The sequence below is a fragment of the Bubalus kerabau genome, chromosome 1 (assembly GCF_029407905.1).
Source record: "Bubalus kerabau isolate K-KA32 ecotype Philippines breed swamp buffalo chromosome 1, PCC_UOA_SB_1v2, whole genome shotgun sequence".
NCBI lineage: Eukaryota > Metazoa > Chordata > Mammalia > Artiodactyla > Bovidae > Bubalus > Bubalus kerabau.
In genome coordinates this window covers 49,489,275-49,633,453 of record NC_073624.1, presented here as the reverse complement: position 1 = coordinate 49,633,453, position 144,179 = coordinate 49,489,275, and the positions used below count along the sequence as shown (strand labels likewise).

Genomic DNA, 144,179 nt, shown 5'->3' with positions numbered 1-144,179 from the left:
ACACATATAAAATGCAGTCTGTATTAGAGTCACACTAGCTGCTGTAGCAAATGAACTTCCATATTTCAGTGACTTAAGACAATCTTTATTCTTGCTTGTATAACAATCCATTGTGGGTTTTCCTATTAACGGGAAATGGTGATTCAGGAACTTGAGACACTTCACTTTTGTGGTTCTGCAATCTCTGAGGACTATGAAATCCTCTACTTCCAGTTGAAGATGGGGGAAAGAGTAGGGAAAGCACACCCACCATGGCTTGAAGGCGACTTACCACTTCCACTCTACTCTGTTGGCTAAAACTGATTGATGTCCCCATCTGGATGCAAAGGAGGCTGGGAAAGGTTGCCTCTCAATGGTACCTGCTTTCCAAAAACAACTCTGTATTAAGAAATCCTCTGTACTCTATACACCAAATGTTGGTGGACATTTAACTATTGCTGTCATATGATCCTGGTTCTTTCATTTTCTTTGTTCTTTCCTTCACTGACAGCCTTGCCTGGCACAGTTTCCACAGAAGTCTTAGATATATTCTTGCTTCCCATCCTACCTGTGATTTCTCTTTACTCTAAACTCTCTCAAGCTACTGACATGGCCTCTTTCTCCCCTTCACTACTGCCAAACATCTTGGAAGGATTCTCTACTGATTTGACATTTCTTTCTTAGTTACTGAAACTGCTCCATCTTGATGTCACCAATGATCTTATTTCTAAATCTGATATTCTCTTCTAAGCCTTAATCCTAGATGTCTTCTTTGCAAAATTTGACACCATGGAACATAGCTTCCTGCCTGGAGCTCATGCCTTTCTGATCCTCCACTCTCCCAGTTCTTATCTATCACCCAGGTTCTATCCCTGGGTCAGGAAAAATCCCTTGGAAGAGGGCACAGCACCTCACTGCAGTATTCTTGCCTGGAGAATCCCATGGACAGAGAAACGTGGCAGGCTATGGTCCATTTGGTCTCAAAGAGTTGGACACAACTGAAGCAACTTAGCATGCATGCAGAGTAATCGAAATTTATCCTCTCAGAGTTCTGGAGGCCAAAAGTCCAAAATCAAGGTGTCATAGGTTTGGTTTTTCCAGGAAGCACTGAGGGAGCCTCTGTTTCATGCCTTCCTCCTAGGTTTTGGAGGCGCTAGCAATCTTTGGCTTGTAGATGTATCCATGTAATCTCTACCCCCATCATCAAATGTCTTTCCCTCCATGTCTCAAATCTCCTTTTCCTTTCTCTTATTTGGACAACAGTTACTGTGTTTCATTGTTGTTGTTGTTCAGTCATGAAGTCCTGTCCAATTCTTTGTATTTAGGCCCACTATAAATCCAGGATTATCTCATTTCAAGATCCTTAAATTAATTACATCCACCAAGACCCTACCTACAGATAAGTTCACATTCACTTTACCAGGGATTAAGACTTGGACATACCTTTTTGGGGAGGGATTCTATTCAAAGCACTACCCCCCCACCCCACCCAAATTGGTACCTCCATCACCAGCTACTCTCTGGGGTCCAGATCCACATTGCCAACTCCCTACCACACGTCTCCAACCCCAGGGTGCAGAAGAATCTCATAGGCACAGGTCCAAACTGACATTTATCATTTTTTCTTACTTCTAATCATTCTCAATTTTCTCTTGTGGTGGATGGCTCACCATCTGTCCAGTCTTACAAGCTAGAAGCATGAGGCTCATCTTAGATTCCTTCCTCTCTTACCTCCCACCTCCAATTAGGCTCCAAGCTGTGTTGATATGACTGGGAAATAGCCCCCAGAGCTTTCCATTTCCAGAATTTCCATCTTGCTGCAGCCGTCAGTGTTTATCACCACTGGTTTGCCCACAGCTCTTTCACCAGCTTCCTTCTCTCCTTCCTCCGGTTTATCATTAATGCTGCTGCCAAAGTTTTCCACCAAAAGATTATGAATCTGATGGTGCTAGAGATCCATAATCCTTTATCTTAAACTTGGAGTGCTGCAAAAGTCCAGAATCTTTCGGATGAAAGAAAATCAAGATGCAGGACACTGTGTAGGCCTTGTAGTGTACTCTGAGCCATCACTCTATCCTGAAACGCAAAAGAGCACTTACATGAAGAGGGACAAATAAAGATTACAAATAGCGTTCATGTAAGTTTAGTGTTCACTGACAAATGAGTTTGTGCCAAACTCATGAAAAAGTCTTCGATTGTTGGCTTTTAGAATTTTAAGATAAGGGTTAATGGATTGTGGAGTTGAACTCTTTTTCTAGAAACTTCCGTCAGCTTCTGACTCTCTTTTAGCAGCATTTGAAAACTGGTGCCTTGCAACTGGTTTATGACCTACAGACATGTTGTATTTGGCCATCATCATATTTTGGGGCATGCATTCATGCTCAGTCATGTCTGACTCTTTGTGACTCCTTGGACTGTAGCCGACAAGGCTTCTCTGTCCATGGAATTTCCCAGACAATAATATTGGGTGTGGGTTGCCATTTCCTACTCCAGGGTATCTTCCCAGCCCAGGGATCTAACGGGAATCTCTTGTGTCTTCGGCCTTGACAGGCAGATTCTTTCCCACTGTGCCACCTGGGAAGCCCCATCATATTTTTAAACATCGCTTACTGACAGCTTTCAGGAGAACATGCACCAATAGTTCATCAAGTTGTCCTGGTTTTCACCGGCACATATTGTCTTGACAACTTGCAACCTCACACATCCATAGTAGCCTGGTCTCTAAGTTAATAGTCAGCCACAGTGAAGCATGCAAGGGTCCCTGCAAATCAGATTCCCACGTTACTTCTCCAGGACCATCCCAACCCCTTCTCTTAAGTCTCCTCAGCCTCATCCTTGGCACATCACATTATCAGGTAAGTGGAAATCTTTAGACTACAGAGATAAGCCCCATGCCTCAGCGTATGCTCTTGCCTCTGTCTGAAATACTCTTTCACCACTAAATTTCTGAAATTCAAACCTCATTTATTCAACAAAAATCTATTAAACACCTACTCACCAGCCCCATAGGAGGGTTCCAGGAATATAACAGAGGATTAGCCAGACAAATCCCAACTTTCATCCAGCCTACATAATCTATGAAAGCCTGGCCCATTAATCTTACTATCACTGTACAGTTAAAGATAGTATTCATGACACATCACTTTCTCTGATCCCCAATGACTCTGTTCATGACCCTACCATGGAATTTGTTACACAGTGCATTGTGTTTCCTTGCTTACTCGGATGTGCTCTTCATAGAGCGTGAGCATCCAGAGCCAGAATTCATCTCTAGTGGTTCCTGTGAGCCCATGGTTATGCCCACAACTCTTGAGGAGCCATATTTCTTAGATTTACTGTGTTCCTACTGTCCCATGGCTTATTCTCTCTTGACTTAATTTTGGATATCCTGACTCACCCACTGTCCAACTTCTAGGTCAATGCAACGCATTTTAGATTTTTGCTATGACGGTCTCTTACTTCTAAGTATTCATTTCTGCGTTAGTCAGGATGGAGGAGCTCACCATGCTGGAATCATAACCACAAAGTCTTTGTGCTTTGACACAAGTTTATTTCTGCTGATACCTTATTTCCTCTTGGCAGATGCTCCCACAGTTGTGGTGACAGAGAGAGAGGTGGCAATTTGTACCTGGCTCTTAAAGCTTGTACTTGGAAGTGACACATGCCCTGTCTGTTTACAGTTCATTGGCTAAAGCAAGTCACTGATTGCATAAAACTTTCAGGGAATGAGGAAGAACCTGGAAAAATTATGACTAGAATACTTGTGAATATTCCCAATAACTGTCTTAACAAGTCTTCACCTGTCAGCAGCTGGCACATAGGAATACCCTTCCTTCTAAGGGGTCAGAGGCAAGAATTCCTTAGGTTCAAGTTAATGAGGGCTTGGTTTGGAAAGATCTGGGATCTCAAGTTAGGTTATGGAGGCAGGGTTTAGGTACAGGTGGGCCCCTTATAGGAGTCAAGGCTAAACATAATTCAGGGAACTGAGGTTCTAGGTTCTAGGTGGGAGTTTGATCACAGGAGCAAAGTAAGATTCTAGAATTGGCACAAATGATGCACATAAAGCTAACAAAGATTGCTGTTGTTCAGTTGCTAAGTCATGTCCAAATCTTTATGACTGCATCGACTGCAGCAGGTCAGGCTTCCCTGTCCTTCAAATCTCCCAGAGTTTGCTCAAACTCATGTCTACTGAGTTGGTGATGCCATCCAACTATCTCATCCTCTGCCACTCCCTTCTCCTCCTACCCTCAGTATTTCCAAGATTATGGAATGTCATCTAATTATTTGAGTAGTAACCTTGGACTTGTGTTCAGGTCATGTCTGACTCTTTGAGACCCTATGGACTGTCACCCACCAGGCTCATCTGTCCATGGGACTTTCCAGGCAAGAATAGTGGAGTGGGTTGCCATTCCCTTCTCCAGGGGATCTTCTTGACCTAGGGATTGAACCTGGGTCTCCTGTATTGTAGGTGGATTCTTTACCATCTGAGCTACCGGGGAAGACTTGAGTAATAACCTATAGCTCCTTAAATTTCCTTTGCTAGAGCCATAATTAATTTATTGAAGACCTACTATGTGCCAGGTCTCAACGTGGACTATGAGGCCAATCACAGCCCGATCACTGTCAACCTATCATCTCTCTCCCTCCAACTTCCTGTTGCCCTAACACATGGGTGGGTGTTTCTGCTCCCGAAATAGACATGACTCAGGGCTTTGCACTTCTGTCTCCTTGTCTGGAATGTCTTCCCTTTTCATCTTTATGGGCTGGTTCTGTCTCTTTATTCAGACCTCAGCTTAAATGTCACCCTATTTCAGTCCACTCTATTCAATACTCCTCCCACCTTCCCTTAAAGAAGGGGTGGGTAAAATATAGTCCCTGGGCCTGCCACCTGTTTCTCAGAATAAAGTTTCATTCCTCATTTCTTTATATATGGTCCATGACTGCTTGCATCCTGCAACAGGTGAGCTGAGTAGTTGTGACAGAGACCCTACAGCCCACAAAGCCAAAAATATCTACTCTCTGGCTCTTGACATAAAACAGTTGCCAGGCCCAGCTCTGGAGTCACTCTATAGCAATAAGTTCTATTTTCCTTGTTACACTGTTCTGTGAAATCATCTCCTTTGTTATTTCAGTCTCTCCTTCCCCATTGGGATGTGAATTCCATGAGCGTGGGGACCTCTGCCTTGATTTTGGCTTTAACTCCAGAGTATTCAGAGGCGTTCAATGCTTGTATACTGTCTGACTGACTAAATGCTCTGAAAACCTGGGGAGGAGCTCAGCCTGACCAATGTACATCAATGAGGGGAGGAGAGAATGGGCCATCTGGAAGTAGGGTGCCTTTTCAATTTCTGGATTTTTGTAGACCAACCACAGACACCCCCATTTGCTATTTAAACCATGAAAATAAAGTACAAGAAGTCAATTTAATAGCCTGGCCTAGGATTCAATGGGGTCTGATCTATGACAGGCTCTTTTCTCAATGAACCTCTAAACCTCCTTAAAGAGCTCTGGCAACCATGAGCCAAAGAAGCCTGAGATCAGCTCAGGCCACTTCCCTCCATGACATGAAACCCCACAAGGAATCAGCACTTCATGAAATGTTACAGCCCCCCATCCCATCCCCACACTGTTGACTCATCCAGTGCCTTACCATGCTTGAGATGGCATGGCTTTCCATAGAAGCCATCAGCCCCCACGTAACTCTTTCCTGTGTACAAATGATGTTTAAAAAAAAGTAAACCAGCCTCCCAAATTACATTTTGCTGGAGAAATCAATAGCAATGACTTGCAGGCTTAGGCCGTGCTTTTGAGAGGAAAAGATGCAGGAGGCAAGCGGAGAAGGGTTGGAAAATAGGAAGAAGGCAGCCCGGTGTGCTGGTAGATTTCATGCTCCAGCACCTTCCGCCAGATCCGTGGAGGGGCAAAACTGAGAGCGATCCTCTCTGGAAGCAAGGAATAATGGAAATGTATTAGTTTATAAATGTGTTTGTGCAAACAATCACTCCCCTCCACTCGTCTTTTTCTCACTCTTTGCACTGACTACACCAGCAAGGTCTGTAGGTCCCACCTCTGAAACATCTCCCGAATCTCACCTCTCCTCTACATCCCTACTATACATCTTGGACCAGCTGCCATCAGCTGACATTGGATTCATGCAGTGGTCTCCTAACTTGTTTTCCTGTGTTTCCTCCCGCTATAGCATCAAACCCATTCTCCTGAACCAGAGGAATTTCCCAACGACAAAAGGGAGATCAAGTCACCGTCCTTTTGCATACCCTTTGATCCACTAGCCTGGATGATCCGATCCTTACATATGGTCTCCAAGCTCATCTCCTCCACCCTCTTCATTCCCACCTCACCAGATACCCAGATCCCTTCACTCTGCCTCCAACATGATAAACCAATTTTTCCTGAGGGCAGGTCCCTCAATGCTCACTTTGCCTGTTACAGCTTTGCTCACTCATCTTTCCCACCAGCTCCTGCTGGTTATTCAGGCCTCAGCTCCTCAGAGAGGCCATCCCGACCTCTTGTTTATAAGAAATCCCAGTGACTCTCTCTTACATCCTCCCACATGATTTCCCTCATAGCATCACGGCTATACAACTTAATCTTGTTTAATTCTCTACTTGCTTCTTATCTCTCTTACCCTGTACAACACTTTAGCTCCAGGGCATTGAACTGTCCCCAGCACAGAATAGGCACTTAAGAAATAGCTATGGAATGTCCGAATGCTATTGCCTTCTGAGAAATCTTCTATTAAAAATACTGGACACATGCTGGTCATTCATTCACTCATTCATTTATTCAACACATTTCCTGAGCGCCTGCTAGCTGCCAGCCTCTCTGCTGGATGCCAGAGGTAGAGACAGGAAGACTCAGTCCTTGCCCCCAGGTAACTCTTCTTATGAGGAGGAGGACATACATGGCAAAGATTTCAGCCTGGCTGTTGTAAGAGCAGGACTGTGAACAACAACCAAAGTTCTTTAGAATCTGGGGGAGTGGGTGCTTATATTCCCTGATGGAGATGAGACGACTCTGCTGAGGAGGTACCACTTCAGTTGGGTTCTGAGTGATGACTAGAAGCTTGTTAGCTGTAGAGGGAGCATGAAAGATTTAAGACACTTAGTCAGAAGTCAATCTGCCAGAAGTAGAACTAGCATAGGAAAGTTGAGGATGAGAGATGGTTTTCAAGTTCTGTGATCTTCCTGGTAATGAAAAGATGGGAGGGAGAGAGAAAGAGAAGCCACAGGGATGGAAGGAGGAGGAGCAGATTGAACAGCCATCCCTCACCTTCATTCTCTTCCTCCAAGTGACATGTTCTGTGATGCTATTTTTCTTTCAGTTAGTCACTCAACAAAAAGGCTGGGGGCTGCTGCTTTAAGTACTTAAATGTGCCTGGCCTTAGTCACAAAGGGCTAATTCTGGTTTGAGGAAGAAAGGTGAAAACATGTCTCCTAGTTGAAGAGGTCTTTGGAGAAGGAAATAGGGCTCTTTGAGGAAGAAATTCTCCTTCCTGCCCTTTGTGGCATGCACCCAGGTTCCACTTCTGAGCACAAGGATGTGGAAACAAAAGAAGAGGTTCTTTCCTGTTGGACACACCTGGCTCTCATCTTGTGATTTACTCAAATTTCTGAGACAGTTGAACCAGCTTCAGCTTTTCTCCAGAGCTGGCATTAGTGTCTATACCAGGGTTAGGGTTAGGGATAGGGTTAGGGTTAGGAAGAGTATGGTGGGCAGATAAGAGGGAGGAGCTACAAACAGAGACCCTGAGAACAACAACTTCCTGCTCATCTTCCTAAGGCAGTGATTTCCAGCCAGTTTCTTCCTCCCAGACACCCAGTCTCCCTAACTTCTCCCAGAGTTTTCTCCTCTACTTATCTACTCATTTCCAGGCCTTGGGAGTATCTGAGAAGGGAAAACTGGAAAATATGCTGTCAAATTGGACAGTACAAGAAAGTGACAAGTGGATGAGAGCCAGGACCTTCCCAGATACCAGCCAGATGAACATAGTTATAAATAAGGCATTGAGGCCTCCGACTAAACACTCTGTCCTTGATTTTTGTACTCAGGCTCCATGTTCTTGGCAGCCAGCCAAAGGCAAGTCTACAGTTTTATTTCTTCACCTTGCCTGACATGAAATTATTCTCTAGATCAGGGGTCCCCAACCTCCAGGATCTAATGCCTGATGATCTGAAATGGAGGTGATGTAATAATAACAGAAATAAAGTGCGCAGTAGATGGAGTTCTTCTACAGACTTCTTTTGGGGATAGAGATGAGCTTTTAATGCAGTTTTCAAGAATGTGGATCCCAGAGATGGACTACCTAAATTAAAATTTGAGATTTCACATGTACTAGTTGTGTGTTCTTAGGAGACGTATGCAGCTTCTATATGCCTCAAGTATGTCCTTTGTAAAAGGGAGTTGAGAATAGTATCTATCTTTTAGGGTTGTAAATTGATGGCTTCATGACAAGTTTATTTAGCTTTCAATATATATATATTTTAAAATTTAGTTTCCAACATTTAAATTTTAGTATATTTTACATAAAGTTCCAGATGTTTTAGTTGTCTTTAAAAAAGACAAGCTCTAGAAACTTTGCATGGCCACAGCAAGCAAAAAGTGCCCTCTCTAGATGGCCTGTGTATATTGTTGTTTCTTCAGTGTTCCCGCCACTCCCCACTCATTGCAACCTCTCACCCTCACTCATTTGTATCATCTACTGGTATTTGATTTTGGATCTTACTTCACAAATTTTTCACCTCTGTATATGTGTAATCTAGAAAAAAAAATGGTACAGATGAATTATTTGCAAAAGAGAAATGGAGACACAGATGTAGAGAACAAAATTATGGACAGACACCAACAGGGAAAGGAGGGATAGGATGAATTGAGAGATTGGGATCGACGTATATACCCTACTAGGTATAAGATAGATAACTAATGAGAATCTAGGTGTTTAGCACAGGAAACTCTACTCAATCCTCTGTGGTGAAGGAAATTCAAAAAAGAGGAGATATATGTTTACATATAGCTGATTCCCTTTGCTGTACAGCAGAAAATAATACACCGTTGTAAAACAACTATACTCCATAAAAAGTTTTTTTAAAAGATTTTTCATCCCTGAGGCCTGTGTGAAAAGCTCTTGCAGCTACTTTCCCCCTAGAAATTGCTCTGGACTGTATCACCCCATCTTTAGCTGTTGGTTCTTCCTGGATTCTACGCATTGACTCTATGCAAGTCTCCAACTCTCACCTCTTTGAATTAAAGTTTGCTCACTTTTAAAAAGTCTCTCATGTCAAAACAAAATTAAGGTTTTTGGTGTGTGTGTAAGAGGATGAGTGAATATGCTCACATTGTAAAGGATTCAAGAAATAAGTAATAATATAAAGTACTGAGAGTCAACCATCATCCCATCACCCACATAATCCTGTTAAGTATTTGGATGTGCGTGGTTGTTTGGGCACTTCCAACATGGTGGGCACTGATCTAAGTGTTCTGCATGCCTTATTTCATTCAATCCTCCAAACAACCCTAAAAGATAGATACTATTCTCAACTCCCTTTTGCAAAGGACATACTTGAGGCATATAGAAGCTGCATACGTCTCCTAAGAACACACAACTAGTACATGTGAAATCTCAAATTTTAATTTAGGTAGTCCATCTCTGGGATCCACATTCTTGAAAACTATATCGTACTATTAAGTATGTATGTACTAAGCTGCTTCAGTTGTGTCTGACTCTTTGACTCCCCATGGACTAGAGTCTGCCAGGCTCCTCTGTCCGTGGGATTCTCCAGGCAAGAATACTGGAGTGGGTTGCTATGACCTGCTCCAGGGGATCTTTCTGACCCAGGGATCGAACCAGGGTCTCCTGTGGCTCCTGCATTGCAGGCAGATTCTTTACTGCTGAGCCACTGGGGAAGCCCATGTGCATGCATACATATTTTATAAATAGCTTGCTGGAGCTTGTATCACTCACCTCAGGAAACAGTACAATGCGAGTTCCCTTTATTGAGTTTTCAAAGAACTCACTAAAATGACCCTGAAAGTATTGGGGGAAGTCAATTCTATTACCCCATTTCAATTTCTAGCCCTTATTAGTCATCCTGGATAACCAGACTCCCTGAGTAACACTGGAGGGGTCAAGACATTGGCAAGGCATATATTTTCTAGCTTAGGTGCTTCTTATTAATAATATACAATTGATAACTTTTTATGAATATAGAAGATCATGAGAAAAAAGAAAAGGAAGCAATTTTTATTTCAGAACTCTTATGCATCTGGTACTTGACATATGGTGTTTCACAATGTCCATGTAGACAAACAATTATTATTTCATTTTTTTTCAGGATTCACTTGTTCCAGGGCATACAGCTAGAGGTGTTGGACTGAAATCTGACCCATGTAAGTCCAACTTTAAAGCTGATTGTTACTCACTATTCTGCAACATGTTCTACCAGATAACATCACTAATTACAACTGAAAGGGGAACCATCACATCATTTTGCTGGAAGAATTATGAACTATCTGATGAGAAAGCTCTGTGCCCTTTCCTGTGGGCATCAGTGTGAAATATATGTGTGTAATGTAAGTTGATTGATTTATGGGTACACTCATTTTACATCACAGAACTGCCCTTGAACAAGTGTAAGTTAAAGTTTTGAAAATGATAACTTTGAAATCTGTTTCAGGGGAACCAATACAAGGGATGGAGAAGGAAATGGCAACCTACTCCAGTATTCTTGCCTGGAGAATCCCATGGACAGAAGAGCCTAGCGGGCTACGATCCATCCTGTCACAAAGAATCAGACACGACTGAAGTGGCTTAGAACACAATATAAGAAGGAACCCTACTGTATTCTTTGTAACACAAGTAGCATGGTGTTCTGTCAACTTCTCTTTTGTGAAATCAGGCTTTCTTAAAGGGGTTACCCTTACTGTGGTGATGACTGTACACAAATATAGGCCTATGATTGATGTGCTAATAATTTTTGATTGAAAAAATTCCCCCACCAAGTTCTTAGAGCACCATTATAGCGGCATTTACAGATTTTCTATTTTGTGATACTTAGTTTTAAAGGACTAAATACATGGCTTTTAAATTAGTGAATTCACCGAGTAAATACTATGTGACAGGAGTGGGCTGGGCCTGGGAAGATTCTGAGATGAATAAAAAAATCTAGTTCTTATGTTTAAGAATTTCAAGGTCTGAAGAGAAGACAAATATGTAAACAGACATAAACAATAGTGTGAGCAATGCAACCAAAAGATTTTTTTGGATTGTTTCTGTTGTCCGTTTATTCAAAAGTATTTAGTATTTAGCTCCTATTACGAGCCATGCTGTAAGCTCAGGGATGGATATACAGTGGAGGGGAAAAAAAGAGATATGAATCTTAGCTTCCTAGAGCTTATGGTTTTTCCAAATGTATTTGCATAGCAGGCAACATACTATAGTATCTAAGTGTACGAGTTCTAGCCCCATACTGCCTGGGATCAAATGCTTCCACTTGCTAGTTCATGACCTTGGGAAATTCTGTAGCATTTCTGTGCCTTAGTTCCTCTATCCTTTGGATTTAAACATAGTAGAGTATCTACTTCATAGAATTGTTCTCAAATGAATTTTTTATCAAATGAATTAATATTTGAAAACAATAAATGAGTGACCCTCTCATAGTAAGGACAAAATGGCATTCATCAATTAAGCAAATAGAATTGCAGACGATAAACTTGGCTTGTTTGAATATTTGCCAAACCCATATTCTACCTTTACTATTTTTTATCTTTAAACTGACACATATTTTAAACTTAAATGTTCATCCATGAACTACCGAAGAGCCCAAATAAGCCCACATTGTTGTCCGGGATGCGCTGGCATAGATGTAATGATTGTACAGATCATCTCCTTTGTGAAACTATCTTTGTTCCCTGGGCAAAATCAGCAGCTCCATCCTCTGTGCTCCCACAGCACTCTGTGCCAAAAATTCTATTAAGTGCTCATCAGAATGCCTAAAATTCAATCCTCATTCCTGGCTGGCTGGCCAATATGAGGCTGAGCTTTGGTTTGCACTGCCCCAAAAGCCCAGGCCTACAAAGACTGAGAGTAAAACATAATCTACTTGTTAAGACGCCAGACATACTCAGGAAAGCTCACAGCACAGACTGTCAAATATCATTATGTGTGCATCCAGGTACCTATAAGTTCATCAAGAGGATGGACACAGTTCTAACACTCACCAGGAAAGGAATGTGCCCACTTGAGCTTTGAGAGAGCTTTGGAATAAGCCTGGGCCAGAGCCAGGGAAGATGAGTGTCTGGGACGGACAAGGAGCAAAGGGTCATGTTCTGAAGCTGGTTCTGACTCTCCATTTTTTTAAAATTTTTAATAATGAAGTATAATTTATAATGTTGTGTTAGCTACAGATATACAGCAGTGATTCATATATATATAAACTTTGCCAGATCTTTTCCATTGTAAGTTATTATAAGACATTGGTTATATATTTATATACTAAAATTTTCAGATTCTTTCTCCATTACAAGTTATAAGACATTCAATCATTAAATATAGTTCCTTGTACTATACAGTAGGCCCCGTTGTATATGTATTTGATACACGACTGAAGCGACTTAGCAGCAGCAGCAGCATGTATTTATTTATTTTTTTTGGCTGTGTTGCATCTTTGTTGCTGCGAGTGGGCTTTCTCTAGTTGTGACAAGTGGGAGTTACTTTCTAGTTGCAGTGCTTGAGCTTCCCATTGTGGTGGTTTCTCTTGTTGCAGAGCACAGGCTCTAGGCACACAGGTTTCAGTAGTTGTGTTTTCTGGGCTCTAAAGACTGGGCTTAGTTGCTCCTCAGTATATGTGATCTTCCTGAATCAGGGATCGAACCTGTATCCCCTGCATTGGCAGGTGAATTCTTAACCACTGGACCACTAGGGAAGTCCCCAGCAGTGTATATATATATTAATCCCAATCTCCTAATTTATCCTCCCATCCCTTCCAGTAATCATGTTTATTTTCTATGTCTGTGAGTCTATTTCTGTGTTGTAAATAAATTAATTCATATCAGTTTTTTTAGATTCCACATATAAGTGATATATGGTATTTGTCTCTGTCTGAGTTACTTCACTTAGCATGATAATCTCTGGTCCATCCATGGTACTGCAAGTGGCATTATTTCATTCTTTTTTTTTTTTTTTAAACTGCCATGATTCTCTATTTTTGTAAGGCAGGGAGGAGAGGGTCAGAAGCTCACCCCTACTCTCCAAGTAGCCAAGAGTAGGAACTGAACTTGTAGGTGTTGCTGCAGCAGAGAGAAAGTGAGTAAATTTATCCTGTGGATTCTGGAGGAAGTCATGTCTCTACTATTTCAAAGGATGTATACCGACAATCAACTAATCTCAAAAATACACAAGCAACTCCTACAGCTCAATTCCAGAAAAATATACGACCAAATAAAAAAATGGGCCAAAGAGCTAAACATACATTTCTCCAAAGAAGACATACAGATGGCTAACAAACACATGAAAAGATGCTCAACATCACTCATTATCAGAGAAATGCAAATCAAAACCACTATGAGGTACCATTTCATGCCAGTCAGAATGGCTACAATCCAAAAGTCTACAAGCAATAAATGCCAGAGAGGGTGTGGAGAAAAGGGAACCCTCTTACACTGTTGGTGGGGATGCGAACTAGTACAGCCACTATGGAGAACAGTGTGGAGATTCCTTAAAAAACTGGAAATAGAACTGCCTTATGACCCAGCAATCCCACTGCTGGGCATACACACTGAGGAAACCAGAAGGGAAAGAGACACGTGTACCCCAGTGTTCATTTCAACACTGTTAATAATAGCCAGGACATGGAAGCAACCTAGATGTCCATCAGCAGATGAATGGATAAGAAAGCTGTGGTACATATACACAACGGAGTATTACTCAGCCATTAAAAAGAATACATTTGATACAGTTCTAATGAGATGGATGAAACTGGAGCCTATTATACAGAGTGAAGTAAGCCAGAAAGAAAAACACCAATACAGTATCAATTCAGTTCAGTTCAGTTCAGTCGCTCAGTCATGTCCGACTCTTTGTGGCCCCATGAATCGCAGCATGCCAGGCCTCCCTGTCCATCACCAACCCCCGGAGTTCACTCAGACTCACGTCCATCGAGTCAGTGATGCCATCCAGCCATCTCATCCTCTGTCGTCCCCTTCTCCTCCTGCCCCCAATCCCTCCCAGCAACAGAATCTTTTCCAGTGAGTCAACTCTTTGCATGAGGTGGCCAAAGTACTGGAGTTTCAGCTTTAGCATCATTCCTTCCAAAGAAATCCCAGGGCTGATCTCCTTCAGAATGGACTGGTTGGATCTCCTTGCAGTCCAAGGGACTCTCAAGAGTCTTCTCCAACACCACAGTTCAAAAGCATCAATTCTTCGGCGCTCAGCTTTCTTCACAGTCCAACTCTCACAACCATACATGACCACTGGTAAAACCATAGCCTTGACTAGACAAACCTTTGTTGGCAGACTAATGTCTCTGCTCTTAAATATGCTATCTAGGTTGGTCATAACTTTTCTTCCAAAGAGTAAGCATCTTTTAATTTCATGGCTGCAGTCACCATCTGCAGTCATTTTGGAGCCCCCCAAAATAAAGTCTGACACTGTTTCCACTGTTTCCCCATCTATTTCCCATGAAGTGATGGGACCAGATGCCATGATCTTCGTTTTCTGAATATTGAGTTTTAAGCCAACTTTTTTACTCTCCTCTTTCACCTTCATCAAGAGGCTTTTAAGATGGTAATGATAACCCTGTATGCGAGACAGCAAAAGAGATACAGATGTATAGAACAGTCTTTTGGACTCTATGGGAGAGGGAGAGGGTGGGACAATCTGGGGGAATGGCACTGAAACATGTATAATATCATATAAGAAACAAATCGCCAATCCAGGTTTGATACAGAATGCTTGGGGCTGGTGCACTGGGATGACTCAGAGGGATGGTACGGGGAGGGAGGTGGAAGGGGGGTTCAGGATGGGGAACACGTGTATGCCCGTGGCAGATTCATGTTGATGTGTGGCAAAACCAATACAATATTGTAAAGAAATTAGCCTCCAATTAAAATAAATAAATTTATATTTTAAAAAATTAAAAAAATAAAAGAAAGTGTTCACCAGGCAGATGGATGTGAAAGTTCTCTCTAGGCCAAGGGAACAGCACAAAAACAGAGACACCCAATAGCATGAATGTTTGTTTGATTACTGACATTTTGGCAGTATTTGAGTATAGTAGATAAACGGAAGACTTTCCAAAAACGAAATGAACCAATAGAGGTTATATCTACTACTGTGGGCAAGAATTCCTTGGAAGAAATGGACTAGCCACCATAGTCAACGAAAGAGGTCAAAATGCAGTACTTGGATGCAATCTCAAAACAACAGAATGACCTCTGTTTATTTCCAAGGCAAGCCATTCAATATCACAGTAATCCAAGTCTATGCCCCAACAAGTAATGCTTAAGAAGCTGAAGTTGAATGGTTCTATGAAGACCTAAAAGACCTTCTAGAGCTAATACCCCCCAAAAGATGTCCTTTTCATTATAGGATCCTGGAATGCAAAAGTAAGAAGTCAAGAAATACCTGGAGTAACAAGCAAATTTGATCTTGGAGTACAGAATGAAGCAGGGCAAGGCTAATAGAGTTTTGCCAAGAGAATGCACTGGTCATAGCAAACACCCTCTTCCAACAACACAAGAGAAGACTCTACACGTGAACATCACCTGATGGCCAACACCAAAATCAGATTGATTGTATTCTTTGCAGCCAAAGATGGGGAAGCTCTATACAGTCAGCAAAAACAGAACCAGGAGCTGACTGTGGCTCAGATCATGAACTCCTTATTGCCAAATTCAGACTTAAATTGAAGAAAGTAGGGAAAAAGCACTAAACCATTCAGGTATGACCTAAATCAAATCCCTTACAATTATACAGTGGAAGTGAGAAATAGATTCAAGGGATTAGATCTGATAGACAGAGTGCTTGAAGAACTAAGGATGGAGTTTGTTACATTGTACCAAAGGCAGGTATCAAGACCATCCCCAAGAAAAAGATGTGCAAAAAGGCAAAATGATTGTCTGAGGAGGCTTTACAAATAGCTGTGAAAAAAGAGAAGTGAAAGGCAAAGAAGAAAAGGAAAGATATATCCATTTGAACACAGAGTTCTAAGTAGCAAGGAGAGATTAGAAAGCCCTCCTCAGTGATCAATGCAAAGAAATAGAGGAAAACAATAGAAGGAGAAAGACTATAGATCTCTTCAAGAAAATTAGAGATACCAAGGAAACATTTCATGCAAAGATGGGCTCAATAAAGGACAGAAATGGTATGGACCTAACAGAAGCAGAAGATATTAAGAAGAGGTGGCAAGAGTACACAGAAAAACTGTACAAAAAAGATCTTCATGACCCAGACAATCACAATGGTGTGATCACTCACCTAGAGTCAGATATCCTAGAATGAGAATTCAAGTGGGCCTTAGGAAGCATCACTATGAACAAAGCTAGTGGAGGTGATAAAATTCCAGTGGAGCTATTTCAAAACCTAAAAGTGCTGTACTCACTATGCCACAAAATTTGGAAAACTCAGCAGTGGCCACAGGACTGGAAAAGTCAGTTTTCATTCCAATCCCTAAGAAAGGTAATGCCAAAGAATGCTCAAACTACCACACAATTGCACATATCTCACACGCTAGTAAAGTAATGCTCAAAATTCTCCAAGACAGGCTTCAACAATATGTGAACTGTGAACTTCCAGATGTTCAAGCTGGATTTAAAAAAGGCAGAGAAACCAGAGATCAAATTGCCAACATCTGTTGGATCATCGAAAAAGCAAGAGAGTTTCAGAAAAACATCTATTTCTGCTTTATTGACTATGTCAAAGCCTTTGACTGTGTGGATCACACAAACTCTGGAAAATTCTTCAAGAGATGGGAATACCAGACCACCTGACCTGCCTCCTGAGAAATCTGTATGCAGGTCAGGAAGCAAGAGTTAGAACTGGACATGGTACAACAGACTGGTTCCAAATAGGAAAAGGAGTATGTCAAGGCTGTATATTGTCACCCTGCTTATTTAACTTTTACGCAGAGTACATCATGTGAAATGCTGGGTTGGATGAAGCGCAAGCTGGAATCAAGATTGCCGGGAGAAATCAATAACCTCAGACATACAGATGACACCACCCTTATGGCAGAAATCGAAGAACTGAAGAGCCTCTTAATGAAAGTAAAAGAGGAGAGTGAAAAAGTTGGCCTAAAACTCAATATTCAGAAAACTACGATCATGGCATTCAGTCCCATCACTTCATGGCAAATAGATGGGGAAACAATGACAGACTTTATTTTCTTAGGCTCCAAAATCACTGCAGATGGTGACTGCAGCCATGAAATTAAAAGACACTTGCTCCTTGGAAGAAAGGCTATGACCAACCTAGACAGCATATTAAAAAGCAGAGACATTACTTTGCTAACAAAGTTTCACCTAGTCAAAGCTATGGTGTTTCTAGTAGTCATGGATAGATGTGGGAGTTGGACCATAAAGAAAGCTGAGTGCCAAAGAATTGATACTTTGAACTGTGGTATTGGAGAAGACTCTTGAAAGTCCCTTGGACTGCAAGGAGATCCAACCAGTCCATCCTAAAGGAAATGAATCCTGAATATTCATTGGAAGGACTGATGTTGAAGCTGAAACCCCAATCCTTTGGCCACCTGATGTGAAGAACTGACTCATTTGAAAAGGTCCTGATGCTGGGAAAGATTGAAGGCAGGAGGAGAAGGAGACGACAGAGTATGAGATAGTTGGATGGAATCCCAACTCAATGGACATGAGCTTGAGTAAACCTCGGGAGTTGATGATGGACAGGGAGGCCTGGTGTGCTGCAGTCCATGGAGTCACAAAGAGCTGGACACGACTTAGCGATGACTGAGCTGAACTGAACTGAACTGAACTATAGAGGTAGGGAGCTGGTCTTAAGGTCCTCAAAGGTCCCAACCACTCCTGGATAGGCTTCAAAGTTTGAGAAAGAATTAAAAAGTCCCCCATGCTGAACCACTGAGTGCATTCTGAAACAAATGTCTTCAAATAGAATTTTTTCCATACTTCTGCAATAACCAGTCTGAAGAAACTGGCATTTAAAGACACAAATGTTTCTGAAATACCCCATAAAAGTAAAGTATCTGAAAATGTTTCTTAATTGTTAGAAAAAATGATTTCTGTACATGCTTGGAATGAGTCTTTTTAAATACCACCCTTCAGACACACCATCTTTTCTGGCCCCAAGTGCCTGAGGATGGTAGTGCTAAATGGTTTAATAGAGCTGTGCGTGTCTCTTCGAGACACGAGACAGAATGAAAGAAGAATAAAGTTTATTAGAGTGGGAGATGCTGTTAGAACAGTGGACTGGCTCAAGGGGGAGCTGAACCTTTCGCAGGCTAGTAGCCAATTTTTATAGCCTCAAGACAGAGAAAATTCCTACTGGAATAGTGGAATTAAGTGATTGATTAGGAAACTATAGGGTGGGTGATGGGGGAGTACCTAATATGGGGTCAGGAAACTGGCCTGTTTAGATCCGAAGGCTCAAGGCAACAGTTGCTATGAGACTTGGTCAGTTCCTGAGGTTTTTATCCTGTGACCCTGGTACAGGGCTCCCTACCTGTGACCTTGGTATAGGGGTCCACAGTGGATGTACAACCCAGCCCATGAAATAGTATCAGAGGATACGATACATAGCACTGTCTCTGTGTAACCTGCCTGGCAAAGACTTTTGGGAATCCTTTGGCCAAAAGGTACTTTAATTTATCCAATTTGAAAGAACTCCATGTACATTTACCAAAGCCTCGCCTCTCTAATCTGCCTTAATCAAATAAAAAAACAAGCCCCTCAACAACTTCCGGGTGGAAAAAAAAAAAAAATCTGCAAAGGGGCTGAGAGGAGAAAGGAGGCCTTTCTCATATTACAATTGGATGTAGAATAGGGATGTACTGGATTCTATTTTGGGCTTGGGGCCAGCGCCTGCCCCCTCTGTGGCCACATCCCCTCCAAGCATCTTTCCTGCCCCGTGGCCCCTGCTCACCATTTACTGAACTTGCCCTTCCTTGGAAGGGTATATGCAAATTAGGTTGACTTGGGTATCTGTTGCCTTTCATTTCTAATTCTCATTGTCATTGTTACCTCCCTTGTAGCACCAGTAATACAGGAACTGTGAACTCTGGAATTGTTTATAGCTCCCCCAAAATGGCAGGAGTTCCTCTCTTTGGGGGGCTTCCCTGGTGGCTCAGACAATAAAGAATCCTCCTGCAATGCTGGAGACCCGGGTTTGATCCCTGAGTTGGGAAGATCCCCTGGAGGAGGGCATGGCAACCCACTCTGTATTCTTGCCTTGAGAATCCCCATGGACAGAGGAGCCTGGTGGGCTACAGCCCATGGAGTCACAAAAGAGTCAGACGCAACTGAGCGACTAAACCCAGCACATCTCTTTGGAGTCTACTTGTGCTGCTTAGAATACCATCTCTCCCTTTAAGTCTGTTTGAGTCTGCCTGGACTGGCATTAAAAAAAAAAAAAAAAAATTACCACAGACTGTGAGGCTCAAACAAAAGGCATTTACGTCTCACAATTGCGGAGGCTGAAAATCTAAGATTAAGGTGCCAGGTGAAAACCATCTTCCTGGTTTTCAGATGGAAACTGTTGACTGAAAAAAAATGCACAACCGAAAAGTTAAGAATTACATTTTGTTTGGAAGCCCGGAAGGCAGACTCTCAGATAGCTCTGAGGGACAGCTCTGAAGAGGAAAGGGAGGAGCCAGGGTGTATAGGAGGTTTTTCGACAAAGACCAGGTAGTCAGAACATCAAATGTTACTGTTAAAGAAAACCAGACATTTCCAGTTAATGAATTTAGTGCTTTTCTGTGTATGGAAGATGCAAGAGTCCAGGCATCTTGAAATCATCCCTTTGATATCTAGGGGTGGCCCAGTCTGTAAAGAATTTGCCTGCAATGTGGGAGACCTGGGTTAGATCCCTGAGTTGGGAAGATCCCCTGAAGAAAGGAATGGCTACCCACTCCAGTATTCTGGCCTGGAGAATTCCATGGACAGAGGAGCCTGGCAGGCTACAGTCCATGGGTCTTAAAGATTGGACATGACTGAGTGACTTTCACTTTCTTTCTTTCGGGGTCCTGTGCTTTCCTACCCTGAGCCCCTCAGGATACACCCTTGCAGGCAGCTGCAGTGGTTGAGGGCTTGGCGTGCAGCCCATCTGTCTCCCAGTTCCCTCAGGCTCACTGTTGAGAGCAGCTATAGCGGCTTGATGGCATGATGTCTGAAGCGTCCTTTATTTGCTGATAATGGCAGGCAACATTTTTCATCCACAGCAGCTTCTCTCTGTGTCCTCTCTGGGTGAGAGAGTGCTCTTTCTCCCTCTTTTTAAAAAGCCACTCATCCCACCATCATGATGGGACCCTTCTTCGTGACCCTATCTAACCCTAATTACCTCCTAAAGGCGCACTTATTCCATCATGTTAGGGATTAAGACTTCAAAACTGGGGGAGGGATACAATTAAGTTCATGACATTGTTTAGTCGCTAAGTCATGTCCAACTCTTTTGTGACCCCATGACTGTAGACTGTCAGGCTTCTCTGTCCATAGGATTTCCCAGGCAAGAGTACTGGAGTGGGTTGCTATTTCCTTTTCCAGGGCATCTTCCCAACCCAGGGATCGAAACCTTGTCTCCCGCATTGGCAGGTGGGTTCCTTATTGTCAAGCCCCCAGGGAAATCCCACAACAGCAAACAACATACAGTTAAGTTCATGACGTAGACCAAGTTTTTTTTCATCCTTCAACTCTTGGTTCAGATGTCAATTCCTCTTCCCTCTCTGCAAATACATCTCATCACAGTACCCATTAAATTGCACTATCACAGACCCTTTATTTGTCCTTCTTCCTCTTTAGACTGTGAATCATTTGAAGAGTAGGGTCTGGTCCTTCATTTCTATTCCCAGGGACCATAATATGTAGTAAGTGTTCAATGAATGATTTAGCAAAAGTACAAGACAAGCAATTACTTTTAAAATAAATGCACAATAGATGAGATTATTGTCCATTCCTTGGATGAGTGTTATGAATGTCAGTTTAACTCCAGACACCCTGGGAGCAGCCTTCATCAGAACAGAAACGCTTGCTAACCAACCTTTTATCAAGGGCGGGATAGGAAACTAACTCTCCTCTGTTTAATAGGACCTTGACTTTTCAGCCCATGGAGTCCTTGTTTAATCACTTGTTCTTTACAACTCACCAATTTAAATCAAAGTTTATTTTTGAACTTGGGAAGGCAGATCCTGGGGGCAAGAGCCTTAAAAAAAGTATATCCAGCAGAATGGGAGAAACTTTTATTCACAAATCTACAGCTCACAACTTTTTGTTCTTTTCATTCTTTCTCTGGCAATCTTAGCTCTTCAGGCACATAACATTTAATTATGCAGCATAACGACACAAATGAACTTATCTACAAACCAGAAACAGACTCACAGACACAGAGAACAGATTTGTGGTTGCCAGGGAGGAAGTGGGGAGTGGGGGAGGAAAGGACTGGGAGTTTGGGATTAACAGATGCAGACTATCATATATAGAATGGGTAAACAAAAATGTCCCACAGTATAACACAGGAAACTATATTCACTATTTTGTGATAAACCATATGAAAAGAATATGAAAAAAAAAGAATATGAAAAATGATATATATAACTGAGTCACTTTGTTATAAAGCAGAAATTAACACAACATTGTAAATCAACTATATTTCAATAAAATTTTTTTTAAAAATTGTGCAGCATAAATGGAGCTTCTTTTTTTCCCCAAGATCATTCTTATCATTCAAATATCTCTGCCCCACTGGATGGGTCCAGGCAGTAATCAAAGTCTAGTGTTTTAAGCTCCCTTTTTATCTGTGATAATTCATTGATTTTTAGAGTGCCTTTCCTCCCCTGTGTCTCTGTAAGTTAGAATCTGAGTAAAAAGGGAGAGCATTTCTTAGATGATCTTAAAGAGGAGAGAAACAGGGCCTTTGAATTCAGATCAAATCTTTGAGACCCTTACTGGTCATTGCTCTAGAGAGGCTGGTCAGGGTTATCTCCACAGACGTGCAGAGCCCTGAAACACACATTGTCTGATGCCATCTGTTTTGTGTTTTTAATACACTTTTAATTTTAGTGTATTAAATAGTTTTTGATTTACAGAATCATTGCAAAGATAGTACAGGCAGTTCCCATAGACTGCACATCCAGTTTCCTTTGTTTTTAACATCTTACATTAGTATGGCATATTTGTCACAATTAAGAAGTCAATATTGATACATTATTATTAACTAAAGTCTGTACTTTATTCAGATTTCCTCAGTTTCCCCTAGCATCCTCTTTCTATTCCGAGACCCCAACCAGGACACCATGTTGCATTTAGGCATCGTGGCTCCTTAGGCATCTCTAGGTTGTGACATTTTCTCAGACTTGCCTTGCTTTTGATGGCCTTGACAGTTTGGAGAAGTATTGGGTAGGTATTTTGAAGGCTGTCCCTCAGTAGAAATTTGTCCAGTGTTTTTTTCGTGATTAGACAGGGGCTATGGGTTTTGGAGGGATTCCCTGGTGGTTCAGAGGTAAAGCATCCACCTGCAGTGAGGTTTGATCCCTGGGTCAGGAAGCTCCCCTGGAGAAGGAAAGGGCAACCCACTCCAGTATTCTTGCCTGGGAAATCCCATAGACAGAGGAGCCTGTGCAGGCTGTAGTCCATGAGGCTGAAAGAGTTGGACACACCTTATCGACTATCTCACCTATAGTCTTAAGGAGACCTAAGGGTTTTGGGGAGGAAGATCACAGAGGTAAAGGGTACACACCGTCAGCATGACTTGTCACTGTTGGTGTTGATCTTGGTCACCTTTCAAAGTCGCATACATCCGGCTTCTCCACCGCAAAGTTATCCTGCCCACTTGCCACATTGTTTTCTTCGGAAGGAAGTCCCTCTGCACAGCTGGCACTTAAGGAGTGTGAAATGAAGCTCCACCTGCTTGAGGGTGGAGTTTTTCCAAATATTGTTTGAAATTTTTCTGCGTGGGAGATTTTTCTCTTTCCTCCCATTTATTTACTGACTCAGTGATTTGCACAGACTCATGAATATTTTCTGGTTTGGGTTATAACCCAATAGTAATTTATTTTGTTGCTCACATTCTTCCAGCTTTTGTAATTGGGAGCTCTTTCAGCGGATCCTGTTTTTATTTGACTTATTCATTATAGTGGGCTTTGTTGTTGTTGCCGTTGTTGTCATGTTTTTGGTGCCTTCTGTTTTTGTGTTGATATGTTATTGGTTATTTGCTTCTGTGGTAGCTTTGCTCCATCACTAGGCTGCTGCTCTGATGTTTCTGTTCTGCATTGAAAAACAGCTTGCAGATTAATGTCTTGTGAAGACTAGTATATTGGAATGAAGTTCATCTGCATTCAAATACGAGGTGGTGACTTTTTAGCTGTGTGATCTTAAGCACATTATTCATTCTTTCTGAGTTCTGGTTGCTTTTCAAGAACATGGACCTTTAATGCCTATGGTAAAGATTGGGATTAAGTTTTCCTACTTAGGGAAAAAAAACCCAGGTACCACTGACTTGAATACAATTAAGGAAAAGAGGCTGAGAAGTCTTCTCTTTGCTCCCTCTTCCCCAATAATCAGGGCCATGTCACTGAAGAAGGAAGGTAGAAAGGATATTGTGTGACAGTTGTCAGTGTCTGCCCTCTCCCTGGCAGGGTCCCCGAGGGTGAGAGAGAATATATGTCAAATGCCTGAGTACAGTAGATGCTTGATAAATAAGCAGTCTGTTCTTATTTTACAGTAACTTGTGAAGAGATATGAATTCCATATGGCTATAGGGAAGAAGTGGATTAGACCAGAGCCTCCTTAAGACTATAGGTGAGATAGAATATGAATTTTAATTTTTATTAATTGGCAATAATAGGAAGAGCATTTTAAAGTAGAATAAGGGTAAATAGGAAGATAATGATCATTTCCATTTGTTGAGGTTATATGCCAGACACTGTATTTAGTGTTTGACCTATTTTCTCTCTCAGTTCTCACAATTACCTTATGAGATAAATGGCTTTCTTTTACTCTACTTTACAAATGAAAAAAAAAAAAAAAAAAAGAGAGAGAGAGAGAGAAAGACCTTGGACAGTTTGCAGTCAGGTAACTACTGATGGTTCAATCCAGGATTTACATGGAGGATGACAGACTTTGAAGCCTATGGTTCTAAGCATTAGGCTGTATGAACAAACCATTCATCCATGCAGTGCATACTTGATGAACTCTTACTTCATTTCAGGCATTATTCTGGGGATATCACGGTGAACAACATAGACAAGGTATCTGTTTCAACAAATGGATAGCCAAGCTGAGGAAATAGAAAGTAAGTGAAACTATTAATGAACAAAATAATTGCAAGCAGAGACAAATCCCATGAAGGAAACAGCAAACAGAAGATGGCATTTTTGGGAAGGGGAGGTTCTTTAGACAGGATGGTCCAGGAAGGCTACTCTGAGCTGAGAACAGAATGGGAAGAAGGAGCCAAACAGAGAAGGATTTGGAGGAAAGAGATTCAGGGAGAGGGAGCAGCCTGTCCCAAGGGAATGCACCTGGACTGTTTGAGGAGAACCTGAACTTGGCTCGAGGACGATGACCGAAGGGTGAAGTTCCTCCAGCAGCATCCTGACCTTTAGGCACTACAGAGAAAAGATGGAAGAGTTACAGTCTGGTGGAAGGGAGGAGGGTGCTGAAAAAATGAATCCGGAGAGCTCGTTGAACAAGCAAGGGGCTGTGTGTTCTTGTGTTTAGGATTTTTCTCCATCAGCTGCAGTGTTGGGTCATTATCAACCCACGTGATGAGGAGATGAGGAGAGGCACGCTTGCGCTGGTCTCAGGTGGCCTAATTGGCTTTGTCTCATTAGTAAGAGAGACATAGGTATATTCTGGGTGTTCTTTTCCTTTTTCCAGGTTGAATAAGAGTCTGTGAATGCTGTGGAGCTTGAGAGGATGGGGGAGAGAGGTTAGCAGTCACCACTGACAGTTGGCCATGTCCTGAGTGCCTCACACAGCATGAAGGTGGAAGTGGTGGGGGAAGGCTCAGAACCCCAGCTTCCACAAAACCAGGTGAAGGCTGAAAACACCTGGCGATGCTGTGCAGGGAATAAAGCCATCCTGTGTTTGCTCCAGCATCAAATCCTCGAGCATTGGGCTAGGAAGTTCAGGAGCTATGTGGTCGAGTTTTTGCTTAGCATACTGGATTTAGACAGCTGAGTACACCCTGGGTTGGAAACCCGGGACCAGGGTGTGTGATGGGAGTGATGATGTGGCTCAGGAAAGAGCCCAGAACTGTCCTCAGAAGACCTGCATTCAGCCGGGCTCAGCTGTGTTTTGTGCAATCTTGGCACACAACAATGGAAAGGTTTGCAAGAGACAGTTGAGGATAAAAAGTGAGCAAGATTTAGGGATGTGGGAGGTATCAGTTCTAGAAGCTAGAGAGGGTGATGGGACAGAAGGAAACCAGTCAGGAAGGGCAACTGCTTTTAAAAAGGCTGAGTTATCAGCACTATTGAAGCACCAGGTAGCATTATGAGTTTGGGGAAAGAGTCAAGGGATATAGATGAAGCTTTGGGAATCTCATGGTGGGAATTTCAGGTCAACAATAAAGACTTTTGCAGCTTCAGAGGACAGTTAAATCAAGCCCCTGAGGTGATGGCTTACTAACCTACAACTCTGGTCAGCTCTGAAAAACTGAACAGGGTCAGTTCTGGTTCTGGCAGAAGGAGCTGCTGCTTTGGGGTCGGGGGAATACCAGGGCGCTGGGGGGAGGGGGCCGCTCAGCTCTCTGCAGCCATGCAGGAAAGTCACTGCTCCTCTTGGTGCCCCCACCCCCACTCAGGCGCTGACCCCTCAACCCTCTTGCAGCCCATTTTTCTTGAGTGCTAAAGGATGGAAGACAGACAATTAAGCCAGAGCCCAAGCACTTCATCTGCTGTTAGTTTCCTTAATTGTATTTCCTACACATTCTTTTATAAATAGATTTAAGCAAGACAGTATGTTCTTTAATGTGTGCATTTCTGTTGCTATGGAAACAGTCCCTTTTATCAACTCCCCCTCCCCAAGGCTTAGCCATAAAGTTGAAGCTAGCACCTGTTTTTTTTTTTTTTTTCTAGGCAGGTGAATTATTTGCTAATCCTTGTTTTCTAAGAAGGTTTCTATGAGTGGGTCGACATAACCTGCTGATGACATCTTCTTAAGAAAAGCATCAGCTGAGGGTCTGCGATTTCCAAAAGATACACCCATCCTTGCTAGCCCTTCAAGTGATAAGTGACTCATTCCGTAGATTCATAGGCTGTTGGAACTGGGGAGGGATCTCTAAAGAGATAATCCTCATAATAATGGTAATAATTAAAAACTACCTTGCTCTCTGCATTCAATGTGGTGTTTCTAAAGGACTCTTTTAATTAAATCATTTGTTCAAAAACATTTCCTGAACACTAGTATAGATCTGGGCTGATCAAATCTAGGACCCGGTTTCCTGAATTCCCTTCTGACAGCTTCCTCCCACATCATGCTGATGCTCACACAGGGCTCCTCAAGCTTCCGTAACAGTCCCTTGGGGATTGTGTGAAAGTGCAGGTGCTTATCGAATAGGTCTGGGGTGGGATTCAAAAGACTGCATTTGTAACCATTGCCTGGGTGAAGCTGATGCTGGTCAGGCCATAATTTGATTGATAAAACTCCAAAACACTATTTTATTTTGTATTGAAGTATAGCTGAATTACAATGCTGTGTTAATTACTGCTTTACTGTAAAGTGATTCAGTTATACATATGTATTATTTTTTAAATTTTCTTTTCCATTATTATTTATCATAGGACATTGAATATCCTATACATATTGAATATAGTTCTCTGTGCTATACAGTAGGACCTTATTGTTTATCCATTCTCTGTAAAAAAGCTTACATCTGCTAATCCAGCCCCTCACTCCATCCCTCTCCCAACCCCCTCCCCCTGGGCAATCACTAGTCCGTTCTCTATGTCTGCGATTCCAGAACACTATTATTAAACTTTGGAGATCCTAGATCCTTTTGAGATCTGATTACAGCTAAGGTTATTTGGTTGATAACAGAAGCTCTGACTATAGCACAACATAGCATAACACAATATGCAATCAATTATATAAAATATCATATCATGGCCTATATGACTTTATATATACATATACAGTTGACCCTGAACAATGCTGGAGTTATGGGAGCCAACCTTCCATGCAGTCAAAAATCAGTGAAAGGGATCTCCATGATCCAGCAATGCCCACCACCGTCTTTCTCAAGTTTGGCTTTTCAGAGTGGGGCAATGCCACTGCATTTTCTATCTTTGGGCGAGAAACTTGCAATTACTGGAAAGTTATGGTAAAAACAATTGACACCCGTCCAGAGCACGGAATGGAATATGTTGAATACAATGTGCCTCAAATATCATTTGATAAATACAAGGGCAGAGCGAAATTTCAGTTTGGTTAAACATATTTACTGAGTATTCACTATGTCCCAGTCAGTCTTCCAGGTGCTAGGGGAATGGCAGCAAAAGAACACCAAAAGTTCTCACAGAATATTCGAGAAGGGCTAGGTAGACAATAAAATAAAACCTAGGTGTGCTAGTAAGACTATATAGAAGGTGAAAAGGAAATAATATCAGAGGAAATAATATCAGGGAAGAAGGATAGGCAGTACCACTGGTGACAGGAGTTATAAATAGGGTTTTCAGGGAAGAGCTGTCTATCAGAACAGAGTTGAAGGAAGTGGGGGTGGATACAAAGAGGTCTTGGGAAGTCTGTTCCAGGAAGCAAAAACAGGAAGTGCAAAGGCCCTGAGGCAAGAGTTTGGTTAGAGTGTTTGAGTCACAGGGTTGGAAGAACAATAGATGAGAAGGAAATGTCATCAGACTGGAAAATGTAGGGCCCCATGAACCTTTGGAAGGACCATGGCTTTGACTTTGAACAAGATAGAACTCTTTTAAATTCTGCAGGCAGAGGAGTGACCTGGTCCAACTTGTGTTTTCATAGGATCATACTGGCTGCTGGGTTGAGCGTAAACTCTAGGGTCAAGCAGGGAAAGAGTGGGACCATTAGGAAGATCAGTCATCATCATACAACAATCAAAACACATCTTTTCTTTCTCTCACTTGTCCTGGTGGATTTCACCGGCAGATAGTATCATGGGAACTGGGAAAGACTTCACTATTGTCAGTGAACACAGTTTGCCTGGGGAGAGAGAGGTCCTTCCCTCTAGCTGTGCCCCAAATTTCCCAAACAGAGGCGATCAAGATACGTGTTTGCTCCATTAAGACGGATGGTACCCCCAGAGAGCTGTCTTAGCTGGAAGATCTAGAAGAATCATCCATCTGGAAGTGTACAGCTGGCAAAGAGCTGAGTGATAGGAAAAAAGAAAAAGAAATGGTGTTTAAATCAGGAGCCATCCCACAAATTGAAATTAGTTAAATTCAGTCAATTGCTGACTGATTTTCTGTTATGGAATTCAAATGCTCTGAGGCTCAGTCAATTGAAACCCGGTTTCAGAATGAGCCAGTTATGGATGGAACTGGTGTTCTATTATTAAAACAAATGGATCTGTTCAGAGCATAACATACATAACACTAAGAGCCCACTTGGTGGATGGACACGCTTAACTTTTTTTTTTTTAATCCCTGAAGACTTGGAACCAAAATCTGGAGAAAAAGACATGCAGATTTTTTTTTTTTTTGTAGGTAATTAAGAAGTGTTTAATGAAAATTGAAAATCTGCCTTATTTTTTGCTTCCAAATGTTTTCTGTTACATGAGGGTTAAAGTAAGGTAAGAGATTTGTAGATTTTTTTTTTAAAGACAAGTCATCTTAGAAATTGCATGGTTGCCTTATTTTAGTTAATCCAGAAACTGAGGCTCAACTAGGGGCAGTAAATGGCCCAAGGTAGTCTAACTACTGTAGTGAAGACTCCAAAGATTTTAGTGGCTTAATGCATTCAAGTTGTAATTCTCACTCACATCACATCCAGCGTGGGCGGGCAGGGCTCTCCTCCACACAGTCCCTCAGGAACCCATATTCTTTTTACCTTGTGGCTCTGCTACAAGTCATCAGAGACATATCTGTTTAGCTGGAGAAAGAGTGTGAGGATCAAGCCAAGAAGGCTTTTATCAGTTGGACATAGAAGTGACACACATCACTTTTGTTCAGATTTCATTGGCCAGAACTCAGTTCTTCTTCTTCTTCTTTTTTTTTTTTTTTTAAAGAAATACATATTTTATTTTGGCCACAAGGCATGTGGGACCTTAGTTCCCTGACCAGGGATCGAACCCACACCCTCTTCATTGGAAATGTGGAGTCTTAACCATTGGACTGCCAAGGACGTCGTTTTCTGGTCTATTTTGCCCAGCACTTCTTATGCTCACAGAGTTAATATATGATTATTCAAAGTCTAACATGTAAATGTGTTAATATAAGGTGAAAAGTGTCTGACTCTTTGCAACACCATGGTCTGTAGCCTGCCAAGCTCCTCTGTCCATGGAATTTTCCAGGCAAGAGTACTGGAGTTGAATAGCCATTCCCTTCTGCAGGGGATCTTCCCAACCCAGGGATCGAACCCAGATCTCCTGGATTGCAGGTGGATGCTTTACCAGCTGATCCACAAGGGAAGCCCAAGAATACTGGAATGGGTAGCCTAACCCTTCTCCAGTGGATCTTCCTGATCCAGGAATAGAACCGGGGTCTCCTGCATTGCAGGCAGATTCTTTACCACCTGAGCTGTAAGGGAAGCCCTCATGCTGTGGAGAGAGGTCTCAGGAGATAAAAGGAGATATATATCGTTATATCAGATATATATCATTTGGGAAGATGCAATATAAGGTGCATCTTCCCAAATGCTAAGCCAGTCTCCATTGAAAGACCTCTAGTGGAGAGAGTTTGAACTCTCCAAATCCAAATCCAGGTCTCTGGAACCATACTGAGAATGGAAGGGATGGACCCTTGAGGAGAGGACTCTTGGGGTGCCCCCCTGATGTGATTACCCAGGCAAAGTGACCTAAGCCATTTCTCTGCACTCCTCACAATCTTTTATGTGTCTGCAGCACTTTGTGATATGACCTCCAGGCTGCATGGATGGGAAGAAGTCACTCATTATTGAGCTGATTTTGCAGGGCTAGAGTTATGGAGGGCTGCTGGCTGGGAAATAAATTGGATTAAGGACAGTATCTCCTTTTATCAGCACACAAGGGAGCCATAGACCAGTGTAGGTTTTCTGCTTCTACTGTGTTAGGCCTTAATGTTCAATGTGGAGTGAGCAAGAGATGCTCTTGAGTGATCAGCAGAAAGTGGCCAAAGTTTACAGCTATTTTGGCTTCATTGAGAAAAATATGAAATACTGGGGGCTATGTTAGTTTTCTTGGGCTGCTATAACAGAACACCAGCCTGGGTGGTTTAAAAAATCAGAAACATATTTTCCCACAGTTGTGGAGGTGAGAAGTCCAAGATCAAGGTGTCAGCAGGATAAGTTTCTCCTGAGACCTCTCTCCACAGTGTGTAGATGGCTACCTTCTTGCCATGTCCTCACATGGCCTTTTCTCAGTGCACACACTCCTGGTGTTTCGCTCTCTTCTTATAAGGACACTCATCCTATTGGATCAGAGCCCCATCCTTATGAATTCATTTAACCTTAATTATTACCTCCTTAAAGGCCACCCCACCTCCAAATACATAGGGATTCTTGTTCAATATATGAGTTGTTGTTGTTCAGTTTCTCAGTCACGCCTGACTCTTTGTCACCCCAGGGACTGCAGCATATTAGGCTTCCCCATCTTTTACCATCTCCTGGAGTTTGCTCAGACTCACGTCAATTGAGTTGATGATGCCATCCAACCATCTTATCCTGTGTTGTCCCCTTTTTCTGCTTTCAATCTTTCCCAGCATCAGGGTCTTTTTGAATGAGTTGGCTCTTTGCATCAGGTGGCCAAAGTATTGGAGCTTCAGCATCAGTCTTTCCAAAGAATGTTCAGGGTTGATTGCCTTTATGATTGACCGATTTCATTTCCTTGCTGTCCAAGGGACTCTCAAGAGTCCTCCAGCACAATTCGAAAACATCAATTCTTCGGCACTCAGCCTTCTTTATGGTCCAACTCTCACATTGTACTCTCAACATTTGAGTTGCAGAGAGTGGTGCAAAATTCAGTCCATAATGAAGATCATGCTTCTTGGTGGAAATACTCAAGGAGAAACATGTAACTTCTGGGAAAACATGCCTATTTGGAAAAACAACCACTGGATACAAACTTTGTTTTCCATGGAAACATATACTGTCTAATCAAAGTACCTACTGTGAAAAATACACATCAAGAAGAATTCTAACTAAAAATGCTCCCTAAGAAAAATGGTAATTATGAAAATGGTCACCAGGAACATATTCATTAGGAAAAGTATACACTGGAAAAAAATCATTGCAAAAAAACAGGGGTGAGGTGGGGATAACCTCTGGAGAAATAGTCTTTCTGGAAAAAATGCCTACAAGAAAAATTTTCACTAGGAGAAAAAAGTGCTCCAAAAATAGGCACAGATAAAAATATATTCTGGAAAAAAAAACACACTTAATATTTAAAATACCTACAAAAACATATCCTGAATGGGACAAATACTTATGCACAAAATATGCATGAGAAAATTATATTCATCAGGAAAATGGTCATGACTAAACATACCCACTGTGACAAACAGGAAACTACTGTTTATTTTGTGTATATTATGGACCATGCATTCCTCTAACAGCTTCATGTCTGTTTGCTCACTTAATTCTCATGAAAGTTCTATCTTGTTGTTGTTTAGTTGCTAAGTCACTTCCAACTCTTTTGCAACCTCATGGGCTGTAGCCTACCAGGGTCCTCTGTCCATGGGATTTTCCAGGCAAGAATTTTGGAGTGGGTTGCCATTTTCTTCTCCAGGGGATCTTCCCGACCCGGGGATTGAATCCGAGCTTCCTGCATTGGCAAATGGGTTCTTTACCACTGAGTCACCAGGAAAGCCTGAAAGCTCTTTGAGGTGGGTACTATTTTATGCCTTATTTTATCTATGAGGACACTGAGGCACAGAGCGTGAAGTGCCTAGCACAAAGTCGCATAGGAGTGATCCCTTGATTCATTTATTGAGCACCTAGGCAATGGCACCCCACTCCTGTACTTCACTTTCACTTTTCACTTTCATGCATTGGAGAAGGAAATGGCACTCCAGTGTTCTTGCCTGGAGAATCCCAGGGACTGGGGAGCCTGGTGGGCTGCTGTCTACGGGGTCACACAGAGTCGGACACGACTGAAGTGACTTAGCAGCAGCAGCAGCAGTTAGGCAATGGAGTCTAGCACGTAATGAAACAGACCTCCATTTTAAGAAGTTAATATGGGAGATAGATTCATAAGCAGACAGTGAAATTATAGTGGAACAAGCCTTTATACATTTGTCTTCGTCTTGGAAATCAAAGTAAGTATTTCTCCAAGCCTGAAGTTCCTTTGTGAGCTTATGAAAGAAGGTACTCTCCTGGCCTTGCAGTAAACCACAGCTCCCTTGAGAAGAACAGCTGCGGGGAAAACATTAACACCCAGGAGAATACTCAGAGGTGCATAGGGAAAACACACTCCTAGCGGGAAAGTCAATCAAATCATGTACTTCTGGGGGTACTTGTTTGGAACCTAGTCTGACCTCTCCTTTGTCCAGTCCAGGTCTTTGCTCTAAACCACATGAGCCTGGCTGAGATGATCGCGTCATGCCATGACCTGGCTAGTGATGCAAAATGGGCTGCTCCAGGAGCTTTGTTGCAATGGCAAAATTGAATGGATGCTGGTGGGAGTTCTGTGTTCTCTTGATTTTTAAAAACCTTTACTTGTATGTGGTCTAACTCCACCAATAAGTTAGCTCCATGAGTTCAGGTTCCTGCCTGTGTGGCTCATCTTAGCATCCTGGATGCTTAGAAGAGCCTATGATCAGTAAACAAATATTTCCAAAGGAAGAAATTGTTGACTGTAATGTAACAGCTTGTATGGCAAGCTGTTAACTGCATAGATGCTGGAGTCAGATGACTTTATTTCAATCCCAGCTTTGCTGTTTCCTGACTGTGCTGTCTTGGCTAAGTTACACGCTAACTGCGAGCCCCAATTTCCATCTGGGCAGTGGGGACAAGGATACATATCTCCTATGGTTTGTTAACCAAAACTTTAGAAATGAAGACCTGATTGAAGTCAAGAGGCATTTATTTGGGGGTTTTTTAGGACTGCAGACCGGGAAGCACAGATTCAAGAAGCACTTGAATTGTGTTTGTTCTGTGGCTGCTGCTGTATGTCACTAAGTCGTGTCTGACTCCTTGCAACCCCATGGACTGTAGCTTACCAGGCTCCTCTGTCCATGGAATTCTCCAGGCAAGAATACTAGAATTTCCTTCTCCAGGGGATCTTCCCCACCCAGGGATGGAACCCTCTTCTCTTGCATTGCAGGAGGATTCTTTACCACTGAGCCACCTGGGAAGCCCCTGTGTTTTTTCTGCTGGACCATAAAATGAAGGAGGCTTATAAAAGCAAAACTCACAAGGCCACAGTTAGGTACTTACATTGTTTTTCAAGTATTATGATTGGAGCTGGTAAGAAGGGTACTTGTTAAGCAAGGATTGGCTGGAGTCTGAATTGGTTGCCTAGTTGCAAGGAGAGATCCTTGAAACTACAAGGTGGCAGCTAGCAGATATTCTAAACAATGACTGGTGGTGTCTTTAGCTCTGGTACAGTCCAGAAAGTTCAGGTTCTCAGTGCTACAGGCATGCGTCTGGGATCAGATTCTCAGTGACTGCCTGACTCTGGTTTATATGCCTGAACTAAGATTACTCCACTATGATTTCAACCTGCCATCAGGTTACTAGGGAGAGCTGATGATATAACATCCATCGAGTTTGTGGAGTGGAATCCTAGCCCACACACATGAGGCTTTGCACCAAGGCCACGGACATGGAGAAATAAGGTCATCTCTGAAACTGACTGAGCCCCACTGGAACCGTTGCCAGAAGTCCCCATGATCCTTCCCAGCCAGCCTCCTGACCCCTAAATTTGGGGCATTTAGGCAAAAATGCCCCAAATAACCACCTAATGCCACCCTTCCAGCAGGAATTTTATTTGTCTTGAGGCTAGAAAAATTGGCCACTAACCCATGAAGAGGGTCGACTCTCCCTGGCATATCAGAAGGCGTCGGCCTGCCATGCTCCCATTGTCCGCACTATCTCTGCTCTTTGTTCTTAATAAACTCACTCCTTTGTGCAATACTCTGTGTCTGGAAATTCTTTTCCAACCTGCGTTTGGACCACCATGACAGAGTACTCAGTGTAATGACTGACATGGGGGAGATGGTCAGGAAATAATCGGATCCAGATCCTCCCTCTTGAAGTGTCTGGTCATGTGGCTCACCCTCCAGCCACCATTCTGCCTCCCAAAGCTCCGAATTGGAGTCAGGGGCCCAGAAAGGCTGATTACTGAAGCCCAGAATCTGCAACTCAGGTTTTCTTTCTCCTCTGTTGACTCTCTCGAGAACATGTGTCCTGTAGGGTTCCATCTGCTTCTGTAATAAAACATAAATTATTAAAACCATAAAATATTGATGAACTGTTTTATAAAACAGAGGGACTTTAATGTATTGATTATGAATTAAGAATGCCTTAATGAGCTTCAGAAGGAGAAATAATTGGGAAATAACAGGGAGTTGATTTCCTCCTGTGTCCCCAAATGATAAGCAGTTTTGAGGTGACGTTGCCCTCATCCCACTTGGCATTGCTGTCAGCTAGCATTTTTGCCATGGTGGCTTTAAAACCTACACTTTCCATAGACGTTAAATGCCACCCAAAGACAAAGAGAAGGAGGAGGGAATAAAACCTTCTTATTGAAAAGCAGTAAAGTATTCTGGTTGGAAATTTACTTGTTTTTGTTTAGTTCCACAGAAGAAACTGGTCCACAGAGGAGAAGTATTTTGTTCAAGATCTCACAGTTAACTGGGGTCAGGAGTTGGCCTGGCACCCAGCTCCCCTGACTGTTGTACGAGTGATTCTGCTATACCCACATCCTTAGGGACTCTTGAATGGTGAGAACTGTTCAAATGCAGAATAGACTTTTGGGGTCTGGCTTTGGTATATAGTGAAATCTCCATCACCAACATTATGGCAGAAAGTTTGGGTAACCTCTTGACCTCTTAGAAGGGGATTTGAAATTCTAGGGAGTGATGGGAAAGTGAAAGTGTTAGTAGCTTAGTCATGTCCAGCTCTTTGTGACCCCCTGGACCGTAGCCAGGCTCCTCTGTCCATGGAATTCTCCAGGCAAATATACTGGAATATGTAGCCATTCCCTTCTCCAAGGAATCTTTCTAACCCCGGGATTAAAAGGAGTGATTGTGTCATTTCTAAACCATCCACACTGGCCTGTTGATCTTCAAACCCTCCCAGCTAAGTCTCAGGCTGGCAACTTCAGACACAGCTGCACCTTGAAGATTTTCAGGAATACTGAGGTGAGAGAGGAGTCTGTTTTCAGTGATTGCTCAAGCCCTACAGCCGTGATATGAGACGGGAAGAAAGAGTCAAAACTGAGGAGGGACTGAGGCTCAGAGAAGTCAATGGAACTGCCCAGGTTCACACAGCCCATTGGGAACTCCAGGTGTTCAGTTCAGTTCAGTCGCTGAGTTGTGTCTGACTCTTTGAGACCCCATGGACTGTAGCATACCAGGCCTCACTGTCCATCACAAACTCCCAGAGTTTACTCAAGTCATGTCCATTGAGTCAGGATGCCATCCAGCCATCTCATCCTCTGTCATCCCCTTCTTCTCCCACCTTCAATCTTTCCCAGAATCAGGGCCTTTTCAAATGAGTCAATTCTTCACATCAGGTGGCCAAAGGATTGGAGTTTCAGCTTCAGCATCAGTCCTTCCAGTGAATATTCAGGACTGATTTCCTTTAGGATGGACTGGTTGGATCTCCTTGCAGTTCAAGGGACTCTCAAGAGTGTCCTCCAACCCCACAGTTCAAAAGCATCAATTCTTTGACACTCAGCTTTCTTTATGGTCCAACTCACATCCATCTATGACTACTGGAAAAGCCATAGCTTTGACTAGATGGACCTTTGTTGGCAAAGTAATGTCTCTGCTTTTTATTATGCTGTCTAGGTTGGTCATAGCTTTTCTTCCAAGGAGCAAGCATCTTTTAATTTCATGGCTGCAGTCACCATCTCCTGTGATTTTGGAGCCCAAGAAAATAAAGTCTATCACTGTTTCCATTGTTTCCTCATCTATTTGCCATAAAGTGATGGGACCGGGTGCCACGATCTTAGTTTTCTGAATGTTGAGCTTTAAGCCAACTTTTTCACTCTCTTCTTTCACTTTCATCAAGAGGCTCTTTAGTTCTTCTTCACTTTCTGCCATAAGGTTGGTGTCATCTGCATATCTGAGGTTATTGATATTTCTCCCGGAAATCTTGATCCCAGCTTGTGCTTCATCCAGCCCAGCATTTCACATGATATACTCTGCATATAAGCTAAATAAGCAGGGTGACAATATACAGCCTTGATGTACTCCTTTCCCCATTTGGAACCAGTCTGTTGTACCATGTCCAGTTTAACTGTTTCTTATTGACCTGCATGCAGATTTCTCAGGAGGCAGGTAAGGTGGTCTGGTATTCCCATCTCTTGAAGAATTTTCCACAGGTTGTGTGATCCACACAGTCAAAGGCTTTGGCATAGTCAATAAAGCAAAAGTAAATGTTTTTCTGGAGCTCTCTTGCTTTTTCTATGATCCAGTGGATGTTGGCAATTTGATCTTTGGTTCCTCTGTCTTTTTTCAATACAGCTTGAACATCTGGAAGTTCACGGTTCATGTACTGTTGAAGCCCGGCTTGGAGAATTTTGTGCATTACTTTGCTAGCGTGTGAGATGAGTACATTGTGCAGTAGTTGGAACATTCTTTGGCATTGCCCTTCTTTGGGACTGGAATGTAAACTGACCTTTTCTAGTCCTGTGGCCACTTCAGAGTTTTCCAGGTGGTTCAGTGGTAAATAATTCACTCGCCAATGCAGGAGATGCAGGTTTGATCTCGCAGTCAGAAAGAGGAGGAAACTACAACCTACTCAAGTATTCTGCCTTGGAAAATCTCGTGAACAGAGGAGCCTGGTGAGCTACAGTCCGTAGGGTTGAAAAGAGTCAGACTCAGAGGCAACTGAGCATTCAGGCACACAGCCAGTTGGAGGCAGAATCCAGGGCTATAACCATTATTTTTGGTGAGCTGGCCTACAGATCGTATATAAATATCATGTTGCCTTTTAATTGTATGTGGAAGATAGGCTCATTTACATGGCACAGTCAGAAAACAAGGTCACACCCATACCTGGGTTTTCACTGTGCTCTCTGAGCATTTTCAGAGAAGGACTGAAGCTCTATTGATGTCAGAGTTTGCTGCGAGGGCAATCATGTGTTTACATTAAGACCAGCTAAGGTGGGGGTGGGGTTGGTTGTTCACTTCATTTTGCCTCCACATTGGAGAAGGCAATGGCACCCCACTCCAGTACTCTTGCCTGGAAAATCCCATGGACGGAGGAGCCTGGAAAGCTGCAGTCCATGGGGTCGCTAAGAGTCGGACACAACTGAGCGACTTCACTTTCACTTTTCACTTTCATGCATTGGAGAAGGAAATGGCAACCCACTCCAGTGTTCTTGCCTGGAGAATCCCAGGGACAGGGGAGCCTGGTGGGCTGCTGTCTATGGGGTCGCACAGAGTTGGACACGACTAAAGCGACTTAGCAGCAGCAGCAGCAGCATGTTATGTATAGTTCCTGCCAGGAAAGTCAGCAGGAAGAACACTGAAATATTAGTAGCTAATATTTATCCATGGACAGAGGAGCCTGGAGGGCTACAGTCCATGGGGTCACAAGCAGTCAGACACGACTGAGCACACACATACATACACAATATTTATCAAGTATTTTCTTTGTGCCCAGCAACTATTCCAAGTGTTTACTCCTGTTAGCTCATTCTTTTCTTTGACAGCAATCTTTGAAACAGGAACCATTATCAGCCCATTTTATAGATAAGGCACCAAGTAACTTCAGCACCAAGTTACTGAAGCCAGGATTTGAGCCCAGTGAGATGAACTTGACAGCCTATATTCCCTTAAAAAAAATTAAGGAATAACTGACATATAATATTGTATAAGGGGTGCATCGTATTGATTTGATGCATTTATATTGCAATATGGGGCTTTCCTGGAGGCTCAGATGATAAAGAATCTGCATGCAATCCAAGAGACCTGGGTTTCATTCCTGGCTCAGGAAGATCCCCTGGAGAAAGGAATGACAGCTTGTCCCAGTATTCTTGCCTGGGAAATCCCATGGACATAGGAGCCTAGTGGGCTGTCCATGAAGTTGTAAAGAGTCAGACATGACTGAGCCACTAACACTTTCACTTTTCATTGCATAAGTTTTGCATTTATTTATTGTATAAGATGATGCATTTATATTGCAGTTATGTGATGGAGGTGTTAGCAAACACTCCAGTATTCTTGCCTGGAGAATCCCATGGACAGAAGTGCCTGGAAGGCTACAGTCTAGAGTATCACAAAGAGTCAGACACAACTGAAGTGACCTAGCACACACACAAGCACCTTAAACAGTATCTCTCCTATTTCCCCAACTCAGAGCTCCACCCTTTGTTTCTGTGAGTTCAATTCTTTTTAGACTCCAGGTAAAAGGGCTATTATACAGTATTTGTCTTTCTCTCATTTATCCCACTTAGCATCATGCCCTCAAAGTCCATCTGTGTTGTCACAAATGACTGGATTTCCTTTTTTTTCTCATGGCTGAACAGAATTCTATTATGTATGCATTCTACTGCTCTATCCGTTCGTCCACTGGCGGCCACATAGGTTGTTTCCATAGCTGCTATTGTGAATGTGTGTGTGTGTGCTTAGTCACTCAGTTGTGCCCGACTCTTTGTAACCCCATAGACTGTAGCTTGCCAGGCTCCTGTGTCCATGAGATTCTCCAGGCAAGGATACTGGAGGGGGTAGTCATCCCCTTCTCCAGGGGATCTTCCCATCCCAGGAATTGAACCTGGGTCCTCTGCATTGCAGGCAGATTCTTTATTGTCTGATCCACCAGGGAATCATGCTATAATAAACATGGGAGGGCAGATGGCTCTTCGATGACCTGTTTTCATTTCCTTTGGCTATATACCCAGAAGTGGGATTGATGGGTTGTACTTATAGTTCTATTTTCAATTTTTTGAGGAACTTTCATACTCTTCTTGATGGTGGTCAAACCACTTTACAATCCCAACAGTGAGTGCACAATGGTTCCCTTTTAGGGAGCCTGTACTCGTAAGTGGACAATAATTGTAGGCACCTTTCTTCTCATTTAGCATCACACTGCTTCTTTTGATGCTATTGACCTCTTGTTTTGTGTGTGTGTGTGTGTGTGTGAAGCTGTTGCTTCCCTTGCTCTCAGTTCTGATCACTTCTCAGCTGCCAGTCCTTTGTGGTTTCCCAGTGTTCTCCCATGGGTTCCGGGTTCTTCCATTAGATGTGTTCTTCTTGGATAATCTCAGCTAATTGCACGGATTTTGCACGTGCACTGCTATTTCCTACTACACTGTGCTGTTGTGCTGTGCTTAGTCTCTCAGTCATGTGACCCCATGACTCTTTGTGACCCCATGAATTGTACCTGCCAGGCTCCTTTGGAGGGGATTCTCCAGGCAAGAATCCTGGAGTGGGTTGCCATGCCTTCTTCAGGGGATCTTCCCAACCCAGGGATAGAACCCAGGTCTCCTGCATTGCAGGCAGATTCTTTACCATCTGAGTCACCAGAGAGGCCCAAGAATACTGGAGTGGGTGGCCTATCCCTTCTCCAGGGGAACTTTCTGGCCCAGAAATCGAACTGGGGTCTCCTGCATTGCAGGTGGACTCTTTACCAGGTGAGCTACCCGGAAAGCCTTGTTACACTATGACTCACACTTCTGTACTGCCAGCTCTGAACTGTCCTTGGTATCACGGTAATGCTGGTCTCAAAATGAGTTGGGAAGTGTTTCCTCTACTTACATTTTCTTTAAGAGATTGTTTAGAATTGACGTTATTCATTCCTTAAATGTTCGGGAGAATTTGCACTCATACAGTTTGGGTAAAGACATTTCTCTTTTGGAAGACTTTAAAACTCTGGATTCAACTTGTTTAATAGGTATAAGTCCATTCAGTGTATCTGTTTCACTTGGATGAAATTGTGAAGTTTGTGTATTTTTCAGGAATTGGTCCATTTCTTCCAATTAGTGAAGTTTACCTTACCTTGTCAATTACCTTACCTTACCTTGTCAATTTGTTCATAACATTTTTTCAATCCTTTTAATGTCTGTAGGTTCTATTACTAGTTCCTCTTTTCTTTCTTTCTTTCTTTTTTTTCTCTCTCCCCTTTTATTTCTGATGTTGGTAATTGGTGTCTTTTACAGTCAGTCTCAGAGATTTATCTTTTTTTTATTTGTCTTTTAAAATAGCAGTTCATTGATTTTCTCTTTTCATTTTTCTTTCTGTTCTTTTTTATTTTCTTCCTTCTGCTTAATTTTGGGTTATTTTGCTCATTTTTTTTCTAGTTTCTTAAGGTGTAAAATTAGATTGTTGATTTGAGACCTTTCTTCTTTTCTAACACAAGCATTTAATGTTATGAAATTTCCCTTATGCACTGCTTTACCTGCACCTGACAAATTTGGTGTTATATTTTTATTCAGTTCAACATGATTCCCTTGAGATTTTCTCTTCAGCTCATTGATTAATTAGAAGGATGTTTTTAATAAACAGCTGTGTTGGGATTTTCCAGACTTTGTTAATATATAATTCAGTTATAGTCAAAGAACATATTCTGGAGAATTTTGATTCTTTTAAGCTTGTTAAGGTGTGTCTTATGGCTAAGAATATGGTCTACCCTGGTAAGTATTCCACATGCACACGAATAAAATATGTATTTTGATGTTGTTGGGTAGAATGTTCTATAAAACTAATGAGGTCTGGTCGGTTGATGTTTTTGTTATTTCTTCTGTATCTTTGCTAATTTCTTGACTATTAGTTCTATCTATTACTGAAAGACTAGGGTTAAACATTTCATACCATAATTGTGGATTTATGTGGATTTTTTTTTTTTTTTTTTGGCTTGGGGTGTTTTGAAACTTGTTAGGTGGCATATGTTTTGATTTAGATTTATTGTTTTGTTTTTTGTTCTCTGTTCCCTTTGGTTTTGTTTCTTTATTTTCCCTATCCTGCTTTCTTATGGATTATTTTGAATGTGTTTTATTATTTTGTTTTAATGTTTCTATTTAGACTTTGACTATATTCCTTTTAATAATCCCAAAGTGCCAGATTGGGGAAGTCTTCAGCCTTTATTTCTTCAAATAGTTTTTCACTGTCACACTCTTTAACTTCCCCCTTTAGACTCAGATGACAATAATATTAAACCTTTTGTTATAATGCCACAGGCCTTTAATGGATTGCTTGTTTTTTTCAATCTTTTTTCTCTGTTCTTAAAATTGGATAATTTTTACTAATAAACCTTCAAGTTCACTAAATATTTCCTCTGTCATATCCAATCTGCAACTGAATTCATCCAGGGAGATTTTTTTTTTAATTTCATTTTTTTTAATTTTTAATTTCTATTTGATTCTTTGATGGATCTTTTATTTCTTTAATAAGACTTTTTATGTTTCTGCCTGTTTCAAGATTGTTGATGATTGCTTATTGGAGCATTTGTATATTGACTTTTATTTTTTATTTTTATTTTTTTGGTATCTAACATAAGTATTATTATACTTAGACTATACTTCTTTTTTCTTAATAAAATTTTTGTATGTTGACTGTCTTTGTTAGATAATTCCAACATCTATGTCATCTTTTAACTGTTTTTCCCCACAGGAGTTAAAAGTTTTCTGATTATTGGTATGCTAAATAATTTTGGATTAGACTCTGGAATTTTGAATTGCCTGTTATGTAACTCTGGGACCTGGTGGAACATTTTTGTTCAGGTAGGAAATCAATCTGCTTAGACTGTGGTGGAAAGTTCCAACTTTCCTTGTGTGGCCTCTGATTTTAATATCAATTGTTGCCAAGACTCCATAATGCTATATGTCTGCCCATGTCTGCACCCTCAAGTGGTTATTCTAAGTATGTGAGTAGTGGTGTAGCTGCTGATCCCGGTCTCAGGGTTAAGAGAGATTCAGATCAGACCCGTTTGGGCACAGCTTGGATGTGAGCATAGGAATTCATCAACCACTTTATGCAATCACTTTCCTGAGCTCTCATGTCTCCCTCATGCCTCTGGCACCTTACATTTTTTTGGGGTCCCCTTTCCTCTCCTTTGGGTAGAAAGGTAGGGTGTTAAGTACATTTCTGCACCAACCACTTAAACTGTGCGTGTATTCAGGGCCCAGCTCACACTGTAAGATGTTAACTATAGGAGAAACTGCCTGTGGGGTAAATGGGAATTCTCTGTGCTCCCTTCCCAACTTCTCTATAAATCTAAAGCTATTTTAAAATAAAAATGCATGTTTTTAAAAGTCCCACCTTCTCCCACCTTCTTGGGATCACAGTTGCACGGATCAGAGCCAGATCGCCTAGCTCAGAATTTGGCCCTTGTGGCTTCCCATAGAACCCTCTGCCCCTTGAGATCATGGGATTGCTTGAGATCCGGATAAGTGAGAACAGAGAGAAGGAAAAGGTGAGTGTTTTCGTACTCTTTCTGAGTCTGGAGCCACAGCTAGAAGCTTGGAGCACAGCTCCTTGCTCTGTAATGATCTAGAGGGGCGGGATGGGTGTGAGGTGGGAGGGAGGTTCAAGAGGAAAGGGGTCCATACATACAGATTGCTGATTCACTTTGTTGTATAGCAGAAACGAATACAACATTGTAAAGCAATTATATTCCAACAAAAAAGAAAATAAAATTAGTAAAAAAAAACAACAACCCCAAAACCCCCCTCCCATTTGGTGGTTCAAATTCTCATCTTCCCTAGTTTACCTGATGCTATTATTTTTGAAAATTTTTGGCGGCACTCAGTGCCATAGGGACCTTAGTTCTCTGATTAGGGTTGGAACCCACATCCCCAGCCCTGGACCACCAGTGACATCCCCTGCTGTTTATTTTTTAGCATTCTGCATCCACTGGGAGAAAGATGGTAAGTCTGTTTCTTTACTTTTCTCTTTTAACTTTACTTTTTTAAAAAAGTTTTTGTTATGAAACAATATGCATAAGAAAAGAGCATAAGGGATATATATATAACTCTCTATACACATATATATAGTTAAATGAGTATCAATTTACATAACAAATTTGCATAAGAAAAGAGCATAAGATATATATATATAACTATATGCACATATATAGTTATATCCATATAGCTGAATGAGTATAAATTGATATAAGAAAAGAGCATAAATATATATATAACAATATATGCATATATATACACATATATATAGTTATATGAATATGAATTGACACAACCACTCAGGTTAAGAAATAAAACATTATTGATATCACTGATGACCCATTCCCCTCCTTGCTAGAAGTGACTGTTAACTACTGACTTTATAGGAACTATTTCCATACTTATATTTTATTTACCATCTGTACCACAGTATGACTTAATTATACCTTTTTCGGACTTTATTTAAATCAAATGTACTCTTTTATGTCTGATTTTCTTTCGTTTGACAGTGTTTGTGAGACTCATCCGTGTCATTGTGCATAGCTGTTGTTAATTTTCATTTCTGTATACCGTTGTATAAACAGACAGCAATATGTTATCCATTCAAATGTTGATGAGCTTTTGGGCTGTTTCAGGTTTGGGTGTTGTCAGGAACAATGCTGTGTAACGTTTTTAGACACTTCTCTTGGTGCACACGTGCGTGGGTTCTCTAAGATAGAGGTCCATGAGTGAAATGGCTGGGTCACAGGGTATATCTTCAGCATTGACAATAATGGCAAACTGTTTTCTCGAGTGTTAGTCCCATTTACACTCTCAGCAGCAAGATATGAGAATCCCTGTGGCTTCATGGGGCCGTCCTTAGTCGTGTTTGTTCCTTTCGTGCGTTGCACAAACGATGTTCAATATACATTCGTTAAGGCATGGAACTTGCAACTGGCTATGACTGCGTTTTGTGTGCCTGAGATGAAATCCTTTTGTTCAAATTTTGAAAAGCCTTGGGTTATGCTCCACTTTCATTAGAAAGGAATTGAGGACATGTCACAACAATTATCTCCAGTGGAAAATGTGCTAAAGGAGGCTAATGATGATTCAAGAAGGAGAGCGGAGACACTTAGTCCTTTGAAGACGAAAATGGCATATCAAAGGCCATCATCTCCTTATTTGAGGGTGTTAGAGTCGGTGGGAAGCTGGGGACCGGGAGATGGAAGGAATATAAAAGAGATTATTTCAAGAACCACAGGACACGAAAGAAAAGAATAACAGGAAATTCCACGGTTGAGGAAGAGTGTGTGAGTCATTTGTTGTTCTGTGTCAAGAATCACAATTCACTCTATCAAAGTGATGGTATTCAAGACAAGCTAGGAAGAATTTGAGCCATGCAGTGTTAAGCAGATGACACCACTCCATTTCTGGACTCCAATTTTTGGTCCCGACTTCCTCCCCAAAACTAGTTTAAACTGGCAAATTTGAAAAATCTTTAAAACCTGGCAGACAGTTTAATACAGAAGGATGATCTCAGGGTCTTAAAAGGGTAAATTACAAAATTCTTAAACTCCTTCTGAATCTGGTACAGATGAAAAAATTGCAATGAGAAATAAGGATATTCTGAATTAAGTGAGAATTCCTGCACAAACCCCCTGAAGAGATCAGTCTTTGAATAACAAAGTAAAATCAGTGTACAACTGGACTAAACTTAATAATGAGAGTAAGCATTTTTTTATGATGACATTTATTTTATATGCCACATTCTGGATATGTATGATTTTCTCAGTCCTCCCCAAAATTTTATGAGGCAGAAAATATCTTCATTTTACAACACTGAGGCAAAGAGAGGTTAAGTGACTCACTGAAGGTCACACAGCCAGAGTTGCAGCTGAGAACCAAATAGATAAAATGATCCTAGAGCCTACCTTCTGGGTTTTATTTTGGGTTGTTTGCTCTTAATTTATATACAGTAAAACTCATTTGATTTTGTTGTTACAGTTCTGGGAGTTTTATTACATATATGTTTCTGTGACCCCCTTCACAGTCATGACAGCCCCAAGATTTAGAAAACCTCCTTTGTGCTGTTCCTCTGTAGTCTCACCATTCCCCATCTCTAGCATTTGTAACTGTTTGGTCTTTTCTAAAATATCATGCCGTATACTGTGCATAGGCTTCCCAGGTGGTGCAGCGGTAAAGAATCCACCTGCCAATTCAGGGGACGCAGGAGATGTGGGTTTGATCCCAGGGTTGGGAAGATACACACACCCACACGCGCACGCGCACACACACACACACACTGTATAATCTTTTACATTTGACTTCCTTCACTTAGCACAGTGCCTTTGAGATTCAGCCAAGCTGCTGTGAGTATCCGTAATTTGTTTCTTGTACTGATGAGTAGTATTCCACTGTGTAGATGTACCATCGTTTGTTTATCTACTCACCTTCTAAAGGACATATTGGTTATTTACAGTTTTTTTGGAGTGATTTTGAATAGAGCTGCTATAAACATTTACATATGGATTTTTGAGTAAATGTATCTCTTCATTCCTTTGGGAGAAGGAAATGGCAACCCACTCCAGTATTCTTGCCTGGAAAATCCCATGGATGGAGGAGCCTGGGAGGCTACAGCGCATGGGGTCTGCAAAGAGTCAGACATGACTGAGCGACTGAGCAACTTCACTTTCACTTCATTCCTTTAGTGTACATGTAAGGATTGTGATTTCTTAGCTATGTAATAAGTGTATGTTTACAATTTTATAAGAACTTGCCAAAATATTTTCCTGTATAATTTTACATTCTCAACAGCAAAGCACAAAAGATCCAGTGCTCTCTGAACTTATCAGGACTTGGTAATGTTGGATTTTTAAAAATTTTTTATTGTAGCCATTCTAACATGTATATCAAGATATCTCATGATTTTAATTTCATTTTCCTAATGACTTATGATGTTGAATATCTTTTTATTTTCTTATCTGCCATACAGATATCTTCTTTGAAGTATCTGTTCAAATCTTTTACCTATTTTAAAAATTAGATTGCTTTCTTATTGCTTAGTTTTTACTTTCTTTATATATACTGAATACAAAATTTGGGGGATTTGCAAATATTTTCTTTCAGTATCTGGCTCTCCCTTTCATCCTCTTAACATTTCTTTCTGCAAAGTAGAAGTTTGTTTTTTTTTTTTTCTAATGAAGTATAGTTTATAAATTTGTTATTTTGTGGATCATGCCTTTGCTTTCATGTCTAAGAACTTTTTGCCAAAGGTCACAATTTGTTTTTGGGTTTTTTTGCTGAGATTTTCTTCTAAGTTTTATAAGATTTTATTTTCCATTTATATATTTTACTGACATAGTAGACAAATATTGGTAAACAGTTCTGAGATGCATTCTAGAGGGTTCCTCTGAAGGTCTCAGGGGGCCATGTCCCAGGTGTTCACTGTGCGGGCCAACTTATACTTGCACAATATCATGCATCGTGCCTTACATGGGTTCCCCTTCTATGATTCACCATCCAGTCTCCCACTCCTGTTCCCTGGCTCATTTTCCAAAACAAAATACCTGCATATAAGGCCTTGACTCAGGCTCTGCTTTCCAGGAGGACCTCAGCCTAAGCCATTTACTGTGTTCATCCATCTCTCCCTCCAGCTCCATCATGAAATGACCTAATAAATGTTTGCCTGGCACTAAAAATGCAGAGTTCCCTAGACTCTGTGGTCAGGGACTGTGGAGTACTCTTTTTTTCTTTTAACCCACAGCACACATGCTAGTGACTGGCACATGTGGGTGTTCAGAAAGTTATGAATAAATAAATCAGTAGAAGCATTTTTACACTTACTAAATGAAAGTGGGTGGAAGGGATGGAGCAGGAGGAGAGAGCAGGTGGGAGAGGGAAGGTTAGCTCACACACAGTGACTGGAGCCCAGAGTGATCCTCCAGCTAAGAAAGGGCTGATTAGGGCTTGATGGTATGGCGAGCTCTGTTGGGATTCCGATTCTACCCTTTCCTGGCTGTGTGACCAGGAGTAGCTTTCCTGTTGAACGTCAATTTCCTCGTCTACAAAATGGGGGAATAATGATATCTACCTCACTAAATTTTATGGAGACAAAAGTGTAACAATGTACACCTGTCCACCAGAAGTGCGGTGGCAAGAGGATGGAATATTATACCTCTAAGATTTGCAGGAGATTGAGGCAGTAGCTATATATAGGTTATTAATATTTATAATGAAAATAAAAATGTTTATCAGTAGCAGCTAATAATATAGTGCATGTTCTATGCCAGGTACTGTTTCAAGAGTTTTACTTTTTTTTCTTTTTTTTGATGTATACCATTTAAAAAATCTTTATTGAGTTTATTACAATATTGTTTCTGTTTTATTTTTTTGGCTTCGAAGCATGTGGGTTCTTAGCTCCCTGCCCAGGGATAGGACCCATAGCTCCCTGTATTGGAAGATGAAGTCCTAACCACTGGACTGCCAGGGATGTCCCCCAAGAGTTTTTCTATATTGGCTCATTTGACTCTCAAGCCACTCCATGAGGTAATGGCATGATAGTCCCAAATTTACGAATGTTTAAACCAAGGCACAGAGAGGGTAAGTGACTTGAGAAAAATCACACAGTAATATGTTGAACTGGGATTTGAACCAAGGCCATCTTGCTTTTAACAACTGTGCTGTATTTCTGATTTGAAATAGTCTGTACTGGTCTGACTATGGAGCCCCTGGGTCTTGACTGCTGCGCCTCTCAGCACTCAGAGAGTATAGTACACTGTAGTCATAATGGCTTGTACTGCAATTTCCCATGTATCATATACAGAACATTACAAGTGGAGAAGAGGAAGAATGTTACAGTTATCTCCATAGCAGGTGTGTCCACTCTGGCCTACCCTGCATGTGTGCTAAGTTGCTTCAGTCATGTCTGATTCTTTGTGACCCTACGTACTGTAGACTCCCAGGCTTCTCTGTTCATGGGATTCTCTGGGCAAGAATACTGGAGTGGATTGCCATGCCCTCCTCAAGGGATCTTCTTGACCCAGGGATCGAATCTGCATCTCTTTACGTCTCCTGCATTGGCAGGGTTCTTTACCATTAGTGCCACCTGGGAAGCCCCATCCAATCCTACTCCATGCTATTAAACGCCTCATGTTTAATGAGCCAGGTACAGGTGAGAAACATGCAGCCTCTACCTGTAGGAAGCTGCCTCTACCCTTAAGGAGGGTGGACCATGTGAGCAGAGAGACGCCATGTATAATTCAGTGTGTGGAAGGAGTAAAAAGGAGAGGTTATTGGTCATGCATGGGAGATTTGGGATGGGTTCCCAGATGAGGCCATCACCAGGCTACCACCTCCCATGTCACCCTTCTTCCTCCTCTGCTCTCTCTGTCACTGGAATTGCCTTCTGAGCCACTTTACCTTCTCCCAAAGGAGAAAGCTTTTTTTTTTTTTTTTTAAAAAAAAGATTACAGCTAGAAATGTCAATACATAAGAGGATAGAATGAGAATTATTGGTGTTTGCACAAAGCATTTGCTTCTTGTCCATCCCTGGCTGTTTATTTGAGAAGTTGCCCTGCAGAGTGTCAGCTTCTGTTAGGATCTGGAAGGAGGAAGATTGAGATGCTCGGGCATTGCTTGTCTCCTCTCGTATTATTTGCGTACATGGGAAATGCAGAAATCCAATGCAAAGTCTTTTGTTTTCAGTTGGTCTGTTTGATGTGCCTGAAATTGATGGATTGTGCTGCTGGCTTAATGTAGACAGAATCTCCTTCTCTACACTCCATTCACATAACTTAGTGTCACGGTTTCCTTTTTAGCAGGACCCAAGGGGCTGGTAGACAAGAGGGAGAGGAGGACTGAACCCTGTTGGAGGGAACCCCCTCTGACCCCTGCCCAGTTTCTTAATTGGGACTTCCCTTCCCCCATCCTGAATTGTCCAGTTGGTGACCCATCCGCATTTCTGTTTGGGTTAATGAAGCAAAGGGGACTGATATGGTCCCTTCCTCCTTTTTCTACACAACGTGTGGCGGGCAGTGGCCAGGGTAAACGTATCTACTCTGAAGATTCCAGCTTCCTATGGATGGGCTGGCCCTACTTGGAGATTGAGAGGTTTAAGACAGTTAAACCATTTAGCCATCCTACCTAAACCCAGATATCCCAACGTGGATTTTGTATTGTATGACTTTTATTTGCCCCTCCAGATCCATAGTCTGCTTTCTCTCTTCTCTGCTGCATCTTGAACTGCCTCGTGCATCGACAGACTATCTTGCCCTCTGGTTGAAGACGTGGAATGAGGGGTCTGGAGGGAAATCAAAAGGAGAGTGAGGGTTGGGTATTTATTTCCCTGGCTCTCTCTGCACTGACTGTTTTTGGTTGGCCGCTTTCTTTACTGCAGTCTGCCAGGCAACCACTCCTCTCCCTTATCCCTCAGGCTAAGATGTGGTAACAACTTCCACCATAATTAGGTCTGGGTCCTTTCCTAAACTTTTCCCACATCTGTGTGTATACTAAACCCTCCTCCACAGCTTAGCCTGACTGGTTACACCTATCGATGGGACCGATTGTATTTTCCAAAGATGACTGTGTCAATACATATCCTGTTTCACATGTGTTCTTATTAAAATGTGATGTTGATGCTCCTCCATCAAGAGGCGGGAATCTGTGTCCCCACCCCTACTTCTGGGTGGGACCATGGAAATGGCAGAAGTGATGCCAGGTGAATGCCAAGGCTAAGTCATAAAAGGCAATACAACTTCCGCCTGGTCCTCTGGGGAGGCTTTCTCACAGAATCCAACTGGTATATCGAGGGGACTCTTATCAGTGTCCCAGCCGTGGGTCCCAGCTGACGGCAGCATCAATTGCCAGTTGTGTAACTGAATCATCACATGATTCTAGCCCTTGACCTTCGAGTTGCCCCACCTGATTCTCAGTAGAGCAGAGACAAGCCGTCCCCATTTAGTTGTGTCCAAATGGCAGCTTTAGAGGCAAAATGAAGATTGTTTTTCAGTCACTAAATTTTAAGGTGGTTTGTTATGCAGATAATTAGTAATGGTTTTCCCAGATGGCTCAGCAAGTAAAGAATTTGCCTGCAGTGCAGGAGATACAGGAGACATGGGCTTAATTCCTGGGTCAGGAAGATCCCTGGAGGAGGACATGGCAACCCACTCCAGTATTCTTGCCTGAAAAATCCCACGGACCGAGGAGCCTGGTGGGCTACAGTCCAAAGGGTTGCAAAGAGTTGCACATGAGTAATAAAGTTAATATTGGACCTCCATCTTTACTCTTGTGTTTTTTAATTTTAATTTTTATTTTATATTGGAGTATAGTTGATTTACAATATTATATTAGTTTCAGATATACAGGAAAATGATTCAGTTATGCATATACATGGATCCATTCTTTTTCAGATTCTTTCCCCGTTTAGGTTATTACAGAACATTCTTATATTTTATTTCTCCCCTTGCTTAGAAATGTGGGCAAGGAGAAGACATAAACATTTTAGTCTTCCTCAGAGACTCCCAGCATTCAACTGCTATATTGCAGTCCCTTCAAAAGGCATTTCATAATGTCCCATGTAGTCCTCTCCACAAACCCAGGTGGAAGATATTATTGTTCACATTCTTCAGATGAAGAGGCTGGAGAAACAGGAGAAAGATGAAGTTGCCAATCAAGATCACTCAGAGACTCAATAGGAGAGAATCTCGGTTGGCCAAACTCCAGATCTCATGTTCCTAAAGTGGTGCCAGGCTGCTCTATCTTATGCTAATGTTGCCACAGAAAGTTATTCTCCATTGTCACTCAGATTACCAGTGTTGGGTCTGTGGACTCTACATCCTTCTTATTTTGAGGAGAAAAAGAATACCTTTCTCCATCCTGGTCATCCTATTTCAAATCCTGTTTCACCAGATCCCTGTGGTTCTCTGGGAGCGCACTGCCTCCCTGAGTGATGACCCCCAGGTCAAGTTGTTCATCATCCACGCTTGCTCTGCTGGAAGGTGAAGAGATACTTGAGCATGTTTTGTAAGGTCTTTCCCATGTGACCCTTGAAGCCTCCTGTCCTCTGTGTTCTTCGCTTGTATTGACTCTGCTCAGGGGGTCAGGAACTACAGCAGTGTGTTCATCTTTGTGTCCCCAGTGCTTACAAATAAGCACTTAATATGAATTTATTGAATGTCTGAGTAAATGCTTGTCTTCTTCAAGCAAAAGGCCTTTTCTGGGCATTTTCTGCCTCCTTCATTTCTCATTTTAAAGCCTCCCCATCTCTGTGTCTGACCTCTATGCAGACATGATTCCCCATCTTAGAACATGAATTTCGTTCTTGGACCAGAGAATGTACTCTGCCTTATTTGCAGGCTACAGTTTGCTGACACTGTGTTCTATTTGTCTGTCCTTCACCAGTTCTTTGATCCTCAAAGTCTCTTCCACCGTTTCAAGTTCTGCCTCCACTACCCCAAACTGCCATGGGAGAATTTTCTTTAAAAAAATGCAGTTTGATAACCTTATGGGTCTATTTCCCTGCCATTCACTCCATGGTTTTTACAGGACAAATGCCAAAACTTGTCATACATAAGACTTTTCATAATCTGGCCCAGTAAACCTCTCCATGCTGAGCTTTTTCTGCCCTCTCAATCCACGCTCTATCCACTAAAGGCACACTGGACTTTCCATCAGCCTGGGAAAAGCATGCCCATGTGATTTTATGACCCTGTACCTGTTTTCCCATTTCCTTGGTTTGACCTCAGCTCCCTTTTCTCAGCCTGGTGAGCTCCTGAGCTTTGATATTGTCTCCTCTGTGATTCTGTTCTCACTTGACCAGACAGACAAGCTTCTCTCTCCTTGATATATTCACAGCATTTCTCTGTGACTCTATTCCAGTGCTTAACACGGTGTTGAGTCATTTATGTGTTTGCATGTCTGACTCCCCCATCAGTCTGCAAGCTGTTTGGGGGCTAGGATGGTGGGTTATTTATTGATGAATCCAGATGTTCCTGCTTCTGCTGCTGACCATGATATTGTAGGAATTAAGACCTAAGATTTGAAATCAGATTATCATCTGAATTTAAAACCTGTTCTACCCTATACTTGCTGGCTTTGAGACCAGGAAAGTAAGTTACCTTCTTTAAGTCTAAATTTTCTGGGTTTTTTGGTTGTTTGTTTTGAGTTGTAAATGCTGTTTTTAAAATTTTATTTATTTTTTTAATTGAAGGATAATTGCTTTGCAGAATTTTGTTGTTTTCTGTCAAACCTCAACATGAATCAGTCATAGGTATACATATGTCCCCTCCCTCTCAGCCTCACTCCCATCTCCCTCCCCACCCCACCCCTCTAGGTTGATACAGAGCCCCTGTTTGAGTCCCCTGAGACATACAGCAATTTCCCATTGACTATCTGTTTTACATATGGTAATGTAAGTTTCCAGGCTACTCTCTCCATACATCTCACCCTCTCCTCCCCTCTACCCATATCCATAGGTCTGTCCTCTGTGTCTGCTTCTCCATTGCTGCCCGCAAATAAATTCTTTGGTACCATCTTTCTAGATTCCATATATATATGTTAGTGTACAATATTTATCTTTCTCTTTCTGACTTACTTCGCTCTGTATAATAGGCTCTGGGTTCATCCACCTCATTAGAAATGACTCAAATGTGTTCCTTTTTATGGCTGAGTAATATTCCATTGTGTATATGTACCACAACTTGCTTATCCATTCATCTGTCAGTGGACATCTAGGTTGCTTTCATCTTCTAGCTGTTGTAATAGTGCTGCAGTGAATAATGGGTTACATGTGTCTCTTTCAATTTTGGTTTCCTCAAGGTATATGCCTAGGAGTGGGATTGCTGGGTCATGTGGTGGTTTTATTCCTAGTTTTTTTTTTTAAGGACTTTCCGTACTGTCTTCCATAGTGGCTGTACCAATTTACATTCCCACCAACAGTGCAAGAGGGTTCCCTTTTCTTCACACCTTCTCCAGCATTTATTGTCTATAGACTTTTTGATGATGGCCATTCTGATGAGTGTAAGGTGATATCTCATTCTAGTTTTGATTTGCCTTTCTCTAATAATGAGCAATGTTGACATCTTTTCATGTATTTGTTAGCCATCTATACGTCTTCTTTGGGGAATTGTCTGTTTAGGTCTTTTTACCACTTTTGAATTGGGTTGTTTGTTTTACTGGTATTGAGTTGTATGAACTGCTTGTATAATTTGGAAATTAATCCTTTGTCAGTTGTTTCATTTGGTATTATTTTCTCCCATTCTGAGGGTTGTCTTTTCACCTTGCTTATCGTTTCCTTTGCTGTGCAAAAGCCTTTAAGTTTAATTAGGTCCCACTTGTTTACTTTTGTTTTTATTTCCATTACTCTAGGAGGTGGGTCATAGAGGATTTTGCTTTGATTTGTGTCATCGAGTGTTCTGCCTCTGTTTTCCTCTTTTTTTTTTTTTAAAGAATAAGAATGCTTATTTATAGGATTGTGTGTATTACATGAACTAATCTGTGTAATGTGTGTAAACCTGTATAAACTACTTAACAAGTAAAACCTGCAATTATTATATTATAGCATAATATGTACAATAATAATATAATATTATATTATAATTCATACTGAACAGTTAGCATATACCAAGCATAAGTTCACTAAATCTTACAGAAATTATCTTGAGAAAACATTGTTATTCCCATTTTACAGGCAGGTAAATAGGCTCAGGGAGAAAAAGGCACTTTCCCAGGGGCATGTGGTTGGTATGTAATAAGCATCTAGGTGGGTATGCTTATTACTAGGGGTAATGAACAAGTTTGATGAATCTATTTGAGTATCCCTCTAGCTTTTGTCTCTCTGGTGGTCAATTCAAATCCCTTTGGTGGATTTCAAATTCCTTTGCCACTGGTGCCAGAGTTCAGCCCAAGAAAGGTCTGCCTGCTTTTCCCTCCCTCCCACCGTTCAGACTGAGTTGGGAGCCAGGCTGCCTGTGGGCTGGTTTGTTTGTTTTCGTCTTCACCAGAAAGATGTCTTCAGACCCATTCCCAGGTCAGTTCACAAACTCATTCCATCTGCCTTACAATTAAGATTCAGAAGCAGACAGCAAGAAAATTCCTCCCTCTGCACCAATTCCAATCAGCGATTATACTCTTAACGACCAGCTAATAATGAATTCACAAAAGCAAAACCACACCATTAAATATAGAATTGTACCGATGCCGACCTACTGGGAGCACTTTGTGTTCCTTTTCCAGAACAACGTCTGAGAACAAGAATATAATCCTCTTCCCTTGAACACTTTTTGCTCTTTTAGGCAGAGACATCTCTAAAATAAAGATCTGGAAGGAGTTATTCATTCCCCAGAAGCCAGGATGTTTTCAAAGTACAGTCCAGGGCCGCTTCATGTACCCTGTGAAGTGTTAGGATGTGACTGAGGCTCTGAGTTTGCCCGTCCGCAGACCAGCCTGAGTGGTGATTAAAATGCGGTCCTCTCAAATAAGTGCAAGTGGGCGCTGCACGTGGTAGCACGTGACAGGAAAATGGGAGAAGAGGCGTTTGAAAACGAAACCAAACCAAGCGTTCTAACAGCCTGGTTGGTGAACACGATGACAGGCCAGCCTCCATCCTGAGAGCTTTACATGTAAGATCTCACTGGGACCTGAGAAGAGTCCTGGGAAGGAGCCCCTGTCATTGTTCCCATTTTACAGATGAGCAGAGTTTGGAGAGCTCGTGATGAGCTAGAGATGTGTGCCCTGGTATATCTGGTTTCCGACCCCTGTCTCTAAGTCATGCCTCAAAGAGAAAAGTCCTGAGTCTCCCAGTAGTGGTGATGGAAGATGCTATGTCTGTGTTTTGGCTGAATGGCTACCAAGCCTGGTTGTTAGTTCTCTCATATACGTAAGTCCATTTGAGCCTGACTAGCTCATTGTTAGGTAGGTCTTGCCCATTGTCCTCATTTTGTTGGGGAACTGGGGAATCTGATAAATTATGTCACTCAAGGGATCCAGTCCTTGGCATTTCAGACTAGATCCACCTGCTTCTCTGGTAGGGTGATTGGGGTCAGTAGTGGGGATAGGCAGAGGGAAGCTCCTGATCTTTTATGGGGTTGAGTGGGTAGCATCTTGCTTCACTGAGGCTGGATTCACTGTTTGGAAAAGGCCAGCTGAGACTGGAAAGACCCAGGTTCCCCCATTCCTGCCAGGCTCAATAGCCCTTTGCACAATATCTGGAATATAATGAAGTGCTAAATAAATTATAATATTTATAATTCTTATTTTATTATTACCACTGCTAGTAAGAGACTGCCCACAGAAAGCTCCCAAATAAAGATATATGGCTTAGATCTCTCATAGCTTGTTTTATTTTTGGCAAGGAAAGAGACTTCTGGAAAGAGGCCTTTTCAAGGTTGAAGCTCAGACAGACTCCAGGAATCCAGGAACACTACCTCCAATGCCAAATCTTGAAAGCTCTGATAAAAGTGATTATTGATTAATGCTCTGCGGTCTGCCCACCCCAGGGGTGGATGCTGCCTGCCTACTAAGAGGAAAACCTGCTGACGACTGGCCTTATCAGACACTGCTGGGGTCCTGGAGAAGTCAGGGAATTTGCCTTCCTTGGCAAAGGCGGAGAAGCAGGAACACCCCCATCTGTCAGGATTTTGCAGGCTTAGCCTGGCTGGACATGTACACAACCCTGGGAGGAGCCCCCTCTCATATCACTACCCTTTTGATACCTGCAGTCTGTGTTGAGATTCTGCTTTGCTTACTGAACAGCTAGACTGTACAAATTAACAGGGAAAAAACAAATCTGACTCCATATTAGATTTGTTTCTTTAATCTTTGTATTCTACTGTTTTTTCTTCCAGTTAATAATTTTACCTATAGCTGGAAATATACAAGATCATCCATTGTCAAGGTTGTGACTTTTTTAAAATTTTATTTTATTTTTAAACCTGAAACACTGTATTAGTTTTGCCAAACATCAAAACGAATCCGCCACAGGTATACCTGTGCTCCCCATCCTGAACCCTCCTCCCTCCTCCCTCCCCACACCATCCCTCTGGGTCGTCCCAGTGCACCAGCCCCAAGCATCCAGTATCGTGCATTGAACCTGGACTGGCAACTCATTTCATACATGATATTACACATGTTTCAATGCCATTCTCCCAAATCTTACCACCCTCTCCCTCTCCAACAGAGTCCATAAGACACATTTGAATCAGTTCTAATGAGGTGGTTGAAACTGGAGCCTATTATACAGAGTGAAGTAAGCCAGAAAGAAAAACACCAATACAGTATACTAACGCATATATATGGAATTTAGAAAGATGGTAACAATAACCCTGTGTATGAGACAGCAGTAGAGATACTGATGTATAGAAGGTTGTGACTTTTAAGAGTTTGCTGCTGCTGCTGCTAAGTCGCTTCAGTCGTGTCCGACTCTGTGCGACCCTAGAGGCGGCAGCCCACCAGGCTCCCCCGTCCTTGGGATTCTCCAGGCAAGAAGACTGGAGTGGGTTGCCATTTCCTTCTCCAAAGCATGAAAGTGAAAAGTGAAAGCGAAGTCGTTCAGTCGTGTCCGGCTCTTCGCGACCCCATGGACTGCAGCCAACCAGGCTCCTCCATCCATGGGATTTTCCAGGCAAGAGTACTGGAGTGGGGTGCCATTGCCTTCTCCGTTTAAAAGTTTAACATGTTCCTATTCATAAGGAGAAGGAAATGGCAACCCACTCCAGTGATCTTCCCTGGAGAATCCCAGGGGCGGGGAGCCTGGTGGGCTGCCGTCTATGGGGTCGCACAGAGTCAGACACGAATGAAGCGACTTAGCAGCATTCATAAGGAGATAGAAAGTTGCAGAACAGAGAATAACATTTGTCCTGATGGAGGCTTACAGGAACATCATGAGCTGGCCTCTGTGGACAGCTACAAGAACAAAGGATTCCAACCCCAAGAAGTTTGCAAAAGCCAGTCATGCTCCCTCCTCTTTTAGTATAAAAGAAGCCTGAATTCTGACTTGGGTAAGATGATTTCCTAGGACATTAGTCTGCCATCTTCTTGGACTTTCAGCTTTCCAAGTCATTATTCCCTATCCCAGCATCTTTTATTGGTCTGTTGGGCGGCAAGCAGAACTTTTAATAAAAATAGAGTATAGTTTTAGTCTTGCTTGACCAAAGTCATTATCTTCCCCTTTCATAACAGCCTTCTCTTTGTCTCCCAGTGCTTTCTCAGTAATAGTAGCACCATGTACCCAGACATCCCTGGACAACTTCTTGAATCTTTCTCTCCCTGATGCCTTCTATTCATTTTTCTGGTCCTGTGGATGCTACTTCTATGATGTCTCTCAGCTCCATCACTTTCTACTGCCATTAGTTTATGTTTTCATCAACCCCTCTCTGGGGTGTTGTGAGCTTGGCTTTTACTATGCTTGCTCCTGCTAAAATAAAACAAAGCAAAACTCCCAGTAACTATCAGGTGATGCTATTCTTATCATATAGTTAAAAACAACTCTAAAATCTTGGTGGTGTTCAACACAGAGGTTTCTTTCTTGCATACTTTACATACTCATCACTGGCTGTCTGCATCTCTGTTCTACATTACTCGGGATCCATACGCTGAAATGCAGCAAACACTTTCTGGAATAATTAATGTTTGTCTTCCTGTCCCAGAGAAAGAGAGAGAACATGGTGAGTTCTCTTTCTCACTCTCTCTTTTTTTCCCCTGGTGATTTATTGCCTAACTATTTTCTAGAAGTGACACTGATGACTTCTCATCATATGTAATTGGCTAAGCAAGTCATATGACAAACCAAGTTTCAATAAAATTATTAAAAATAAAATAGAAGTAAGGGCCTACATCTGATAGATAGAGTGCCTGATGAACTATGGAATGAGGTTCGTGACATTGTACAGGAGACAGGGATCAAGACCATCCCCGTGGAAAAGAAATGCAAAAAAGCAAAATGGCTGTCCCGGGAGGCCTTACAAATAGCTGTGAAAAGAAGAGAAGCGAAAAGCAAAGGAGAAAAGGAAAGATATAAGCATCGGAATGCAGAGTCCCAAAGAACAGCAAGAAGAGAGAAGAAAGCCTTCTTCAGCGATCAATGCAAAGAAATAGAGGAAAACAACAGAATGGGAAAGACTAGGGATCTCTTCAAGAAAATTAGAGATACCAAGGGAACATTTCATGCAAAGATGGGCTCGATAAAGGACAGAAATGGTATGGACCTAACAGAAGCAGAAGATATCAGGAAGAGATGGCAAGAATACACAGAAGAACTGTACAAAAAAGATCTTCACGACCCAGATAATCACGAAGGTGTGATCACTGACCTAGAGCCAGACATCCTGAAATGTGAAGTCAAGTGGGCCTTAGAAAGCATCACTACGAACAAAGCTAGTGGAGGTGGTGGAATTCCAGTTGAGCTATTTCAAATCCTGAAAGGTGATGCTGTGAAAGTGCTGCACTCAATATGCCAGCAAGTTGGGAAAACTCAGCAGTGGCTACAGGACTGGAAAAGGGCAGTTTTCATTCCAATCCCAAAGAAAGGCAATGCTAAAGAATGCTCAAACTACCGCACAATTGCACTCATCTCACACGCTAGTAAAGTAATGCTCAAAATTCTCCAAGCCAGGCTTCAGCAATATGTGAACTGTGAACTTCCTGATGTTCAAGCTGGTTTTAGAAAAGGCAGAGGAACCAGAGATCAAATTGCCAACATCCACTGGATCATGGAAAAAGCAAGAGAGTTCCAGAAAAACATCTATTTCTGCTTTATTGACTATGCCAAAGCCTTTGACTGTGTGGATCACAATCAACTGTGGAAAATTCTTCAAGAGATGGGAATACCAGACCACCTGACCTGCCTCTTGAGAAATCTATATGCAGGTCAGGAAGCAACAGTTTGAACTGAACATGGAACAACAGACTGGTTCCAAATAGGAAAAGGAGTATGTCAAGGCTGTATATTGTCACCCTACTTATTTAACTTATATGCAGAGTACATCATGAGAAACGCTGGGCTGGAAGAAGCACAAGCTGGAATCAAGATTGCCGGGAGAAACATCAATAACCTCAGATATGCAGATGACACCACCCTTATGGCAGAAAGTGAAGAGGAACTGAAAAGCCTCTTGATGAAAGTGAAAGTGGAGAGTGAAAAAGTTGGCTTAAAGCTCAACATTCAGAAAACGAAGATCATGGCATCTGGTCCCATCACTTCATGGCAAATAGATAGGGAACCAGTGGAAACAGTGTCAGACTTTATTTTGGGGGGCTCCAAAATCACTGAAGATGGTGACTGCAGCCATGAAATTAAAAGACACTTACTTCTTGGAAGGAAAGTTATGACCAACCTAGAGAGCATATTCAAGAGCAGAGACATTACTTTGCCAACAAAGGTCCGTCTAGTCAAGGCCATGGTTTTTCCTGTGGTCATGTTTGGATGTGAGAGTTGGACTGTGAAGAAGGCTGAGTGCTGAAGAATTGATGCTTTTGAACTGTGGTGTTGGAGAAGACTCTTGAGAGTCCCTTGGACTGCAAGGAGATCCAGCCAGTCCATTCTGAAGGAGATCAGCCCTGGGATTTCTTTGGAAGGAATGATGCTCAAGCTGAAACTCCAGTACTTTGGCCACCTCATGCAAAGAGTTGACTCATTGGAAAAGACTCTGATGCTGGGAGGGATTGGGGGCAGTAGGAGAAGGGGACGACAGAGGATGAGATGGCTGGATGGCATCACTGACTCAATGGACGTGAGTCTTGGTGAACTCCGGGAGTTAGTGATGGACAGGGAGGCCTGGCATGCTGTGATTCATGGGGTCGCAAACGGTCGGACACGACTGAGCGACTGCACTGAACTGAACTGAATCAAGTCATATGACGAACCAAGTTTCAATAAAATTATCCACCACCAAGGTGGGTAATCAAATGTTGGCAAGTAGTTTCATAGTCCACTGGGCTTCCCAGGTAGCACAGTATTAAAAAATCTACCTGTTAATTCAGGAGACACAAGAGACGTGGGCTTGATCCCTAGGTCAGGAAGATCCCCTGGAGCAGAAAATGGCAACCCGCTCCAGTATTCTTACCCGGAAAATTCCATGGACAGAGGAGCCCGATGGGCTACAGTTCGTGGGGTTGCAAAGAGTCAGACACTACTGAGCATGCACACTTTCATCGTCTACTGTAGCTCTGTTATCCCAAGTCTTTATTTTGGCACAATTGATAACAATTGGACATTGGCATCTGCTCCTGGATTAAAACCTTCACCAGTATGATGTATTTTTCTATTTATATATGCTTTCATTCATTATTCCATTTTTCTATTAGTTCATTGAACCAGGAGCTTGACTGGTTGACATATTTTCAACCAAGTCCTATGCAAACAACTAGGGATATATGAGACACAAATACTGTCTTCAAAAGTTTCACAGATGGAGAGATATGAAAAATAAATTTACTAAAAACTGTGTCATAGAAAATTACAAACATATACAAATTTGAATTCAGTTCAGTTCAGTCGCTCAGTCATGTCCAACTCTTTGTGACCTCATGAATTGCAGCACACCAGGCCTCCCTGTCCATCATCAACTCCTGGAGTTCACTGAGACTCACGTCCATCGAGTCAGTGATGCCATCCAGCCATCTCATCCTCTGTCGTCCCCTTCTCCTACTGCCCCCAATCCCTCCCAGCATCAGAGTCTTTTCCAATGAGTCAACTCTTTGCATGAGGTGGCCAAAGTACTGGAGTTTCAGCTTGAGCATCATTCCTTCCAAAGAAATCCCAGGGCTGATCTCCTTCAGAATGGACTGGCTGGATCTCCTTGCAGTCCAAGGGACTCTCAAGAGTCTTCTCCAACACCACAGTTCAAAAGCATCAATTCTTCGGCACTCAGCCTTCTTCACAGTCCAACTCTCACATCCATACATGACCACAGGAAAAACCATGGCCTTGACTAGACGGACCTTTGTTGGCAAAGTAATGTCTCTGCTCTTGAATATGCTCTCTAGGTTGGTCATAACTTTCCTTCCAAGAAGTAAGTGTCTTTTAATTTCATGGCTGCAGTCACCATCTTCAGTGATTTTGGAGCCCCCCAAAATAAAGTCTGACATTGTTTCCACTGGTTCCCTATATATTTGCCATGAAGTGATGGGACCAGATGCCATGATCTTCGTTTTCTGAATGTTGAGCTTTAAGATAGTATAATAAACTCCATTGAACTTAAAATTCAGCTTCAACAATTATAAATTAATCACCAACATTGCCATTCTTATTTTGTCTATGCTTCCACCAATATCCTCAAAATTATTATTTTTTAATTTGAATTTTTATTGAGATCATTGTAGATCACATGAAGCTGTAAGAAATGAAACAGATCTGTATGCCTTTCACCCAGTTTTCCCCCTTAAAGTAACATCCTGTGAAAACTGTAATACAGGAAATTCCCTGGCAGTCCAGTGGTTAAGACTCTTATTTCTAATGCAAGGGGTACAAGTTTGATCCCTGGTCAGGGAATTAATATCCCACATGCTGTACAGAAAATAAAAACAAACAAATGAAACAAAAACTGCCATACAATATCACAACTAGGATATTAACAGTGCTACAATCTTCTGATCTTATTCAGATTTCTCCCTGTTTCACCTGTGTATTTGTACTCATGTGTGTTTTGTCCATAATATTATACATTGAAGCAAATCTCAGACATTATATAATTGCTCCCAGAATTACTAGCTATATATTTTTACAAATCAAGGAATCTATAAACAACACAGAATATCATTATTATACTTTCAAAAGTTAACAATAATATTTCAGTAACAATAATACTTAAGTTCTTCAACACTATATTAAGGTGGTAGTCAAATTTCCATTTTTCATGTGTCACTTTTTAATAACTTTGTTTGAATAAGTCCATACCTTGTTTGACATGTATTTTAAGATCCTAAATCTAACATTCACTCCATCTCTTTTTTCCCCTTTGCAACTATGTCTTTTGTCTTTGCTGCTGCTGCTGCTAAGTCGCTTCAGTTGTGTCCGACTCTGCGACCCCGTAGACGGCAACCCACCAGGCTCCCCCGTCCCTGGGATTCTCCAGGCAAGAACACTGGAGTGGGTTGCCATTTCCTTCTCCAATGCATGAAAGTGAAAAGTGAAAGTGAAGTCGTGCAGTCATGTCTGACTCGTAGCGACCCCATAGCTTCCCTAATTCTGGATTTGAGTGATTGCCTCCAAATGTTACATTTAAAACATTTTCTCTGTCCTCTGTTTCTTATAAACTGGCAATTGGATCTAAAGTATTCAGGTTGATTATTTTTTCTTTGACAAGACTTTCCACCAGGAGGCACATGAAGTCTCTTTTTGTGATGTTGGTGACAATTGTCAATACCTGCATTTGTTTATTAAGCAGGGGTTACAAAATGGCAGCATTCTAATTCTATTGCTTCTTTTTGATTCATTGAATTATTGATTCAGTATAGAATTATTGATTTAGGAATTAAAATACTTTTCCCCTCTACTCTCTTGTTGCCTAGAGTAAGGAAGTCAAGGTTTCAAAAATAGTAAACCGAGTTCTCTATTATCTTTCAATAGTGACCAATTACTTTACATTTTAAAATCATCATTATGTTCTCATGAGTGCAAAAAAATTTGTTGTGTTTTAACCAATTGAAGTTATTTCCGCCTGATGGTCAAAATGTCCTGTTTTTGGCCAGTGAAAGTCTCTTTGATTTGGTTCCTGATTCTGACATTATGCTAGTGGTCATCTTGGAAAGTTTCATAGGAATCCAGTGTGGCAGTATTAATATTAATATATTAATTTATATTAATAATGTTTTAGGTTCACCTTGTGCATTTCCCGCTTCAGGTAGAGAATCAGTCTTTTCTGCTAGGAACCTGATTTCTTCTACTAGGAAATGAAATTTCAAGATTGCAGTCTGTTCTTTGGGAATGTTCATTGCTATCAGGTTTTCAATGTTTTAAGTCTTTTCAGTCAACAAAGCTAAGAAATATTTTCTAAGAGAATCTATATCTTGAATTTATACTGGTATTTCCAATTTAATGCCAGGATTATAGAGTTTTTCCTTAACCTTTTCTGTATTACATATTTATCTCCTTTCTTGGGAGATGCTTGATCTCATGAAAATTGGGAATAATAGAATTAGAGTATTATAGATACTTGCCTAATTATTGAACACACAGTGGGAGAATAATACCAACACCATCTCTTGCACTATAATTATGGAAAACAGTTTATTTTGATATTGTATCTTAAAAAAAAATCCTTGGTCTGTAGTCCACTAGGGATGTATGGGTAAAATTACTGTCCTTTAAAGTTATTTGGAATGATTCCTGTCTGTGTGGCTTTGCCACAAATCAGATGCATTTTTAGGGATTTTTGTTGTTATTAACTTGATTTATTTTTCATTTTTAGTACTTTTATTTTAGTTTACAATTACATAAAATAATTTATAATTCTAAATCAGACTTGTAAGACAAAATATAGTCAAGTAAGACCACCTCCGATCTCTGCACCTTTCACCCTATTCCTTCTTTCCCTGATGTTGTCGCTGTTTAGTCTCTAAGTCATGTCTGACTCTTTCGTGACCCCTTGGACTATAGCCCACCAGGATTCTCTATCTGTGGGATTTCCCAGGTAAGAATACTGGAGTTGGTTACCATTTCCTCCTCCAAGGGATCTTCCCAACCCAGGGATCGAGCTCATCTCTCCTTCATTGACAGGCAGGGTATTTACCACTAAGCCACCAGGGAAGCTAACTCTAACCTAATCCTTCACTTATAGATAACCATTAAAAATACTCGTGGTTTATCTTTTATTGTTTTTTAAGAACTGAAGTATATACATAATCTTTCTCAATAAATAGGAGCGTACCAAATGCATGTTTATATATATATATATATTATTTTTTAACTTTACAATATTGTATTGATATATTTTCTTATTTTCTCTTAAACATGTAATTTGGGACGTAACTGCATAGCAGTGTATAGATATTTCTTTCTTTCTTTTTTTTTCCATCTGTATACTAACACCTCAATCTCCTTGTTTTTAGTTATGGTCTGTTGGTTTTCTGCTGTAAGCAATTGCAATTAATAAACAGATTCTTCCTCCTCTCATTCCCCACTAAGAAAGTAATATTTTTTTCTCATGATTTTAATTAACAGAACAGGCTCAGGACTTATCATTCATAATGCAATACATTTTCCTGCCCCTTGAAAACAAGAAAACTTCAAGAGTCACCGCTTTTTAAAATTTTATTTATTTTTGAATTTATTTCTTATTTTGTTATTAGAGTTTGGTTGCTTTACAATTTGTGCTAGTTTCCGCTGTACAGAAAAGTGAATCAGCTATAAACATATATCTTCTCTTTGTCACCACAGAGCACTGAGTAGAGTTCTCTGTGCTATACAATAGATTCTTATTAGTCCTCTATTTTATACATGTGCTAAATTGCTTCAGTTATGTTGAACTCGCTGCGATCCCGTGGGCTATAGCCCACCAGGTTCGTCTATCCATGGGCTTCTCCAGGCAAAAATACTGATACTGGAGTGGGTTGCCATTTCCTTCACCAGGGGATCTTCCTGACCCAGGGATCGAACCCATGTCTCTTTTTTCTCCTGTGCTGGCATGCGAGTTCTTTACCTCTAGTGCCACCAGGAAAGCTGGTGCTTTATACACAGTAGTGTACATATGTGAATCCCAATCTTCCAATCCATCCCACTCCCCCCACCCCCCACCCCAGTGTCTAGACATTTTTCTCTGTGTCTGTGTCTATATTTCTGCTTTGCAAATAGGTTCATCTGTACTGTTTTTCTAGATTCTACATATATGCATTAATATATGATATTTGTGTTTCTCTTTTTGACTTACTTCCCTCTATATGACAGCCTCTTGTCTATACAGTTTGGAGGGGTCATTCTTTTATCATATGTAAGAACATTATTCTGCACTTCAGTAAAGTTCAGTCGCTCAGTCATGTCCGACTCTTTGTGACCCCATGGACTGCAGCACACCAGGCTTCCCTGTCCATCACCAACTCCCAGAGTTTACTCAAACTCATGTATGCCATCCAACCATCTCATCCTCTGTTGTCCCCTTCTCCTCCTGCTCTTACCTTGCTGTTTTCATAATCATTTTGTGTGGTATTTAAGTGTAGTCTTTTTCTCATGCTCAGTTTTATATGAAATTTCTTTTCCTGTAGTCTTTGGAGGGAGGGATGAGTCAGGATAGATTTTCTGGCTTTAGAACTCTGGAGTTCTCTTTTCTACTGTTTTTGCAGTTTTAAGAAGACAAGGCCTTATGAATTCTGAGAGCTCATGATTGCTTTTCCTCCTTCCACTTTTATCTAGATTTCTCTGACCTTTGCTTCTATTGTCTCTATCCTGATCAATATCAGCTCTCTTTCCAGAGGTTTTCCTCAGTGTGAAGCTTGGTCTTGAAAAGGTGTGGTAGGTCGACCAGTTAGTTTTGACTGTTTATAGGGCATGGACTGCTTCAGCTTTGTGAGAACCCTTGGCATTCACTCACAAACGACAGAGGAAGCTTCACCCTGTGTCAGGTCTTTCTTAGGTTGACTCACTGCACTTCCTAATGAACATATGAGGTTCTTTTAGAAGCTCTTCTGGCCTCAGGCTGCCAGATTCCTAACTACTTCCCTCTCCTACCTGACACACACGTGCTGATACTGTGCAGCACAGACAGCCATGGGTTGTCTTCACTGGGTCTTGTTATGCTGCTCTTGAGAATATCTCATCACCTGGTTGTGTTGGAAATATTCATTGTCTGTGGGATTTTAGTTTGCCATCCTAATTGCTCCATATGGTCTCATGGGAAGGGATCCAAAAACTACTGGACCATTGTAGCCATCTTTCCACGATTCCAAAATGTAGCTCTAAAAGTGCTAAAATAGGGACTTCCCTGGCGATCCAGTGGTTAAAACTCTGCCTTACAATGCAGGAGGCACAAGTTCAATCCCACATGCCGCGTGGTGTGGCCCATTTTTTTTTTTTTTTTTAAGTGCTAAATTAGCTGTAGGCAGGGGATACTCCTGAAGTGTGGAGGAAGACTGGGGCAAGAGTTGGAGGTCAGCTTGAGGAGGGAACTGCTGTCTGAACAAAGTCCCAGAGGAATGTGTTCCATTGGGTAAATACTGGAGAATAAGACATTCAGGTAAAGGGAACATTGTGTGTGAGTGGTCATGGATGAAATAATAGGTTGCATGTGGCAATCTGAGAGGCCCTGGCACTTGCTCTATGCAGGGTGGGTGTCCATGGGTGTGGGTGTGTTGGACTTCTCTTTTTTTTTCCCACTTTTGTATTGGCCATAAGCCTCTGCTTTCCTGCCATGGCAGTCTTGTTTCCCAGGATGGATTGGTGTTTATGTATTGCTGGTTCTCACCTTTCTGATCCCTGTGTAATTTCTCATTATTCATTGCTATTTACAATCCTCTCAATTTAGAGCCATCTGTGAAGTTAATTTCAGTGCTGTTTACTCTTTTCTCCCAAATCATTAATGAAGATAACACATTCAATGAAATTGAATTTTGCAGGCATTTCTGGGAAATTCCCCTGAGGCTCCCTCTTGTTCCAGGAAATCACCTTTAATTCGAATATGTTATCACTCCTTTGGTCAGTTGCTCATAAGGATATGGGTTAAAGTTTGTGTTCATTTAAATCCAACTTTTCACAAAGACTCCATGGGGTAACCCAGCCCCAGTTCTCAACAAAACAATAAAGAAGTAATCAAAGATATGCAAATTAAGTCATTATTGAGAAGTTTGTGTTTTTCACTGATTAAATTTGTAAAAGTTTTAAAGCTTAGAACCCAGGGATGGTGAAATGTGCTGAAATTAGTATTTCTAAATGCTTTTATAAATCAATATGGCATTTAAGCGTTAGGAGGGTTTATCCTTTTCACCAGCAGTACTGTGAATTTATCCTCAGAAGAGGCTTCTACTGCTGCTGCTGACAAGTGCTCAGTTGTGTCTGTCTCTTTGTGACCCCAGGGGACTGTAGCCTGCCAGGCTCCTCTGTCCATTGGATTCTCCAGGCAAGAATACTGGAGTGGGTTGCCATTCCCTTCTCCAGGGGGATCTTCCCCACCCAGGGATCAACCCAGGTCTCTTGCCTCTGCTGAACTGGCAGGCTGATTCTTTACCATGAGCGCCACCTAGGAATTTATCCTGAGAAGATACTCTTAGGGGAAAGAATAAAAACTTTTCTGCATGAAAATGGTTTTTGAAGTATTAACCTTCATGTTACAAAATGGGAGTGATAGGGGAATTATTCACCAAATTAAGGTGCATCAACAGCATTAATGGGAAGTGATAAACACATAAGAGAATCTCAACAATTACTAGTACTGTTATTGTTATTAATATCTTTCCTTTGTTAAACTCTGACCCTAGAAACAAGTTGCTTTTTCCCTCGATGCTATGACAGGACTCCAGTTGACTAATGGGAACATATTTTTGTCTTCTAAAATAATTATCAAGAAAGTAAATTAAGACCAATAGTAACTTAGTCCTAGAATGTGGTTTACTATGAATAAAAACTTTGTAATGGTCAGAACTCTTCAAAGATGAGATAAGACAGGAATGTTTACAGCAGCCATGTTCATCAAAGCCCCAAATTGGGGTCAACCTAAATGTCTACCAGTTGATGATTGGATAAATAAAATGTGGTATATCCCTCCAGCGGAATACTATCATGGCAATAAAAGAAAGTACTGATGCATGCTGTAACACAGTTGAGCCTTTGAAACATTGTGCTAAATGAAAGAAACCAGGCAAAAAGTTCACATCATTTATATAAATGATGTCATTTATATAAAAATGTCTAGAATAGGCAAACCCATAGAGATAGAAAGTAGATTACTGATTGCTTAGGACTGGAGGGATAGGGTGCAATGGGAAGTGACTACTCAAGGGCATGGGGTTTCTTTTGGGGAGATAATGAAAAGGGGCCATAACTGACTAGAGCAGTGGTTGCCAACAGCTCTGCAAATATAAAAACCACTGGATTGTATACTTCAAATGGGTGAATTTAACGGTAGTAAATTATGTCACAATAAAGCTGATGCCAAAAAAGGATGAAATAAGCTGACTACACCAAACCTAATTATTTAACCAATCTCTCTAACAGGCAATAGTTCAACCTGTAGAAAGGCCTAAGAGAAATAGAGTGACTCGATATCCACGTCAATAATTCTTTCTTAACAAAATCCCAGCTCCTCATGAGTATGCCACAGTTTAGTGCAATTCTGATTTTTTAATGTCCTTCCATTTTTACAGTTTTTACAGACAACAAAGGTAATTTTAAGAAATTTAACACTGGCAAGTCACCTGAACCTTAAACCCAAGAGATTTTGAACCAGTAGGTCTCCTTGAAGATTTAGAAACCGTATCAGTTAAAATTAGATTTCAGAGAAAATAACAGAAACATTAAGGTAATAATAAATTAAACATTCATGGGGTCGCAAAGAGTCGGACATGATTGAGTGACTGAACTGAACTGAACTGAAATTAAACTGTATTGAAATTAATTCTTTCCCAGTAAATGTTCAGTTCAGTTCAGTCACTCAGTTGTGTCCTAGTCTTTGCACCCCCATGGACTGCCACATGCCAGGCTTCCCTGTCCACCACCAACCCCCAGAGCTTGTTCAAACTCATGTCCATCCAGTCGGTGATGCTATCCAAACATCTCATCCTCTGTCATCCCCTTCTTCTCCTGCCTTCAATCTTTCCCACCATCAGAGTCTTTTCTGATGAGTCAGTTCTTTGCATCAGGTGGCCAAAGGATTGGAGTTTCAGCTTTAGCATCAGTCCTTCCAATGAATATTCAGGACTGTTTTCCTTTAGGACTGACTAGTTTGATCTCCTTGCAGTCCAAGGGACTCTCAAGAGTTTTCTCCAACACCACAGTTCAAAAGCATTAATTCTTTGGTGCTCAGCTTTCGTTATAGTCGCACTTTCACATCCATACATGACTACTGGAAAAACCATAGCTTTGACTAGATGGACCTTTGTTGGCAGAGTAATGTCTCTGCTTTTTAATATGTTGTCTAGGTTAGTCATAGCTTTTCTTCCAAGGAGCAAGTGTTTTTTAATTTCATGGCTGCAGTTACCATCTGCAGTGATATTGGAGCCCCCCAAAATAAAGTCTGTCACTGTATCCATTGTTTCCCAATCTATTTGTCATAAAATGATGGGACTGAATGCCATGATCTTAGTTTTCTGAATGTTGAGTTTTAGGCCAACTTTTTCACTCTCCCCTTTTATTTTCATCAAGAGGCTCTTTAGTTCTTCTTTGCTTTCTGCCATAAGGATGGTGTCATCTGGGTAACCCAGGGGTCTCCTGCACTGCAGGTGGATTCTTTACCAACTGAGTTATCAGGGAAGCCCCCCCAGTACATGTGGGTAAATATAAATAATCTGTGGTGGACAAGACATTACCATGATCACTGGATCTTAGTTCTTTTCTAGCATCTAATCCACCATTTCAAAACAGCTTCACCTCATAGTCCATAACTACCCATGTCTTGCCAACACATCAACATTCCAGTTAGGAATCAGGAAGACAGAGAGAAAAGAAGAACATAGTTTTTCTGTGTATGACTTTATTCTAAAAATTGGAAATAACTTTCTGTATGTTTCTTTTTTTGCTGGAACTTAGTCACATGCCACAATTAGTGGCTGAGGTGCCTAAGAAATGTTGCTTTTATTTGAGTGACCACACACCCAGCTAAAATTTGACAGGGAGAATGAATTTTAGAGGACTAGCTTCCCCTGATACAAGTCTCCCTGTCCCTAATTTTTCATGTGCAGATGTAAGGAAATGTGTATTCAGAGTTCTTGGATGTGAATTCTATCTCTAATCTGGAAAATCATTTAACATCCATGAAACTATTTCCTTTCCTACTAAGTTAAAAATTTATTCCTACCTCATTCAATCATGGGAAGGGTTAAACATCTTAATATGTGATGAAAGAGTTTTTCAAACCTTAAAGCAATACAAGATGTACTTGAAAAAGAGGACACATAGGTAGAATATAATAGCTGGCTTTCAATATCAGAAGGAATTCCCGAGAAAGATTTTTTTTTTTAAACTTCTTGTCACTCCAGAGGGCAAAACTAGCCTCCAGTTGTGTATCAGATAGCCAGTGTCCTTCATCACAGAAATACTCCCTTGTTACCACTTTCTTGGAGATTGGCTTTCTCTTTCTTCTTCCTCCTTTCCTCCCTGCATCTGTGACAGACAGTTTACATGGTCTTCTGGTACACAGGATATCTAGATTGGAAAGCCAAGTATAGAAGGAAAAATTGGCATGTGTGTAAGTCAAACTTCTGATTTTCTTTTTGCAACACATACAGAAGAAAGAACATGGGCTTTGGTATAAGGCAGTAGGTTTCCTAAAAGCTCCTCAAAGGTAGATCTCACACTTTATTTGGGTCTATAACCCCAGAGTCTCACCTGGGCTGGGAGCAAAAGCCTGGTCTCATTGAAAATCTGTTGAACTGTTATTCAAGATGCACATTGTTTGAAATCTCAGCTCTCTTACTGACCAGCTATGAGACTACCATCACTTCACTTCTATGTGCTTCAATTTTCCCCTCGTGAAAAAATGAAAATACTGAAAGCTGAAAGGATTCAACAGGATAAGGATTCAATGTAAGCGTCTGTATCAGAGTCCTAAGGCTGCTATAACAAATTGTCACACACTTTGTGGCTTAAAACAACAGAAACATACTCTTTCACAGTTCTGGAGACCAGAAGTGCTGCATTTCCTTCGAAGGTTCTAAGGGAGACTCTTTCTTTGCCTCTTACAGCTTCTGGTGTCTGCTGGCATCCTTTTCTTTGTGGCCACATCACTCCAGTCTCTGCTTCCATCTTCACATCACATTCTCGTCTTTTTTGTGTATTTTCCTCTTTTGTCTCTTTTAAGGACATCTGTCATTGGATTTCAAGCCTACTAGGAAATCCAGGCAGAGAAGGCAATGGAACCCCACTCCAGTACTCTTGCCTGGAAAATCCCATGGATGGAGGAGCCTGGTAGGCTGCAGTCCATGGGGTCGCAAAGAGTCAGACATGACTTCACTTTGACTTTTCACTTTCACGCATTGGAGAAGGAAATGGCAACCCACTCCAGTGTTCTTGCCTGGAGAATCCCAGGGACGGGGGAGCCTGGTGGGTTGCCATCTATGGGGTCACACAGAGTCAGACACGACTGAAGCAACTTAGCAGCAGCAGCAGCAGCAGGAAATCCAGGATGATCTATCTCATCTCAAGATCCTTAATTATATCTTCAGAGACTCTTTCTTCCAAATAAGGACACATGCACAGGTTCTATGGGTTTGCACTTGGACTCATCTTTTAGGTAAGTCAGGGTTACCATTCAACCCATGCAGTACCTTTCATCAAGTTTCTCTTTCCAGCAGAAAAAGTCTAGCATCCTGTGGAATTCAAGGAGCTTTGTATGCAACTTTTCACCCTAGCAAACAAAAAATTTAAAGCATTGCTGTTATTCTTTCTTTCAACAATATTTCATTTCATTTTACTCCTCTGTGTCACCAGCTGTTTGTTCACTCCTGGGGATACAGAGATAAGGGACACCCAGGCTCTTAGAAGCTCAGTCCGGTGGAGTCAGTTCACTCATTTTGAATCTACCTTCTAGAAAATCTGTAGGAGGATAACATAAGTGTCCCTATGGAAACCTTAACAACCCATTTACTTATGCATTCTCCAAAATCTTATTGAATGCCTCCTATGTGTCAAGCTCCTTGCTAAGCCATAGGGGAGGCTTAAAGGTGACTAAAATACAATATCTACCTCCAAGAAGCTTATGATTAAAAAAAAGTAAATTTGAAACATACAAAAAGAAAGATCATTCATAGTAGAAAGATAAATAAAATGAGATTGGACTTTTGAACCTTTTGCGATGAAAAGAACATGCAAACATTGGAAACAAAGACTCCCTAAGCTTGGAATTTTTCAAACATTCATTGGAGGTCAAACATCCTCAGTTCAGAGACAGCCGAGGGAGGGTTTATTCTTGACAGCGCAGTTTTTCAGAATGTTCTGAGAAAGAGGGAATACTTTTAATGGAAAGGTTGAAGTTGAAGTGTATTTGAGGATTGAGGGAGGGGGAAGGGGTGGAAAGATACCAATTGTATTATTAATAAAATTGATTCAAGCTAGGCCAGTGGAAATAGAAGGAAGAATTACATCAATAAGATAAATGGTACCTCCTGTAACCTTGAACTCAGTATTGATAGAAGGGTGGATGGGGAGATTTGGGGAATCAATGAAGCTATCTCTAAAATCTTAAGGCAATTGATTGAAAGAGAGTGAAGAATACAAGTGGAAAAAAATTTCAGCCTTTCATCATTGCAAATGAGGCCATAGTGTTGATCACCTGCTCTTAAAATCAGACTCTTAATACAAGCTTTAGGAAGGAAAAAAAAAAAAAAAAAAAAAGGCGTCACGTCACCTGAAAATAGGTTAGGCTGCTCTGCTATATTTATAGGAAGAGAATGATCTAGTTCATGCATTCAAAGTAGTTCAGCTTTTATGTCTGAAATCAAATCAGACCAGTTTAGGATGATGAAATCTTTACCTTTACTTTCTTAAATACCCATCCTTATAGTTCTTCTTGTGTAAAGAAGGAAGGGGGAAATATTCAGTCAACGTGTTCTGATGCTAAATTGAAATATGAAATGGTGTATTTCACTGGTACCTTGCAACCTCACTTACAGCAAGCAGCTCCTTCACAAACTTCTTGTTTACTTTTGAACTTCTGAACCAAAAGTCTAAATAGCCCAGAACGCAAGTCCCATATCTCAGTAGTTTTTCTTCTTGCTGTTGTTCAGTCGCTAAGTCATGTCCAACTCTTTGCGGACTGCAGCATGCCAGACTTCCCTGGACCCCATGGACTGCAGCATGCCAGGCTTCCCTGTCCTTCACTCTCTCCTGGAATTTGCTCAAACTCATGTCCATTGAGTCAGTGATGCCAACTAAGCATCTCATCCTCTGCCACCCTCTTCTCCTTTTGCCTTCAATCTTTCCCAGCATCAGGGTCTTTCTTGAACATATTTAATAAACCCAGTATTTTGGATGAGCCAGGAAAAGGCTGGTCTCTTATGTGTGTTGTTATTATGACAACTACATGTGGTTCCTCTTAGTTACTGGAAATTCAGAAAATGGGTTGATCTGCTAACCAGATACTTCTGTATAGGGATACATTGTGGCCAGTACTTGCCCACCATTCTTTTCCCCTTATTCCAGTTAAATCTTAGATGGTTACCCATCTTCCACTATCAGTTTATTCTTTTCTTCAACAAATATTTCTGGCTCCTACCACATGCCAGGTTCTGTAATAGGTATGAGGGGCATAGAGGTGAGTCCGATGGATGAGTTTCCTGCCCTGGTAGAATCTGTATGCTAGCAGGGAAAATGGGAAATAAACAAATAAATGTTTAATTTATGGTGGAGAGAAATATTATCAGGAAAAATAAAGTAGGTAGAATGTACACTTTGGGGGAAATTGGAAAAGAAGAATATGTGATGGGGAAATATTTTTTTCTTTTTGTTTCAATTATACACACTCACACACACAGATACATTCTTTTTTGTATTCTTTTCTGTTACAGTTTATCACAGGGTATAGAATATAGTTCCCTGTGCTATATATAGTAAGATCCTGTTGTTTATCGTTCTATATACACTAGTTTGCATCTGCTGATCCCAAACCCTCAATTCATCCCTTCCCCACCCCACCGTGGCGAGTCTGTTCTCTGTGGCTGTGAGTCTGTTCTGTAGATGAGTTCATTTGTGTCATATTTTAGGTTCCACACATAAATGATACATATGGTATTTTCCTTTCTGTTTTTGATTTACTTCACTTAGTACGATAAGCTCTAGGTTCTCCCGTGTTCTTCAAATGGCAACACAATTCTTTTTATGGCCAAGTAATATTCCATTGCATACATGCAGCACATCTTCATTCATCTGTTGATGGGCATGTGGGTTGTTTCCATGTTTGTGCTGTTATAAATAGTGCTGCTCTGAACACTGGGTGCAGGTATCTTTTTGACTTATAGTTTTGTCTGGGTATATGAGTGACAGGGAAATATTCTTGAAGGAAGTTCACTGTGGTAGATACTGAATAACATGAGGAAACAAGCCTCATGTTATTGATTGTTATATGGTAGTTCTGTGAGGCAAATCGTTCAGGCAGAGAGAAAAGCAGATTAAAAGTCCCTGTGGTGGTGACTAGCTTGGCATTTTACAGAAATAGCAAGATCAATGTGGCTGAAATAGAGTGAGAAAGGAGAGTAGAGTGAGACAAGAGTGAGAGGTGAAGGTATGGCTTGTATCAAGTAGGACCTTGTGGGTCACAGGAAAGAATTTGGATCTTATTCTGAGTGAATATGAGCCACTGGAGGGTTTTGTATAGGGGAGAGATTTATGTCTTTTAAAGGTGATTCAAGCTGCTATGTAGAGAATAAAATATACAAAGCAAAAGAGGAAGTGGAGAGTACGGTTGGAAGGACACTACAAACATGAGAAGTGGTTAGATGTAGGATGTATTTTTTGAAAGAAGAGCTAAAAGACTTTCTGGTGGACACAGAGTGTGTAAATAGCCAGAAATTAAGGATGATCATGAAGAGAAGGCAATGGCACCCCACTCCAGTACTGTTGCCTGAAAATCCCATGGACGGAGGAGCCTGGTAGGCTGCAGTCCATGAGGTCACTAAGAGTCAGACATGACTGAGTGACTTCACTTTGACTTTTCACTTTCATGCATTGGAGAAGGAAATGGCAACCCACTACAGTGTTCTTGCCTGGAGAATCCCAGGGATGGGGGAGCCTGGTGGGCTGCTGTCTATGGGGTCGCACAGAGTTGGACACGACTGAAGCGACTTAGCAGCAGCAGCAGCAGCAGCAAGGATGTTGTGGATGGTGGTGACCTTTAATGAAATGGAGAAGATTAGGAGAAGGGTAGGCTTGGGGTAGAGTATCAACAATTCTATTCTGAAAACTTAAAATTGAGTCCTGCCTCAAACTGACATGAGTAGAGCCAACCATGGGTAAGATATTAACATCTGTCCATCAAGAACTTTTTTTTTAAACAAAATGTCTAATCTTTATTTTAATTAAAAAAAAGCTATTAATGTATTACTTACTTTTGTCTGCGCTGGGTCTTTGTTGCTGGTGGGCTTTTTCTAGTTGCAGCAAGCAGGGCCTACTCTAGGTGTGGTGTGTGGGCTTCTTATTGCGGTGGCTTCTCTTGTTATAGCACATGAACTTGGTTGCTCTGCGGCATGTGGGATCTTCCTGGCCCAGGGATCGAACCCGTGTCCCCTGCATTAACAAGCAGATGCTTTACCACTGAGCCACCAGGAAAGCCTGGTGTGTGCTCAGCACCACTACACAGAAAGAGCTCGGGATCATTCTGTTCAGACACGAGAATCCAGCTTTTCTGTCCGATGACTCGCTTGGTCTCGCCACCAGAGTTCTCTCCTCCTTTCATTGACAGATACTGCTCCCCATTCGCAACAAGATATCCTGGGGTCCATGTTTCAGTGGAATTGGTGAGCTTCTGAAGTCGCTCAGCCTGCAGCCTTTTACTTTACAGCACCCCCTGTGGTGCTCCATAATTGCCTGGAAATGCATGGTGTCTCCTATCTTGTTGCTTAATTAAAATTCAGTTCTGTTCTACAGAGTCACAATTCAGAGGTGCTTTTGTCTTTCTTTTTCCTACTATCTTTGAAGACCCTCGATTGTGAGGCTTCCTTGCTTCATCTGGAAATTGAACTATTTCCATGGGCAGTGTGTCATTGTAGCAACTCCTAGGGAAGAAAGGTACCATGTTCTGTGGAGAACATATTAAGTGCTGCTTTCTCTTAGTTACTTGATTTGATTTCCATTTGGCGGGTCATATTATCCCCATTAATGCTGAGAAGAAACTGAGGCTCAGAGAGGTTAGGTAGCTTGCCTAAGATTGCTTGTCAGGACATGAACAAGAATTAAAAACAGAATCATTTGTCTGTTTTATATACCTATAATTTTATTTATTTTTTGCTGTGCTGGGTGTTCATTGCTGTGCAGGCTTCTCTCTAGTTGCAGTGAGTGGGAGCTGCTCTCTAGTTGCAGTGTGCAGGCTTCTCCTTGCAGCGGCTTCTCCTGTGGAGCACAGGCTCTAGGGCGCGTGGGCTTCAGTAATTGTGGCTCCCAGGCTCTAGAGCACAGACTCAGTAATTGCAGCACACGGGGTTAGTTGCTCTAAGGCATCTGGGATGCTCCCGGATCAGGTATCGAAACTGTGTCTCCTGTATTGGCTGGGAGACTCTTTACCACTGACCCACCAGGAAAGCCCTCAGCTGTCTTTTAAAAACATTTATTTTTATTTGGCTGCATTGTGTCTTAGTTGCAGCATATGGGGTCTTCGTTGCATTATATGGGGTAGGGTGGGCTCCAGAGGATGTTGGCTCAGTAGCTGTAGCCCTAGAGCTTGGGAAATCTTAGTTCCCCAACCAGGGATCAAACCTGTGTCCTCTGCACTACAAGGCAGATTCTTAACCACTGGACCACCAGGGGAGGCCCCAGTAGGTTGTCTTTGCCATGTCTTGAGAAGGATATTAAAGGAGTGAAAGGTAGGATGATGAAATTGCCCTTATAAAGGACGAGACCTCAAATGTCTGAAGCAATTATTAATGCTTCAGTAAATGCTTTTGATTATCAGTTCATCAGGGGAATTAACAATAACAACTGGATGGGGGAAACCCCAAATCTGTGATACACAACCTCTTGAGTTTTGCGGAACTAATGAAAAAAAACTGGTGTGTCTTATTAATTTCACTACCCTCAACACCCAGAGTACATCGAACAGAGAGGTCTAAAAGTTCTGTGCCCTAAGCATCGACAGTTATCATGCTTGTTCAATTTAAAAAAATACTTTGCACATTGACTTAAAAATCAGTTTCTGTAGCTGCTCTTGAGAAAACTGAGTATCTCTGAAGCACTGGGCTTGACCCCATTTTTTCCTCAGTAGGACTGCATGGGAGCAGAACTCTGAGTTAGCATTCAAAAATTATAAAATTGTTTCCTTGAACAAGTCTCTCCTCGCCCTGTAATTCCAACGCTAAGCGAGGGCTGACCCTGCCTACCCCTCCCCACCCTCTTCCAGCTTAATTATCCCTCCAATTAAAGAGCAGCAGAGGGACAACAGAACTGGAGGTTCTGGTGAATTACTGCTAATCACACAGCGGAGGAATCCCACTTCGCTTTGATTTCTTATCGCCCTGTGCGCACAACCCTTCCTCTGTAAGGCCGGTTGCTCTCAGCATCGCTGTGTCTAATCAGACGTGTCACACCTCCGCTGAGGTAAATTGGGTTTATTGGAGAAGGGAAATTAAATTAAGTCTGTTTAGGAATTAATTGTGACTGTCTAGGCTTAATCTATCATATTATCCCATTGTGGTCTGTCAGGATCAAAATCTTCTGACCCGGTTTTTAGAAAATAGGCATAGTGTTTTGGACAGCAAAAGGAAAAGGAAAATTTAAGAGTTATAAGGCACAGGACCCACATGGTATCAGCTGATTCACTTTAGGAGGAAATGTGAAATCGATTTACAGAGATGACCAATAGTCCTGGGTTAGTTTGCTCTCAAATGAAGATCTGGTGGCTAATGTTAATATGTGCTCAGTAGATGGAAAAAGGAATGAATGGGTGAATTGCCATCATCTTTATTATCATGATCCTAAGGTCTTTATTGGGCTTCCCAGGTGGTGCAGTTGGTAAAGAATCTGCCTGCCAATGCAGGAGAAGTAAGAGACACAGATTCAATCCCTGGGTTGGGAAGATCCCCTGGAGTGGGAAATGACAACCCATGCCAGTATTCTTGCCTGGAAAATTCCATGGACAGAGGAGCCTGGTGGGCTACCGTCGATGGGGTCACAAAGAGTTGGACACAATTGAGCACCTACACAAGGTCTTTATTGGGTCATCAGTGAAGCAGGTTACATGGTAGTTACTGTCCATGTGCAAAACAAGTGTTTATTAGGCACTGATTCTATACTAGGAACTGTGCCAAGTGCTGGGGACACAAGGCCTGATTCCTGCCATCATCTAGCTTATCGTCTAGAAGGGAACACGATGACACAAGCAACCGTGATGGAGTAAACCTGTGTTCTGTGAGGAGTTTGGTGGAAGCATGTGGCGAGAGCCATAGTAAGAACTGAGTCGTAGCTCAGGCAGCTTCATCCTAAAGCCTCACGAGGCTTGGAAAACATGGACAGAGGTTAAGGGTGGAATACAAAGATGCTTAAGTAATTACTGATAGGGCTGTTGACTGAGATAGTCCTAGTTTGCACTTATTTCCTTGGTGTCATCAGGATAGTGCCCACTTTGACTTCCAAAAGTGCACTAATTTGGGATGATAAATTATAAAGTCACTCAAGTTATTGAAAATTTCTGTGAGCTGCTGATGCATTCAAGAGAATGGCAGTTGGTAGGAAGCAGCTAAAGGTTTTATCTGGTAGAGCATGGAGAGTCACTGCTGGACCAGTGTGCTCTGCTTGAGAAATCATGTGGTAGATAAACTTGAGGCTTTAAGAAAGGTAGGTTCAAAAGTGAAACTCTGCTTCTTCATCTTGAGTATGGTGCTCCTCTAAGAAATCTTTATTTGGTGATATTCTTTATACTGTATGGTGTGGGTTTTGTTCTTGATTTCTTAATAGGGTGAGAGGAGATGGGGGGAGCAGATTGTAGGTATTATTAGGTCAATGGTCAGTAGAGATCAGTAGTCTGGCTTAGGTAAGCATTCATTGGCTACCTGCAGGTGAGTATGCCTACAAAACAAAAGTAATTAGAAAGCTCCCTGTAATGCATCACTCAGCTGGAAACAAATGAGTGATGGGGACCTAAGGAAGGAGAGAGCCTAATTAGACTAAGTGGGAATTCCTTCTGGCATGGGAAAATGTCAAGAATCACCTAAAAAAAAGTCAGTATTTCTTTTGTAAAAAGGGAAGAGACTCATCTCTAACACAGAGACACATATAATAGTTTAGCAATATTCAAGGAGTAAGAAGAATGAATATGGACAAAGACTGAGATCCTATAACTTAAGCTTTCAGATACGATGCAGGTACTAAGAAATTATCATTTCTTGGTGAATCGAACTAGGCTTCTCTTCCAAGATTTTCTCCCTGCTCCCCACAAAGAATTCTACTAAACCAAACTTGGGCCCACTTGCCTGCATGCAGTGAAGTCAAACTTTTATCATTGGGTTGTGGTGAAGGAAAGTGTTTACTTCAGAGCACTAGCAAGGAGTCTAGGCAGCTAGTGTTTATAAGACCCAAACTCAGGAATGGCTTTCAGGGAAAGGCTTTTAAAGATAAGGTGACGGAGGGGTGTTTGGGGTGTGTGATCAGTTTGTGTACAGTCTTCTGGTTGGTTGGTGGTGAGGTAATCGGGAGTCAACACCATCAGCCTTCTGATTCCAGCTGATTTGAGGTCTACGTGCTTGTGGACAGCATACAGTTAACTTCTTCCACTTGGTAGGGATTTTAGTATCTGCAAAACAGTTCAGATATGGCTAAGAATATTATCTATAGCCCCGGGGGAGGAGGGACTTCCCTGGTGGCTCAGTGATAAAGAATCTGCCTGCCAGTGCAGGAGATGCAGATTTGATCCCTGGGTTTGGGAAGATTCCCTGGAGAAAGAAATGGCAACCCACTCCAGTATTCTTGCCTGGAGAACCCCATGAACAGAGGAACCCGGTGGGCTTCAGCCCATGGGGTCTCAAAGAGACACAATTTAGCAACTGAGCATAAGCACTTGAGGAACTATAGGTCCTTGACTTTGTATAATGGCTAAACTATTATTATTTAATTTATTATTTAGTATCTTAATTGTCATTATTATTTTATCTTGCTTGACTTTTCCTTTCTGCATTTTCTTACTTCTCTGGTTAAATTTATCCTTCAGGACTTGGGGAAGGCCTGGGACCTTCCCTGGTGGCTCAGATGGTAAGATGTCTGCCTGCAATGCGGGAGACCCGGGTTCAATTCCTGGGTTGGGAAGATCCCCTGGAGAAGGAAATGGCAATCCACTCCAGCACTCTTGCCTGGAAAATCCTATGGATGGAGGAGCCTGATAGGCTACAGTCCATGGGGTCGCAAAGAGTTGGACACGACTGAGCAACTTCACTTTCTTTCTTTCACTTAGGAGGGTAAAGTTTTTCTCAAGACAAGAGGCATGCAGAAGATGTGGAGAGGGGAAAGGTATTATAATAATAAATTATTTACTTTTTGCTTTAAAAATTATTAAATCATTACTATCTGTACTGTGAATTTTTACTCCAAAGACAAATCAACCACAATTCCTGCCTTCAAGGAGCTCATATTCTTTCTGGGGAGACTGATATTTCTATTGATATATAAAATTTACTTTGTATTGAAGACCTGAAATTAGATGTTAAGGAAACCATGAAAAGAAACAATAATTCCACATGATCAGGAAGAGGTAGGTAGCTGAGTATGGTTTCACTGAGAAGATGGTCAGATGGGAAGAAAAGGGGTAGTAGACTATTCATACAAACCCATTTTGAATTTCAAGCTGATTTTGATTTCATCCTTTTAAAGATACACTGTAACTTTCTTTGGGTAAATTTGCTAAAGAACAGGAGTGATACTTGTAAAAGGTAGATACTTTATATTTTTCATTCATTGTTTTCAACACAAATTTATATGGTGCCTGGCACATTTTCAGATGGCAAAATTTAGAGATGAGTAGGATGTTGTTCTTATCCTCAAGGTGCTCCTGTCTGGAAGAGTAGAGAAACAGTATATTTATTATAGCAAAATATGATAAATGTCATGATATGCAGAGTTGGGGGGGTGTGGGGTGGAGGAGGCTAAAGAATTAGCCAGGCAGACAGCTATGTATCAGCCACTGGGGATGAAGGATTAAAGGTAGAACAGAGCACACCATGCAGGGGAAACTCAGCTGTGTTGGTGTTAGTACATATGAAGTAGGGATCGAAGTCTCTTAGAACATTTTCAGGAATTTGAATTTACTATGTATAAAATAGATAACAAATGAAAACCTATTGTACAGCTCAGGAAACCCTACTCAGTTCTCTGCTGCTGCTGCTGCTAAGTCACGTCAGTTGTGTCCGACTCTGTGTGACCCCATAGACGGTACCCAACAGGCTCCTCTGTCCCTGGGATTCTCCAGGCAAGAACACTGGAGTGGGTTGCCATTTCCTTCTCCAGTGCATGAAAGTGAAAAATGAAAGTGAAGTCACTCAGTCATGTCTGACTCTTAGCGACCCCATGGCCTGCAGCCTACCATGCTCTTCCATCCATGGGATTCTCCAGGCAAGAGTACTGGAGTGGGTTGCCATTGCCTTCTCCGACTCAGTTCTCTATGGTGACCTAAATGGGAAGGAAATCCAAAAAAGATGGGATATGTGTATACGTATGAGTGATTCACTTCGCTGCACAGCAGAAAGTAACACAATGTTGTGAAGCAACTATACTCCAATAAAAATTAATTTAAAATAAAAATAAACTTATACACACATGAGTCATTAAGGGGTTTTAAGTAGGAGTAGTGTGGTCAAGTATAAATTTTGAAGAGATCAGTCTGGCTACAATGTTGAGGATGGACCAACAGGTCAAGAGAAGAGATAAAAGACCTTAGGAGGAATCTGGGTGAAACTGGATGAGGACATACCTAGAGAATAGTGGGAAAGTCAGAAAGAAAGAAACAGATTTCTGAAATATTCAGGATCTAAAATCGATCTCTAGACTCCCAAGTCCAGAGCATCTCATAACAGACTGCCTGTGCTGTAAGGTCATTAGGAGGGCAAGACCACCCAGTGGCATCCTTGTATTTAGACCCTAAGCTAGACAGTTCTGTTTCCCAAGATCACCACTCTCTGAACACCATGGGTCTGAACTCCTTGCCAACCACCCCATCCCTTCACAGATTTCAGTTCCTGGAGGACCGATCACCTGTACTGTAAAACACAAATCACTAAACTCCAGCTTTCAGATGTTTCTGAGCACATGCTGTGGTTATTTCATTTTCACAGCTTAAGCTTCCATATTTCTTATTGAGTGAGCAGGGTGCATGGGCTGAAGCCTTGGTGCCTGTGTTCTTTTGGAAAGTACAAGTAAAGCAAAGGGTCTTAAATAATTTAGAAGTGTCCTAAATTTTTCCAGCTGTCTCCCTTTTTCCATCTCTCCAAGGGATGCAAAAAAGCAGCCTCTAGCACTCTAAAATGTTCGTATTTCTAGAAGCTCTAGGAGAAACGAAAACCCACAAATGTTCCCTCTTTAAATATTCCTTCAATCCTATTTTTTTTTCTCAGACTCAACGATGGCAGTTAATAGTTATAATTTTAGAAGAAAACAGTGGTCTAGTGAAAAGACTGCATTTTTGCCATGGTTGCATCGAATCATAGCATGTTAGCGCCAAAGTTAGAATTTAGAAACAATCCACTTCAGAGCTGGAGAACACTTGGCGTGTGTGCTGCGGCTCTCGTCACCCGCATCCATGGCAGACATTGCTAATCCATCACTGCGGTCTTTTTCTATGAACCCAGGTGTATCCTCCAAGCCTTGTCAATACAGTGTGTAAGTGACTGCTGACTGATTGGAGTTGGCACACTAAATGGTACTCATTTGTCACCACTGTTCCACTCCCAGTCGCACAGAGGGGAACCTGAGCGGGGGAAATGACCCAACACCTGCAGCAGGACCTATGAATAGGGTTTTCCGCTAAGACCTGTCTGTAGTGGAAGAAAAGCTCGTCTGTTCCTGACTTTGGATCTCTCTCATGTTTCTACGTCTTTGCATCCACCAGAATCTGTGTCTTTCTTTTCCTTGGAATCTGTGAACATCTGCCTGCTTTCTGGTTGTCTTTGGGCTAGTCTTTCTCACTGGCCACACCTGTGTCTTACTGTCTCTCAGCTTCTCCACTGAGTAGATTTGGACCCTAGGAATTCTCTTGATCTCTTCATCTGTAAATTAGGAATGGTAGCTCTTGCTCCACATCTGAGGATTTTTACTAACAATGGTGAGGGAGAGTAGAAGACACATATCATAAGGGGAGATAAAGCTGTAGTTCAAAGTGTGATCATGGGGGAGAAAGATTTTTCAGGACAGTAGAAATGTTGAAAAATGCTTGTGCGTAAATAATCACCATTTAATTAGGTTCAGGAGAAACCTAATTTAGTTCTACCATTGTGGAGGTGGTGGAAAGAAAAACCAAAGGAGAAAAGGATGAAATGGGAGTTCGCTGTGCTTAGAGGCAGGAAGAGATCCTTCAGCATATCTGCTCTTTTTATTCTGGTTTGTTTCCTGGCAGTAGTGGGGGATATTGTTTTATGAGTCCCCAGCCTCTAGAAAATCAGAAGGATGTGACAAGAGTTCAGAGTTTGGGAAGTGCTTATAGCATCATCATGCTCGTTAAGAGGGTCCCTGGATCCGAGGGAGGGTATGGGGAGGGAGGAGGGAGGAGGGTTCAGGATGGGGAACACAGGTATACCTGTGGCGGATTCATTTCGATATTTGGCAAAACTAATACAATATTGTAAAGTTTAAAAATAAAATTAAAAAAAAAAAAGAACATAAGCTCCATCTCCTAACAGTGACTTGGTTTCTAAGCCAAGGACCCGCCTCAGTATTTTACCCGTGCCCTTTTCTCCAATGAGCTGACTTTTTCAGTGTATGAGTTTACCCAAAGATAGAACTATCTCAACATCAGTCACCTAAGCCAGTGGAGGTGCCTTACTTTTAAATCAAAGAACGTCCTGGAGTTGAGGCAGGCAGTGTAGAAGCCATCTCAGCATGGTCTGACTGCTCCTGCCAGGTCTCCAAGCTCTTGCTGAGTCCTACCTTTCTTCTCTCTCTCCTGGAACCTTCCTGCATCTCTGAGTGCAAGGTTTCTTTTGCAAGACAGAAAGTCAGAGGTGTGATTCTACAGCACTAGTGCTCAAACCTGACTGCATGTCAGAGTCACCTGAGAGGTTGTATCAAAAACACCAATGTCTCGATCCCACCCACCTGAGATTTTGATTTACTTGGTATTGAGTGTGACCTGAAGCATGATGGTTTTAAAAATCTCTCTGGTGATTCTTATATGTGGTTTCAAAACTGGTGCTCTATGGTTCCTAACCCAGATATGTTACCCACCCCCTTCCCACCAGTTTCTTTGGATTACTTTTATGATTTCTGCCAAAGTGGGAGCTCAAAGTGTCCCACGACCACTGTATCATCTGTCAGTGTGAGCATGGGATGCAATTGTCCCTGCAATTGCTAACAAGCAAGAAGCAGGTGGTGAAGGCAATTACTGGTCATATTTCATGCATTAGAAACATTTGTGTTTATCGCTACAGTTGCTGCATTGGGGGGCATTCCAATGGTAGGAAATATGTCACTCTCAGGGAGCTGAGGTTATATCAAAAGAACAGGAAACATACCAAGTGGAAAAAATACACCCATATATTTACCAATATCTCTTTTTCATGGAGAACTAGATTATTACTCAGATATAAAGCTCACCTGCCAGAAAAAAAACAGAGCCTGGGTGACAGCTGAGTCACTTCAGATGGCAGATGTCAAGCTGGTATTGTGTGTGCACCTGTACTCAGCCTTGAATCACACCCTGACGACTGCTACAAATTTATTTAACTTCTCTGATCCTACATCCTATCCCAAGATGAGTTTAATCAAACCTGCCTAACAAAATTGGTCTTCCCTGGTGACTCAGCCATTAAGAATCTGCTTGTAATGCAGGAGACATGGGTTCACTCCCTGGGTTGGGAAGATTCCCCTGGAGTAGGAAATGGCAACCCACTCCAGTATTCTTGTTTGGAAAATCCCATGGACAGAGGAGCCCGGCAGGCTACAGTCCATGAGGTCATGGAAGAGTCAGATACGACTGAGCGACTAAACAACAACAACCTAACAAAATTATTTTGAGGATTAAAGTAAATTATTAATTGAAAGTTTATTGCACATATTAGTCCTAGAGCTTTTATAATTATGCAGGGAAATATGAAACCTCAATTTAAAAATTAGCAAGAACATGAACAAGCAATTTATTGAAGAAAAATGTATGTGGCCAGTAAACAGAAGAAAATATTGCATCACTAGTAATCAAACATTTCAATTAAGATGAGAATGCTATTCTTTTATCTTAATAAAATGCCTTTGATTTACATTGTGGTGAGAGAGGTTCTCTTATATCATGCTAATGGAAGTTTAAATAGATTTAGTCTTTCTAGAAAGCAATTTGGCAATATCAAAAACCTTCAAAAAGTTTTTTTTGAACCAGAAATTTTACCTCTCTGATCTAGTTGAGGAAACTAAAAAGAGTTGTTTGTAGATGTTGCTTTCAATGTTGTGTACAATAGTGAAAATGAAATTAAACCTAATTAGCCCAAAATAGTTAAGTAAATTATGATGTAAAAATAATCTCTCTATAGAATTAAATTTATAAAGTTTATCTACCAACATAGGAAAATTCTCTTGGTAAGTGAAAAAGCAAGGTAAATTTTATTTTCAATATGGTAATTTTGCTTTAAAATATATTTTTTATTTGTTGAAATGCATTTGTTTTGCTGGTATCAGACATTGACTCAAACTGGCTTAAATGATAAAGTAAATATAGTAAGTTCATATAATAGGAAAAAAAAAAAAACCCCAGAGCATGTGAGGCTTCCAAATTGGTTGGTTTAGCAGCTCAGCATGTTTTATCAACAATCCAGTTTCTTTCTAAATCTCTCCTCTTCTATTCTGCGTGATGTCTTCATCCTTAGGGTCGAAGTGTTATATCCAGACCCAGTAATGTCCATAAAAGAAAAAAGATTGCATCTCTCTCTCCTCTTTGTCTTCTTTGCCCTTTCCTGCCTCCTTCTGCCGTTGGGTGAGGACGTTTTTCTCACTAGCCCACCTGCAGAATCCCGCTCATATTATGGTTCTGAATTGGGTACCATTCAGTCCTGCACCAACCCCTGGCCAGGGAAATAAAACTATGTTTAGACCAATCAGGATCTATTCCTGAACTCAGGGAGTGGGGATGGGTTTCCTGAGACCCATGGCTTGTGGAAGAGGAAGAGGGAGAAATGGATAAATGGATGCTGAGTGGGCAGCCAGCTATGGCCACTATGGATACGCATCCATCCACTAAGATACATGCCTTCCAGTTGATGTGATCAGCAGGTAGAAGTTGGGTGGAAAAATACATGGAGGAAGTTTTTGAGTCATATACCTGGTGTCAAGATTTTGTCTGAAGTCTGATTCCATATGGAGCCCTTTCAGAGCTCATAGGGAAAAACATCAAATCAGAAAGTAAACCAGTTAGGCTGTGACCTAACTGGTAATGACAAGTCTTCTGAGATGAAGACAGAGGCTACACTGCCTGGCTGGTTCTCCTTGTCTCTCTAGATGACATTCCTGCTGCTTGTCCTGGGATATATCTTATTATGGTGATGGAAGTTAGGTTGAAACTGTAAGAGAGCTAGGAGGCATTCGAAAAGGAGCAGAGTTCTTGGTTGTGTGTGTGCCTTATATAAGCCTCAGTTAAAATTCACCTAGTAAACGAGGCTGAAGATAATTCGTGGTTTTGTTTCCATGATGTCATAAAAAGGATGAATTCATAAAATCTCCCATGATTCTGAAACCCAGACTGCCGTCTCTCTAGGCTCCCAAAGGGCTCCAGAAACCCAAAGACGATGTCTGAAAGGCATGAAATCCTTCTTGTCTTCAAGAAGCCTTTTAGCCACATAATAATGATAACCAATTGTATTTTCTTCTAGTTGCCGTAACAAGGTACCACAGATGGAGTGGCTTAGAAAACAAAATGTATTGTCTCGTGTTTCCAAAATCCAGGTATTGGCAGGGCCATCCTCTTTCTTTATGTAGGCTCTAAGGGAGGCTCCTTCCTTGTCTCTTTCTAGCTTCTGCCCTTTGCCAACACTCTTTGACAGTCCTTGGCTTGCGGATGCATTACTGCAGTCTGTCCTTCTGTCTTAGTGTTATGTCCTCCATGTGTCTATCCTGACTGATGCATGAAGAGGAAGAATGAAGGGGTCAGTGCAGAGGAGACCAACGAATGCAGAGCAACCACTATAGGTGAACACATGCATTATCTCATTTAAACGCCTGCATCACCCCTGGAATTTAGCTATTGTTGCTCCTGTTTTACAGATTAGAATACTGAGTTGTCTTAGAGACTATGTGCCCTGACCAAGGTCATTGACCACTAACCAGCGATCAGGTATCAGAACCAGTGCCTCCAGATCATAGGCCCCTTTCTATGGCCCCAAGCTTTCTGTGAAAGCACAGACAGCCTGCATGCTGTTGAAATCACAACCAGTAGGAGAGGGTGACTCTGACTTTCCCCTGCTGTGTTCAAAGTCAGGCTGGCTCTCCACAAACCTGAGCTCCCACTGTTCCCAGCTGCTGAGGGGTGAGGCCAGTGCCAGAGCCAACAGTCCCTGAAAATAAGAGGGGGTCTGAGGTGCTGAAGAAAAGAGAAGTAGGTCATCCTTTCGACTGAACCTCTAGACCTACTTTGAAGATAACTGTGCTTATAGGTTACCACATTTCTATGTCCGGTGCAGAGAACTGTCTGCAGTGGCAAGAACTCAAATTTGGGAGTGGAGATTTTGGGGAAATCTATGCAGGAGTCTAGAATTGTGGACAAGGGGTTGATGGAGATAAATCATGTAAGATGAGTGAAGTTATGGCTTCCCAGGCATTGGGAAAAAGAAGGAAAGTCCAGGCAAAGAGGATAGTTATCAACAAAGGCATGAAAGCAGGGGCATGCCCAAGAATAACTCAGCCAGATTTGTGGAGGCAAGTGATGGTTATCAGGGGAAATTGAGACAAGTGAGGGCTCCGGTCAGTTTATAGGCTGAACAATCCTGTGGATCAGAGAGCCCAGAATTTCCCTTTTAGATATTCAGGAGTAAGGGACCATCAGTAACTTTGGCCAATGTGGGGAAAGTTGATTCATGATCCACACAGGCAAAATGAAGCAGCCAGTAAGGTGGCAGCCCCTTAAGAATAGGGGATGTTATGTGTATCCTCAGCCAGGCTGGCAACAACATTAACCATCTGGACATGCAGTGGTGAGGGGTACAGAGTAACCAGGCTTCTGAAAACAACAACAACAAAAAAGGGATTAAGAAACCAACTTTACTTGCTCAGAAGAGGCCAAAGCCCTTCTCTGTTTAGAAGGAAATGTAGTTGAAGAACAATAAATTTAAAAGGCAGAAGAAATACAATGGGATTCAGAGTTAGGCTGTGAGTGCGCATGCTCAGTCATGTCTGACTCTTTGCAACCCCATGAAGTGTAGCCCTCCAGGCTCCTCTGTCCATGGTGACTCTCCAGGCAAGAATCCTGGAGCAGGTTGCTATTTCCTTCTCCAGGGAATCTTCCCTACCCAGGGATCAAACAAGTGTCTCCTGCATTGCAGGTATATTCTTTACCATTGTGCCATCTGGAAAGCCCTTAGATCGTGAGGTATGTATGTGCTCAGTCGCTCAGTCACGTTTGACTCTTTGTGATCCTGTAGAATTTCCAGGCAAGAATACTGGAGCGGGTAGCCATTTCCTGCTGCAGTTAGATTGTGAGGCTAAGTCCCAAATCCATCATTTGCCGTCTGGGTGACTTTAGGCACATCACTTCACCTTTTATGGGTCTCGGTGTCTTTCAGAGAAAGAATGAAATAAAGAATAAAATGAAGTTTAATAATATCTAGGGCTGTTGTGATAAGCAAATATGATAGCATGTGATATTCAGTAAGAGAGGTATTTGTGGGAGAGGACTGGAGTTTGAGGGAATCCACACTAATAACAGCCAATGCATCAATAAACTGAACTCAAGAGGAGGCAAGAGAAAGTTGGACCAAAGTTGGGTATTTTTGCTCATCATCTGCTCCAATGTTCTTCTTATATGCTTTTCTAAACTAGACAGGTTGGGAATCTAAAAATAACACGCTCCATTGAAAGTGTAGTTTTTGATGTAAAAATCCTGCCAATCAGACACATGTGAGACTCGGATTCAGAACTGAGGTGAGTGGAAGGGGACAACACATGAAGTGTTATGTTGCCAGTGTCTGCACCACTCTGGCTCAAGAGGGGTTATCATGCTGATGGTGGCTTCCCGGACCCCACATGATTCTTTTTTTAAATTTTGTTTTATTAATTGGAGGATAATTGCTTTACAGTATTGTGATGGTTTCTGCCATATATCAACATGAATCAGCCATAGATATACATATGTCTCCTCCCTCTTGAACCTCCCCTACCATCCCACCCCTCCAGGTTGTCACAGAGTACTGGGTTTGGGTTCCTTGTGTCGTACAGCAAATGCCCACTGGCTATCTATTACATATGGTAATGTATACTCACATGACTCTTAAGGTGCATTGTTCCTAGATCCAGCATTTGTGGCACTGGGCCTGGATTGTGGAAGCAGTAGCTAGAACACTGGCTTTCTGATTCCCTAATAACCTTTTTGTTGCAGAGTTCCCTTGATGAGTCAGTTCTGGGGCACTCTTCTGGAGTCATGACTGGTCAATTCCCTACCTAGAACTTGCTTCTGTAGGTCTTGTATTGATTTGATTCCCTTAAATATCTTTTAAAAAATTTAAAAAGCATAGTTTTGTTATTTACAACTGAGCCCTGACTGGCTCACTGGAGTGAGTGCATCATTTAAGGTTCTGTTTTGCTGAATCCTTTGGTAACCTCTTTGGACTCTAACTTCCAACAGCCTCCTGGACACCTCTCTTTGGACCATCTGCTATTACCAAGTTGTATAAATCTGCCCTTTTGTTTTCTACTCCCAGTTCAACCTAATTACTATAGTCAAGATTTATCTTCTTAAAAACAAATTACTAATCACATATCATGTGATTTCCACTTTCTTTTTTTTATTTTATTTTATTTTTAAACTTTACATAATTGTATTAGTTTTGCCAAATATCAAAATGAATCTGCCACAGGTATACATGTGTTCCCCATCCTGAACCCTCCTCCCTCCTCCCTCCCCATACCCTCCCTCTGGGTCGTCCCAGTGCACCAGCCCCAAGCATCCAGTATCGTGCATCGAACCTGGACTGGCAACTCGTTTCATACATGATATTTTACATGTTTCAATGCCATTCTCCCAAATCTTCCCACCCTCTCCCTCTCTCACAGAGTCCATAAGACTGTTCTACTTTCATACGGTAGAGAGAGAGATCGTTTCTTCTTTCTCCTCTTGGAGTTCACCCTCAAAGCAGCAAAGATTGTGTGGAAAGAAATGAAATCTCCATCTCTAGGGATGCCAGGAGACATCGGTAACTCTGAACCACAGTTTATAGAGAGGAGCTGCTGATAGAGTGAAGATCAAATGAAGGGAGGCAAAGTACAGACAGAGTATGTTCACACTACAGATCCTCAGGAGAAAATGGTCAAACACATTCTCCAAAGTCCATGGTACAGCCAGAAGGCAAACCCAGTGAGCCCTTATTAGAACACCAGGGACTGGTATATAAATTCATGGCAGTAGTTTCCGTGGACCCAGTTTGACCTGATGGAGAAGCAGAGAAGAGAGGACTGAATGGGAAATTCACACAGACAAACCACAAACCCAAGAAGCAGTCTGCAGGTGGGGCAGGGTAGGCAAAACAGTCCACTGTGTTTTGAAGGATAGAGAGACATTTATCAGGATGTGTAAGGGCGAAGGGGCTACTCTGATAGCTCAGTTGGTAAAGAACCTGCCTGTAATGCAGGAGACCTGGATTCAATCCCTGGGTTAAGAAGACCCTCTAGAGAAGGGAATGGCAACCCACTTCAGTATTCTTGCCTTGAGAATTCCATGGAGAGAGGAGTCTGGTGGGCTACAGTCCATGGAGTTGCAAGAGTTGGTCATGGCTGAGTGACTAACAACACAACAACACAAAGCTGATAAATCAAGTAGTAGAAGTATATTTAAAAATAGAAGAATCAACTAGAGCAACCTAAATGTCCATCAACAGATGAATGGAGAAAGAAAATGTAGTACATATATACAATGGAATATTATTCAGCCATAAAAAAGAAGTAAATAATGCCGTTTGTAGCAACATGGATGGACCTAGAGATTATCACACTAAGTGAAGTAAGACAGAGAAAGACAAACACCATATGATATCATTTATATGTGGATTCAAAAAAATGATACAAATAAACTTGTTTATGAAATAGAAACAGACTCACAGACATAGAAAACAAATTTACAGTGACTAAAGGGTAAGCAGGGTGAGGGATAAATTGGGAGTTTGGGATTAGTAGATACCAGATACATACAAATATAGGAGAAGGAAGTGGCAACCCACTCCAGTACTCTTGCCTGGTAAATCCCATGGATGGAGGAGCCTGGTAGGCTACAGTCCATGGGGTTGCAAGGAGTCGGACACAACTGAGCTACTTCACTTCACTCATTTCATACTTTATCACTGGAGAAGGAAATGGCAACCCACTTCGGTGTTCTTGCCTAGAGAATCCCATGGACAGAGGAGCCTGGCAGGACACAGCTGAAGTGACTGAGCACGCACATACAAATATATGTAAAATAGATAAAAGACCCTACTGTATAGCACAGGGAACTATAGTCAATACTTTGTTGTTGTTGTTCAGTTGCTAAATCGTGTCTGACTTTGCAGACCTACAGACTGCAGTATGCCAGGCTACCCTGTCCTTAACTATCTCCCAGAGTTTGCTCAAACTCATGTCCATTGAGTCAGTAATACCACCCAAGTATCTCATCCTCTGGTGCCCCCTTCTCCTCCTGCCCTCAACCTTTCCCAGCATCAGGGTCTTTTCCAGTGAGTCAGCTCTTCGCATTAGGTGGCCAAAATATTGAAACTTCAGCTTCAGCATCAGTCCTTCCAAAGAATATTCAGGGTTGATTTCCTTCAGGTTTGACTGATTTGAGCTCCTTGCTGTCCAAGCTACTCTCAAGAGTCTTCTCTACCACCATAGTTTGAAAGCATCTGTTCTTCACCACTCAGCCTTCTTTATGGTCCAGCTCTCACATCTGTAAATGACTGCTGGAAAAACCATAGCTTTGACTATACAGATCTTTGTCAGTAAAGTGATGTCTCTGCTTTTTAATATGCTGTCTATGTTTATCATACCTTTTAACCTATAATGAAAAATAATCCAAAAAAATCTAAAAATGTGTATAACTCAATCACTTTGCTGTGTACCTGAAGCTAACAAAACATTGTTAAGTCAACATACTTAAATGAAAATTGAGTACTAACAAAAAGAAAGAAGATATGTGAGGAAGAGAAAATATATTGTTGTCATAGTTCATATTAGAGAGTTGACAGACATCAGCTGAAGAATAGAGAATTAAGTATCACACAGAGTTATAAAGACAGCCACTTGGAACAAACAAAGCCCCCAAATTTCCAAAATATCAGCAGCAAAACATGCCCACACAGTTTAAAAATAAAGAAAATCAGGCTTTTTAATGAATGATTTAAAAAAATGATAATGACAAAGAATAATAGTATACATGATTATTTGAGGATGAACGGTGCTTTTTCTATTCTTATTGTTTTTTTCCCATGTAGCAAGATAGTTCTGCTACTCCTGAGCTCTCTCTGCCTCTTCAGATGCTCTGCCGGAGGGGAGGAAAAATGATTTATCTATTTGGTAAATTTAGAAAAAGTAAACGGGTCACATTCATCTCAGCTCTTCCTGGTTCTTCTGTGGGATAAGCTGCCCTTAGGGTATATGAATTCTAAGCTGTTCCTGCAGGCAGTGGCTCTCATCTCTGCTTAGGGCTTTAGGCCTAGCCTGGCAGTTTCGCCTATGTCTGAGAGTGTTAGTCACTCAGTCGTGTCCAACTCCTTGCTACCCCATGGACTGTAGCCCACTAGCCTTCTCTGTCCATAGGATTCTCTAGGCAAGAGTACTGGAGTGGGTTGCCATTGAGGGTATGTCTTAAACTCTGGGGTTCAGTTTTAGAAAATGTACAAATAGAACTCATGTAATCCAACCTAGTCTTAATAATAAAAACAATACTACTTGGTTTGAAAATAATAAAAACATACTACTGCTATGGGGCTTCCATCATAGCTCAGTTGGTAAAGAATCTGCCTGCAGTGCAGGAGACCCTAGTTTGATTCCTGGGTCAGAAAGATCTGCTGGAGAAGGGATAGGCTACCCACTCCAGTATTCTTGGGCTTCCCTCCTACGTCAGCTGGTAAAGAATCCACTTGTAATGTGGGAGACCTGGGTTTGATCCTTAGGTTGGGAAGATAGCCTGGAGAAGGGAAAGGCTACCCACTCCAGTATTCTGGCCTGGAGAATTCCATGGACTGTATAGTCCATGGGGTTGCAAAGAGTTGGACCCAACTGAGTGACTTGCAGTTGCACTTGGCTTGATATTCTTGTCTCTCAAATTATTCCATACACCATGTGGGAGGGGATGGCACTTATCAGACCCTCACAAAAAACCCTCACAATAATAACTTTGAAGGGCTCACCTCAACCTGTAAGTATTTGTAGAGTGCTTAGAACAGTGTTCTGGCAGATGCTTCATAATACGTGCATGCTTTCTAGTTGTGTCTGACTCTTTGCGACTCCATGGACTGTAGCCCACTAGGCTCCTCTGCCAATAGGCTTTTCCAGGCAAGAATACTGGAGTGAGTTGCCATTTCTTCCTCCAGGGGATCTTCCCAACCCAGGAATTGAACCTGCATCTCCTGCCTCTCCTGCATTGGCAGGTGGACTCTTTACCACTGAGTCACCTGTCATAAGTGCAGTTAAGTGAGTATGTGGCTGAATTTTACAACTTCAGAGGAAAACAACAGCTAGTTAACCTCTGGTGTGGCAGAAAGTAAGGATGTAGAAATGCAGAAACTGTAGACTAGTCATCCTTCCATCCGGGCACAGAGTGAAGAGACAGCTATTCTGCACAAGATGAATGACTCTGGTAACATTGAGACCAGCAAAGAGGAGAGACCTTGGGGACACTGAGGAAATTGACTTGTGATCATCTTGTTCCCTGTGGGCTTCCCAATTCCTGGTTCCAGACCCTTGTAGGGACCAGTGACATTCTGCTCCCTTGGGTTCTGTAAGTCACATGTGTGTCCTCCAAATACATCCTCCTACCTCTCCCCCTTTTCTTTTTTTTTTTTTAATATTTATTTCTATTTATTTATTAGATGTCCCAGATCTTAGTTGTGGCCTGTTGAATCTAGTTCCCCAGCCAGGGATCGAACCTGAGCCAGCTGTATTGGGAGCACAGAGTCTTCACCCCTGGACCACCAGGCATGTCCCTCTCCACTTTTTGTTTTTGCTGCTTAAGTTCATTTGGAGTGGGTTGCTTTTACCCTCAAAAGATTTGATGAACACATGAACTGCTGTGATCCAGAACTGCTGGAAGATGCTTTCTAAGTTTGCAAAATTTTTGAGAATTTTGAATCTGGGCAAATAGCCAAACTATAGGAAGAGCAAGGGCAATTTCATGGCAAGGAAACCACCGCTGGATTTTCCTCAGCTGGCTGTGGTGGGTGGGTCTGAAGTCAGGCTATCACAGGGCCCATCACTTGGAGAGACGCCATGGGCAGTCAGGAATATTAAACAAAACAAAACACTGCAAAGATCCATATGTAACAGTTAAAATCCCAAACTTCCCACCTCATGAGTCATCAGCAAAGTGTAGCACTCTGAATGCTAACCAGTTGGGTACTGCATTAACGCCACTCTGTAATTCTCTCAATTCTACTCCTCAGGTGGAGGCCAAAAACAAAATAACAGCCTGCTCTGTTCAGATTCAGGACCTCATTTGCCTGTGCCCTGCTTCCCTGAGAGCCCAGAATGACTGATCGCAGACCCTGGACTTCTGCAGGTTTAAACTAACAGGTATGACAAGTGTCTATTCTGGGCTAAAGATAACCAGGAAGTGGGCGACAGGATGGAAGGAATATTCATTATACAAGCTGGGACCAAGATGAGATTCTACACTGGGTGTTTGGTGGTGGGGTGGGGTGGTAAATAACTGCAGTTAATAATCACATCCAATCCCTGGATGAATAGAGTGTGGTTGTCACTTACCCACAAGTGTCTGGCACACAGCAGGGGTTCAACAAATATTTGTTGAATATTGAATAAAGTCTGTTGAATCTCTCTTATTTGTTCTCATATTACATGTTTCTCTTTTTGGAAGCATTTAGCACAGTAATGTTTTCATTTACTTGAGTGTTCATTCGATCACTGTTCATCTTCCCAACTAGAGAAGCCACGGTGAAAAGACCACATTCATATTTGCTCACTATTGTTCCCCAAGTGCAGAGCATAATGTTTGTATATTCTGTATGCTTAATAAATATTTGGTGGATAAACAAGCAGTGTCTTTATGAAGTATATGCTTGGCAAATATTGGACTCAGAAGCCTGACTGTTTCATTTGAATGGAGGTCAATGACCTTGCCTATGGCCATTTGAATGATCTCTTGATGAGGCCATGAGTTTTCCTTCTTCTCTCCTGCTCAGATGGTCAGAGACTGGCACGTTAGTATTTGGCCTCTTTTTTCTCTTCTCCTGGAATGAAAGAGTCAAGCTTTATCAAATCAAGATCTGTCAACACTAAAGGTAGCGATCCCAGCTGTCTGCCGCTTCAACAAGAGAAGACCTATTATGCAGAAGCAAAGGGGAACATTTTACAGTGAAAATAATGCACAAATCTTCTCCAGGTAATGCCTTCTGGAGTGTTCTCTTCCCTCTGGGGGCCTTTCCCTTTGCTGTCACTCTTGTATGGTCAACTAGGTCTTCTCTAGGGCTTCTGCTGTGAAGCTGGAGAAGGGAATGAAAGGCTGGGGTCCTGTTGCTCAGGAAATCTACAGCATCCAGCTCAAGCACTAGGGCCTGTCTCTCCTGAGGTTCTGTTGACATTTTTGCTGCAACAGGATGGGGTTCTCTGTCTTCTTCACCTTTTTTGTCCCTCTCATTCATCACTACTAAATTGCATCAAATGACACATTGAATTTATGCTCTGAAAGGTGATCAACATCAACATGCAAGGCTTTGTATCTTGTTGATTCTTGCTCTGCATCTTGGTGGGGCTTGATAATGCAGATCCAGGGTGTGCAGATGAGATGTCTGGCCTGAATGCAAAGGACCACATCAGAATGAAATAGGGATACCTGAAGAAAGTGGTAGAAAAGCAAGGAGGGAAATGGAGAGATCATGGACTTTCTGCTGTTCATGGAGCTATGAATTGGTGCTGATTGGAAGACAGCTTGTATTCACCAGAATGCCTTCATTGGCAGATGGCAAAACCTAATTCAAAAAAATTAAGGAAAGAAAAAAAGATTATTTTATTGAGCCAGATTACCAGAAAGTCCCAGTGGCAAAGAAAGAATTTAGACGTGACAGGATGCAGACATTTGGAAAATATCACCAGGAATCAGTCATTTTATCTTGGCTCTGTTTTCTTTTCAAAAGTTTCATTCTCAAGCATGCTTTCTCCATGGGGTGGACAACCTGGCTGCTGGTGGTTTGAGGCTGACATCATAGAATTGCCAGATTTACAAATAAAAATATAGAAGGCTCAGTTAGACTTGAATCTCAGACAGCTAGTACATATTTTAGTATAAGTATTTCCCATGCAATATTTGAGATACGCGTCCATGTATACGCTGTCACTTCAGTGTTATCCAACTCTTTGTGACCCTGTGGACTATAGCCCACCAGGCTCCTCTGTCCATGGGGCTCTCTAAAGAAGAATATTCGACTGGGTTGCCATGCCCTTTTCCAGGGGATCTTCCCAGCCCAGGGATTGAACCTGCATCTCTTATGTCTTCTGCATTGGCAGGCAGCTACTTTACCACTAGCGCCACCTGGGAAGCCCATTTGGTTTACACTTATATTAAAACATGTATTAGTTATTCAGTTCTTTATCTGGCAACCCCACAGTATCATTCATCATCTGCACAGCCAGTAACTTCGAAGAAAGATCATGGTTTCCCCCTTTTACACAGTCTTATCTCCTTAAAATGGTTCTGATTGGCCAGCCCAGGTCATATACTCATCCCTGTGGTTGCAGAGGTTTGCTCAGGTGATTAAAGATCCCAGTGGAGAGAGGGATTTCAGTCATCAATATGTGATAAACATCACTTTGTGCCAGGCCCCGTTCTAGGTGCTGGAGATTTAGCTGTGAAGAAGATAGAGAGACACCCTGGCTGGAAGGATTCTCAATTTTCTAGTTGACTGTAGGAGTAGGCAACAATGAATATGCTTATCAGTCAATAGGATAGTATCATGTACTGATAAGTGCTATGAAGGTGATAAAACAAGATACTGTGGTGCAGTCATCAAGACAGTGTGGTACTGGCACAAAGACAGAAATATAGATCAATGGAACAAAATAGAAGCCCAGAGATAAATCCACACACATATGGACACCTTATCTTTGACAAAGGAGGCAAGAATATACAATGGATTAAAGAAAATCTCTATAACAAGTGGTGCTGGGAAAACTGGTCAACCACTTGTAAAAGAATGAAACTAGAACACTTTCTAACACCACACACAAAAATAAACTCAAAATGGATTAAAGATCTCAATGTAAGACCAGAAACTATAAAACTCCTAGAGGAGAACATAGGCAAAACACTCTCTGACATACATCACAGCAGGATCCTCTATGACCCACCTCCCAGAATATTGGAAATAAAAGCAAAAATAAACAAATGGGACCTAATTAAACTTAAAAGCTTCTGCACAACAAAGGAAACTATAAGCAAGGTGAAAAGACAGCCTTCAGAATGGGAGAAAATAATAGCAAATGAAGCAACTGACAAACAACTAATCTCAAAAATATACAAGCAACTCCTACAGCTCAATTCCAGAAAAATAAATGACCCAATCAAAAAATGGGCCAAAGAACTAAATAGACATTTCTCCAAAGAAGACATAAAGATGGCTAACAAACACATGAAAAGATGCTCAACATCACTCATTATCAGAGAAATGCAAATCAAAACCACTACGAGGTACCATTTCACACCAGTCAGAATGGCTGCTATCCAAAAGTCTACAAGTAATAAATGCTGGAGAGGATGTGGAGAAAAGGGAACCCTCTTACACTGTTGGTGGGAATGCAAACTAGTACAGCCACTATGGAGAACAGTGTGGAGATTCCTTAAAAAACTGGAAATAGAACTGCCTTATGATCCAGCAATCCCACTGCTGGGCATACACACTGAGGAAACCAGAAGGGAAAGAGACACGTGTACCCCAATGTTCATCACAGCACTGTTTATAATAGCCAGGACATGGAAGCAACCTAGATGTCCATCAGCAGATGAATGGATAAGAAAGCTATGGTACATATACACAATGGAATATTACTCAGCCATTGAAAAGAATACATTTGAATCAGTTCTAATGAGGTGGATGAAGCTGGAGCCTATTATACAGAGTGAAGTAAGCCAGAAAGAAAAACACCAATACAGTATACTAACGCATATATATGGAATTTAGAAAGATGGTAACAATAACCCTGTGTACGAGACAGCAAAAGAGACACTGATGTATAGAACAGTCTTTTGGACTCTGTGGGAGAGGGAGAGGGTGAGATGATTTGGGAGAATGGCATTGAAATATGTATAATATTATATATGAAACGAGTCACCAGTCCAGGTTCGATGCACGATACTGGATGCTTGGGGCTGGTGCACTGGGATGACCCAGAGGGATGGTATGGGGAGGAAGGAGGGAGGAGGATTCAGGATGGGGAACATGCGTATGCCTGTGGTGGATTCATTTCAATATATGGCAGAACCAATACAATATTGTAAAGTTTAAAAAAAATAAAATAAAACTAGTGAAAAAAAAAAAAGATACTGTGGTGGAAGTCTCTGGGGCTGTTGTGGGTTGATATGTGTCTCCCACAAACAGATATATTGAAGTCCTAATCCCCAGTACTTATGAATGTGATGTTATTTGGAAATAGGATATTTGCAGATGTACTCAAATTGAGCTGAGTTCATGTGTGTCAAGGTGGTCCCTAGTCCAGTGAGTGGTGTCCTTCTGAAAACATGGACGCAGACACAGAGAGGACAATGCCATGGGATGATGGAGACAGAGCCTGGAGTGAAGCATTGACAAGCCAAGGAATGCCAACGGTTGCTGGTAACCACCAGAAACCAAGAGAGAGGTATGGAGCAGGTTCTCCCCTAGAGAGACAGGGTCCTGCTGACACTTTGATTTCAGACCTTTGGGCTCCAGAGCCATGAGAGAATAGATTCCTGTTGTTTTCAGCTATCCAGCTGTGGCCATTGATTTTGGCAGCCTCAGGAAACAAATTCAGGGATAGAGGATAGGCTGAGTGGTCAGAGAAGAGATTTCTGGAGGAAGCAGCATTTGAGACTAAGAGGATGAGGAGTGGGCAGCTGTGGGAACCTCTGGGGCAGAATACTTAAAGGAGAACAAACAGAAAGGGCAGAGTCCTGGGATCAGACATGGTGGCATTTGGGGTTGTGTGCTTCCCTGGTGGCTCAGTGATAAAGAATCTGCCTGCCAATTCAGGAAACTCAGGTTTGATCCCTGGGTCAGGAAGATCCCCTGGAGAAGAAATGGCAAGCCATTCCAGTATTCTTGCCTGGAGAATCCCATGGACAAAGGAGCCTGGTGTGCTAGTGGCTAGTGTTGGACACGACTTAGCAATTAAACAACAACAATGGCTGGAGCACAGAGGAAAAGGAATTGAGAATTGGAGGGGTGCACTCAGAAGACCAGGCAGCTCCCTGAGGGCAGGGAGGCTGGAGGCAGCAAAAGCTGGTTTTGCATTCTAGCTCTACCACTTCCTCATTGTGTGATCTTGTTTCTTTACTTCTTAGAATATGCATTTGAGTTTCCAAATATAAAATGTCCACAGAAATGCTTTGGTATCCAAGAGCTAGTTCCCAAGCCTTCTTTGTTATTCTTATGACCTTGGATGTTCTAAGAAGGACATGGCAATCCACACCAGTATTCTTGACTGGAGAATCCCATGGACAGAGGAGCCTGGCGGGCTACAGTCCATGGAGTCACGAAGAATCAGACATGACTGAGCCACTTTCACTTCACTGGATGTCCTGTGAAATTTTATTCCCATTCTAAACCCACATGGACTTGCGTTGTCTTTTGGAATCATTTTCAATCTGTCTTGGCTATACTTCTGGAAATGCTTTTGCCTTATAGACTGGTATTCTGCCCAGGTTCTTTTGGCTTCTGACCACATCCTTGTCCATTCCTAGATTTGCTTTTACTGCCTGCTTCTGAGTGCTGATAGCGCATGGCCCAGGCCTGGCTCCTCAAATGAGCCAGGGCTGTGCAATAATCATTTAGAGCTGCAAGTTAGCCTTGAGCAGGGGACAGATGAGCACTGAAGCATCCATTGTTTCTCTTAGGACTAAATAGCCTACAATTGCACAAAGGCTAAAATTAGAGATCAGCATATAAGTGAGAAATATCTCCGACCTGCATCCATGAGGTTAATCCCATGACCTTGTCCTTATCAACATCACATTGCATCAGCTGGCCCAGATTCATGGAGGAAACTCTTCTCTGATATTGAATAAGAATGATTTTTTTCTTAAGCCAATGATTCTCACATTTGAGCAAACAGCAGAGTTATCTGGAGGGCTTGTTGTAGCACACATTCCTGTTGTTCACTCTCAGAATCTGTGATTCAGTAGGTGATGGTTGGTACCTGAGAATGTGCATCTCTAACAAGTTCCCAGGTGGTGCTGAAGCTGTAGGTCTGGGGACCACACTTCCCACTGCCCTGAACTGACACAGAAAGAAGTTGAAGACCAAGAAAACTATCAAATTGATGGGGAGTAAGAGTGAAAACTTCTGGGAGGATGAGGCTCAATCAGAAAGCATGAAATTAATATATGCAAGTCCTTGAGAATGTTCTACTTTGGAAGACAGAATGGAGAGAAGAACTAAGAAGGGCTTTGTGGAGGAGATAGTATTTGGATTGAAGATGTGTAGGTGGAAGAAGATAAGGAAAGACATTTCAAGTGCTGGGCTCAGAGTGGGTAAAGGCATGGAGGCAGAGATGTGTGAGGGAACCACTGGAGGGTCCTTCAGTTTGGCTGGAAGAGTGGGTTTCACACATTTTGACCTCAAGTGCCAATAAGACACTCTTACACTGTGCGCTCAAGGTGACACATTTCTGTTATTCTTGTGTATATATATATTTACATTCATCTGCAACAGACCTTCATAAAACAGTTACCCTTATGGAAGCAGTGCACCTGGATTTTCTCTTCTATTCCATATAGTTCTATAGCATAGGAGGCCATACTGCATGGTGGTTAGGGATATGGCCTCTGCCCTCAGGCTGCCCGGGGTCAAGTTTGTCTTAACCACCTTAGGCAACTTATTTAAACTCATGGGGTCCTAGTGTCCTCATCTGTGAGTCTAATGTAAAGGATTTAGCACAGAGCCTGCTTTAAGGAAAAAGTGAAAGTGTTAGTCGCTCTGTTGTGTCCAACTCTATGACCCCATGGACTGTAGCCTGCCAGGTTGCTCTGTCCATGGGATTTCTCAGGCAAGAATACTGGAGTGGGTAGCCATTCCCTTTTCCAGGGGATGAAGCCAAATATTAATGCATATTTGCCATTTTGCTGTACACCTCATTAAAAATACTAATCACAATACACTTAATTGATTTTTAGGACCTCCTTTTTTTAAATGTTGATACCCCCCCTTTCTTAAAATATTTATTTACTTGGCTATGCTGGCCTTAGTTGTGACATGTGGGATCTAGTTCCCTGACCAAGGATTGAACCCAGGCCCCCTGCATTGGGAGTTCAAAGGGTTAGCCACTGGGCCACCAGGGACATCCTGTAGAGCCTTCTTAATAAGCCATTGCCAGCACCTTGAAGAACCTGGTATAAAAGTGTCAGTGAGGGTAAGGCAGAAGGGTAGACATGGTGGTTTGGATCCATAGCAGGGACTCTGGATTTTGGTCCCTGAACAACCAGGAGCCACTAAAGGTTTGTTTGAACACAGTAATACGATTAAAACTGTTTTGAAGACCATGAAGCTGGCTGTAGCAGAAAAGTTATGTAGGAGTGAAGACAGATGGGAGTGGAATGAAGATAGATGTGGTCCAGGCACGAGGCATATGGAACCTGTTGATTAAAAAAAATACACACAACCTACAAGTTTAGAGTTAGGTTTTATTCAGTGTGAATATTAGGACTCAAGCCTGGGATATAACATCTCAGGTGACCCTGAGAAAGCAGACTCTGAGAAGGCAGAGAAGGAGCCAGTGAAAGAACTAGGCTATATACAAGTTTGCAACAAGGGGCAGATAATCCAAATACTAAAAGATTACTGTTTGTTAAGAGAAAACTGAATCTCTCACATGAAGAGATTTAGCGATCTTCTATGTATAGGAAGATGCAAGTGTCTGGGCTTGCTGAAATAATTTCTTTCATATGCATCTAGCTATCTGGGCCAATCTTGCTTTCTTTATTTTTTCACATACTAATTCCTTGTTTACTGTAAGAATGGTGAATGTGGCAGGTCACCACCTATCACATTCGCCCAGCTCCTCAGCCCTTACTGGGGAGGAAGTTCAGTTCAGTTCAGTCACTCAGTCATGTCCGACTCTTTACGGCTCCATGGATTGCAGCACCCCGGGCTTCCCTGTCCATCACCAACTCCAGACCTTGCTCAAACTCATGTCCATCGAGTCGGTGATGCCATCCAACCATCTTATCCTCTATCATCCCCTTTTCCTCCTGCCTTCAATCTTTCCCAGCATCAGGGTCTTTTAGGTCTTTTCTAGTGAGTCCATTCTTCACCTCAGGTGGCCAAAGTCCTGGAGTTTCAGCTTCACCATCAGTCCTTCTAATGAATATTCAGGACTGATTTCCTTTAGGATGGACTGGTTGGATCTCCTTGCAGTCCAAGAGACTCTCAAGAATCTTCTCCAACACCACAGTTCAAAAGCATCAGTTTTTCTGCACTCAGCTTTCTATAGTCCAACTCTCACATCCATACATGACAACTGGAAAACCATAGCTTTGACTAGACAGACCTTTGTTAGGAAAGTAATGTCTTTGCTTTATAATATGCTTTGTAAGTTGGTCATAACTTTTCTTCCAAGGAGCAATCATCTTTTAATTTCATTGCTGCAGTCACCATCTGCAGTGATTTTGGAGCCCCCCAAAATAAAGTTTGTCACTGTTTCTATTGTTTCCCCATCTATTTGCCATGAAGTGAGAGGACCAGATGCCATGATCTTCATTTTCTGAATGTTGAGTTTTAAGCCAACTTTTTCACTCTCCTTTTTCACTTTCATCAAGAGGCTCTTTAGTTCTTCTCTGCCTTCTGCCATAAGTGTGATGTCATCTGCATATCTGAGGTCATTGATATTTCACCCCAAAATCTTGATTCCAGCTTGTGCTTCATCCAGTCCGGTATTTCTCATGATATACTCTGCATATAAGTTAAATAACAGGGTGACAATATACAGCCTTGACGTACTCCTTTCCCGATTTGGAACCAGTCTGTTGTTCCATGTCCAGTTGTAACTGCTGCTTCATGACCTGCATACAGATTTCTCAGGAAGCAGGTCAGGTGGTCTGGTAGTCCCATCTCTTTCAGAATTTTCCACAGTTTATTGTGATCCACACTGTCAAAGGCTCTGGCATAGTCAATAAAACAGAAATAGATGTTTATCTGGAACTCTCTCGTTTTTTCGATGATCCAACATGTTGGCAAATTGATTTCTGGTTCCTCTGCCTTTTCTAAATCCACCTTGAACATCTGGAGGTTCATGGTTCACATACTGTTGAAGCCTGGCTTGAAGAATTTTGAGCATTACTTTGCTAGCATGTAAGATGAGTACAATTGTGTATTAGTTTGAGCATTCTTTGGCATTGCCTTTATTTGGGATTGGAATAAAAACTGACCTTTTCCAGTCCTATGGCCACTGCTGAGTTTTCCAAATTTGCTGGTATATTGAGCACAGCACTTTCAAGGCATCATCTTTTAGGATCTGAAATAGCTCAAGCGTAATTGCATCACCTCCACTAGCTTTGTTCATAGTGATGCTTCCTAAGGCCCACTTGACTTCACATTCCAGGATGTTGATGTCTGGCTCTAGGTGAGTAATTGTGACACCATTGTGATTATCTGGGTCGTGAAGATCTTTTTTGTATAGTGCTTCTGTGTATTCTTGCCACCTCTTCTTGATATCTTCTGCTTCTGTTATGTCCATACCATTTCTCTCCTTTATTGAACCCATCTTTGCATGAAATGTTCCCTTGGTGTCTCTAGTTTTCTTGAAGAAATCTCTAGTCTTTCCCATTCTATTGTTTTCCTCTGTTTCTTTGAACTGATCACTGAGGAAGACTTTCTTATCTCTCCTTGCTATTCTTTGGAACTCTGTATTCAAATGGGCATATCCTTCCTTTTCTCCTTTGCCTTTCACTTCTCTACTTTTTACAGCTGTTTGTAAGGCCTCCTCAGACAACCATTTTGCATTTCTTTTTCTTGGGGATAGTCTTGATCCCTGCCTCCTGTACAATGTCATGAACCTCTGTCCATAGTTCTTCAGACAGTCTATCAGATCTAATCCCTTGAATCTATTTGTCACTTCCACTGTATAATCATAAGGGATTTGACTTAGTTCATACCTGAATGGTCTAGTGGTTTTCCCTACTTTCTTTGATTTAAGTCTGAATCTGGCAATGAGGAGTTCATGATCTGAGCCACAGTCAGCTCCTGGTCTTGTTTTTGCTGACTGTATGGAGCTTCTCCACCTTTGGCTGCAAAGAATATAATCAGTCTGATTTCGGTGTTGACCATCTGGTGATGTCCATGTGTAGAGTCTTCTCTTGTGTTGTTGGAAGAGGGTGTTTGCTATGACCAGTGCCTTCTCTTGGCAAAACTCTATTAGCCTTTGCCCTGCTTCATTCTTTTATCCAAGGCCAAATTTGCCTGTTACTCCAGGTATTTCTTGACTTCCTACTTTTGCATTCTAGCCCCCTATAATGAAAATGACATCTTTTTTTGTGTGTTAGTTCTAGAAGGTCTTGTAGGTCTTCATAGAAGTGTTCAACTTCAACTTCTTCAGAATTACTGGTCGGGGCATAGACTTGGATTATTGTGATATTGAATGGTTTGCCTTGGAAACGAACAGAGATCATTCTGTCATTTTTGAGATTGTATCCAAGTACTGCATTTTGGACTCTTTTGTTGACTATGATGGTTACTCCATTTCTTATAAGGGATTCTTGTCCACAGTAGTAGATATAATGGTCATCTGAGTTAAATTCACTGATTCCAGTCCATTTTAGTTTGCTGATTCCTGAAGTGTTGATGTTCAGTCTTGTCATCTCCTGTTTGACCACTCCCAATTTGCCTTGATTCACAGACCTAACATTTCAGGTTCCTATGAATTATTGCTCTTTACAGCATCAGGCTTTACTTCCATCACCAGTCACATCCACAACTGGGTGTTGTTCTTGCTTTGGCTCTGTCTCTTCATTCTTTCTGGAGTTATTTCTCCAGTGATCTCCAGTAGTATATTGGGCACCTACCGACCTGGGGAGTTCATCTCTTAGTGTCTTATCTTTTTGCCTTTTCATACTGTTCTTGGGGTTCTCAAGGCAAGAATACTGAAGTGGTTGCCATTCTCTTCTCCAATGGGGAGTATGTAGCTGGGAAGGAAGTAGCTGGGGAAGAAGTAGCTGATGGCTTCCAAATAGCTGACTTTGTTTCACTTGGGATTGGAAGCTTGCATTTGGAAAAGGCTTGTTTACTGGTAAACATAGAGCAGAAAACATTTCATTTCATAACCCCTGTGAGGATGGAACAGTGGGAATGAGGGGAGGGAAGGAATGTCAGCTCCAGAGACCACACTGGGGGTCTTGACCATCAAAGCTCTTTAGAGTTGGCAAGCAAACCAGTGCTTTCTTGTATCTTCCCCAACATGAAGCCAGCGTTTGAAGACTTACATTCTCCTTGTCATCCCAACCAAGAACTTGAGTTAGGGGAGTGAGCTTCCTCTGAAGATGAAAACAGAATGGGAAGGAAGTCTAATGCTAGAGAGAGAGCTCTTTTAAGCACTCTCAGGGCTAATCTTGGGTCCACTTCTCAGCAGGTCTTCAGAAGCTGGCAGCAGTATTCAAATGGGATAAAATTCCTCAAAGGCCCTGCAAAATAACTGATGTATCTCTGGATGCTGAGGAATAATCCTCAGAGATTAAAGCAGCACCTGTGACCAAACCTTCACAAAAGATCTTAAGTCTGAATTCAAGTTGCTAATTAGATCCTTGTTTATAATGCTAGATTCTTTCAGAGGCTTAGTCGGGGTTAGGGAATGTGAGCAGAGGAGGAGGGTTAATACATAAGAAAGTCAGTAATTAATCTTCTCTAAGGCTTAATCACACCCTGACAATTTATATGTTGATATGAGTTTCAAGTTGGTCTTTTCAGGAGCCTGTAATGGGGTGAATGGAGTCAACCCTGAATTTAGGCAGTGGAACATAATGCATTTATTCCAGGGAGCTGTTCTGTGCTCTGTGCATTTGGCAGTGGATTGTATCAGATGTTTCTGGAAACTTTACAGAGGTAAGGCTTGGGGGATTTAGAGATTAAGGACTTTTCCAGAGTTGCCTGGCTGGCCAGTGGATACAAATATCTTCATCTTCCTGGCTGGCAAGTAAGATGCTCATATTACAAACTTCTCTCTGAGAGGAACATGGATCTAAATATAGAAGAACATGGAACTAAATCGTGCAGAATTTTGAGTATGGAGTGCGTTATCCAGGTGCAGTGTTGCTTCCTGCCATGAATGTTAGGATCTGTCATCCACATTCTGTTTTCTGCCTGATGATGTCTTTCCCGTTTTATAATCCTATCGCACACATTGCAGGGCACCACACTGCATCACAGCCCTTTCTATTTCATTCCTTTCTATAACATAGCATCTCTGCCCATCCCATTGCATTCAGTTTCATTCCATTCCAGACCATTATAACCCATCTCATCCTATCCTACCTCATCCAATCCCATTCCTTCCCATCCCATCTTATTCCTCTTTCTTGCATCCGTTTCCACCCTGTACCTCCCCATTTATTCTCACCTCATTCCATTCCAGACAACGCGACTGGATTAGGAAGCATCATGATGAATGGAAAGATTATAGGGCTGATAGCCAGGAAAGAGCCTTCCAGTCTCTGTCATCCCATTTAATTATGTAAGACCTTAACAAGTTCACTTCTCTTCTCCACATTTCTCAATTCTGCCTCTGAAATGTGAGCGATTTTGGTTTAATCTGTGGTTTCAATCCTGGCAGCATTTTAGAATCACTTGAAGAATTTTAAAGAACTATAGAACCTCTGCCTTCCTCAACTTTCCCCCCAATCCCATGTATTTGAATTTAGTCAGTCCCTTGAACTGCAAGGAGATCAAACCAGTCCATCCTAAAGGAAATCAACCCTGATATTCTTTGGAAGGACTGATGCTGAAGCTGAAGCTCCAATACTTTGGCCACCTGATGCGAAGAGCCGACTCATTGGAAAAGACCCCAACGCTGGGAAAGATTGAAGGCAGGAGGAAAATGGGACGACAAAGGATGAGATGGTTGGATGGCATCACTGACTCGATGAATATGAGTTTGAGCAAGCTTCAGGAATTGGTGATGGACAGGGAAGCCTGGCATGCTGCAGTCCATGGGGTTGCAAGGAGTCGGACATGACTGAGCAACTGAACTGAACTGACTCAATGGAACTTGAGCAAAATCCAGGAAATAGTGGAGGACAGCGGAGCCTGGTGTGCTGCAGTCCCTTGGGTCACAAAGAGTCAGACATGACTAAATAAAAACAATAAATAAAACAAATAAATAAATCAAAGACAGACTGAATAAAAACAATAATCCAAGGTAGGTCAGTGATTGTTTTCAGTTTTTAATTTTTAACTTAAATTTTTTTTTCTTATAATTCGAGTCCTTTTTTTTTTTTTTTTTTTAAATCCAGACATCCTTGGTTTTTCCCTAATGTGCTTTTTCTGTTCCAAGATCCCAGCCAGGATTCCGTGTGACATTCAGTTTTCATGTCCCCTCAGATTCCTCTTGGTTGTGACAGTTGCTTACATTTTATGACCTTAACACTCTGGGGGAGAAGGCAATGGCACCCCACTCCAGTACTCTTGCCTGGAGAATGCCATGGGCGGAGAAGCCTGGTAGGGTGCAGTCCGTGGGGTTGCTAACAGTCAGACACGACTGAGCGATTTCAGTTTCACTTTTCACTTTAATGCATTGGAGAAGGAAATGACAACCCACTCCAGTACTCTTGCCTGGAGAATCCCATGGACGCAGGAACCTGGTGGGCTGCCGTCTATGGGGTCGCACAGAGTCGGACACGACTGAAGCGACTTAGCAGCAGCAGCAGCAACACTCTGAGGAGTACTTGTTGGGTAGTCTGTAGAGTGTCCTTCATTTCATGTGTAACTGAGGATTTTTCATGATTAGAGTGGAGTTGCAAGTTTTTCTTTTTCTTTTTTAAATTTTATTGGAGTATAATTGATTTACAATGTTGTATTGGTTTCAGCTGTATAGCAAAATGAATCAGTTATACATAATACATGTATCCACATTTTTGGGGGGGACTGAGATTTTTAAATAAGCCTTCCAAGATAAATCTAATCTATAGCCATGATTGAGAACCACTGGTTGAGATGACCACTAAGGTTTCATGACTATCTACTCAACAAACACTTATTATACATTAACCTCATAACTGGTATTATCCTAGAATTGGGGTAAATTCAAAACGAAATCTACAAAGATCTTGTTCACAAAATTTTTTTGTCTAGTGGACAAAGATGGAAATACTCTGTGGAAAATCACAAGTTATAAAAGTGACTCTTCTAAGATGTACAATTAAGAGGATGTAAGATGTGCAATTTTCAGGTCTATAGTCTTGTTCTAAGTGTCTTTGAGCCAGTCATTTAATCTCTGGGCTTTTCTCACCTTCAAAATGGAAAAGGGACTTGTTCTTCCCAGGAGACCTTGGGTTAGCTAGGATGATAAGCAAAGGGCCCCCACACCGATGTGGAGGACTTGAAGTTTAATCCATGACTGGGTGGTATTGACAGTCTTTCAAAACACCATAAAGAAGTCACACAAGTTATTTAAGACATCTCTCTGCTGTTTCCTCAGATGCTGTCCTAGTCTGGGCACTTAATCTCATGTACCTTACTGGCATCTTGCTGTGGGCAGGGTTTCTGTGGTTGATCCATTTCATCTGCGCTGAAGATAGATGCTTTTGGCTCTGCTGGACCATCTTATTATAGCTAACATGAGAGACTTGTTGTCCAGCTCATGGATAAGCTCCATTATTTCAAGGTAATAAGAACAACTTATTACACTCCTCAACTACTTGTCCAGATGGACCAGTTGAAATAAATGCTTTTAACACTCATACTCAAGACTGAAGTGTATTTATTAGAGGAGTCACAAATAGCTAATTTCCCCTCATCTCCAATTCTTGGATCCAAGGCATGATATTCACATGCATTAGGATGTCTCTCCAGGTATGATTGCAGCTCTCATGTGACTGTAGTGAGTTTTCTCCAGACAGTGACTTGTGTAGAAAAAATAACAGAGTCAAGTCAGGTACACCTCATTTTGGAAACAAGTAATGTACACCTCATGAGTCCCATCCGTGACCATATTCAACCACCTGTCCTCTTCCTGCCTCTGTCGAATGCAGTGGGAACTTGCTTCTCAGGTGCCCATCTACCCCAAATCTATACACTCAGAGGTACTTCATTTATTTATTTTCTTTATTTTAAACTTCTTATTTTGAAAGAGTTTCACACTGACATAAAAATTGCAGGAAGAGTAAAAAGAAATGTTTTATAACCTCTACTCAGATTGCCCAACTGTCAGCAGGCTTTATTATTTTATACCTATGCCTATATCTCTATGTCTACTTTTGTATACCATTGGTTTTATCTTTCTGTATGTGTGTGTGTGTGTGTGTGTGTGTGTGTGTGTGTGTGTGTGTGTGTAGGCCTCTCTCTTTCCCTCTCCATTGTTCCTTTGCTCTCTCTCTCTCTCTGAATAATTTCATTTGAGAGCTTGATGCCTTTTTACCCCCAAATACTTCAGTGTGTGTTTTGTTAAAAACAAAATCATTCTTTGATACAACCAGAATACAATGAGGTTGTAAATGAGAAAGTGGTTTGTAAACTGTAATGAATAGAAAGATCTGAGGGGCATTTTAGGTGGTGACCAGGAGGGAGCCACCACCAAGTATTGCCTGGAGCTTTGCATCTCAGGGGAAAATTCCATTTCATTTTCCTTTTCCAGGTTCATCGCTCACCTTTCCCTTGTCTGTGATCCTGGAAGCTCTAGTTCTTCCAGGAAGAGTTCTCAGAATTTTGCCTTTGCTTCATCTCCTCCAACCCTGGGAGCTTGGCTGAATCAGCAAAATTTTCAACCTTGCTACTTGCACTCATGTCTGGGTTGTTAATATATATACCTGCCCTCTGTGCTTCTGGCCTCTGAGAGCCAGAGGGCATGAAAATATCAGCTTCTGTTCATGCAGAGAATTTCCTATTAACTCCAATGGTTCATTTTTTTAAAAATTCATTTCACAGAAACCTGATGAGATTTTTAGCTTTTCCAGCTTATCAACCTGATTCAAATATTTTAGTGGTTATTTTAGCTTTTCTCACCCTGTATATCCAGGATTGTTAAAAAAAATAAAATTTCCCTTGATTAAGAAGAAATCATTCTCATGGCAGAAAATTGGAAAGATCAGAAAAATATAAAGAGGAAAAAGAATTCCTTACATTTTAATTCCCTGAAGCATTTATTCTCAACCTTTGGGATATATGATTCCAGTTTGTCTGTTTTTCTTTTTTTCTTTTTCTACATTTCTAATAAACTATTCAGTATTTATAATTTTGAATGTTTTTTCCCCCCACAATTAGCTAATTATGCCTCGCCTTCAAAATCCCATTCAGTTCTCTGCCCATCATTGAAATTAACTGCTGATCCCAAGACTATGGAAGATAAACACCAACCTTACCCCCACATCAAATGGAGCAGGGACTTGCTTGCTATGTCGGTTGATTTGTAAATGACACAACAGAAGGCAGAATTCCAGGGAGTAGGCACTTAGAGATGAGATGTATTCTAAATAAGAGTCCCTGCAACTTTATTTACTAGTTTTGTGATGCTGGGGGAAAGTTTTCTCAAGGTACTGAGTCTCAGTTTATTTTATTATGAAATAGGGATAATGCTACCTATCTCTCAAAGTGGTTGTGGGGATGAACAGACACAAGGCATGTAGCTCTCTTAGCACATAGTATGCTGTTAGTGGTAGTTCAATAACCTTCCTTATCTGTTGAAGAAATCTGATTTTTTTCCTACCAGGGATCCATACCCTTTCTCCTTATGACTGTCCTGATACTCCTCTGGGAAAGCTCTCCTAGCTTAGTCTATGTGGTTCAGGTAGAGCTGACTTCACCCCTTGCCCCAGGGAAGGGTACGTAGCCCTTGTGAGCTTGGCTATTCACAGCATGGCTTCTTCCCTTTCAGCACAGCAGTTGGTTCACAATGGGTATTAAGAACTGAAGGTATGTGTCCTCCAGCCCCATCTCAAATTCATATGCTGGAGCTCTAACCTCCAATGTATTGGAATTTGTAGATGGGGACTTTGAGAGGTCATTAGGGTTAGATGAGGTCATGCTAATGGGATCCCCATAATAAGATTAGTGTCCTTATAATAAGAGAAACAGAAAGTGAAGCCCTCTCTCTTTGCCATATGAGGACACAATGAGACAGTGGCCATCTGCAAGTTAGGAAGAGGGCTCTTATGAGAACATGGCCATACCAGCATCTTGACCTTGAACTCCCAGCCTCCAGAATCATGAGAAGTAAGTGACTGTTGTTTAAGCTTCCCAATCTATGGTACTTTGTTACCGCAGTCTGAGTAGACCAAATCAGGGGGCATGTGACCCAGTCTGGGCATCAATAAGATGCAATTATAGAGTTTTGTTGGGACTCCTGGAAAGAAGAACCTTTCTTTCCTCTTGCCTTGAGGCTGAGATCATGCAAACATGAAGCTTGCAAGAGCTTCTGCCATTTATCCCCGCTCCTCCAACCAGTATGGAGAAGCGGTGGCTGAAAATGAAGCCAATACAATGGAAAGATGAGTTAAAGGACAGGGAGATTGATTTCTGTTGATACTGTCTGACTAACTGAATCCAGTCTTGCTTAAAGCTAGAATACCCAACTCTGCCTTTGAATGAGCCACCAACAGCTACCCCTCCATTCTTTCAAAGCAGAGTTGAGTTCTGTCATTTGCAGTCGAAAGAGATTTGACCAAGATATGCTTCTAGTCTCTGCTTTTCAAAAAGTGAAGGTCCTGCTACTGCTTTCCTCAGATCAAGTTTACTTGTGTATCAGGAGTGGTCCATTCAGAAGACTCCTAAGGTCAGATGGTTACTATTCACACGGGGCACCTTTCAGCCTGGATCTGAACGCACAGCTTCAGCAAATGGGGGACAAACATACAGAATGCTTGATAAACCACAGTGCAAGTTAACTTCTGATGGCTAGGGATAACAAAAGTTAAAGAAGATCAATGTGGAGTGTGACATCTTATTCTTAGTTATTCCTAATTAATACTGAAGCAATCCTTTTATTTATTGAATAGCACCCCCCCCCCCTTATTTTTATTCTGTCTTGCTCAAGAAATCCAGTGACTGGTGCACATCTCTTCTGTTTCATTTTAAAAACTTATCCTTTTATAATTAGAGCAGACATGCTCAGAAAAATAATGATAATGTAACTTTGCTTGTTCTGATAAAACCCTGTGATGATATGTATATTTCTAATCAGAACCATGTTTCAGAGTCATTCAGTCCCTTCTTATATGAGGTTGACTAGTTATGTAGAAGTTACTTTTCAGTTACAGTACTATTTATATGTTATTCTTATGAACTCATATCATCTTCCAAACTTTATTTTGTATCTTAATATATAACCGATACAATTTTATCAAAAAGGATTTTAAATCTAGATATGTAGTAGTTTAGGAATAAGACTATTTGAGGGTGGCTATAATTAATAGCATAAAACCTAAGTGATGGTTAAATAACACCCACCTTTACCCCATTAAGGAGTTTGTTGTTGTTACTGGTTCAGCTGCTGAAAAATGTTGTCAAAGACTATGCATTTTTCTGTCCTTCTGCTTCACTATCCTTAGTACATTGGCTTTTCCTAATCATAATTATATAATATAATTATAACAATATATAATTATAATACAATGATAATAATTGTTATTACCTAATAAATGCAAGATGATTGCTGCTGTGCCAGATACCACATCCATATCCAAGGAGAAAGAAGGAGAGAAGGAGCAGCTTCAGCGGTCTCTTTAATCAGAAAAGCAAAACCTTTCTGAAAAGTTCCTGGCACACTTTCCTTTTTACCCCTTGGGAAGAAACAGACGGGTAGCAAGGAAAAAAAGGCTAAGAGCAATCACAATTCATCAGTTGGAGATGGGCATGATTTTGCCCGGAATAAAGTCAGGTTCTGTTAGGAAGAAGAAAGAAGGATGGCTGGTAGGTAAGCAACTAACAGTATCTGCCACAGGTCTCTATTCCTGAATAAATAAGTTCCACTTCTATTGGATAAAATGCATATGTTATATGTATTCTTTTATCTTCTTGTATATAAATATACAAATAAATATTTAGAAATTAATTAGCACACAGGTGAAGCATTTAAAGTAGTGCCTACTAATAGGTAACATATAAAGATTTGGTATCTTTTTTGTCATTTAGGTATCTATAGGTTTATATGTATATTCAGACAGTTTCTAGAAGTATTCTCTACTGCCTTCAGTAATTACCAGCATCTCTTTAACTCCTGGGATACCAATGGGCAACAGGGAGAAATAAACCATGCTGTAAGCCAGCTGTCAGAGAAGGCGATGGCACCCCACTCCAGTACGCTTGCCTAGAAAATCCCATGGACGGAGGAGCCTGGTGGGCTGCAGTCCATGGGGTCGCTAAGAGTCGGACACGACTGAGCGACTTCACTTTCACTTTTCGCTTTCATGCATTGGAGAAGGAAATGGCAACCCACTCCAGTGTTCTTGCCTGGAGAATCCCAGGGACGGGAGAGCCTGGTGGCTGCCGTCTATGGGGTCACAGAGTCGGACACGACTGAAGCGACTTAGCAACAGTAGCAGCAGCAAGCCAGCTGCTTGTCCATCATTGATTGCCAGCAATGCCCTTTGTGTGGTGATAGACTGACTCTTCAGACACAGGTGTGGGCCTTTGCGGTGGGGGGGGCAGGGGGCTCTCTACTGTGTGTACTAGGATGTAATGCCTGTCTTCTGCTCATTTCCTATATTACAACTCTCATACTTTGGCTAAGAAAGTCTCCTCACTAGTGACCAACTCTCTGCTCCCAGCTCATGGCTACATTCTGCAGTATCCACTAACCCACAGGAGGCCCTCCCTCCTTGCCACAGCTGTGAGAGTATAGTCTTCTCTGCTGCTTCTTCCTTTTAGCCCTGGCATTTCTTCCCCGCTATCTTCTCCTTCTGCTCAAACAGGCATGGAACAAAGGGAAATCAGAAATATGCTGTATACCCAACAACTCACCAAAGGTTGAAGTGTCCCCAGCCTTTACTGGGGGTGCCCTCATCATCTTCCTTTCGTGTCTTGGAAGAAGGGGCCATCTTCTCTTTCCCCTGCGAGAAGAGAGGGACAAAACCATACTGACGCCTATGAGGACTCTGCTGGTATCTGGAATCTCATCCTTCCCCTAGCGATCTGCTGATACAGAGGAGAGGTTTGCAGGTTCAGCCTCCCCTAGACACCCTGAGGGAGGGTCTTCTCAGTTCTCTTTAGCATATGGGCTACTCAACACCACCTTGCCATTTGCTAATTCTAGGTCAACAGTAAAAATTGCATTTGAGATCCTGCTACTCTTGTTACTTTAACCTAATTAGAAATTATATAAGTTGATAAAATGTGCATGTAAAAGGAAATAGAGCAGCGTGCCCATAAAAATAAAGTTAAATTAATTGGAAAAATCGGAAAAGGCAAGTCATTTAAAAAATGCTGTTCCATCAGGTGTACATGAGGCAATAGTAAGTGGTTGGAAAATAGTAGTAAAAACGGAAAATTACTCTTCAGTCTGATTGCTTCACGTGGGTCTCTATACTCTCATTCCGTTTTAAAGGATTTGAAACTAAAAATTGAAACATAAAGGTGGTTTCTACAAGAAGACTGTGCGTGTGCTTGGTTATTCAGTTGTATCCTACCCTTTGTGAGTCCATGGATTGTAGCCCACCAGTCTCCTCTGTCCATGGGACTTTTTCAGGCAAGAATGCTAGAGTGGGTTGCCACTTCCCTCTCCAGGGGATCTTCCCCACCCAGGGATCAAACCCACATCTCCTGTGACTCTTGCATTGCAGGTGGATTCTTTCCCCACTGAGCCATTGGGGAAGCCACAAGAAGATTGTTGTGTTGTTGTTCAGTCACCAAGTCATATCCTGCTCTTTGAGACCCTGTTTGCTGCAGCATGCCAGGCCTCCCTGTCCCTCACCATCTCCCGGAGTTTGCCCAAGTTCGTGTGAATTGAATCGGTGATGCCATCCAACCATCTCATCCTCTGTCGCTCCCTTCTCCTTCTACCTTAAATCTTTCCCAGCATCAGGGTCTTTCCCAGTGAAGAAGACTGGGGGTATCCAATCTGCAGGATGATGTGGAAAAAAGATATGGGCCCTCTGGAAAAAGGCAAACACATGTTCATGAATATGTTTTAGGTGGAAACAAAATTTTTAAGATGTGCATCTTTCATTGTTAAAGATTTCTCTTCTTTAACCATCTTTTCAACTAGCTGGTTTTAATTGCTCTGGATTAGGGCTTTTGCAGCAGTTCCCCAGCTGCCTGTCTCCAGGAGCCCTTGCAGGCAATCTTCTAGCCTGTGAAGAATGTCAAGCAGCTTCCTACCTTTCTCAGAAAGGCCCCTCCACTCCTTTCCCAGACCATCATCCTTCTCTAGCAATTATCAAGTTTCCAGCCTCCTTCTGCATCTCAGGATTCTTGCATGTATTTCTATTGCTGGGTGAGGGTAGATAGAAAACCGTGGAGGTGAAGGGGGGTTAGGGAAAGACTTGAGAACCATTTGCCGTGGGTCCCTTATTGACTCTTTTATCCCCTTCTTTTCCTTCAGTAGTCTGGAGTAGTTTTCTTTTTTTTTTTTTTAAATCAGATACCTTGTTCCTCAAGGGTTAATATTCTGCCAAAAGTCCTCCCTGAGGGCTATATATAAGATTCAGTTTTTCACAGTGCTTGTATGTCTTTCTTGCCCAATATAAACCTTTTTTTATTAACTTTGTATGTCAAGGCTGTATATTGTCACCCTGCTTATTTAACTTATATGCAGAGTACATCATGAGAAACGCTGGGCTAGAGGAAGCACAAGCTGGAATCAAGATTGCAGGAGAAATATCAATAACCTCAGATATGCAGATGACACCACCCTTATGGCAGAAAGTGAAGAAGAACTAAAGAGCCTCTTGATGAAAGTGAAAGAGGAGAGTGAAAAAGTTGGCTTAAAGCTCAACATTCAGAAAACTAAGATCATGGCATCTGGTCCCATCACTTCATGGGAAATAGATGGGGAAACAGTGGCTGACTTTATTTTTCTGGGCTCCAAAATCACTGCAGATGGTGAATGCAGCCATGAAATTAAAAGACACTTACTCCTTGGAAGGAAAGCTTTGACCAACCTAGATAGCATATTAAAAAGCAGAGACATTACTTTGCCAACAAAGGTCCGTCTAGTCAAGGCTGTGGTTTTTCCAGTGATCATGTATGGATGTGAGAGTTGGACTGTGAAGAAAGCTGAGCGCCAAAGAATTGATGCTTTTGAACTGTGGTGTTGGAGAAGACTCTTGAGAGTCTCTTGGACTGCAAGAAGATGCAACCAATCCATCCTAAAGGAGATCAGTCCTGGGTGTTCATTGGAAGGACTGATGTTGAAGCTGAAACTCCAATACTTTGGCCACCTCATGGGAAGAGCTGACTCATTTGAAAAGACCCTGATGCTGGGAAAGATTGAAGGTGGGAGGAGAAGGGGACAACAGAGGATTAGATGGTTGGATGGCATCACCGACTCAATGGACATGGGTTTGGGTAGACTCTGGGAGTTGGTGATGGACAGGGAGGACTGACGTGCTGCGGTTCATAGGGTCACAAAGAGTCAGACACTACTGAGCAATTGAACTGAGCTGAATTAATTTTGGATGTCAGTTCAGTTCAGTCACTCAGTCGTGTCCAACTCTTTGCGACCCCATGAATCGCAGCACGCCAGGCTTCCCTGTCCATCACCAACTCCCAGAGTTCACTTAGACTCATGTCCATCAAGTCGGTGATGCCATCCAGCCATCTCATCCTCTGTCGTCCCCTTCTCCTCCTGCCCCCAATCCCTCCCAGCATCAGAGTCTTTTCCAATGAGTCAACTCTTCGCATGAGGTGGCCAAAGTATTGGAGTTTTAGCTTTAGCATCAGTCCTTCCAAAGAACACCCAGGACTGATCTCCTTTAGAATGGACTGGTTGGATCTCCTTGCAGTCCAAGAGACTCTCAAGAGTCTTCTCCAACACCACAGTTCAAAAGCATCAATTCTTTGGCACTCAGCTTTCTTCACAGTCCAACTTTCACATCTATACATGACCACTATTTTACCCAATTATGGCTTTGAAGTAATTAGATTTTAGCTACTAATCAGAGGGAACAGGAGACAGACAGTCCTGCTATATTTCTACCTACTTACCTAGATATCTAAATGTATGTAAGTGTGTGTATTTGTCTACCAATCTTCTAGAAAACATTGTGCCTGGCACACAGTAAATGCCTGATAATGGCACACTGATTGTTAATGATCATTGATAGTGTTAGTTGAGTGATAACAAATCATCATGTTAACAATAATAACAATCATTGTAACTAATGTTGATAACAGTGTTATCAACTGGTTGACATTTATTAACGTTCACACCTGATGTGTGTGTGTGTGTGTGTGTGTGTTAGTCACTCAGCCTTGTCCAGCTCTTTGTGACCCCATGGCTTGAGGAAAGAGTGATGTTTGTGTGTGTGTTCTCAGTTGCTCAGTTATATCTGACTCTTTGCCAGGCTCCTCTGTCCATGAGATTTCTGAGGCAAGAATACTGGATTAGTTTGCCATTTCCTTCTCTACAGGATCTTCCTAACCTGGGGTCAAACCCAGGTCTCCTGCATTGTAGGCAGATTCTTTATCATTTGAGCCATCAGAGAAGCCCTCATACCTGATACTTTTGTCCAATCTGCTACTGGGATTTTGTGGGTTTTGTCTTCTGGCTGGCTTCAGTTTCTGATGTCTTATTGCCTTTTACTCTTTTCCTATCCTAGTCTCTAACTCCAGTCATTCTCTGGTCTCTGTGAATTCCTATTTATTCTGATCTTGGATCCTCTGAGAAAGCTGTATTTCTCTGTTTTTCCCTGAATCTGGATAAAAAAAATAACAAACACAACTGCCGTGTCTGCCCCATTCCTCCATTGTTCTACCCTTTAGTAAGAAGCTTTTGAGACAAACTAAAGTTTCAAAACTTCAAAAAGAGAGAGAGAGAGAGAGAGAAAAAAAAAGACAACCCATACATCTGTGTCAAATATTAATGACAGGGTCCACCTGGAGAGGCTATTGGCCATGTTTGGATGTAGCGAGGGTATTTCTGACAGTAAAAAATTGAAGGCAGCTTTGCCCTATCACTCTGGCTTCTTCTTCAAGAGCTCAGGACACCCAGCTTCTGGTTCACAGAGGCTGTAAGCATTTTCTGTCTGCTTCTTTGCTGGACCCATTTTGCCTTTTCCAAACTGCTTCCTTGGTCAGAAGGTTTGTTGCTGTGGTGCAGTTGCTAAGTTGTGTCAGACTCTTTGAGACCCCATGGACTACATACAGCATGCCAGACTCCTCTGTCCTCTACCATCTCTCTGAGTTTGCTCTAATTCATGTCCACTGAGTCAGTAATGTTATTTAACCATATGCTCTGCCACCCTTTTCTCCTTTTGCCTTCAATCTTTCCCAGCATCACGGTCTTTTCCGATGAGTTGACTCTGCATCAGGTGACCAGAGCATTGCAGCTTCAGCTTCTGCATCAGCCTTCCAATAAATATTCAAGGTTGATTTCTTTTAGGATTGACTGGTTGATTTCCTTGCAGTACAAGGGACTCTCAAGAGTCTTTCCAGCAGCACAATTCAAAAGCATCAGTTCTTCAACTCTTAGCCTTCTTTATGGTCCAACTCTTACATCCATACATGACTACTGGAAAAACTGTAGCTTTGACTCTGTGGACTTTTGTCGACAAAGTGCTGTCTCTGCTTTTGAATATACTGTCTAAGGTTTGTCAGAGCTTTCCTTCCAAGGAGCAAGTGTCTTTTAATTTTCTGGCTGCAGTCACCATCTGCAGTAATTTTGGAGCCCAAGATAATAAAATCTGTCACTGCTTCCACTTTTTCTCCTTCTATTTGCCATGAAGTAATGGGACCGGATATCATAATCTTAGTTTTTTGAATGTTGAGTGTCAAGCCAGCTTCTTCGCTTTCCTCTTTCACACTCATCAAGAGGCTCTTTAGTTGCCCCTCACTTTCTGACATTAGAGTGGTTTACAGGCTTCAAAGAGCAGAGATGGTGTGTGTTTTAAATTTTGATGGCAACACTGCAGCCAGGACCAGCCTGAACTAGGGTGTGAGTAGTGATGGGCTCTCCCAATTCCCATGAGCACTAGGTGCCAGGTGTAAACTGAACACAGATGTGCCAGGTCATAAACCCCACATTATAAGGGATAAAAAGCAGTGAGAGTAGCACTTCTATCAGATGTGGTGCACGTGATCAACGGTTCCCGTTGCTTCACTGACTCTTGCTGTGGCCTCTGCCTGCTCTGCCAGCTTTCGCTCTCAACACTCCTTACACAAATACATCCCACCTCACTTCCTTGTCCACTGCATTACCCTCCAGAAACAATGAATTGCTTGCAAGTCCTACCACAAGCCTCACTGTGTCTTCCTTTTGCTTAGAAGACCTTCTTCTTTTCTGTCATGCCTTCTTGGCCTGAAACATCTACTTACACGTCAAGTCTCAATTTAAATATTTCTCTTCCCAGAAACTCCTCTCTCTTTCCAGAAATTCCTCTCTATTCCACAAAGACTGATGAGATGCCCACCTAGGTGTCCTGCTTTGCTCAAAGGCATTTTCACCACCGAGTATTTAATTGTCTTTCCACTTACTGGTCTCTCCCTCTTAATAATTTCTAAGAAATTAATGGCCATGTTTATTATGATATCTCCACTGCAAATCGTAGGCACCCCATAAAAATTCATGGAAGGCATGATGGTGAATGAATAAGAAGCTATAGCCTATGCTAGGCTGATTCTTGTCCCTCCAAATTAGACTCAACCTGGTGGTGTGCACGCATGCTCAGTCATGTCTGACTCTTGTGACTCCATGGACTGTAACCCGCCAGGCTCCCTCTGTCCCTGGAATTTTCCAGGCAAGAATACTAGATTGGGTAGCCATTCCCTTCTCCAGGGGATCTTCCCAACCCAGAGATGGAACCAGAGTCTCCAGCTTGGCAGGAAGATTCTTTACCACTGAGCCACCTGGGAAGCCCTCATCCCAGTGGGGCCAGAGCAATCTGCTGAGGAGGAGGACTGTCCAAATCAGTGCAATGGGTGCATGCTAAGTCGCTTTAGTTGTGTCCAACTCTTTGCGACCCTATGGGCTGTAGCCCGCCAGGCTCCTCTGTCCATGGGATTCTCCAGGTAAGAATACTGGAGTGGGTTGCTGTGCCCTCCCCCAGGGGATCTTCCCCACCCAGGGATTGAACCATCATCTCATGTCTCCTGCATTGGCAGGTGGGTTCTTTAATTCTGGCTCCACCTGGGAAGCCCAGTGCAGAGGGCACAGCAAAGCTGTTCACCCAGGAGAGGCTCCATCTGTGAGGCCAGCTTACCTGCTGGAGAAAGAGATCCCAAGTCAGAGAATCAGCCTCTTAGCCAGGGACAGGTGCCTGAAGTGAGCACAGGGAGAAGAGAGTGAGAGGAGCAGACCTTATCACTACAAGGGTATTAGGCTTTGAGACAGGAAATTTTAGAGAATTAAGAAATCTAATCAGCCTGGTGCACTAAGAAGGAAGCTGCAAACTCGCGGGTGTGGAAGAAAGCAGGAGTATCCTGAGGGAGATCCTAATTAAAGCACAGCCGATTACAATTCCTCTGAAAAAGAAAAATGAAAGGACTAAGAAACATCTGCTGTGGATTCATGAAGGACTGCTCAAGGATACAGAGTGTGAGAAAAAGAAATTCTTGACAGCCCTAAAGAGCACAGGGCATGTTTGTTTGTTCCCCATCAGGCAGAGCTGGTGGGGGAAGGGGCCCAGCAATGCAAAGATTTAGAATTGTTCTAGCCAGTGGGGCAGCATAAAAGGGACAGGGGACAAGACTTCCAGGGCAGCCTAGAATGGCTGAATAACCTCTCCAGCTCTCTTCACGTTGCCTGGCAACCAGTGAGAGGTGTCTGAGCCCTGCCCCTAGTGGGAAGGGCTATGCTTGACACCTGCTTCCCCAGGTCTCCAGGTGTTGGGCATCTGGTCATCCCCAAGGTGCCTCTCAGTATCTGGCACCCAGCCTCAGTCTGCCTGTGTACAAGTCCAGAATGTGTATTTCCCTTTGCAAGGTCATATTCATGATCACCTGTTACAAAGGGAGAGCAACAGGTGGGGTCCCTTCTCTTGAGTTCAGACTGACAGGTTGTCCAGCTGTGCCCAGACCCAAGTATCCATCATGGCAGGTGAAGAGATTACAGGGGACCCACAAACGTGTTGCCCTTCTTCCTGTGCATTCAGTGATCCCTGAGGGTTTGTTCCAGGCTTTATCCTTGCTATTTATATTGTTAAAGAGAAGTTTAGACCCAGCTAGAATAAGTGCTCAGCTATCCTAGATGTGACCTAGGAATTGCTGAGCTGGAAGAGAATTCAGAAGTCATACAGCCCAATCTCCCACAAATGTTGGAAAATAAAATGTGTTAATAAAAACCTAAGTAAGACTTAACAATTTTAGATAATAGCAGTGTAAGAATTTCCAGAGGGTGGACCAGGAAATAAGTACTAGTGATCTGTAGAGAAGGAAGTGTTGACCATGGCCTGAAGGAGCACAAAAAGGCCTTTCTTTGGGGTCTACAAGGCTTGGTCTAGATCCTGAAGGCAAGATTTTCAAAGGTCAGCATAAGCCAGGAGAGCCCTATGGAAAAGTGATAAATGGAACAGAAAAATTCTAAGACTGCTGGAGAAGACAGCTTCTCAAACACGTGCTACCCAGAGACATGGAAGGAGCTTACCTCCTTGATATAAACACATCTTCAAGGGTTCCAATAATCTGATGCTGTATAGCAAACCACCCCAAATTGTAGCAGCCCAAAACAACCACTTTTTTTAATTTTATAACTTGGTTGATCAGGAATTCAGACAGGGCTCAGTTGGATGATTCTTCTGTTCCACATTGCACCTAGAACCATGGTATTCAAGCGATGGCTGGGCTGGGCTGTAGGGTCCAATATAACTTGTTGACACTGTTTCGTTGTCAGGGGTGACTAGAAGACCAGTCTCAGGTCACTGTCCTTTTTCATGTAGTCTCAGCATCTGCCATTCCAAACATTCTCTCCTGCAGAATAGTCTGACTTCTCACATAGGTACTCAGGGCTACGAGACAGTGTTTCAAGAAACCCAAGCAGAAGCAGTAAGATTTCTTATGTCAAAGTTTCAGAAACACCCCCCCCCCCATCATTTCTGTCACATTCTATTAGTTAAGTAAATCCTAAGACCGGTGCAGATTCAAGCAGAGGGGTATTAAACCCCACCTCTCAAGCTTTCATTTCCACAGTCAGTATTTACAGAGCTCCTCTCCTGTGTCAAGGCTTGGCTAACTACTACTGGGGTTATGAAAGAGAATTATTCATATACCTAACCTGGAGAAGCTTATAGTCCAGTAATAGAGGCAGATGTGCATACTCATAATGTGCATATATTATGATAGTGACTAGAAAAGGAAGGAACAAAAAGAAAAAAGAGCATAGAGAAAAGCAGCTTGCTTCAGAGGTTAGCAAATTATGCCCTATGTGCCAAATCCAGCCTGCTACCTGTTTGTATAAGTAAAATCTTATTGGAACACAGCCACACTCAATTATTTAAATAGAGCTTACTTTTGCACATCAGTGGCCAAGTTGAGTAGTTACAGCAGAAACCATATGATCTACAAAACCTAAAATATTTACTTCCCAGTCTTTAACAGAAAAAGGTTGTTGATTTCTAAGCTATTTTAATGTGTGGCTGAATGCCAGGAACCATCAGTTCAAATCTGGGGCACCATTCAGGTTCTTTTTTTGAGTGTGTTTGGACAGAAATCCTTCATTTTCTACTTCATTTTCAATATATTTTAGTTTTCTCATATTGTATATGTTTTATATTATACATACATAATTTTATTTATTCAGAATTCTCTCTGAGCAAACTTTGTGGTAGATCTTTCCTGTGAAGAACTTAGATAGTGGAAAATTCAAGTATAAAAATAACTATAATACAGGACCAAAACAACAACAACAACAACAACAACAGGCAAGCATGTGGAAAATGAACAAGGTTGAGCTTAACCACATGCCAGTCTACGTATATTATTCATTTAAATACCATAATAGTCTTATGAGATAGCTATTAATAGACCATTTTATAAATATAGAAACAAAGGTTTAGAGAAATAAAATAATTTGCCTAACTGTGATTAATCAGTAGGTTATATAATTGAAATTCAATGAAAGATTTTCCATTCAATCTATTTACTGAAGTTTTATTTGTTTTCTATTGCTATATTTTTACTTCTTGAGTTTCTTTTTATTCTTTTTCAAATCTGGTGGTAATTTTTTGTAGTTATTGTATTAGTGAATCTCTTCCTTCTTTTATCTCTTTGAATATTTTTATTTATTTATTTATTTTTGGATTTTACAAATATATTTTGGATTTTGGATTTTTGATACACTTAAATTTTTACATAATTATAGAACAAGTTCAACTTCAAAAAGTCATCCCTAAAATTGAAAATAAAGTGAAATAAAAACCTAAATGTGTTATAATGTTAGAGGCATAATCGTACAGAAAACTACTCCAAGTGACTTTAAAATACATAATTTAACTCCATATCCCTAGTGAAACTCCACCCTAAAAACAGAAAGAATGTGAAAATAACTTTAATCTGTTTTCAGTAGTTTTATTACTGGTGGTTGGGTTACTATTGCTATTATTCTAAAACTGCTGTATGTGTCAGTTCAGTTCAGTTACTCAGTCATATCCGACTCTTTGCAACCCCATGGATTGTATAGCACACCAGGCTTCCCTGTCCATCACCAAATCCTGGAACTTGCTCAAACTCACATCCATCAAGTCGGTGATGCCATCCAATCATCTCATCCTCTTGTGCCCCTTTCTCCTCCTATCTTCATAGAATCAGGGTCTTTTCAAATGAGTCAGCTCTTCACAGCAGGTGGCCAAAGTATTGGAGTTTCAGCTTCAATATCAGTCCTTCCAATGAATATTCAGGACTGACTTCCTAAAGGATTGACTGGTTGGACCTCCTTGCAGTCCAAGGGACTCTTAAGAGTCTTTTCCAACATCACAGTTCAAAAGCATCAATTCTTTGGCACTCAGCTTTCTTTATAGTCCAACTCCCACATCCATACATGACTACTGGAAAAACCATAGCTCTGACTTAAACATACTTAAGTTGGAAGCCTCATCCCCTACCTGGCCTTGGCTCCAAAATGTCAGAATGTTGAGTAGAAAGTAACATACTGAATACTAGAAAAACAGCTTAACTTCTCTAAAACTGAGTTCTGTGTTTATAAAATAGTACTGTTATTACTATTATTGTCTTTGTTGTTGTTATTATCATATACGGTTCTTGACACGTGACTCTAACACTTGTACTGACTCTCACTGACATTTATTCCTCATGTAGTTACTAATTTTTTTTTTTTTTTACTACAAGCTCATTTTTAGTTGCAACTATTTTCCTTTGTGGAGCCCATATGTCTGACTTATGGAGATATCCAGTGAAGACAACTTCCTCCAGCTCAGGTGGTCAGGAAAGTTCATTGCTCCTTCTCCAAGGAAGGAACTAAAGATAATATGGAAAAAAGGAAGGAAGGGAATAAAGATAATATGGTTTACTTTTGTTTGTTTTTAATTTCTATGTTTCGATTTCATCTCCTTTTGCTTCATCTTGTGAATTGAGATCTTTCATTTTATAGTTTTCTTACTGTTAGTCTTAAAGTTAGCTATTTCTGTTCTTTTAGTAGCTAGATGTTTTAATATGTATGTTGTTGTTGTCATTTAGTCACTCAGTTGTGTATGACTCTTTGTGACCCCATGGACTGTAGCCCTCCACTCTCCTCCGTCCATGGGGATTTCCCAGGCAAGAATACTGGAGTGGGTTACCATGCCCTCCTTCAGAGGATCTTCCTGGCCCAGGGATCAAAGCCATGTCTCCTGCATTGCCAGGTGGGTTCTTTACCACTGAGCCACCAAGGAAGCCCTTTAAAATATATATTTAACTTAAAATAATCTAAGTGAAAGTGTTAGTTGCTCAGTTATGTCTTACTCTCTTCAACCCCAGACTGTAGCCTGCCAAGCTCCTCTGTCCAAGCAGGAAAGCTGGAGTGGGTTGCCATTCCATTCTCCAGGGGATCTTTCTGACTCAGGGATTGAACCTGGGTCTCCTGCATTGCAGGCAGATTCTAAACCATTTGAGCCACCAGGGAAGCCCAATTATCTTCCTGACCAATAAAAGGACCAATTAATATTTTCCTGATGAATAAATATAAGACTTCCTTGGTGGCTCAGACAGTAAAGAATCTGCCTGAAATGCAGGAGACCTGGGTTTAATCCCTGGGTTGGGAAGATCCCCTGGAGGAGGGCATGGCAACCCATTCCAGTATTCTTGCCTGGAGAATCCCTATGAACAGAGGAGCCTGGCAGACTGCAGTCCATGGGGTCACAAAAAGTCAGACATGACTGAGCAACTAAGCATAGCATAGACCAATAAAAGGATTAGAGAATGCTTTTATATGTCTTGTTATTCAGTTGCTAAATCATGTCCAACTCGGCGACCCCATGGACTGTAGCACACCAGGCTCTTCTGTCCTCCACTATCACCTGAGGTTTGCTCAAATTCATGTCCATTGAGTTGGTTGCTATCTGTCCATCTCTTCCTCTGCCTTCCCCTTCTTCTCTTGCCTTCAATCTTTCCCAGCATCAGGGTCCTTTCCATTGTGTCAGCTCTTCACATCAGGTGGCCGAAATATTGGAGTTTCAGCTTCAGCATCAGTCCTTCCAATGAATATTCAGGGTTTATTTCCTTTAAAACTGACTGGTTTGATCTCCTTGCAGTCCAAGGGACTCTCACGAGTCTTCTCCAGCACCACAATTCAAAAGCATAAATTTTTTGGTGCTCAGTCTTCTTTATGGACCAACTCTCACACCCATACATGACTACCAGAAAAACCATAGTTTTAACCGTACAGATCTTGGTCAGCAAAGTGATGTCTTTGCTTTTTAATACTGTCAAGGTTTGTTACAGCTTTCCTTCTAAGGAGCAAGAGCCTTTTAATTTCCTAGCTGCAGTCACCGTCCACATGGATTTTGGAACACAAGAAAAGAAAATCTGTCAATGTTTCCACTTTTTCTCTTTCTATTTGCCATGAAGTGATGGGACTAGATACCATGATCTTAGTTTTTGAATGTTGTGTTTCAAGTCAGCTTTTCATTCTCATCTTTCACCTCATCAAGAGGCTCTTTAGTTGCTGTTCACTTCTTACCCTCCAGTAATAAAAATTGATGCATTTTTTTAAGTTCCTTTTTGGCTTGACAAACAAGACTTCATTTTATTGCTGTGTACATTTCTAAATTATTTAGGTTCACCCACATTTACTTTTCCCACATTTACTTTCTTCCCTTACCATTCCTCCTTGTATGTAACTCCTTTTTTGAGGCTCACTTTTTTTCCTTTTTAAATACATACTTTATGAAAGTTTCTTAGTAGTAAATATTATTTTTTGTGTGTGCCTGAAAATGTCTTTATTTCTATTAAAAGATGGTTTCTCTGACTATATATATTCTAGATTGACAATGATTTTCTTTCACTACTTTTGATATTATTCAATCATCTTCTGGCTTTCATTTTTGTGAATGAGAAATCATGTTTTAGTCTGTAACCCTTTTGACAGTAACATGCATTTTTGTCTTCTGGGACTTATTAGATTTCCTAAAACTATAGAATTATGCCTTTCAGTGATTCTTAAAATTTTTCAGTAGCAATCTAAATATGACCTTTGTCTCTCTAGTCTTTCTCCTGTCTCCTGTGGACACCAACTGTTGGGTTAGATCTTTTGCTGTATCTTCTATGATTCCTTTTCATATTTCCTGTCTTTTTGTCTTTCTTGATTGCAATATTGGTGATTAATTAAACCTATATTCCAGTTCACCAAGACTCTTCATCTCTACCTAATCTACTATGTAATCTATTCATAGTGTCTAATTAGTATTATTTATTCAGTTATTAAAGTTCCCATTTTGAAATTCTTTTTCAAAATTTCCCCATCAATTTTGATAGTTATTTTTTTAGGAGGGGAAGAGATGATCTTTTGTCATACTTTTACTACCCTATTTTATTTCTTTAAATATGTTATGAGGTATCAGTCCCTGTTCCTCAATGGATATTAGAACCCTAGTCATAGCTCCTAAATTCCACATTTTATTCCAGTACCAATTTGGATATTTACTTCTACCCCTGCTGACTTCTTTGCTTTAAACTCTTTCTTTGTGGCATCTGAGAATCATCTCTAAAAGTGCAACATACTTTTAATTTTTGTTGTCCTTACTTTTGTCCAAGAATTCCATATGAGAAGCAATGAAGCATAGTATTTATGATCTCAGTCTCTCGCATGTGACTGCTGGGGCTGATGAGGCCCCACCACTCTGCTATGCAAACTTGGACAAGATATTTAAACCCTCTGTGCCTTAGACCTCCTCATAGACATAACAACTGTGCTTAAGAGTTTCTATAGGGAGTCAATGAGCCCATCTATATAAACTACTCAGAACAGTCCCTGGCAAATGATCTCCGTTAAGTGTTAGCTAGTATCCATAGGTAATATTTAGACTAGGAGAGAACCTTCCTGCTTCAGCTCAGGTTTTCCTAAACAGATCTAACTCCTTCCAAAGTCCATGTTCTTTCCATTACACCATGAAGTCTACCCCGGGATAGAAAAGGTGCTGCATAAGCCTGGCGAGATAAGAGAAACCTGCTCCCTAAGTGTGGGATATACAGTAGAAGCTTAGCTGTTAAATTATTAAGTAAAATGACACTTCATCTAATTAAGGAAATAAAAGCTAAAGCATGGGGCTGGGTAGATTTGGATGTCTTTTTGTAATGTACCCCTTACTTGAGTAATAAAAGTCTGTCACCACATTTGTGGCAGGATGGATCTATGGGTAGGTGTTAATTGGCCCATAAATTTAGGTTACAGGGAGGGCAGAACCTCAGCAGCTCAGCACATGTGTCCTTGTGTCCTTGGCAAAGACTTATACAGTGTCTCACACATCATAACAACTCACCAAGTACGTGCCAATCAAATTAAACACCATTTGAACATTGTCCTCTTTTCTGGGCACCAGGTGGATTTTTTTTTTTTTTTTTTCTATACTCAGATTCTTGCGATTAACTGGAAGGGCATAGACACAGTTAGACAAATTGTCTTGTGACATTCACCTGGAGGTGGAAAAGAACTCTGTTACTAAGTTGCCTCAATACTTAGCACACAGGAAATCTAAGCTAAGAAGTGGTAAACAACAAGCTATCTCTTGTCGAATGACACCAGGGAGGCATGGGGTAATGCTGTATTTTAGATTTTTAATTAATTACTCAGAAGAGGGATTGGGGAGTGCTCTAGGGACTTGCAGGTGTATTCTACCAGGAGGGAAGGCAAATGCCACAGAGAGGAACAGAACAAAAAGGGCTGGAGCTGTGCGTGGGACTTAACAGCAAGCCAGGGAGGGGAGGGAAGCAGCTGCCTTCTACCACCTGTGGTCAACACAGAACCCTTAATGGCTGAGCTACTCAGTAAAGTGGAGCCTTGTTTCTTTAAGATGTCTGGCTTACTGGTAGGTCCCAGCTCTTCTAACAGACCTCCACCCTGTTTCCATGGAACCTGCCTGCATCACTTAAAGCAGCAGAATCCAGTGTTTAAGGGTGAGTTCTCTGGAGTCAGGCAGACAGTCAAATTCCAGGAGAATTCCAGGAGAACTTTTTGGAGAAGTTACAGCCTCTCGGATGGTCTCCTCTATACAGGGGTGGTGATCAGGCCAGATTGAGGCTAAGTTGAGTGAGGAGCCTAGAGTGCAAAATTTAAGGAGGCACCCACTCTCTAGGTCTTGTCAGTGCAGGGAAGCCACCGGCTCAGCCCTGAGAATAATCTCCTTAAAATTTTAGCCTTTGATACCCAATCTTTCACCCTAGTCCCCTGGCCCTGATGATGATCATAGCTCTTTCTCATAGGGTTGATATGAGATAGAGATATAGGCCTGCCTGAGTCTAAATAAAGTGATGCACAGAAAGTAATTAGAGGGATGTTGGGTACATGGGGACAGTGAACATTCACATACTGAGCTCCCGTCTCCAATGTGCCAATCTCAACAGGCTGTGGAAAGGTAACTCAAGGAATTTGTTAAAAATTTCAAGCCTTTCGAAAGGGAAAAAAGCATCTTGCTAGAATGAATAGAGCCTTGTCTTTCCATGAGCAAAAATGAAAAGAGACTCACAGTGTGGGCCCTCTGGGTAGCTGACATTTGTAAACAATAATATACATTGTTGTGTATAGACATAGGGCATTTTATTATATATTCGTGTATAGTAGTAACTCAGGATGACAAACACAGATTGCTCCCGCTCAACAGCCATTTCCCTCTCTCTTCCTCCTTTTGGAAGAGACCACTTCTCACAACAGATGTTGAGAATGACAGGTGCTCACTACCTCAAACTCTCATGCAGCTATGGCAAGAGCATATGAACCTATTTTAAGAGTTTTCTTCTCCAATAAAGAGAGATACCTCAGTGTCACAGCTGGTAAGTGGCCCTGATCTACATTTGCTGAACACCCTGTCTGTTAATATCACAGCATCAATCTGTGGAAAATGGAGTTACAGAGTTGGAAGCTACCTTAAAAATTAAGCACCTGTCTCTAGAAAGCAAAATGGACCCAGAACTTGTTTTTCTTTATACTTTTGTGTTTGTTTTATTCTTCCCTTCATGTTTCTGAATTCTTCTTAGCAGAGAACTTTGTTCTATTGTAACTGATCAAGACAGAGAGGAGTTTTGATAGCTGTTGAGTGTCATGGCAATATCTACAGGAAATCAACCAGATCTGGAGACCCTAGGAGAGATAGAGGGGAAACCAGGATGCAAAGGGTTGGGTCAGCTGTGGGCCTGCCTCAGTCTGCTCCCTTTGAATGCGAGACTAGTGTTGTTTCTCCAGTCTGGCAGCTGGCAGCTGTGCTGTCAGAAAGCTTCAGAGGGCAGCCCTTGGCAACAACATTGAGCTAGCCCCAGGGAGTTTGTCTGCAGAAGCTCATGCTGGAAGCAATCGTGAGACACCTGCAGATTGACAACATGAGAGATGGTGAAAATTAACAGCACAGTGCCTTCATCTGAGGGTGCAAGAGGGACAATGAGAAAAAAATAATCAGCAAAGCCTGAACTGGGTGAAGTCGATTACAGAAGGTAATGTGGAAGAAGTGAGTCTGGAGCTGGGAATTCAGAAAATCAAGGGATGTATTTGAGTCAGGAAAGGACATTGGAGATCTTAACATTCAGAGTTTTCTAATTCACATTATATACAAGAGGTAAGCAAACCTCTTCTGTAAAAAAACCCAATAGCAAATATTTTTGACTTTGTGGGCCATCAGTCTCTGTTGAAACTACTGAACTCTGCCACTGCGGTATCAAAGTGGTCATAGACAATGAATAGTGAACAGGTGGAGCTGGATTCCAGTAGAACTTCATTAACAACAATAGGTGGTGGGCCGTGTTGGCTTGTGGACTGTGGTTTGCCAGCCCATGCTCTGGGGGCCCAGGAAGACAGAGTTATGACATCTCCTCTATGTCAGGAACTGTCTGCACTGTGGGAATACATAGAAGAAAAAGGGCACTGACCTTTTTTTTTTTTTTTCTAGGATTTTACAGTTTCTTCTCTCCTTTTTTGACTTCTCTTTTATCTCAGTCACCACCACCACCATTGGCCCTCTTAATGGTGCATCTTCTCTGGGCCAGACCTATTCTAGGAGCTCTTTTTCCCTCTCTCTCCCACCGGGACCTTTCATATATATATATATATATATATATATATATATATATATATATACACACATACATACATATATGTGGCTCAGTGGTAAAGAATCCACCTGCTATGCAGCAGGAGACATGGATTCGACCCTTGGGGTCAGGAAGATCCCCTGGAGAAGGAAGTGGTAACCCACTCCAGTATTCTAGCCTGGGAAATCCAGTGGACAGAGGAGCATGGCGGGCTACAGTCCATGGGGTTGCAAAGAGCTGGACATGACTGAGTGCACACACACACACACATTAGTTTTAAACTTCAAACAGTCCTGCAACATCAGTATTTTCATCTCCATTTTGATGACTAAGGAAATTAGAGATCCAACTTGCCCAAAACTCTGGAGCTCATAGTTGCCAGAGCTGGAATGTAAACCTAGATCTTTCTTATTTCAAAATATTTGCTTAATTCAAGAGCTGTTATGGATTCAGAGGGGAAATCCTGGAGACACAGTGCCTGGGAATAAATTCTGCCTGTGTGACTGTGGGCAAGTTATCTAACTTCCCTGTGACTCTTATGTTCATCTCTGTAAAACAGAGACAATAAAAGTACTTACTTCATTGGAGAGGTGATGATAAACTAATGTAAGTAGCTCTCTTAAGGACAATGCTAGGCATTTAATGAGGGTTACAGAAGTATTTTCTGTTGCTGTTTTTGCTAAAAGGGATACTAGATATATGAAGAGGAAAATTACAGTATCCTAGGTAGAATATGAGAAAGCTTCTTATGATCAGTATGATGCAATACTACTCAACTGCCAGCAGTTTTGCTCCCAGGGGACATTGGAAAAATGTCGGGATCCAATTTGAATTGTCATGCTTGGGGAAAGGGGACAAGTACCAGCATCTAGTGGACAGAGATCCAGGATGCTCCTAAACATTCTACAATGTACAGGGCAGCCTCCAACCCACCCCAACAATAAAGAATTACCTGGCCCTACATGTTAGTACTGTAGAAATATTTTGAATCATAAAGAACAGGTGGACCATGGAATTTGCTCTCACAAAGAATTGTTTAGGGACAAAGATAGAATCAGAATCCCTATCTATGGAGTCCACTTCCTGAGTTCTTTTTCTTCCCCCACATTGCCACAGGGGCAACTGGGGAGTGAGTAGTGGCAATCCACTTGGTGGTAACTTCACAGGCAAAAGCTTAGAAGCAGGGAAATTGTGGGTCTGGGACACAGCATCCTGATTTACTTGATTCAGACGGTCTCAGGGTGGGGGAGTCATGAGAAGCAAGTGATGGAGGTGGGAAGGGGCCCCTGTGAAGAGCTCAGAGTTGGTGGCAGAGGAAATAGGGATCCATGCTGGACATTTGAGCAGAGGAATGGTGCCTATCTGTTAGGACCAGGGAGGATCCATGCAGGAAAAGTCTGGAATCTGGTGGGTCAGGTGGCTGGTGGCTGAGCCCTGAGGCTCCAGATGAGATGGACAAGAAGAAGTGATTCTCAGGAACCTGGGGGAAGTGTCTCTGTGGAGCTTGTACAGAGCACATGCTCTGCCTTTAATCAGAGACAAATGGGTGCTAATGACCTCTGGCCATGCATGCAAACCCCACTCTGCACAGCCCCAAGTGATTTGATGCCTGCTAATGAGGTTTTCTGGAGGTCTGTTGAAGATCATTAAAAAACAGTTTTTCCAAACTCAATATTAGTTTTTAAGTAGTTAGCAAGGGTAAGCCCTTCCTGCTCAGTGTCAACCAAAGCGAGTGATGAGTTGCCATTTAGGAAGCAGAAGGGGGCAATGGTATGCCCTCAGGTCTCATGGATGGCAGGGGTGCCTCCAAATCAATTCTATCCCACTTATTTCCATTTGAGTCACAAAATGTTTTTTGAATACTCTCTCATTACTAGAACTGTGCTAATCATTAAGGAATTAATAATGATGATAGTAATAACAATAATAATTATAAAAATAGAAATTTATTAAGCATCTACTATAGATTAGGAACTGTGCTTTAAACAAGAACAAAATACTCACACTAATCCTGCAACTCAGCTGCAAAATACTAGCAACCCCATTTATACATGAGGATTTTGAGACTGAAATAAAGCAAAATTGAGATCCTTTGACTCTCACAATCTAAGGGGACAAATGCTTAAACAAGTGAATGTCATATCATGTGATAAGACTTAGAAAGTAGCAAGAGTATAAATTACCAACACTGTCCTGTCCCATGAGTAGGACGCTCTTTGTTGTTCTTGTTTCGTTGCTAAGTCGTGTCTGACTCTTTTGTGACAACGTGAACTGCAGCCCGCCAGGCTCCTCGGTCCATGGGATTTCCCGAGCAAGAATACTGGAATGGGTTGCCATTGCCTTCTCCAGGGGATCTTCCCAACCCAGGGATCGAACCCACGTCTCCTGCGTTGTAAGCGGATTCTTTGCCTCTGCAGCACCAGGGAAGCATGATAAGTCTGGAAACATACAACAATAATTTTAACATTTATGAAATATCCTGTCATTACTGTTACTACTTCCTTTCCAGGAAAGAGCTCATTTATTTCTCACAAGGCTTTACGAGGGAGTGACTATAATCCCCATTTCTCAGGTAGGGAAAGTGAGGCACAGAGCTGTCAAAAGAAACTTGTATCAAAATCAGACAACTCATCAGAGGAAGAGCAAAATACCAACAAGCTCAGGTATCACATTAGTTCCCCTAACCAACACTCATTTTATTTACCTATAACAGACTCAAGAAAAATACTGATCCCACAGACTTGTTGCAAGGATGCAGTCATTTGATAGACATAAAATATTTAGCAGACTGCCTGGTATATATCCCAGTGATGCCTCAGCTGAGTGTCCCAGCTCTCTTTAGGGCTTCCCTGGTGGCTTGGTGGTAATGAATCCACCTGCCAATGCAGAAGACACAGGTTCAGTCCTTGGGTCCGAAAGATCCCCTGGGGAAGGAAATAGCAACCCACTCCAGTATTCTTGCCTGGGAAATCCCATGGATAGAGGAGCCTGTTGGGTTACAGTCCATGGGGTCGCAAGAGCCCTACATGATTTAGTGACTAAACAATTGATATATTGCATGCTCCTTAACAGCTTCATCTGGGTATTTTGTTCATGACTTTATTCTCAATGTCTAGAACTTTGCCAGGTACAAAAGAGGCAATCAATCAATATTTGTTGAATGTATATTAAAATGTCAGCTATCAATTGATCATTATTATTGTAATTGAGGAGAGATGAAGGGTAATTTTACATCACATGCCTGAAGGAGTTTGATATGGCAACAAAGAGTAAGGTGTGCTGGGAAAGATGGTTTGGAGAAACTTCTCTGACTTATATAGTCGTAGGATGGCTGAGATATTGCTGGTGCAAACCAGCATCTCAGGCATTGAATAGATGTCTGAAGATGTCTTGAGATGTCTGAAGGAAGAGCCATGCATGTAGAGATGTGCACATGGAGGAGATGGTTGCCATAGAAGCCAGCACATCACCACACCATGAAGGCAGGAACCTGGGGAAGATGAGATCTGTGCTAAGAACAAAGGCCCGGCTTCCTCTGCAGGTAGGGCTCCTCCCTATGAGCTTAGGAGAAAGGCAGCCAGTCAGAGGAGAGAAGAATGGGGAGTAAGTCTCAAACAATAAGGAGGTCATCTCAGAAGTCCATGATGAAGAGTTTAAAGAAGGAGGTCATCAACAATGTCAGGCACTGGGGAATTCTACTTTAGGACTCGGCTGGACAAGGGAAAACTAATAGGTCCAATATAAGCAAGTTATATGTCACAACAGGTCCAGTGTAAACAAACATACATGTTGCGTGAACTTGCTGAAGATCAGAGCCTAAGTGAACATCCAAGACTTGAACTCTGGTGTCTGACTCCCAAGTTGTAATTTTATGCTATCTTTATGTTACCTCTGAATGCTTCCCTTTGAATCCCCCAAGCTTCAAGTCACATGTCCCTTGAGCACAGCTGTGCTTATGCCCATAATTCTTCCTGGCATGCCCATCCTCCTTTACCTTTGTTGGCCAAAAATTTTATAATTGTTTAAAAGATCCAATATTCTTCCATCATGATATTATATCTGATTCTTCCCAGCTATGTCATCCCATATTTTTTCTTCATCTTCTCATCTGTAATTCTCTTTAACATTGATCTTATTGTGCCTTTTATTAATGACTAATTGCCTCATGCTTTTCTGACTCATTTGGGGCTCTTTAGGGCAAGATGGTTCTCATTATCTTAGTGCCTCCTGTACACTTATTTAGCACAGTGCTTTGGACATAGCACAGGATCAATAATATCCTTGAAGTTGAAATAAGACATAAAGAGTATATTTCTCACCATCTATTAAAGACCTTATTGTCTATAGAGTCAAAGATTTCATAAAAATCTGCAGGAGAGCCTAAAAATACTCTTGGGCAAAAAGAAAGGCATATGACAGAGTGGGAATACCTAAATGCAGTTCATCAACAGGGCACTAACTGGATAAACTTTGGAATGTCCACAGGGCTATAACAAGGAGTATGTTTATAAACGGCAATGGAGTGATCTCAGAGTATATTCTGGGATAAAGCAAGTAAATCAAAAAAAGTGGAAAGAAGCATGTGTAATTTGAGAAAACAGGAGTAAGTTTATAAGTTATATGAGCCACCAAGGAAGCCCATGCGTATGTGTGTTGTATACACACACACACACACATATGTATATATGAATATTTAGAATAATGCTGGAAGGATAACACAAATAAAAAGGTTATTCATACCTCTAAGGACAGTGAGGAAACAAGATGAGGGACATAGTGGGTGAAGTGAAATATCTCTGAATATACCTGGCTTTATAGACTCAACTCTGGAACCAGAAAGGCATTTTACATAATTACAAAGCAAAATCAAATTTAGAAGATAGCAATCTCTAAAGATTGAAAGCAAAGTGAAAAATGAATTTAGCTGTGTGTTCAATAACCAAATAGAGAAGAATTATTTTGAGTGACTTCCAAACACAATAATTTGACTACATCTCTAGTGGCATACATTCCATGGATAAAAATAGCTATAAAATACACTTAAACATCTGCAGTAATAATGTTGGTGTAGTGTTGCTATGGTTATTCTGAGACTTCTGTGTGTACATTGTGGGATAAATTAAATGAGTGCTTATATTGGTATCTTGAGAACTAAAATTATTAGTGTGGGGGGCAGTAGATATAAAGGTGTCAGATTGAAGAGAATAAGTAAAAACTTCTTAGTCTTGAATTTGATTTGGAAGTTTGCATATGACTCATAATGAATCCCCTCAAATGAAAAAGAAAATAAAAATCTTAATTCCTAGATTAGCATACTGAGAAGTACAGGATTCGATGACCAGTCCTGTAGCAATGAGTATCCCTAGTATCACAGTAAGTAAGTAAGTAAGTGTTAGTCGCTCATTTGTACCCGACTCTTTTCGACCTCATGGACTGCAGCCCACTAGGCTCCTCTGTCCACGAGATTTTCCAGGCAAGGATACCGGAGTGGGTTGCCATTTCCTTCTCCAGGGGATCTTCCCAACCCAGGGATCGGACGTGGGTCTCCTGCACTGCAGGCAGATTCTTTACTGACTGAGCTACAAAGGAAGCAGAGTGGTCCCCAATCCCACTTCCAAATGGAAGAAACCAGGGCATCTGCAGAAATGTCTGATTCCAGATCCTGGACAGACAAAATAATAAGACAAGCCTGGACCGTCTTCATAGGACCCAGAAAGCTGTTGTAATTAACAAGAATCTGCCCAGGAGACCTGAAAGTCACCTTTATGAGACATCTATTGGTGAAAAGAGAATAATAACTCAAAACATACTTAAATCTGTGTTTATAATAGTACTTAAGCCCAAACAAGATTTTTATTTCTGGCTATGATAGAATAACTGAGATTAGTCTAACCTAGAGAATCAATGCAATAAAAAGAAAGCTTCAGACATCTGAACACGAGTTTTCTTGAGTCTGCTGATGACTACTAAGTCACTAATGCATGTGCTCAGTCACTCAGTTGTGTCCAACTCTTTGTGACTCCCTGGAATGTAGCCCACCAGGCTCTTCTTTCCATGAAATTTTCCAGGCAAGAATACTGAAGTGGATTGCCAGTCCCTACGCCAGGGGATCTTCCTGACCCAGGGATGGAACCTTTGTCTCTGACGTTCTCCTATGTTGGCAGGCAGATTCTTTACCACTAGCACCACCTGGGAGGACTCTAAATCACTAATACATTACATAAATGTACAGGGTATAACTGCAAGGTTGGACAAAGAATAGCCAGGAAGTTGTAAGTTAAATCATTTCCAGACCCCATACAGGGCTGAAGACATTAGAGCTGTGATCAGCTTCAGTAGAGAGTACTTGATGAATGATAGACATTCAGTAGAGACCCCAGTGGAGTCATGCTTTAGTACCAAGGATAAACTGGTTGCCATGCCCTGCTCCAGGAGATATTCCCAACACAAGGATCAAACACATGTGTCCCGCAATGCAGGTGGATTCTTTCCATCTGAGCCACCAGGGAAGCCCAAGGATAAACTAGCCTGGATTAAAGTCTGCTGTAAACACAATCTAGCAAAGTTTCAAAAGAAATCTCAGAATGAATAGGTGATCATCCAGTAACTTAAGTGCTTGCTAAAGCAAAGTTTAACACTCTTTGAAGGAAGGTTGCAGGTATCTGTAGAGGTCCAAGAGGTAATAATATATAGTTGATTCACTTCATTGTATGGCAGAAACTAACACAATATCGTAAAGCAACCATATCCCTACCCCCAAAGTGGGAAAAGTGGGGATGTGGCACAATTCTACCACTACAGGCACTTTGAAATGAAACCTTCTCTGGCTATCTCTATCTAAAACTGCAACCCTTTCCCCAACATCCTCTGTTACTCTTGTCTTCCTTGTTTCCTTAACACCCACTGTTATTAAACATATCACATATGTTGCTCACTTTAAAAAAGATTTCTGAGGGAGAATGTGATACATGTAGATGTATGGCTGAGTCCCTTTGCTGTTCACCTGAAATTATTGCAACATTGTTAACCAGTTATAATTCAATACAAAATAAAAAAGTTAAAAAAAATTCTGCCTTCTTCCATTGGAATATGAGCTCCATGAAGGCAGGGGATTTCTTATCTTTTAGTTCACTGCTCTATCCCTCATTTCACTAGGCATTCAATAAATCTCTGTTGGATGAGCAAAAGAATGTTGTGGGAAGTTAGGTATTTTGGCACAAACCAGAGCTGAATGTTGACCAGACTTCTGGAGATTCATGTTGACCTAAGGACAACTGTTCCTCCATGAGAAACAGCTTTGGTATAAACCTCATAGTCCCCAGAAAGTCATCTTATTCTATTCTCTTCCTCCAACTCAGTGTGTTTGCTTCCTGGCTAGCTACCATTTTTATTCTCAATTCATCTTTCCCAAGATTTTTAATTATCATAGGGAATCCATAAGATCCATGTCATGAAAGCGACTGAGGCAAGGGGAAGAAAGGGATTTCTTTTTCTTTCTGAGCAATATTAGTTATCAACTCTCCCTGCAAAAGGAAAAAGCCCAATCTGATTCTCGTCTACCTTGATTTCCATTGTTGTTTTGTCCAGTCACTAAGTCGTGTGCAACTCTTTGCACACTCCATGGACTGTAGCATACCAGGCTTCTCTGTCCTCAACTATCTCCTGGAGTTTGCTTAAATTCATGTCCATTGAGTCAGTGATGTTATCTACCATCTCAGCCTCAGCTACCCTCTTCCCCTTTTGCCTTCGATCTTTCCCAGCATTGGGATATTTTCCAATGAGTCAGCTCTTCCCATCAGGTGGCCAAAGTATTGGAACTTCAGCTTCATCATCAGTCCTTCCAAAGAATGTTCAGAGCTGATTTCCTTTAGGATTGACTGGTTTGATCTCCTGGCAGTCCAAGGAACTCTCCCTTGGAGAGAGTCTCAATTTCCACTGTTACCACCAACCAGTTCATCCACACCTATGCTTTTTACAAACCATTAGTGGGTGGAAAAAACCAATTTACTTGAATGTGACTGGTTTCTTAAAAAAGTATACTGAAAAGATAGAAGAAATCCAAGTTGTGTCAGGAAGTTTTTGTAAGTATTATTTTCAGAAACTTTTGTTTAGGTTAAGTATGTATGTTTCTGGGTATTTCTGTCAGCTCTTGATGTAAAAAATATTCTGCACAGGCATTCACTCTGTCTTTAATGAAAGGAGAAATGTGTTAAGGATGGATATTTGATGCACTCTGTTTCCTCTCTATTGCAATCTCTTCATCGTGCTTCTCGTCATTATAGCACAAGTCAGCACCTGACCTACACATGAGTGGGCGCAAGGGGCATCTGGGAGATCATGAAGAGGAGTTTCCCAGGCCCCATCCACCCTAGAGACATGTACCTGATATGCCTGGGTTGAGCTCAGCATCAGAATTTTGAGTTGGCTCCCTGGAGATTCTGATGTAGAGTCAAGGATCATATTTTACAAATATCCATAATGCAAGGACAGATTAAATCAATGCAGGTGTTGATTGATAGCAACCAGCTATGCCTGACTTGTCCAGTGGACATTCTTACCGAGACCGCAGTGGACTGAGGGATGACAAGCCTCATGCCTGAGGAGATGAAGATTCCTTGCATTGAGGCAGCTTCCTCTTTTCATGGAATTACCTATTCACCCTTCCTCCATCTATGGAGAATTCACCTGTGCTGACTCAGAGGACTCCTTTCCAGATTTTGTCTTGTGCAACAAAGTGTGACTTTGCCTTCAAAGACATTGTGCTGCTTGATTGTCCAGAGACCTGACAAAGGCCTTGTGAAAAGCAGAACTCACAGAACACAACAGTAGATCCCATCAAGAAGGTGAGATGTGAACACCTGGGGGCTGCCCTTGCTGGCCTCGGCCAGACTTGGAGGAGGTACCACAGGTGTTTTCTTGTTTTCACTGCACAGGAAGGGAGATTCTAATAATAAAACACAGCTTTAATGTGTAAAAAGTCATCTACCCATTTTTAGGCTTAGAACATAGCAGGGCATGTGGCAGAGCTGGTTGTGATAATGGTTGAGGAATACTCCCAGATTCTTAAAAGAAAAGTGCTGCACAAATACCATATACTGACAACTTTATGAATATATTACATCTATTTCACTCCTTCGTAGTCTAATTAATCCCTGGAATTTCCCACATCTTTGATTAACCATTACTTTATTTATAGATGCGGACTTCCCTAGTGGCTTAGTGGTAAAGAATCCACCTGCCAGTGAAGGAGATATGGGTTCAATCCCTGGGTCTGGAAGATCCACTGGAGAAGAGCAGCCCACTCCAGTGTTCTTGTCTGGGAAAATCTCATGGTCAGAGGAGCCTGGTAGGTTCCAGTCCATGGCATGCCAAAAGAGTTGGACTGACTTAGTGATGAAACAGCAAAAAATTTATAGATATGTACTACTAATCAAAGCATGAGGAAGTGAGGGGGATCTGGCATTGTCTAAGACTCATCTTGAACCTCAAGCAATGGAAACACATAAAGCTCACTATTAGAGAATGCCAGGCATTATTGTCAGCAGGTAACACATATTGATTCATGTAATTCTCCCACAGCCCTAGAGGTGAATACTGTTACTATACCTATTTTAGGGCTAAGAAAATTGAATGCAGTGAGGTCACATGGCTTACTCAAAGTCACAGAACTTGTAGTCATGAAGTTGAGACTTGAACTCACATAGTGTGACTCCAAAGTCTGTGAAGTTAACCACTATGCCACATTTTTTGGGGGAGGGGTGGGTAGAGTTTACAGTATAGATAGGGACGACGTGAGACTTTTCTCCTTAATAAATAAAGGAGGAAGCCTTGTTTTGAATGGATAAAAGGGAGCGGTAAGTACATGGTATAGTTGGAGCATCTTTAAAGTTTCCAAATTAGAATATGTAGGGACTTCCCTGGTGGTCCAGTGGTTAAGATTGCAAATTCCAGTGCAGGGGTTGTGGGTTCAATCCCTGGTTCTGGAGCTAAGATTCCACATGCCTAATGGCCATATAACCGAAACAAAAAACAGAAGCAATATTTTAACAACTTCAATAAAGACCTTAAAAAAAATGCTCCATGTCAAAAAAAAAAAAAAAACTTAAACAAAAAATTAGAATATGTATAAATTATTCCAGTCGTTTTATGGTATCATTTTGATAAAGTGGTTAATTGTGCATGCTAAGTCACTTCAGTCATGTCTGATTCATGGTGCACCCATGGACTGTACCCCTCCAGGCTCCTATGTCCATGGAATTCTCCAGGCAAGAATACTGGAGTGGGTTGCCACACCCTCCTCCAGGGGATCTTCCCTACTCAGGGGATTGGACCGGCATCTTTTACATTGCCTGCATTGGCAAGTGGGTTCTTTACCTCTAGCTCCACCTGGGAAGCCCCAGTTAATAGTAGATCATAGGTATTTAGAGGTGTGCCAGTTTTTGCTCACATTTCTGATGTATGACTCTTCTAACAGGTGGGACTCTGTGAATCTCAGCAGAGCTTGCTCATAGGTTTGCATTCACTTTGTATCGTTTGGCCTCAGCAGGTTGGCTGGTCATAGATGGCATCACTCAAACTTCTGGTGGGTTACTGGCAAGGAGCATGTCTGCCACAGGTCTCTTGTCATCCAACAGGCTCAGTTCAGTCAGTTCAGTTCATTCGCTCAGTAGTGTCTGACTCTTTGTGACCCCATGAATTGCAGCACGCCAGGCCTCCCTGTCCATCCCCAACTCCTGGAGTTCACTCAGACTCACGGCTAGCTAAGGCTTTTTCACGTGTCAGGATTGCCAAGGCTTATTGGTGGCTCAGATGGTAAAGAATCTGCCAGCAATGCAGGCGGCCCAAGTTTGATCCCTGGGTCAGAAAGATCCCCTGGAGAAGGAAATGGCTAACCACTCTAGTATTCTTGCCTGAGAAAACCCATGGACAAAGAAGCCTGGCAGACTCCAGTCCTTAGGGTTGCAAAAACTTGGTCATGACTGAGTAACTAAGCACACATTTCAAGAGAAGCAAGAAAGTGAAAATATAGTGTACAAGCCTTTCTAAGAAGAGTCTTTGGCTCCCTATGCAATCTACCACAGTCTGCCCTCTGAAAAATCAATTACGTTCCACCCACATGCAAAACATACTTGTTCCATCTCTGAATCCTCTGAAATATCATCCAGTTACAACAGTAGAATGTAAGTCTGGGATCTCCTAAACTTCTTCAAACCCAGATATGATGAGGCTCTGTGGCTGTGGTTCTTTGAATGTGGGTCTCTTTGATCTAGAGACCTTAGATTTTAGTTACAGCAGCTTCCAACTTTTAGGTGTCAATTCCTGTAGCAGTTAGCTTTTGTTGTATAATTTGTGTGTGTGTGTGCACACATGACCTCAGTTGCTAAGTTTGGTCTGACTCTTTGCGACCCCATGGCCTGTAGCCTGCCAGGCTCCTCTATGCATGGCATTTCCCAGGCAAGAATATTGGAATGGTTTGCCGTTTCTTACTCCTGGGGATATTCCTGACCCAGAATTGAACCCAAATCTCTTGCATCTCCTGCATTGGCATGCAGTCTTTCCCACTGCACTACCTGGGAAGCCTTTGTATACAAAACTACTCTAGAACTCACTGGCGTAATACACTAACCACTTTTTTTTCAGCTTCTGATTCCGTGGACCGACTCTTACTTTTGGTTTGGGCCAACCAAACTTGGTTGATGTTGCTGGGTTCCCTCATGAGCCTCTTGTCACCTGGCAGAATGACCAGTGACTGAGTGAGTCATCTGTAACTGCACTCATACACCTGGAAGTTGAAAACCAATTGAAAGTTGAGGCAGCAGGGGTAACTGGCTATGTGTTTCCCATCATCAAACAAGCTAGGTCAGGCTTGCCCACATGATAGCTGAGCTTTAAGAACAGATAAAGCCCCAACACATAAACACTTTTCAAGTCTCTGCCTGCTTTGCAGTCTCTGTTGTTCCGTTGCTCAATCAAGTTATACGGTCAAGCCCAGAGTCAGCATGGGAAGAGGTTACCCAGGGGTGTGGTCACAAGGATGGTAACTATGGCAGCCAGTTTGGCAAACAGTTATCACAGGTATAAAATGAAGAGAAGGAAAGAGGGAAGGACGTGTTCAAAATCCTATCTGAAGAAAACTGTCACAGTCAGAGATTTTCTCTCTTAGAAGAAGCAACCAGCTCCAAAAGAGTGAATACTTTGACGTCTCGTCCCATACTAAGTGAAATAGAACAGAAAGAGAAAGAAAAATACTGTATGACACCACTTACATGTGGAATCTAAAATTTGGCACAAATAAACCTATCTA

At 41.7% G+C, this 144,179-nt stretch overlaps 2 long non-coding RNA genes across 8 annotated transcripts; one reads left to right on the top strand and one right to left on the bottom strand.

Annotated features, from left to right (window-relative positions):
- The first annotated feature begins 42,662 nt into the window (after positions 1-42,662).
- On the top strand, positions 42,663-125,604 carry LOC129647598 (uncharacterized). Of its 6 annotated transcripts, none has more exons than XR_008712381.1 (5): positions 42,663-42,855; positions 43,283-43,309; positions 95,105-95,234; positions 95,864-96,063; positions 125,495-125,604. It is a non-coding gene; the product is annotated as an uncharacterized LOC129647598 (long non-coding RNA). The 6 variants fall into 6 exon arrangements; XR_008712379.1 differs by lacking the exon at positions 125,495-125,604 and adding an exon at positions 110,703-111,287; XR_008712383.1 differs by lacking the exon at positions 125,495-125,604 and adding an exon at positions 97,497-97,932.
- On the bottom strand, positions 109,640-116,239 carry LOC129647623 (uncharacterized). Of its 2 annotated transcripts, none has more exons than XR_008712395.1 (4): positions 115,971-116,239; positions 115,022-115,110; positions 113,694-113,841; positions 109,640-109,971 (listed from the first exon to the last, which is right to left on the bottom strand). It is a non-coding gene; the product is annotated as an uncharacterized LOC129647623 (long non-coding RNA). The 2 variants fall into 2 exon arrangements; XR_008712397.1 differs by lacking the exon at positions 115,971-116,239 and adding an exon at positions 115,687-115,960.
- Positions 125,605-144,179: the final 18,575 nt, after the last annotated feature.